The sequence below is a fragment of the Bubalus kerabau genome, chromosome X (genome assembly GCF_029407905.1).
Source record: "Bubalus kerabau isolate K-KA32 ecotype Philippines breed swamp buffalo chromosome X, PCC_UOA_SB_1v2, whole genome shotgun sequence".
NCBI lineage: Eukaryota > Metazoa > Chordata > Mammalia > Artiodactyla > Bovidae > Bubalus > Bubalus kerabau.
The window spans coordinates 22,464,724-22,608,902 of NC_073647.1; the positions used below are offsets into that span (position 1 = coordinate 22,464,724).

The 144,179-nt window shown below is 40.5% G+C and overlaps 1 protein-coding gene, 2 long non-coding RNA genes and 1 pseudogene across 5 annotated transcripts; 1 reads left to right on the forward strand and 3 right to left on the reverse strand.

Annotated features, from left to right (window-relative positions):
- Positions 1-10,839: 10,839 nt before the first annotated feature.
- Positions 10,840-12,025, reverse strand: LOC129639584 (annexin A2-like; annotated as a pseudogene).
- Positions 12,026-26,190: 14,165 nt separating this feature from the next.
- LOC129638643 (uncharacterized) lies at positions 26,191-53,102 on the forward strand. Of its 3 annotated transcripts, XR_008707950.1 has the most exons (5): positions 26,191-26,317; positions 26,925-27,022; positions 41,769-41,886; positions 42,294-42,400; positions 52,895-53,102. It is a non-coding gene; the product is annotated as an uncharacterized LOC129638643 (long non-coding RNA). The 3 variants fall into 3 exon arrangements; XR_008707951.1 differs by lacking the exons at positions 26,191-26,317; positions 26,925-27,022 and adding an exon at positions 31,705-31,869; XR_008707952.1 differs by lacking the exons at positions 26,191-26,317; positions 26,925-27,022 and adding an exon at positions 32,380-32,408.
- Positions 53,103-64,251: 11,149 nt separating this feature from the next.
- On the reverse strand, positions 64,252-88,296 carry MOSPD1 (motile sperm domain containing 1). Its single transcript, XM_055563472.1, has 6 exons — positions 88,145-88,296; positions 75,342-75,597; positions 75,156-75,231; positions 73,505-73,722; positions 68,488-68,649; positions 64,252-66,039 (listed from the first exon to the last, which is right to left on the reverse strand). The coding sequence occupies exons 2-6, from the start codon at positions 75,493-75,495 to the stop codon at positions 66,008-66,010; spliced, it is 642 nt and encodes a 213-aa protein (XP_055419447.1). The 5' UTR covers positions 75,496-75,597; positions 88,145-88,296; the 3' UTR covers positions 64,252-66,007.
- Positions 88,297-132,408: 44,112 nt separating this feature from the next.
- LOC129638805 (uncharacterized) lies at positions 132,409-136,281 on the reverse strand. The gene is made up of 2 exons (XR_008708028.1): positions 136,100-136,281; positions 132,409-133,012 (listed from the first exon to the last, which is right to left on the reverse strand). It is a non-coding gene; the product is annotated as an uncharacterized LOC129638805 (long non-coding RNA).
- Between the last annotated feature and the right edge of the window lie 7,898 nt (positions 136,282-144,179).

Consider the following 144,179-nt stretch of genomic DNA (forward strand, 5'->3'; position numbering starts at 1 on the left):
CCTTCTCCTCCCACCTTCAATCTTTCCCAGCATCAGAGTCTTTTCCAATGAGTCAGTTCTTTGAATCAGACGGCCAAAGTATTGGAGTTTCAGCTTCAGAATCAGTCCTTCCAATGAATATTCAGGACTGATTTCCTTTAGGATGGACTGGGTGGATCTCTTTGCAGTTCAAGGGACTCTCAAGAGTCTTTTCCATCACCACATTTCAAAAGCATCAATTTTTCAGCACTCAGCTTTCTTTAAGTCCAACTCTCACATCCATACATGACTACTGGAAAAACCATAGCCTTGACTAGACAGACCTTTGTTGGCAAAGTAATGTCTCTGCTTTCTAATATGCTGTCTAGGTTGGTCATAACTTTCCTTCCAAGGAGTAAGCGTCTTTTAATTTCATGGCTGCAGTCACCATCTGCAGTGATTTTGGAGCCCAGAAAAATAAAGTCTGACACTGTTTCCACTGTTTCCCCATCTATCTGCCATGAAGTGATGGGACCAGATGCCATGATCTTAGTTTTCTGAATGTTGAGCTTTAAGCCAACTTTTTCACTCTCCTCTTTCACTTTCACCAAGAGGCTCTTTAGTTCTTCTTTGCTTTCTGCCATAAGGGTGGTGTCATCTGCATATCTGAGGTTATTGATATTTCTCCTGGCAATCTTGATTCCAGCTTGTGCTTCATCCAGCCCAGCGTTTCTCATGATGTACTCTGCATATAATTTAAATAAGCAGGATGACAATATACAGCTTTGACGTACTCCTTTTCCTTGACGTACTCCTTTTCCTATTTGGAACCAGTCTGTTGACATACTTCTTTCCTGCTTTGGAACCAGTCTGTTGTTCCATGTACAGTTCTAACTGTTGCTTCCTGACCTGCATACAGGTTTCTCAAGAGGCAGGTCAGGTGGTCTGGTATTCCCATCTCTTCAAGAATTTTCCACAGTTTGTTGTCATCCACACTCAAAGGTTTTGGCATAGTCAATAAAGCAGAAATAGATGTTTTTCTGGAACTCTCTTGCTTTTTTGACAATCTCAGAAAAGGCTCCACCAAATAAGACTATGATGGAATGGTCAGAGAGATGGGAGGAGACTCAGAAGAGAGTAGTACCATGAAAAACCACAGAAAATAAAAGTGGTTAAACATTATAAAGACTGAAATGTGTCCTTTGAGTTACCAAAATAGAGCTTATCGTGAACTTTAATTTGAAAGAAAGTTCATTGTAAAAAAGGGTAGAAGAAGCCAGAATGGATTGGGTTAAAATATGACTAAGAGGCAAGGACCTATAAATGGCACTATACATATGAACTTGATTATCTGGGGACAGATTATCCTTTCTGCACCTTAATTTCCTCATCTGTAAAATGGGAATATAATAGCTTCTGCCTCATAAGTTTGTTGTGATTATATCAATCAGTGTAAAACACTTGGCACAGCAATGATACCTACCAAAAATGAAAGTTGTCCAACTCTTTGCCACACCATGGACTGTAGCCCACCAGGCTCCTCTATCCATGGAATTCTAAAGGCAAGAATACTGCTAAATGCTCATTAAATATGTTTTTTACTAGTAATAGTACCTATGTAGAGAAACTAGGTACCTGGCATTTTTTAAATGCATAATTTTCCTTAGGATTTCTAGGCTCTTAATTCCCATAAGGTTCAGCTCAATATCATGCATATTTAAAATAAACCATCTTGTACAATGGATTAGGTTTGGCAGAACTGAAGTCATTTTACCTTATTTGATGATGAGAATTTCAAGGCTTATTGGTTTAGCTTGCTGTAACAGCATTATAGGAGAAGGCAGTGGCAACCCACTCCAGTACTCTTGCCTAGAAAATCCCATGGATGGAGGAGCCTGGTAGGCTGCAGTCCATGAGGTCGCAAAGGTCGGACACAACTGAGTGACTTCACTTTCACTTTTCACTTTCATGCATTGGAGAAGGAAATGGCAACCCACTCCAGTGTTCTTGCCTGGAGAATCCCAGGGATGGTGGAGCCTGGTGGGCTGCCATCTATGGGGTCGCACAGAGTCGGACACGACTGAAGCAACTTAGCAGCAACAGCATTATGCATATGCTTTTATTTTGTTCCAAGTATTACCTCATTATAAAATTTATGGAGATATATATCTGCCTTCACTATAGATAGGCTGAATTATCTAGGAGAATGAAATGATAATTAGAATGTTTTGGGCAAAAGCAACAAAATTCAACTAGAAGTGACTTAAACAATAAGGGACCTTTATTATATCAAATAACAAGAAGTTTGTTAAAGGAGGTTCCAGGGTTGGTTACTTCAGTGGCTCAGTGATGTCATCAGAGGCCCAGGTTTCTTCCATCTTTCCACTCTACCATCCTGAGCAGCCTCACTCACCTTTGTACCTAGTAATTAAACCCAGGGTTCAGAATCACATGTATAACATGATCTATATATTTACAGATGTCAAGAAGGATATATATCAATCTATTATTAGTAATCTCTGGAGCATGGAATTGTGGGAAAATTTTTACTTCTGCCTTATGTATTTCTATACTATTTGAATGTTTTTCACAGAGCATCAACAATAGAGATGTTTTCATTTCTAGCTAATATATCACATTGCAAAATAGAAAAATCATTCTTGATACAAATATTGTTTTGAAAATATAATTGTCCCTTGGTACCTTGGTATATCCATGGGGGATTTATTCCATGATGCAGATGATACCAAAATCTGAGCATATTCCAGTCCAATAGCCTGCCCTCCATATCCAAGGGTTTGAATCCTCAGATCCAACCAGCCAAAGGTTGTGTATTATTTGCAATCTGTGGTTGTTTGAACCCACGAGTGGGAACCCTCAGGGCCAGCTGTATATTTATTGAAAAAAACAATCCATGTATAAATCGATGTGTGCAGTTCAAATCCATGTTGTTCAAGGGTCAACTGTACTTAAAAAGTGTTACTGAATGCATGAAACTTAAGTTTAAGGATCATGTCTCATACTAGACTGTCCCTAAATTTGGCGCTGCAGGAATCTAGAGTATTCAAATTCCCAGAGACAGATTGGAATAGTGTTTGCCAGAGGCTTGAGGGCGGTGTTCTTTCATGGGTCTATAGAGTTTCGTGTTTGCAAGATGAAAAGGATTCTAGAGATTGGTTACATAACAACACAAATGTACTTATTTAACAGCACTAATTGTACTGAACTGTACAATTAAAAAACGGTAAATGTAAGATGGTAAATTTTATGTATCAGTTCAACTCAGTTCAGTTGCTCAGTCATGTCCAACTCTTTGCGACCCCATGAATCACAGCACACCAGGCCTCCCTGTCCATCACCAACACCCGGAGTTCACTCAAACTCATGTCCACTGAGTCGGTGATGCCATCCAGCCATCGCATCCTCTATCGTCCACTTCTCCTCCTGCCCCCAATCCCTCCCAGCATCAGAGTCTTTTCCAATGAGTCAACTCTTCGCATGAGATGGCCAAAGTACTGGAGTTTCAGCTTCAGCATCAGTCCTTCCAGTGAACACCCAGGACTGATCTCCTTTAGGATGGACTGGTTGGATCTCCTTGCAGTCCAAGGGACTCTCAAGAGTCTTCTCCAACACCACAGTTCAAAAGCATCAATTCTTCAGCGCTCAGCTTTCTTCACAGTCTAACTCTCACATCCATACATGACCACTGGAAAAACCATAGCCTTGACTAGACAGACATATCTCTGCTTTTTAATATGCTATCTAGGTTGGTCATAACTTTCCTTCCAAGGAGTAAGTGTCTTTTAATTTCATGGCTGCAATCACCATCTGCAGTGATTTTCAAGCCCCAAAAAATAAAGTCTGACACTGTTTCCACTGTTTCCCCATCTATCTGCCATGAAGTGATGAGACCAGATGCCATGATCTTAGTTTTCTGAATGTTGAGCTTTAAGCCAACTTTTTCACTCTCCTCTTTCACTTTCATCAAGAGGCTTTTGAGTTCCTCTTCACTTTCTGCCATAAGGGTGGTGTCATCTGCATTTCTGAGGTTATTGATATTTCTCCTGGCAATCTTGATTCCAGCTTGTGCTTCTTCCAGTCCAGCATTTCTCATGATGTACTCTGCATATAAGTTAAATAAGCAGGGTGACAATATACAGCATTGACATACTCCTTTTCCCATTTGGAACCAGTCTGTTGTTCCATGTCCAGTTCTAACTGTTGCTTCCTGACCTGCATATAGGTTTCTCAAGAGGCAGGTCAGATGGTCTGGTATTCCCATCTCTTGAAGAATTTTCCACAGTTTATTGTGGTCCACACAGTCAAAGGCTTTGGCATAGTCAATAAAGCAGAAATAGATGTTTTTCTGGAACTGTTTTGCTTTTTCCATGATCCAGAGGATGTTGGCAATTTGATCTCTGGTTCCTCTACCTTTTCTAAAACCAGCTTGAACATCTGGAAGTTCACGGTTCACGTACTGTTGAAGCCTGGCTTGCAGAATTTTGAGCATCACTTTACTAGCGTGTGAGATGAGTGCAATTGTGCGGTAGTTTGAGCATTCTTTGGCATTGCCTTTCTTTGGGATTGGAATGAAAACTGCCCTTTTCCAGTCCTGTTGCCACTGCTGAGTTTTCCAAATTTGCTGGCATATTGAGTGCTGCACTTTGACAGCATCATCTTTCAGGATTTGAAATAGCTCCACTGGAATTCCATCACCTCCACTAGCTTTGTTCATAGTGATGCTTCCTAAGGTCCACTTGACTTCGCATTCCAGGATGTCTGGCTCTAGGTGAGTGATCACACCATCGTGAATATCTGGGTTGTGAAGCTCTTTTTTGTACAGTTCTTCTGTGTATTCTTGCCACCTCTTCTTAATATCTTCTGCTTCTGTTAGGTCCCTACCATTTCTTTCCTTTATTGAGCCCATCTTTGCATGAAATGTTCCCTTGGTATCTCTAATTTTTTTGAAGAGATCTCTAGTCTTTCCCATTCTGTTGTTTTCCTCTATTTCTTTGCATTGATCGCTGAAGAAGGCTTTCTTATCTCTCCTTGCTATTCTTTGGAACTCTGCATTCAGATGCTTATATCTTTCCTTTTCTCCTTTGCTTTTTGCTTCTCTTCTTTTCACAGCTATTTGTAAGGCCTCCTCAGACAGCCATTTTGCTTTTTTGCATTTCTTTTCCATGGGGATGGTCTTGATCCCTGTCTCCTGTACAATGTCATGAACCTCTGATCATAGTTCATCAGGCACTCTATCTATCAGATCTAGGCCCTTAAATCTATTTCTCACTTCCACTGTATAGTCATAAGGGATTTGATTTAGGTCATACATGAATGGTATAGTGGTTTCCCCCACTTTCTTCAATTTCAGTCTGAATTCGGCAATAAGGAGTTCATGATCTGAGCCACAGTCAGCTCCTGGTCTTGTTTTTGCTGACTGTATAGAGCTTCTCCATCTTTGGCTGCAAAGAATATAATCAATCCGATTTTGGTGTTGACTATCTGGTGATGTCCATGTGTAGAGTCTTCTCTTGTGTTGTCGGAAGAGGGTGTTTGCTATGACCAGTGCGTTCTCTTGGCAGAACTCTATTAGCCTTTGCCCTGCTTCATTCTGTATACCAAGGCCAAATTTTCCTGTTACTCCAGGTGTTTCTTGACTTCCTACTTTTGCATTCCAGTCCCGTATAATGAAAAGGATGTGACTGGTGATAGAAGCAAGGTCCAATGCTGTAAAGAGCAGTATTGCATAGGAACCTGGAATGTCAGGTCCATGAATCAAGGCAAATTGGAAGTGGTCAAACAGGAGATGGCAAGAGTAAACATTGACATTCTAGGAATCAGCGAACTGAAATGGACTGGAATGGGTGAATTTAACTCAGATGACCATTATATCTACTACTGTGGGCAGGAATCCCTCAGAAGAAATGGAGTGGCCATCATGGTCAACAAAAGAGTCCGAAATGCAGTACTTGGATGCAATCTCAAAAATGACAGAATGATCTCTATTCGTTTCCAAGGCAAACCATTCAATATCATAGTAATCCAAGCCTATGCCCCAAACAGTAATGCTGAAGAAGCTGAAGTTGAACGGTTCTATGAAGATTTACAAGACCTTTTAGAACTAACACCCAATTTTATGTATATTTTACCACAATTTAAAAAATTTAACTGGCACTGATTTTAATGTATTAAATTGTAGGCAGAACAGTGTTTTAGAAAAAAAATGTGGTGATTGAGGACATTTATAATCATCTCTCTCTCTCTAGTTGCTAAGTCGTGTCTGACTCTTGCGACCCCATGTACTGTAGCCTGCCAGGCTCCTCTGTCCATGGGATTCTCCAGGCAAGAATATTGGATTTGGTTGCCGTTTCCTTCTCCAGGGGATCTTCCCAACCCAGGAATCGAACCCAGGTCTCCTGCATTGCAGGCAGATTCTTTTCTAACTGAGCTATAAGGGAAGCCCTGAGCTATAAAGAATTATGGGTGCCATTTAACACACAAATAGAGATTTATATGTACAAACCTTGTAAAAATCTTCTATCTCACAATTATTTTCTTAATTAAGCTCAAATTTTTCTTCACCACTGTCAGGAAATCACTCCACCCCACCCCACTTTTTTTTTCTTGGCCACACTACACAGCATGCAGGATCTTAGTTCCCTGATCAGGGATCAGACCTTTGCTCCCTGCGATGGGAGCATGGAGTCTTAAACACTGGACCACCAGGGAAGCACCATTCCACCCCACTTCTGATGAGCAGTAATGGAGGTCCTCTTCTGCTTATGGAGACTATGTCTTCCCCCAAGTTACCCCTTTGCTGTATCCCCTGAAACCTCTGAGGTTGGCATGCCTGTTTCCAACTCCTCCACTAGGAATTCTGTTCCTGGAAACTCTGTTAAACTTGGTGCAGCTCTGTCTTCTCCATCTCCACCTCCCTCTACTCCAGCAAAAGCAGGAAAAGTTTGTGATCTTCCTGTCGGGAACAGTTGGACTTTACTTGAGCAATTTGCCTGTTTTAGTTTTATGGCTACCAATGTTTGTTTACCTGATTTGGTTTTGTTTTACACATTGGCAACTACGAACTCTAAATCTAATTTATGGCCCACGTGATAGTGAGTGTGTAATACATTCCTTATCCTGCTTTATGCTCTGTCCTTCTATCCTACGTTCAGTTCATGTTCAGTGTCTGCATAACCCATTTTAAATTGTTTGGGGAACTAGGCAGAGGCATTCATAAACAGCATATAACCCTTGTTCAGAATTTTCTAAGTGCTTTATCTCTAGTAACTACAGTAAGAAATAGGTTAAAATTAGCAAACCTTGGAAAGTTAAGCATTTTTAAAATTTAATGTCTTTACAATATTAGTTTTCTGTGGTTTCTCTTAAATGGAACTAAGCATGATGTTTCCTCCTATCTTAATTCCTTCACTAGAGAGAACACTTGGGAATCAGCTTCACCCAGCACCCTCCCAGGCCCCTGCTCCCACTCCTACCCTCCCTGCCCTGTGACACCATTCCTGGTGCCAGTACTCTTGCTTCCTCCCAAGGACTTTTTTCCCCTAAAGTGTGAGAGAATGACACAATGGGAAATTTATTAATACACGAAGGATACCAGTGACATTTATTGACATCTCAGGAAACTATTTCTATTTTAAAACTTCGTTTCATATAGAAAAATTACCTGAAGCAACTCCCTTGCATATACCACCTATAGTACTTAACCTTTGGGAGAATTCTCTTCTAAATGCCTTTTCTACAATTAATTTTCCAAGTTATTACTAAAAGACCAACCAAGTCCAATATTTGATCCATATTTTGTTCAATTTAAAAGTTTTATTGTGGCTTATAATTATCTAGCTCAGCTCAGTTTCAAACCCTACCTTCCACAGACATTTCACACTGTATCCTTATTGATGTCATCAATTTCAGTCAGGCAATCTTCTCAGGATTTCCTGGATAAAGTTTTTCTCATTAGGAAATTCTGAGCCTTTGTCTGAAGCTAAACCAATTCCTTCCTGTCTTTTCAGTTCAGTTCAGTCATTCAGTTGTGTCTGACTCTTTGCAACCCCATGGACTGCAGCACACCAGGCTTCCCTGTCCATCACCAACCCCCGGAGCTTGCTCAAACTCATGTCCATCGATTTGGTGATGCCATCCAACCATCTCATCCTCTGTCGTCCCCTTCTCCTCCTGCCTTCAATCTTTCCCAGCATCAGGGTCTTTTCAAATGAGTCAGTTCTTCACATCAGGTGGCCAAAGTATTGGAGCTTCAGCTTCAGCATCAGTCCTTCCAATGCATATTCAGGACTGATTTCCTTAGGACTGACTGGTTTGATCTCCTTGCAGTCCAAGGGACTCTCAAGAGTCTTCTCCAACACCACAGTTCAAAAGCATCAGTTCTTCAGCACTCAGCTTTCTTCATGGTCCAACTCTCACATCCAAAAATGACTACTGGAAAAACCATAGCTTTAACTAGATGGACCTTTGTCAGCAAAGTAATGTCTCTGCTTTTTAATATTCTGTCTAGGTTTGTCATGAGCTTCCCCGATAGCTCAGTTGGTAAAGAATTCACCTGCAATGTGGGAAACCCGGGTTCAATCCCTGGATTGGGAAGATCCCCTGGAGAAGGGAAAGGCTACCCACTTCAGTATTTTGCCTAGAGAATTCCATGGACTGTATAGCTCATGGGGTCGCAAAGAGTTGGACACAACTGAGCAACTTTCACTTCACAGGTTTGTCATAACTTTTCTTCCAAGGAGCAAGCATCTTTTCATTTCATGGCTGCAGTCACCATCTGCAGTAATTCTGGAGCCCAAGAAAGTAGTCTGTCACTGTTTCCTTTGCTTCCTCATCTATTTGCCATGAAGTGATGGGACCAGGTGCCATGATCTTAGTTTTCTGAATGTTGAGTTTTAAGCCAGCTTTTTCACTCTCCTCTTTCACTTTCATCAGGAGGCTCTTTAGTTCCTCTTTGCTTTTTGCCACAAGGGTGGTATCATCTGCATATCTGAGGTTATTGATATTTCTCCTGGCAATCTTGATTCTAGCTTGTGTTTCATCCAGCCTGGCATTTCACACGATGTACCCTGCATGTAAGTTAAATAATCAGGGTGACAATATATAGCCTTGATGTGTACTCATTTAGATATCAGTTAAAAATAATCACTTCCAGGAAGTCTTTCATAATTAGAAGTTTGCCACACCGTGCAATTCTCTTCTTTTGTTTTGTTTTCAATAGCAATCATTTATCATTTAGATAAAGCACCACCTTGTACATAGACTGTATTATATTTTTAAGTTCAAGTAATCATGTCTTTTCAATTAGATTGTAAATCTTATAAACCTAGTGTTGCACCTTCTATATTGTAAACTTTCTGGGCATTTGAATAATGATGATATGAGCATCAGTAGCATGAATTAAACATGTTAAAATTCTGCTTGTTTAAAGATATGTATGTGTGTGGAAATAAATATGAGAACTTTTTAAAGGTAAAACTAATTTTTTTTTAAGATTTGGTGCGTGTTACTGCACAACTTCTCAATGATTACTGCTAATATTGGGGTACATTGGGAGAGAATATCCAAAACTCTTTATTGGATAAATCACAGTGTTTTCTACTTGCTTTGGAAAATAGATTACTTTTATAATATCCCTTAAGAGTTGGCATACAGTTTAAAAAAAAAACATTTATTTGGTTGCATCAGGTTGTGACACATGATATCTCATCACGGTCCATGGAAAAATGCACAGACTCTCTAATTGTGGCATGCAGGCTCCAAAGTGGCATGTGGGATCTTAGTTCTCCAACCAGGGATTGAACCCATGTCCCCCTGCATTGCAAGGAAGATTCTCAACCACTGGACCACCAAGGAAATCCGGACATACAATTTTAAAAAAATTAGCAGTAATATCTAATGTTGGAGAAGTACAAGGAAATCAAGATTTTCATAACACTGCTGGAAAGTGAATTTGTATGAGCTTTCTGGAGGGTAGTTCAGCAATGGGTATCAACAGCCTTGTGATCCAGAAATTCCAACTCTATGAATTTATCCTAAAGAATTCATTAAGAATATATGTAAAGATTAGCTTAAAGGTTGTTATCATAGCATTATTTATATGTGGCAACAGTATGAATGTCCTGCAACAGGGAACAGATTAAATAAATGACCTTCCTTATCTGTGTTTGAGTCCCAGTTCGAGCAATTATTAGCTGTATTACTAGGCAAGTTGCTTAATTTCTCTGGCCTTCAGTTTTCTAAATTTAAAATGGTGACAATAGGGAATTCCCTGACAGTCCAGTGGATAGAACTCTGTGCTTCCTTTGCAGGGGGCATAGGTTCAATCCCTGGTCAGGGAATTAAGATCCTACAAGCCACAGAGTATGGCCAATAAAAAAAAAATGGGGACAGTGAAACAATAATGATATCTATATCATGGAGTTGTGAGAATTGAGTGGTCTAAGATACGTCTGGCACATAAATAGGTGCTTCTTATTATGGTACTTCTATAATAATGGTGTTGCAGGTGAATTTTAACATGGAAAGACTTTAAAAATGATGTTGCAGATAAATTTTAACATGGAAAGGTACTTGGAATATATTTGGATTTTGTTTTGCTTCTATTTACCATGCAGTGCAACAGAGGCAAGCAAAGAGTTTTATATCATAGATTTTACTTCTGACTGCTTTGAACGTTCATTTCTTTGAGTAAAAGGAGAGACTTGCTTGGAAAACCAGGAGTGCTTAGGCAGGGTGGGGGAAAAGGCAATGCTAAGGTCATCCTCACGGGGATGGGCACAAGGGGATTGTTAATAGCAAACTGATTTTGTAGAACTGTCAGCTGGAAGCACACATGGCCCACTTCTGGACACCTGTTACATGTCAGGCATCACCCCTACAACTCAGGCAAAGCAACACTTTCCAGTAGTCACTCTTGCTGTCCTCCTGAATGTTATAGTACAGGGCCCCAGCACACTTGCCCTTAAATTCAGACCCAATTTTTAATGTGTCCCCTTCCTTCACTGCAGGATGCTGCTGCTGCTGCTAAGTCACTTCAGTCATGTCCGACTCTGTGCGACCCCATAGACGGCAGCCCACCAGGCTCCCCCGTCCCTGGGATTCTCCAGGCAAGAACACTGGAGTGGGTTGCCATTTCCTTCTCCAATGCATGAAAGTGAAAAGTGACACCATGATTCTAATTAGGACCTTATCATGAATTCCTTTGCCCTTCATGGAGTTGTACAGTTAGTCAGCAAAATACAGAGGCTTCTTGTTTAAATACATTGGACCAGATTCAGGAAAGCGTTTTCCTTTGTCCTCCTTCTTGATCGTAAGGGCTATTGCTCTTGGACCTTTCAAATACTTTCCAGAGGTGACACTTGATGCTGATCTACCTGGGGACATCAGTTCCTTTCCTCCTCATTCCAGCATTATAGAGATCTCAGTTATCTTGGGCCAGTCAGTTCATAGTCAATGACAGAGCCATCCTCTGCTCTTCTACCCTTTTCAAGGGTAACAGTCAGCTTGCAGAAGTTGCCAGATGTATCAGAAATAATGTCATTCTCCGGATCAGTGTTATACATTTCCTTGTAGACTGTTTGTTTGCTGCAGCTCTTGTACATTTCCTTGTAGACTTTTTATTTGCTCCAGCTCCTGGTTGGTCCTTGAGGAGGTGATTTCATTGCGAGTTTTCATCAGTCACCAGCCCCTTCACAGAGGAGCCATTGAGCTTGGAATCCTTGTATTGAGCAGGTGTTTTCAGAAGGCCCCAAATCACCTTCTCCAGGTGGCTGGACAAGTCTGTCTTCACTGCTGATGCAAGTCCCTTTTCGGTCCTTCTCTGACAGGCAAAAGTAATATTATGCCTCTGTTCTTTGCTGTAGATGGTCAAATTGTTGATGATGTTGACTTCAACCACATCTTTAGTCCTGATGGCCGTTTCAGTGTTCAAAACATCCCACTCAGCATCAAAGTTGGTATATGCTTTGACTAACAAGTATGCATTTGAGGGTGTATACTGGTCACCTTCTAAACTGCACTTGCACAGAATTTAATGAACAGTAGACATTTTGATAGAATGCAGACCAGGAGCTAAGAGCTCAGGTGCTCCAGATGCAGAGCTGGCATGTGTTATTAGAAAAAATAAAAAACTCAAACTGGAAAATAGTATCTGGAAAAATAAACACTGAAATATTTTACTATGGCCATTTCTGGATAGTGGGTGATGCTTTTTTCCTCATTAATTATGTTTTATACTAAGCATGTATCAATTGTTTCATAATGAGAAACAAGTGAGTTAATTTCTGTTGAAAAAAATTAAAGATCAGGATTAATAGGTTGTGAATCTGCTTAGTATGATGTTGTAATGATGGATTTGTGTTACTATACACTTATCTGAACTCATGATGTATAACACTAAGCGTGAACTCTACTATAAGTTATGAACTTTGGTTAATGATGTGTCAATGTTATTGAAACTTGGCTGTTTCCTCCACCTTCTAGAAAATAATAAGAAAAAAACTGATTTCAGAACTATCTTAAGCAAAATAAAATTGGTGAGGTAAGGCAGGAGGAGAAGGGGGTGACAGAAGATGAGATGGGTGGATGGCATCCTCGAGTCAATGGATATGAGTTTGTGCAAGCTCTGGGAGTTGGCGATGGACAGGGAAGCCTGGCATGCTGCAGTCCATGGGGTCGCAAAGAGTCAGACACAACTGAGTGACTTTAAAGTCATATAACAAATTGTAAAACCTAATAACAATTCAGACTATCTGCTTCATAAGAACACTTGTTTATCCAACACACATTTTCTGAGCACTCATTCTTTTCCCCCACCCCACCAGCAACCTGCTCCTCTTACTGCCTTTCTTGGCCACTATCTACCTATAGTTTCAACTGGAACCCTCAGGCCAGTCTTTAGTTCCTTTTACTTTCTTATCATTTCTCCAATCTGCCTCCTTACCTTCATCCCTCCCATCCTTTGTTATCTTTTGCCCGGTCCATGACCCTGCTTCTAGTCCCTCTTCCCTCCACCGTCAATTTGTTCTGCATTCACTGCTAGGGTAGCCTTTCAAAAACAGATATGATCTTCTTGTCTAAAATACCCTTGAGGTTTAAGAACTCAGAGAGACCTATTCTTTGGGTTTCCTATTGGGCTCAAAGGCTAAAGTCCAAAAACAACAACCTGGTTTCAACCAAATTTCTCCCTTAAGTTTGCTTCCTGTCATGCTCTACCATATGCCAAGTTTCAGCCACCCTGAGCTTCTCTGTTTCCCAAATATGCCTCTCTACCTGAGCATCTCTTTCCACTCCCAGAAATATATGGCAAAACCAATACAATATTGTAAAGTTAAATAAAATAAAATTAAAAAAAAAAAAAAAGAATCTGCCTTCCAATACAAGGGACACTGGTCTGATCCCTGGTCAGGGAACTAAGGTTCCACGTGTCACAGGGCAGCTAAGCCTGAGCACAACTCGTGAGCCCTATGGGCTCTAGAGCCTCTGTGTTGTAACTAAGACCTGGTGCAGTCAAATAAACAGATAAATATGTATTTTTAAAAAGACTTAAAAAAAAAGTTGACAGGTTAAAAGTGTAACATTTCTGTATGGCAGAAACCAACACAATATTGTAAAGCAATTATCTTTCAGTTAAAAATACTTTTTAAAAAAAAACAATAAATGGAAAAAATATAATTGCTTATAAAAAAAAAAAAGAAATAGCCTCCTTTCTCTTCTCTAATGAATTCCTGCACTCTTCTGTGAAGCCAGCTCCAACACCCTAGGCAGAATTATTTTCTTTGTCCTTTGAACTCCTACGAATCCTAGCTTGTCCTGGCACTTACCTGTGGCCTAGTTCTCCCAACCTGGACTTTGAATTTCTAAAAGACAGGAAAATGTCTTATTTATCTTTGGATCCTCAGGATCTAGCACAGGGCTTTCGCGTATGGTAGGTGCTCATTAAACATGTTTAAATGCACAATTCAATGTGATCTTAAGATATAATGTGAATGTAAGATATGTTATATTCATTATCTAGCATCATCTAGCATTTCAAGAGCCAATCAGGCTACAGACGGAATGGATAAATGAATTCTAAACATAATTCTCAAGCCTTATTTTCACACAGCTTTACATCTCTCTGTTCTTTCATCTCCCTCTTGTATGGTTCTTCATAAGCTTTGAGAAAAGACCAAAAAGGAGAAAATAGTCCTTCAAAAGACAAAGGGCCAAGACCAGCAGTCTCCAAACTTTTTGGTACCAAGGACAGATTTTGTGGAAGACAATTTTTCCATGGACATGGGTGGGGGTGATGGAGTGGGGTATGAATGGTTCAGGCTGTAATGCAAGAAATGGGGAGTAGAATATGAAGCTTCACTCACATACCTCATGCTGTGCAGCCCACTTCCTAAAAGGCTACGGACCACTATAGGTTGGGGACCCCTGGCCTAGACAAGTATCTGACCAAGCAAGAGTAAAATGTGCTGAATTCCTTGAACGTGACTGCCCTTCAGTTCAGTTCAGTTCCATCGTTCAGTCATGTCTGACTCTGTGACCCCATGAATCACAGCACGCCAGGCCTCCCTGTCCATCACCAACTCCTGGAGTTCACTCAAACTCATGTCCATCGAGTCGGTGATGCCATCCAGCCATCTCATCCACTGTGGTCCCCTTCTCGTCCTGCCCCCAATCCCTCCCAGCATCAGGGTCTTTTCCAATGAGTCAACTCTTCGCATAAGGTGGCCAAAGTATTGGAGTTTCAGCTTTAGCATCAGTCCTTCCAATGAACACCCAGGACTGATCTCCTTTAGGATGGACTGGTTGGATCTCCTTGCGGTCCAAGGGACTCTCAAGAGTCTTCTCCAACACCACAGTTCAAAAGCATCAATTCTTCGGTGCTCAGCTTTCTTCACAGTCCAAATCTCACATCCATACATGACTACTGGAAAAACCATAGCCTTGACTAGACAGACCTTTGTTGGCAAAGTAATATCTCTGCTTTTCAATATGCTATCTAGGTTGGTCATAACTTTCCTTCCAAGGAGTAAGCATCTTTTAATTTCATGGCCGCAATAACCATCTGCAGTGATTTTGGAGCCCAGAAAAATACAGTCTGACACTGTTTCCACTGTTTCTGCATCTATCTGCCATGAAGTGATGGGACCAGATGCCATGATCTTAGTTTTCTGAATGTTGAGCTTTAAGCCAACTTTTTCACTCTCCTCTTTCACTTTCATCAAGAGCCTTTTTAGTTCTTCTTCACTTTCTGCCATAAGGGTGGTGTCATCTGCATATCTGAGGTTATTGATCTTTCTCCCAGCAATCTTGATTCCAGCTTGTGCTTCTTCCAGTCCAGCATTTCTCATGATGTACTCAGCATATAAGTTAAATAAGCAGGGTGACAATATACAGCATTGATGTACTCCTTTTCCTATTTGGAACCAGTCTGTTGTTCCATGTCCAATTCTAACTGTTGCTTCCTGACCTGCATATAGGTTTCTCAAGAGGCAGGTCAGGTGGTCTGGTATTCCCATATCTTTCAGAATTTTCCATAGTTTATTGTCATCGACACATTCAAAGGCTTTAGCATAGTCAATAAAACAGAAATAGATGTTTTTCTAGAACTCTCTTGCTTTTGAGATAATCCAGCGGATGTTGGCAACTTGATCTCTGGTTCCTCTGCCTTTTCTAAAACCAGCTTGAACATCTGGAAGTTCATGGTTCACGTACTGTTGAAGCCTGGCTTGCAGAATTTTGAGCATCACTTTACTAGCGTGTGAGATGAGTGCAATTGTGTGGTAGTTTGAGCATTCTTTGGCATTGCCTTTCTTTGGGATTGGAATGAAAACTGCCCTTTTCCAGTCCTGTGGCCGCTGCTGAGTTTTTCAAATTTGCTGGCATATTGAGTGCAGCACTTTGACAGCATCATCTTTCAGGATTTGAAATAGCTCCACTGGAATTCCATCACCTCCACTAGCTTTGTTCGTAGTGATGCTTTCTAAGGCCCACTTGACTTCACATTCCAGGATGTCTGGCTCTAGGTGAGTGATTGCCCTTAGTCATTCTTTATTATGAAATTTCAGTTTCCCCAGATAGATTTCAAGATGTTTGGAGTTATTTTGTTTGTTTCTTTAGTATGCTTATTAAATTGTTGTTGTTGTTGTTTAGTTGCTAAGTCATGTCTGACTCTTGGGCTTCCCTGGTGGCTCAGCAGGTAAAGAATCGCCTGCAAAGCAGGAGACGCAGCAGATGTGGGTGGGAAGATCCCCTGGAGGAGGGCATGGAAACTCATTCCAGTATTCTTGCCTGGAGCATCTCATGGACAGAGGAGCCTGGCAGGCTTTAAGAATACTGGAGTGGGTTGCCATTTCCTTCTCCAGGGGGTCTTCCCAACTCAGGGATCAAACCCGTGTCTCCTGCATTGCAGGTGGATTCTTCACCACTGAGCCACTAGGGAAGCTCATGCTTATTACATTAGCTACTGATTTAATGACCATTTCAGGTTTTTTTGGGTAATGCCTATCACTGCTGCTGCTGCTAAGTTGCTTCAGTCGTGTCCGACTCTGTGTGACCCCATACACGGCAGCCCACCAGGCTCCCCCGTCCCTGGGATTCTCCAGGCAAGAACACTGGAGTGGGTTGCCATTTCCTTCTCCAATGCATGAAAGTGAAAAGTTAAAGTGAAATCGCTCAGTCGTGTCCGACTCTTAGTGACCCCATGGACTGCAGCCTACCAGAGTCTTCCATCCATGGGATTTTCCAGGCAAGAGTACTGGAGTGGGGTGCCATTGCCTTCTCTGATGCCTATCACTAAGTTTCGATAATGAGCTAAAACTGGCAAGGAAAAATGAAGTGATTTTAAGATCTTCGAGCCTTGAGAAGGGAAAGCTAGAGATAAACTGTTCTATTGATGTTCTTCTGCCCTGTATTTATGTTAATGGTTATTTTGTTCTGTTATGATATATAGAGATTTTCAATTAGTATAATTTTCAGACAAGATCCAATTGGACTTTTTATTTTTTAAATCTTTAAATTTAATTAGTGCTATTGATAGCATGCATCAGGCACTCAAGAAATACTTTAGGCCATTCAACATTGACTTAATGTTTAGAAATAATCAGAAACATTAAAGAAAACTTGACTTTTATCTTCTAAATTCCAGTTTGTGCTATCTTCTCCCAGTCATGCTTCTGTCAGTCACCTCCATCAAATCAAACAGGTAGGAAGTTTTGAAAAACTGACAGCTATTCATTAAAAAAAGTAAATACCTATGGTCAAATAATTCTAAGTGAGGTCACAAGTGATTAAATTTTTAATTCCACAAATGGTTTCTTTAAAAAAAGCAAAAACACCAAAATCCAAAACAACTAAGGAGACCTCTATTTATTTGGGTTATTAACTATTTTAATAAATTGATAGTTTCCTGAAATACTGCATACTCTTTTACCTTGAATCTAGCTTCTTCAAGGGATCTCAAAGATGATGAATGCTATATATGGAAATTAATTTTCAAGTTCATAATAGTCATAGTTTATCATAGTTTTCTTAATCCCAGATGCAGAAATTTTTTGACACATTTAATGATCTTTATGCTATCATTTTGTGTTCACTTCTCAGTGATCTGAGTTCAGGGACACATTCTATCTGTCTTATGTTGTATGTGTGTGTGTTTAATAGTAAAAGTATAATACAGAATGAAATGTTTGATTTTTCCAAGGCTTAGCCACAGAATTCAAAAGATTAAATCACCAGGATTTTTTTTTTTCACCCAACTACAAGCAAACTTTTGTTCAAGTTGGGGAGCTTAACTGTTATTAAGCACTTATTATTCACTTAGCACTATAATAGGTCCCATCTGTGGGCTCATTTCATCCTACAAGAAATTTACAAGGTCAGAAACCAAAGATGTTCAGCATTAACAAATATCAAGCCAAGACTTAGCCCAAAATTACTGAATTCTTTTACAGCTACTCTCACCAAGTTCCAGTGGCACAAAACCCAGACTGTCCTGTAACCCTAGGTTTTATTTCTCCAGCTCCTGCTTCCTCTCCTTCTCTCTCCCGCACCATGGCTTCCGTAGGCCCCACTTATCATCCACTTGCAAGAAAGTATGGTTTAAAGGATTCTTTTACTTTTTAATCGGAGAAGGCAATGGCACCCCACTCCAGTACTCTTGCCTAGAAAATCCCATGGACGGAGGAGCCTGGAAGGCTGCAGTCCATGGGGTCGCTGAGGGTCAGACATGACTGAGCGACTTCACTTTCACTTTTCACTTTCATGCATTGGAGAAGGAAACGGCAACCCACTCCAGTGTTCTTGCCTGGAGAATCCCAGGGACGGGGGAGCCTGGTGGGCTGCCGTGTACGGGGTCGCACAGAGTCGGACACGACTGAAGTGACTTAGCAGTTACTTTTTAATGAATAAGATATTCTTTTGCTCTTTGTCTTTGTGAGTATGTAGCCATTTAAGACATTCTTAATGAAAGAACCTAAAGCTAGTAGTTAAAGTGACCTCTGGTTTATTTGTGCAGTTTTCTTTTCTTCCCCTAAATTAGACCAGATATTTAAAAATTGATTATATATTTCTATCTGATTATGAAGTTTGAAAATCAGGACTAATTTAACTGGTTATTAATATAAACTGTAAAGCAACTTACTTCTATAGTGGCAGATTATATATTATAAACATTTAAAATGAAACACAAGTGGTGATCATTTTTGTAATATATGGAAATATTGAATTGCTGTGTTGTACACCTGGAACTAACATAGCATTGTAGGTCAATTATACTTCAGTAAAAAATAAATTAAAACTTTTAAAATTTAAATAAAATTGTAAAACAAAAATTAAAACTAAAATAAAATGAAGCACAAGTAGAAAATGAATGAAATGGGAAAACAGAAACAACATTAACTTTCAATCTGGGTGCTGACTGAGTGGAAAATTAAGGGTTATTTTCAGCAGTTTAATGGTCTGATAAATATCTTAAGTTGCATATTTCTTTACATGTCTTCTTTAACCATGACTTCTTTTTAGCTATTAAACTTAACCTTTTAGGTACAAAACAGAAATGTGTGTTTCTTGCCTCATTACATTTTGAACTTTCACTCTGACATTAACAAAGGCAATTATTTAATTTCATTTCATTTTTTAGTAAAATGGGGGAAATAATAGTAGCTACGTTATAGGATTATTGTGGGGATGAAAAGATTTAATATATGTGTGGTGCCTGGCACACTACATTAAAAGTTGTTTAATGGAAATTTAAAAACACACAAAAAAGAACCTCCATGTATTCAGTATCCAGTTTTAACTATTGATTATATTTTGTACATCATTTTTCAACTATCCCCTTTTATTTTGGGGGCAGGAGGGTGCTTTTAAGTATATCTCTGATATCTTTTTAACCTTAAATACTCTGTATGAATCTGAGGATGTTTTATTTCACATAAACACAATGCCATCGTCACATCTAACGGAGTTATTCTTTAATTTTATTGAATAACAAGTCCATGTTAAATTTTCCTGATTCTCAAAAAAATGCCTTTTTCAGTGATTCAAACATGTTCCAGCCATGATCTTTTAGGTTACTTTTATTTAAAACAGCCTTCCTCTCCTGATTTTGTTCCATGCCACTTACTTACTGAAGAAATAGGCCATTTGTCTTGTGAAAAGCCCCACATTTTGATTCTGCTTCCAGGTGCCAGTGTTTGATATACTCTTTTATTCCTTGTATTTCCTACAAACTGATTGGACTATATTTGCATTTATTTTAAAATAAGCACACAGCCCCAAGTTAATATTAGGTTCTGGGTCAACATTTAAGTAAGGGTATGGTTTAAGTTACCCTTTTTATACTAGGCAGTTAATGGACAATTTCTCCTTGACTCTAGTTGTTAGTTGTTTTCTAGGCATTAGAGAGCTTGAGAACATCAAGTGAGAAGTTAATTTTCTTTTTTTTTTTTTCAGCTCTGAGATATAATTAACATATAACATTGTGTAAGCATAAGGTCTATAATAATTTTGCAAACCTGTCAGTCCTAAAGGAAATCAACCCTGAATATTCATTGGAAGGACGATGCTGAAGCTGAAGCTCTGGTACTTTGGCCACCTGATGTGAAGAGCTGACTCATTGCAAAAGACCCTGATGCTGAGAAAGATGGAAGGCAAAAGGAGAAGGGGGTGGCAGAGGGATGAGATGGTTAGATAGCATCACTGACTCAATGGACATGAATTTAAGCAAATTCCAGGAGATAATGGAGGACAGACAAGCCTGGTATGCTGTAGCCCATGGGGTCACAGAGGTGGACGTGACTTAGAGACTGAATAACAACAAAGCAATGACATTAGATTTCTGTGATTTGGTTTTGAGTTTTCCTTGGAACCTGCAAAGTACCTACTGTCTCTTACTTCTCTAAGGGAATAGCTTAACTTGTTTTAAAGAAACTTAATTTGATCTTAGTTTGCAAATTGTTTTATTCTTTCAACAAGAATTCATTGAGGAATGTGCCACTGGGCAACTAAAATCTCTCAGGCATACTCTCCTTCAGAGAGCAAAAGTGGGTGACTTACTATTTTCTTTTTAGATACTATGGGACTGAAAACCAACTTCAGTGCTCAAGTGCAGCAAATCTCCTTAACCTAGGTTTCTACCATACAGTACTCTTTGCCCTTGACAGTTACATAGCTTTTGACCTTTTATCCTTATTTTAACAATCTTATTTTATTATAAACTATCTCATATCCATTTGAGAAATTGGCAAGATATAAATAATAGAAGTGTCCACCCACTTCTACTAACGATCCTAAAATAGTTGATGTTGGGGAATGCTCCAACTTTCAATGGGAAAAACAATATGCAAAATTCTGTCCTACTTCTGGGAAAACTTGCTCTTTACTTGTGAATTGAGTGAATTACAAAATACTTTGAGCTTCTCACTATACAAAAGCATCTAAATAAATGTTAAATGGAAGAACTATACTAACAATTACATTTTGTTGAAAATGTGATTCCATTGTTTTAAAAGACTGATTAACTTCTTAAACTTCCTTTCCCAATTTCCCTCATTTTCCATAATGGCATCAAAATAGTCTCCCAGTTTTAAGACTCAGAGCTATAGGTTCATCTTCAGTTCTTGACTGTATCCTATTAAGTATCTAATCCTATTAATTCTTCCTTGACAATATCTTCTCTGTTCCCATTACTACTTTCTTCCGTCCCTTGGGTCTAGATTACAGTAATAATATTCTAATTATATTCTAATAGATTTCCTACCTCTGCGAGTTTAATCTGACTTCCACAATCAACACCAAAGTAGCTTTTTAAAAAATCAACATTATTTCACCTTTTTCTCTCCTGTGTATAAAGTTAGAATGCTTCCCATTACCTTTTGAGTACTAATAAGAAGAGATAGGCTGTATTGAGCACTTACTATGTGCCAGATCTTTTAACAGGAACTGTATAACCACCTCATTATCCTTATTATTAGCATTATCATCTTCATAGGATCAAGAAACTGAGGCTCAGGTTAAGCTGTTTGCCTAAGGTCACACAGGTAGTAAGTTATAGAGCTGGGATTTGACTCAATTCTGTTTGGCTCCAGAATCTGTTGTCCTAACAACTATGCTATTCTGCCCAAACTCATTAAATTCAAAATATTCAACTATTTAAGATTCTATAAATCTGATGCTCTCTTACCACTCCAGGTTTCTTTCTTGTTTATAGTGCAAATTCTTTTCCAGCCAAGCTAGTCTCACTATTCTCCAATCTGCATATTCTTTCTCTCCTCTAAACTTTTGTTCATATGATTCCTTCTGCTTTTTGGTATCATATCCAAAAAATCATTGCCAAATGGCACAAAGATTTTGCCCTATTTTTTCTCATTTGTTACCTATGCTTTTGGTGTCATATCCAAAAAATCATTGCCAAGTCCAATGACACGAAGCTTTTGCCCTATGTTTTCTTCAAAGAGTTTTATAGTTTTACGTTTAGATCTTTGGTCCATTTTGAGTTAATTTTTATATATAGTGTAAGAAAGAGTTCAACTTCATTCTTTTGTATGTGGATGTTCAGTTTTCCAAGCACAATTCTCTGAAAAGATCATTCTTTCCCCCTTTGAATGGTGTTGGCATCCTTGTTGAAAATCAATTGACCATATATCCAGGGGATTATTTTTAGGCTCTCTCTATTCTATTTCATTGGTCTGTATGCCCCGCCTCATGCCAGAACCACACTGTTTTAATTACTGTAGCTTTGTGTAGTGAGTTTTGAAATCAGGTAATGTGAGTCCTCCAAAGTTTATTCTTCTTTCTCAAGATCATTTTTATATTTCTGCAAAAAATGTTATTGAGATTTTGATAGGCATTACCTTGCATCTGTAGATCACTTTGGGTAGTATTGTCTTTTTAACAGTATTGTCTTTTAATCCACAAACACAGGATGTCTTTCCATATGTGGGTTATTTTTAAAGTAACTATTTATGTGAAAAACACACACTATAAAAAGGTGAAACAATATGGTAAAGTACAGAGAAAGACATTAAAAGACACTTGCTCCTTGGAAGAAAAGCTATAACCAACCTAGACAGCGTATTAAAAAGTAGAGACATTACTTTACCGACAAAGGTCCATATAGTCAAAGCTATGGTTTTCAGGTAGTCATGTATGGATGTGACAGTTGAACCATAAAAAAGACTGAATGCCAAAAAATTGATGCTTTTGAGCTGTGGTGTTGGAGAAGACTCTTGAAAGTCCCTTGGACTGCAAGGAGATCAAACCAGTCAATCCTAAAGGAAATCAGTCCTGAATATTCATTAGAAGGACTGATGCTGAAGCTGAAGCTCCAGTACTTTGGCCACCTGATGCAAAGAGCTGACTCACTAGAAAAGATCCTGATTCTGGGGAAGATTGAAGGCAGGAGGAGAAGGGGACAACAGAGGATGAGATGGTTGGATGGCATCACTGATTCAATGGACATGGGTTTGAGCAAGCTCCAGGATATGGTGAAGGACAGGGAAGCCTGGCGTGCTTCAGTCCATGGGGTCGCAAAGAGTCAGACATGACTGAGTGACTGAACAACAACAACAGAGAAAGAAAGAACAAATTGCTACGAACCTCACTACACATTGATAAGGGCTGCTAACTTTTGGAAGAAGGCAATGGCAACACACTCCAGTACTCTTGCCTGGAAGATCCCATGGACAAAAGAGCCTGGTGGGCTCCATAGGGTCACAGAGACAGACTGAAGCAACTTATCACAGCATAGCACCTGAAGAATGAATAGATAACCTCTAGAGGCTGTCATTTTTCATGTTTTGGTACTAAAACAATTTTTAGAGGCTGTTAGAGTCCTTTAACTAACTCAGTTCTAATTACTTTAGGTGTTGGTATGAGTGAGTGAGTAAATCTCCAAGTGTGTTAGAAGGAAGAAAGAAACATGTAATATAACTTTACTTGTGTCTTGGAGAAGAAAAGGGCATATTTTAAAGTCCTGAATTGTGCAGTCCTGATTTTGTCCATGTAAAAAAAAATCTATAAACATTTTTATAGCTGTTTATTTTTGCTGTCCCCTTTGTATCTTAGTTTTAACCAAATCTTCTTTGATCCTTTCCTGGACAAGTACTGTAGTTTTTGATAATAAAGCACAGGTCAAATCCAAAGAGAAAGATTGAAATTTAGGATTTGTGTATATATTAAGTATTGCTCAATGTTGAGTACCCACATTCTAGGTCTTTTTGGAGGTGTGAGGGAAACCCCTCATCAGGTATGTAGCTCTCTTTCCCAAAAGGCAAAAGTTTCCTTTGCTTATTGAAGTGAATCTTGGGTTCCCTGCTTGCTTTAAGATGATGAGAGCTCCATGGTACAACCACTAATGCAGTAAGGATTGCCTTCTCCATGCCATATCTGTCACCCTCAGTATTTGATAAGTAAGCAATAGGTGCTACAGTTGTTCACTGCTTTCTGCTTATACAGAAGAACAACGAGGTACAGAAACCATCCTCTGCAAACTGCACTGATTTAATTCCAGCATCTGCAGCAGCTTCTCTCACCGAGGTGACTGGCAAGGTAAGAAAGGAGTGTCCAAAAGTCTGTGTACCTTGAAATATTTGTAAGACTTAAATGTTTCACTTTTGAGGGATATATTTTGCTATAGTATGTCTGATTCTAAATGATAGTTTTCCCTTCTTTTTCGTTTCTTAGACTATTATCTATGTATTACAAAAGTCACCAACTTTTAGGTACACGATTTGATTAATTTTGGTAATTGTGTACAATCTTGTAACTGTAACCATAATCAAGATATAGAACAATTTTCACACTCTAAACAGTTTCCTCATGATCTTTCGCACTTGATCTCCTTCCCCACTACCTCCACCCACTCTGGGAAACCACTGATCTGCTTTCTGAGAAAAGTGGTGGTTTTAAAACCTCTGTTCCAATTCGGTGTTAGCAATGTTTTTCTCCATCTTTTCTCCATCTCCAAACTTGTGTGAGATGCACTGGATTGCCTCCAAGTCCTATTCCTAGTCCTATGCAATGATTTACAATGTAAGTTTCTATTGTATGAAAATACTAAATTGCTTATAAAATAAGAATTTGAGAAAACTTAAAAGAAATTACACCGAGTTCAATCCCTGGTTGGGAAACTAAGATCCTGCAAGCCACAAGGTACAGCCCCCCCCAAAAAAATATATAGATCCAGTTTCCATGACAACCGAAAAAGTAATGTCAATGCCATTGTTTTGGTTTATCATTTTGTGTTATTGAAAAGAATCAAGTGACTAAGAACATGTGAGAACATGTGAACATATGAAGAATCAGTAATTCATTAACACTGTCTGACATAGTTTTCCTCTGACTCAGCTTGTTCATAAGGATCAGAGTTAACTCTTAAATGAACTTTTAACAACCATACCCTCTCATTCATCCATGATTTTCACCTGGACTCAAGGCAGGTCAGAGCCAGGACTGTGGGTCCTTCTAGCTTTTCCCCCCACAACTTGGGAAAATCCTGAATCCTTATAAATTACAAGTCAGTTTGCTGTCCTGAGGCTTTCCTGTTTTTACCTACATTTAGAGACAAACAATGAAATCATGTATTGTGGGATACTACATAGAGTTCTCTTTTAGTGTATATCTTTAGATCTGTTATAATGAAATAGTCACAGCTGATCTTATTCAAATGTTTTCTTATAATGATTATGATAATTTTATTTTAGAAGAAGTCAAAGTGCCGCCAGTACTATTAGATCAAGTGTCCTTGGCCCATTAAAAGGAAAAGGTACTTTTATCTACCAACAGAAATAACATTATTTTTATTAAGATATCATATAAAATCAAGTATTATACATAAATTCATTTAAAAGTATTTAGTTATTTAAAATATATTTGATAAATTACTAGAGGCCATTTGTCTTACTTAAATGAAACTATATGTAAAGACATTTTGAGAGCTATTAAGTGCCATATAAATGTGAATTGAAAACCTCAGTTCCAGTTTAGTCAACTAGTTGCCTTAAATACCTTCTGAAACAAGAAGGGGAATGAATAAACAGAGTGAGTCAGTCATCAAGTATTCTGCTGAATCTCAACCCCTGCGCTGCCCTGCCACCACACGTACACATTAATATCATATGAATAAGTTGACACAAATTAGATCCACTTACAACACTAAAAAATATATACTAATGTGCATGTCCTTTGATGATTAACTTGTTTATGTGGGCTATTTTTGGTTAAATATATGGAAAATGACCAACCTACTCAGTAATAAAAGGATAGGGAAAGAATAGCAGTTTTGTGGGTTTTTTTTAAAACTCCTGCAGTCCTGGATCCCATTTTTCATCCCTGCCTCACTAAGCTATTTATTTCCTTTTTTTTTTCTTGATATAACTACTGAATTATAGGTTTAGTACAAAGTTTAACTATAATAGGGAGGGAAAAATGGATAAATGGGAAAGGACAGTAAACTTAAAAATGTATATTTGTGAAAAATCCATTAAGATGGGAAAGAAGAAGGAGAAAGAAGAGGAAATGGAAGGGGAGAGGTAAAGGAAGAAGGAGGAACGTAAAACTAGAGAAAAGGAAACTTAAATGGATTTCAGTGTTCCATGCATTTGGCAGTCTTCCTAACAACATAACAAACTCAGCGTGTTCTCATTATGTTCTAAGACTTAGAAGAGAATGGCTTCCCTGGTGGCTCAGCAGTAAAGAATCCACTGGCCAATACAGGAGACATGTGTTCGATCTCTGGGTCAGGAATTTCCCCTGGAGAAGGACGTGGCAACCCACTCCAATATTCTTGCCTGGGAAATCCCATGGACAGAGGAGCCTGGCGGGCTACAGTCCATGGGGTCACAAAAAGGTCAGACACAACTTAGTGACTAAACACACACAATAAGTTATAAACTTGATCATCAGTTTTACTCACATTCAGACCTGGTTATCATGTTAATGTGTAACATTTTCTTCAAAGTCAAGGTTTTGACAATGCAGTTTTCTGTGATTAAATGCTTTCCATAATATTGAAAAAATATATTTGTTCATTGTATGCTACAAACAAATCCATCTACTTAGTTCATTGTGTATGTTTAGCAAAATAAGGATAGCAATAACTTGAAGTTTTAAAATAAGGAATGAGGTTAAATTATGATATATCCTTAATACATAGCTTTATAAACACATGTAGAATTTAGTTAATAATGAGAAAAATTATAATCATAAAAAAGTAGATTATATATCACATTATTTAAAGTGCAAATCCAATTTTGTTTAAAAAAAACAATCACGTATACACACATATTCAGGAACTACTGAAAACAGTGATCTCTGGATAATTGCAATGTAAAAATTTTTCCTTTTGTTTTTCTTTTATAAATTAATTGCAATGAAAAGTTTTACTTTTGCAGTTGAAAGCATAATAAACACATTAGATAAAATATATCTACCTTGATGTGCATTCTTTGTCATAGGTGAAATGACATCTGAACACCATCCAGAGAGAATTTTCCAAGACACAACCAACATGCTTTCTTCTGATACTAATCCCAGTGTTTGATAGGAATGTGTGGTAAGTATTAACGAGACTGAGCATTCATCGGCCACTTTTGGTTTTTCAGTCTACTTTGGCTATTGTACGTATTCAAAAGTGTGGTATATTATGAAATATTTTTAGTAAGTTTTATAAAATGACTATCCCAAATGGATACTATTAACTTTAGTTCTTCTACCCAACACTTAGTATATGGTAGACACATTTTTAGAAGTGGGCTTTTGGCGTTAGATTAAGAGGTATTAGAGAAATATTAATACATAAAAATGCAAGCTTGGGAAAGAGTCATCTGCCCATCTTTTCTACCTTGGATTTTTGTGTACTTTTTTAGGCTGAGCATATGATTTAGAAGTGTGCCAAGAAAGCAACTTTTAATAATCAAAATGGAAAATACAGAGAAGGGATTTTTATTATCATTACTGTTGGTTTTGTTTCACTCCTCTTATGAAACTGCTCCTGTAACCAGTGCCAATCCCTTGTTCATTTTGCATTCATTTGTACACAAAGCGCAGAGATCTCTTGAATTCTGTTATCAATGAGTGGCATTTTCTTTTCCTAATCTATCCTCAGATGTTCTTGATAGAAACAACAGTAGTGCAGGAGCATCTCAATTCACCAGCAAAAATTAGCACTGTCACAAACTCTCCTGTGTTGCCTTCTGATTCTAGTTCTCCATTTATTGTAATTGATGAACTTGCAACTAAATGATTCACTCATCTCAAGACTTTCTCCCCAGTGGAGAAACACACATGCACTCACTTGCTTGATCTCTCTCTCACACTCACACATATGTTGGATCAGTAACAGAATTGTCTGTGATATAATTGACTATTTCTTATTTATCTTTTTTTCTCAATTTCCTAAAATTCTGTTTACAGAACTTGCATGTCTAATTCCTGTGTATGCTCTTAAAAGCAACGTAGTGATTCATGTTGATGTATGGCAAAACCAATACAATATTGTAAAGTAATTAGCCTCTAATTAAAATAAATTTAATTTAAAAAAAAAGCAACGTAGTAATACTTTCAAAGATATTTTCCAAACAAGATGTATCTTGGAGATATAATCATACATCTTCAGGTTGCTAATATATAGAAACATACTGCGCCTTGACTTTTAAAAAAAAAAAATTGAGAGCTCTATTTATGTGAATAAAAAATAAATAAAATTTACATTCTAATGAAATATAATTGTTCCATTAATCAACAGGTAAAATGATTTTGAAAATTATGTGCTGAATATTTATGCTAGTTTTTTTTTTAATATTTTCAGTAATTGCTAGTTTCCATTCTGTAAAGAAAAATCATCTATCAAAAGCAGTTTTAAAAACTAAGCTAGTTATACTGTACTGATCCAAGGATTGCCAATTTTTCACATGAATCCTTGGATGTTTAATTTGTTGCGAAGAAATATGTATGGGAGGCAAGATGAATGGAAGCTAATTGACTAGCAAGAAAATTATATGTAATTGGGGCTTCACTCAATTTGTACTTAACCTGATTATCCCTGATCAATTTTGTATTCTAATTAAGTGTGAAAAAAGACAATGTGGATAAATTGTGGTCTTTTGCATTCTATGAATTACCTTGTATTCATCATCATGACTACTGATTTGATTAAATTGAGTAAATTGTCTAACAGGCTTAATATGTTAGGGCTTTTCTGCAAGAATCATGTGTTTCCAGTTGTTCCCAAAGGGTTATAAAGATTTGTTTAAAACCCAATTTTCTCTTCAAAAGTCTTAAGGATCTTTTAAATAAGAAAAATCATCTGTTAAAAATTTTAAATCTAAAGTAAGTGCTCTAAGTAATTGGGGCGAGTATTAGCGTTTTGAAAAATAGAAATGTGTTATATCTTCATGAAATGAAGTTGAGAATTGGTTTAAATTTCCTCAGCTAATGAAGGTAGAAATGGCTATCTAAAATATTTATTAAATGTTTTTCTTTCTCATTAGAAATAATCAGAATGATTGAACTCTGATGTACGTGTATCCCACATGGGAAAAAGATAGGCATCAAGAATCTTTTGTCAATGGCCCTGATGGAATTGATTAGAATGGATATATATTGTGTGCGTGTTGGGGGAAGGGCAGATTCTATTCACCTATGGATAAATGAAACTGAATATTTCTGAGATGACTGGAATCATCCTGAAACTGGGATAGGATTCTACAAATCGACTTAGGACACATGAACTATGAATATTGCCTTTGTTATTTAGCTTCTTGCCAGACATTAGTTGATGAGTTGTGAACATATAAGGGGGCTCTCACAGAATGAAGTATGATTCCAGTGATGTTACTTGCTGAAATTATATATTGACAAAAAAAAGTCCCCATGCATTATTTGACACTTCAGCAAAAAAAAAAAAAGTTTTTCAGAATGATCAAAGACTAAGGATAGAGAAAGTAAGCAATGAGGGTGAGACTGTAACTCAGTGTGTGAGGAACTTTCATCCAGAAATCTTGGTAGTCTTGACTATCTCATCCTAATACACTTTTTTTCAACTCAGACAATTTCTTTCACTCTATTTTCTTAGTTTTTATTGTTTTAGTTGAATCCTAGGGTGCCACAACTCACTATAATATGCTCAGAATTGAGGACCTTGTGGTTGGTTTTCCATTCTATTACCTTTGAACTTGTATATTGGGCGGCTCCATTTCTTAAATGATTTTCCATTTATTAATTTTCAGATCAAAGCAATTCTAAGTTTTACATGAGATATTTTGTAGTTAAGTTTTAAAAATTATAATAAGACTATGTTTTGTAATTCTAAACATGCCGAGGAACTGCTGTACCAATTTTCCACAGTGAAGGACATGTACTGGTTTCTTAGGGCTACAATAACACAGTACCACAAACTGGGTAGCCCAAAATAATAGAAATGGATTATATCTGTAGAGACCCTGTTTTCAAATAAGGTCACATTAAGAGGCGCAGGGAGTTAGGGAGTTAGAACTTCACCATTATCTTTCTGTGGACATGATTCAACCCACAACAGGATGGTTTTGGAATTTTTGATTGTTCCAATTTTTTAAATTAGTTTTTTAAATCACCTATCTTATAACTCATCTTTAAAAGTGTAAGAACAAGAGGTGATCATATTGTACATGTGTTTGTATGTCTTCCTATACATTTATATATATATATTTATATATAAATATATATAATTATAAATATAAATTTATAAATTATAGTTGTAATTGTAATATTTAATATCATTTATAAATAATATTTTAATGTCAACATTTAAATAATATATAAATTATAAATAATTAATATAATTTATAAATTATAAATATATATTAATGTATAAATATAATATATATATATAAATATATTATAAATATATATTATAAATATAAATATGCTAGTTTTCACATTTTCAGTAAGAGGATAAATAAAAGTGGAAATATGTTTTTCAGATATTTTAAAAGCATCATTTTTAATCCTTAAATGTGTTCATGTTCAATCACATATTCCTATTTTACTTATAATCTTCTAAAAGAGCAGCACTCAAATTTATCCTAACATGAAAACTCACTGCAATAATAAGTTATATTCTCAGATCAGGAAAAAGATATGGTTCTTCAAATTTTTAATGACTAAATAAACTAATTGAGTTTGCAATATCAAGTATATTCAATAAGTATTGAATATTTTCTGTGTACACAAACTATACTTAAAACTGTATATGAAAATGAGTAAGATACCTTTCCTATTGTCAAGCAGGATAAGTGTGAAAATAATGATACAAGGTAGTCTAAGATAGTATGACCATAAATACACATATGAAAAGATCTCTGTACTATAAAAGTAGGAGAGAAAGACAATAGTGAAATCACAGAATCTTAGAACTTAAAGCAGTTTCAGTTCAGTCACTCAGTCGTGTCCGACTCTTTGTGACCCCATGAACCTCAGCATGCAAGGCTTTCCTGTCCATCACCAACTCCCAGAGCTTGCTCAAACTCATGTCCATCGAGTCGGTAATGCCATTCAACCATCTCATCCTCTGTCATCCCATTCTCCTCCTGCCTTCCATCCTTCCCAGCATCAGGATCTTTTCCAATGAGTCAGCACTTCACATCAGGTGGCCAAAGTATTGGAGTCTCAGCTTCAGCATCAGTCCTTCCAATGAACATTCAGGACTGATTTCCTTTAGGATACACTGATTGGATCTCCCTGCAGTCCAAGGGACTCTCAAGAGTCTTCTCCAACACCACAATTCAAAAGCATCAATTCTTTGGCACTCAGCTTTCTTTATAGTCCAACTCTCACATCCATGCATGACTACAGGAAAAACCATAGCTTTAACTAGACAGACCTTTGTCGGCAAAGTAATGTCTCTGCTTTTTAATATGCTACCTAGGTTGGTCATAGCTTTTCTTCCAAGGAGCAAGCATCTTTTAATTTCATGGTTGCAGTCACCATCTGCAGTGATTTTGGAGCCCAAGAAAATAATGTCTGTCACTGTTTCCATTGTTTCCCCGTCTATTTGCCATGAAATAATGAGACCAGATGCCAGGATCTGCATTTTTTGAATGTTGAGTTTTAAGCCAACTTTTTCACTCTCCTCTTTCACCTTCATCAAGAGGCTCTTTCTTTAGTTCATCTTTGCTTTCTACCATAAGGGTGGTGTAATCTGCATATCTGAGATTATTGATATTTCTCCCGGCAATCTTGATTCCAGCTTATGCTTCATCCAGCCTGGCATTTCGCATGATGTTCTCTGCATATATGTCAAGTAAGCAGGGTGACAATATACAGCCTTGCTGTACTCCTTTCCCAATTTGGAACCAGTCTGTTGTTCCATGTCTGGTTCTAACTATTGCTTCTTGACCTGCATACAGGTTTCTCAGGAGGCAGGTAAGGTGGTCTGGTATTCCTATCTCTTGAAGTATTTTCCATAGTTTGTTGTGATCCACACAGTCAAAAGCTTTAGCATAGTCAATAAAGCAGAAGTAGATGTTTTTCTGGAATTCTTTTGTTTTTCTCTATTATCCAACGGATGTTGTCAATTCAATCTCTGGTTCCTCTGCCTTTTCTAAATCCAGCTTGAACATCTGGAATTTCTTGGTTCACATACTGTTGAAGCTTAGCTTGGAAAATTTTGAGCATTACTTTGCTATCGTGTGAGATGAGTGCAACTGTGCGGTAGTTTGAATGTTCTTTGGCATTGTCTTTCTTTGGGATTGGAATGAAAACTGACCTTTTACAGTCCTGTGGCCACTGCTGAGTTTTCCAGTTTTCCAAATTTGCTGGCATATTGAGTGCAGCACTTTCATAAAATCTTCTTTTAGGATTTGAAATAGCTCAACTGGAATTACATCACCTCCCCTAACTTTGTCCATAGTGATGCTTCCTAAGGCCTACTTGACCTTGCACTCCAGGATGTCTGCCTCTAGGTGAGTGATCACACCCTCGTGGTTGTCTGGGTCACTAAGATCTTTTTTGTATAGTTCTTCTGTGTATTCTTGCTACCTCTTCTTAACATCTGCCTCTGTTAGGTCCATACTGTTTCTGTCCTTTATCGAGCCCATCTTTGCATGAAATGTTCCCTTGGTATCTCTAATTTTCTTGAGATCTCTAGTCTTTCCCATGCTATTCTTTTCCTCTGTTTCTTTGCATTGATCACTGAGGAAGGCTTTCTTATCTCTCCTTGCTATTCTTTGGAAATCTACATTCAAATGGGTATATCTTTCCTTTTCTCCTTTGCCGTTTGCTTCTGTTCTTTTCACAGCTATTTGTAAGGCCTCCTCAGACAACCATTTTGCCTTTTTGTATTTCTTTTTCTTGGGGATGGTTTTGATCACACCTCCTGTACAATATTATGAACCTCTGTCCATAGTTCCTCAGGCACTCTGCCTATCAGAACTAATCCCTTGAATCTATTTGTCACTTGCACTGTATAATCGTAAGGGATTTGATTTAGGTCATACCTGAATGGTCTAGTGGTTTAAAGGAGTTTAGAAGTCTTTTAATCTACCTCTCAATGCAGGAATCCTTTTAAGAATTCCAGACAGGTTGTCTTTTAGCTTTAGTTTTAAATCTTGTAATTTCAAAGTGATTGACTGAATCCCTCACAGGCCAGCAATTCATTCTATTGATGGACAGTTCTCAGTATTAGAAAGTTCTTACATTAAAAAGGGATGTGGGGTTGGAATTTGTATCTCGGTGGCCTGTTTCACTGGCTCTTTAGAATTGAGGCAAATCAAATGAGCTATTAAAAGCACATGAGTTAAGATTCTAATTCTGCATTAATCTTTGTTCCTGCTCCCTGAATTATTAGTACTCCCACTACAGCATATTTAATCTCATCTTCTAAATGAATTTTTGAAATTCACCTGGAAGCAACTGTATATAAATATCCATGATGAAAATGCATGTATGGTACTTTGGATATCTATGGAGAAAACTAATTACAATTTGCCTGAAGTGTTTTTAAATATTTTAAATCTTAGAAAGTTGAGCTTGAAAAATCTATCATATACATAGACTTTACTCTCAGATAGTTGAAATTCTACATTTAAAAAAGGCAAGGGAATAATAAGTTATTCTGGTGAAAAGGCAGCTTTCTTTCCCTTAAGTTCCATGATATCTCACAGATTTCTTAAAATGTGCTTCTTAACCTGAGAGTAAATAAGATTAATTTTTACAAATGTCCATAAGGTATAGGTGAAAAGAGTCACACATCATATAGAATGTTGGAAACTTGCTCAACTTTCTTAATAGTGGGAGACATAGTCTTTCAGAAGAAATGTGTTAAATTGATACAGTTATTAACGGAATCCTATAAATTGACCAATAAACTATAGTATGAAATTGGAGATCTCTGTGGCATTACTGACAAAAGTAAATTGATAACACTGGTTCACATCAACCTTTTAGTTGACTGACCAGTCTCCATTATTAGTGAGCACAGGAGTCAGAAAGCCTGACTTGCAGCTCCAGCTCTATCACTGGCCCTGTATGACTTTGGGAGGTCACGTCACCTGTCTGTGTTTCATATTTCCAATCTGTAAAACAGAGTTGGATTAGATATTTCTAAGATCCCTTCTGCCTCTTAAAATTTTACTGATTCTGTAAAAACATCTGCCTTCATCTTTGCTAGCATGACAGCAAAAGTCATGATGACATTAAACTCCAAAAGGCTTTAAGAAAATATTTAGGAAATTAGACAGCTTTTTACCTAATATTTTGATTATTTCTGGCAATAAGAAATTCATTCTGTTTAGCCTCATGAATAGTTTCTTCTCGTCTATGAATTATGCATGCTTTATGATGAAATGTGGAAAGCTAATTCCCCCCTGATTTCTTGTTTTGTGTGGAAAAATGATCCTCTCAGGGGTTCCATATTAATAACAAGTTCCACTGACAAAACACTCACCGTAAAGTTTTCTTTCTACTATAACTACAGCTTGAGACAAAAAAAAAAAAAAAAAAAAAGAGAGAGAGATATAGTTTGTATATTTTTTTCAGAGTAGCAAAGGAGACAGGGCCAAAAGCAATATCAACTATAAAAATTCTATCCCAATACACATTTGGAAGTGCTCAGCAAGTACTAAAAAGCAGATAACCAGCAAAACAGCCTTTTCTTTTTCCTTGATAATTATTATATGGCTATAAGAAAAATTTCTCCCTCTATTAGTTTAGTTGATTTCTTAGCATGATTCATGTTTGGTAACTCTCCACTGAACACAAATGAAAAAGGACATATTTGAAAGTCGCAAACAGCTGGTCCATGACTTTGTGCTGAGGAAAGAAATATTTTGAAATCACATTATCCAGCAGAGGAACCTCACTGTACTTTTCATTTCTAGTCCCACTTTTCTGAGAGGAAAGGTTTAGTTTGCTTTCTTTATTTTTTTAAATTTAGTGAAGGAAAATTGATTTACCCTAGGTGTCCATCAATAGTTTGCTTTCTTAACTAGACATATTAAACTCTGCAGTGGTTTACATTGTCATATTCTTCTATAGTATTTTTATAAGTGTGAGTGAGGTCTTTGGAGAGAAAACTGCTAAGGCTAGCATGTTAGGGCTGTCAAGGGACATTCAGCTAAAATTCCCTTAAACTTGATTTGGAATACATGCTCATGCCACATTGATTATCCAAGGTTTTAAAAACTTGTGTAATAAACAAAGCTGTTGAGAGCATGGGGAAAGTGGTATATGAATTCACTGTGGTGGATTCCTAATGTCCTTTCTAGAGGAAGTTTAGTATGTATCAAAAACCTTCAAAATGTGTACATCTTTAAAATTTGTTTTATTTATTTGGCTGTGCTGGGTCTTTGTTGCTGCACAGGCTTTTCTCTAGTTGTGGCGAGTGGTGGCTTTTCTCTAGTTGAAGTGCACAGGCTTCTCGTTGTGGTGACTTCTCCTGTCGCTGAGCACAGGCTCTAGGGCATTCAGGTTTCAGTAGCTGCAGCTCCTGAGCTCTATAGCACAGGCTCAGTAGTTGTGGTGCACAGATTTAGTTGTCCTGCGGCATGTGGGATATTCCCGGACCAGGGATCGAACCTGTATCTCTTGCGTTGGCAAGCAGATTCTTTACCACTGAGCCACCAGGGAAGCCCCAAAATGTGTACATCTTTTGATATAGCAACTCTTCTAGGAATTTTTCTTAGGAGAATATATAGGACAAGTTGAAATAGATGTTGACTGTAACATTATTTGTCACTTTGGAAAACCTAACATTTTTAACAAATTGGGCTGGGACAACTGAATATCCATGTGCAAAACAATGAAATTTGACTCCTACCTTATACCATATACAAAAATCAACTCAAAATGGATCAATGACCTAAGTATTAAGACCTAAAGATCTTTTCAAGAAAATTGGAGACACCAAGGGAACATTTCATGCAAAGATGGGCACAATAATGGACAGAAATGGTATGGACCTAACAGAAGCAGAAGATGTTAAGAAGAGGTGGCAAGAATACACAGAAGAGCTGTACAAAAAAGGTCTTCATGACCCGGATAACCACGATGATGTGGTCACTGACCTAGAGCCAGACATCCTGGAGTGTGAAATCAGGTGGGCCTTAGGAAGCAATACTATGAACAAAGCTAGTGGAGGTGATGGAATTCCAGCTGAGAAATTTCAAATCCTAAAAGATGATACTGTTAAAGTGTTACACTCAATATGCCAGCAAATTTGGAAAACTCACCAGTGGCCACAGGACTGGAAAATGTCAGTTTTCATTCCAATCCCAAATAAGGGCAATGTCAAAGAATGTTTAAACTACTGTACAATTTCACATGCTAGCAAGGTAATGTTCAAAATCCTTCAAGTTAGGCTTCAACAGTACATAAACTGAGAACTTCCAAATGTAGAAGCTGGATTTACAAAAGGCAGAGGAACCAGAGATCAAATTGCCAACATCTGTTGTATCATGGAGAAATCAAGGAAATTCCAGAAAAACATCTGTTTCTGCTTTATTGACTATGCTAAAGCCTTTGACTGTGGATGACAACAAACTGCAAAAGTATTAGAGATGGGAATACCAGACCACCTTACCTGCCTCCTGAGAAACCTGTATGCAGGTCTAGAAGCAACAGTGAGAAACAGACACAGAACAACGAACTGGTTCCAAAATTGGGAAAGGCGTACAGCAAGGCTGTATATTGTTACCCTGCTTATTTAATGTACATGCAGAGTATACCATTTGAAATGCCAGGCTGGATGAAACATAAGCTGGAATCAAGATTGCCGGGAGAAATATCAACAACTTCAGATATGCATATGATACCACTCTAATGGCAGAAAGTAAAGAGAAACTCAGAGCCTCTTAATGAGGGTGAAAGAGGAGAGGAAAAAGCTGGCTTAAAACTCAACATTCAAAAAATGAAGACCATAGCATCTGGTCCCATCACTCACTTCATGGCAAATAGAAGGGGAAAAAACTGAAACAGTGGCAAATTTTATTTTCTTGGGCTCCAGAGTCACTGTGGATGGCAACTGCAAGCCATGAAATTAAAAGATGCTTGTTCCTTGGAAGAAAAGCTATGACAAACCTAGACAACATGTTAGAAAGCAGAGACATCACTTTAGTGACAAAGATCCATACAGTCAAAGCTATGGTTTTTCTAGTAGTCAGGTACATATGTGAGAGTTGGGCCATAAAGAAGGCTGAGCACTGAAGAATTGCTGCTTTTGAATTGTGGTGTTGGAGAAGACTCTTGAAAGTCCCTTGGACAGCAAGGAGATCAAGCCAGTCAATCCTAAAGGAAATCAACCCTGAGTATTCATTGGAAGGACTGATGCTGAAGCTGAAGCTCCAACACTTTGGCCACCTGATGCGAAGAGCAGACTCATTGGAAAAGACCTTGGTTCTGGGAAAGATTGAGGGCAGGAGGAGAAGAGGGCAACAGAGAATGAAATGGTTGGATGGCATCATTGACTCAATGGACACGAGTTTGAGCTAACTCCTGAAGATGATGAAGGACAGGGAAGCCTGGCGTGCTGCAGTCCATGGGATCATAAAGAGTTGAACACAACTTGGTGACTGAACAACAACAAAACCATTTAATTCTTAGAAAAAGAAGAGGGTAAATATTTATGACCCTGGATTTAGCAATGGATTCTTAGATATAGCACCAAAAGGAAAAATAAATTGAACTTTATAAAAATTAAGAACTTTTGTGAATCAAAGAACATTATTCAAGGCAGTGAAAAGGAAATCTGTAGTGTAAAAAAATTTTGTAAATCATATCTGATAAGGGTTTAATCCTGAATATGTAAGCAATTCTGATAGCTCAACAACAAAAAGCCCAATTAAAATATGGGCAAAGGACTTTATGAATAGACATTTCTCCAAAGAAGATATACAGATGGTCAATAAGCACATGAAAAGATGTTCAACATTATTAGTTATTAGGGAAATGCAAATCAAAACCACAAAGAGATGCCATTTCATACATGCTATTGCTACTGCTGCTAAGTCATGTCAGTCGTGTCTGACTCTGTGCGACCCCATGGACGGCAGCCCACCAGGCTCCCCCGTCCCTGGGATTCTCCAGGCAAGAACAATGGAGTGGGTTGCCATTTCCTTCTCCAATGCATGAAAGTGAAAAGTTAAAGTGAAGTCGCTCAGTCGTGTCCGACTCTTCGCGACCCCATGGACTGCAGCCCATCAGGCTCCTCCGTCCATGGGGTTTTCCAGGCAAGAGTACTGGAGTGGGTCGCCAGTGCCTTCTCCGTTTCATACATGAGGATGGCTCGAATAAAAAAAGACAGGAAGTAGCAAGCATTGATGGAGATGCAGATAAATGGGACCCTTGCACCTTTCTCACTGGAATGTAAAATGACACAGCAACTGTGGAAAAGTTTATCAGTTCCTCAAAATATTAAACACATAGTTATCATATGATCCAATAATTCCACTCCTTGAAAACAAAGCCTTGAACAGGTACTTGTATGCCAGTGTTCCTTGCAGCATTATTCATTCATGATAGCCAAAAGGTTGAAACAACTTGAGTCCATCACCAGATGAATGGATAAAATGTGGTATATCCATAGCACGAACTATTATTCAGCCACAAAAAGGAATGAAGTTCTGACACTTGCTACAACATGGGTGAACCTTGGAAACATTATAAGTGAAATAAGCCAGACACAAAAGGATAAATATTGCATGTCACCACTTACTTACACAAATTCGTAGAAACAGAAAGTAGTTTACAGGTTACCAGGGGCTGGTGGGAGGGGGAATGAGGATTCTTAATGGGTACAGAATGTCTGTTTGAGATGATGAAAAACCTTTGGAAATATAGAGTGGGAATGTAATTGTGAATATAAGCTTCCCAGGTAGCACTGTTGGTAAAGAATCTGCCTGCCAGTGCAGGAAACACAAGAGATGGGGGTTCGATCCCTGGGCTGGGAACATCCCCTGGAGTAGGAAATGGTAACCCACTTCAGTATTCTTGCTGAAAAATTCCATGGACAGAGGAGCCTAGTAGGCTACAGTCCATGGGGTCACAAAGAGTTGGACACGACTGAGCACACATGCATGCATGTGCTGGATTATACACTTCAATATGGTTAAAATGGGAAGTTTTATGTAAAAAACTAGAAACCTAAAGTCTAACACTAAAGTATCAGTTAAGCCAGCACTTATCAGAGTGTTTTGTAAAATATAAGTAAGTGCCCTGAAGAATTAAAGAAGGGGGAGGCCATGGACAATCTCTGGTCAAGTAAGTTGGGGGAACTCAGTTAATTCATTTCTTTAACATGTGAAAGCCCAAGAAAGGGAATATGGTATGGAGCATTTTAAACTATTTAACCTAAGTCCTATTTTTTTGAGGGTCATCTTGTAGAACTAATGTTATATAGAATGTCCTCTGGGAAACTTTGGGTAAACAAATTACATACAGTATAGTCATTCCATGGAAATCTCTGTACCTGTTAAGAATGATGTACCTGTTAAGAATGTTTATACTGTATTGTAAAGTAAAAAAGTAGTGTTATTAATGGTATCTCATTTATGTTTTTTAAAAGTATATGTATATATTTTATAGGGATCTATAACAGAAAAAATTCTGTAAGGCTATTCGCCAAAATGTTTACATTTCTAGGAGGTGGAAGATGCATGATTTTGTTTTCATTTGTGTTTCTCTTTGCTTGTCTGTATTTTCATTTTTTTCACATAGCAAACCTGTTACTTGTATAATCAAGAAATAATAGAAGATAAATATGTTTTAGAAATTCATATGCAGTTCTGACAAATGTGAGGGAAAGGATAAGAGCATCAGTGCTCCCTTATCACTATTGGATTCTTCACTTGAGTGTGTGCGTGTTAAGTCACTTCAGTCATGTCCAGTCAACTCTGCGACCCTATGGACTGTAACCTGCCAGGCTCCTCTGTCCATGGGATTCTCCAGGCAAGAATACTGGAGTGGGTTGCTGTGCCCTACTCCAGGGGATCCTCCAGGGGATCTTCCCAACCCTGGGATCGAACACACATCTCTTACATCTCCTGCATTGGCAGGTGTAAGGGGTGTAAGGTGCTACCACCTGGGAAGCCCTCATGCATTGGCAGGAGGGTTCTTTACCACTAGCACTACCTGGGACTCTTCACTTACTTCTATTTTAATTTTAACTGAAGGAGAGTCAAAGAGCCTTTCAACTGTTTGAATGTTCTGCTCATTAAAAAATTCCCCCAGATATTGAACTGAAATCTATCTTCCATTCTTTGGTCTTAATTTGTCATAGGGAATGCCACAAAAATAGGCAAAGTCTATCTATCACCTCTACCCTAGTGGCTCAGATGGTAAAGAATAAGCCTGCAATGCAGGAGGCTCAGGTTTAATCCCTGGATCGGGAAGCTCCCCTGGAGGAGGGCATGGCAACCCACTCCAGTGTTCTTTCCTGGAGAGTCCCATGGACAGAAGAGCCTGGTGGGCTACAGTTCCATAGGATCACACAGAGTCAGACATGACTGAGCGACTTAGCAGCAGCATCACCTCTCCCACTGGTGTAGACTTTCAGATATTTGGCAACAGCTACCATGTCCAGACAGATCTTTTCTACTCTAGGTTTCCATTCTAGTCTTTTTTCTCTGAGATGGTTTCCAGGCCTTGTTACCATCCTGGCCATTAACCTCCAATTTGTCAATATCCTTCAAGTGTGGCACCCAGAAATGACTACAACAGTCCACTCTTGTTTTTCACATTTCATTATCAGTTCCTAAAAACTTGTGATATTATTAGATCCCTCTGATTAAAAAAATAATTTCAGATTATTTCCCAGTGCGATAGGACTGTACTCTGAATCCTATCCTAAGACTGTATATGACAGATACTCAATTATCTATTTTTCCCATCTTTTAATTTCTAAAGCTATATAGATGAATAAAATATTCTAGGTCAGTTCCTCATCAGATCTCTTGCATTTATTGTAACCTTAATAGAATGTTTGCCAAACACCAAAAGGATAATGAGCTTCCACACTGATGGTGAGGGCAAGAGGTGCCCTGTAGTCTGGCCAAGGAATCTGAAGACCCTCTTGTCCTATACCATTTTCTACTCTTTGTCTCAGTCATTTGATATCAGTTTTTAGATTAGTCAAGCTTCATCCAGATTAATTGGCCTCTCTATTGAGATGCATTTCATAAGATGATAGTGACAAGCCAGGGTTCACAGTGATGTAGAACATCGTATCTTGTCCTTAATCTGATCCCAGATCTCCCAACCACGGCAACCCACTCCAGTATTCTTGCCTGGAGAATCCAATGGACAGAGGAGCCTAGTGGCTACAGTCTATAGGGTCACAAAGAGTCCGACACGAATGAGGGACTGAGCACTGAGTGCATGAGCACTCCCAACCAACCTAGTGTATATTGGTCTCCTTTCCAGCCTAGTGAATCCTTTGGCTTTTATTCCTTTTGCCATTCTCCCATATGGTAGGCACTATTTAAAAGAACCTGTTAAACCATATATACCAGCTCTAAATAGCATTGCCTCAATGCCTTCTACCATGCACATGTTCCTGGGTGCTTAGTTTTTTCAAGAGAGTGGTTTCCTAATTGTAGAGACTGCATCTTGGTTCGCAGTTTACACAGGATACTTACTACTTACACTTGCTAAGTAGATGTATCTTTAAATTTTCAACTTTTGAAGAGTTTTTATTTAAACTAGCGTATGGTACAGTGAACCCTAGTCAATATTCTGTAATAACCTAAATGGGAAAAGAATTTGAAAAAGAAAAAAATCAACTCAGTTGAGATATAATTTACATACTTACTATAAATTTCATCTATTTTAAGCTTTCAGTCAAGATATAGACCACTTCCATGGAAATGTCCACTGACCTTTCATCATTAATCTTCTACTCCTACCACTGGCTCCAGATGACCACTGATCTCCTTTTTATCATCACTACAGGTTAGAGTTCTCTTTTATAGAATTTCATATATATGTATAAAATCATACAGTATATATTCTTTTGTGTCTAGTTGCTTTTGTTTAGAATGTCCTTGAAATCCATTCATGTTGTTTCCTGGATCAGCACTTCATCTCTTTTATTGCTGAGTTGTGTTTCGTTGTATGTATATGGCACAATTTGCTTATCCATTAACATTTTGATGGATATCTGGGTTGTTTCCAGTTATGGGTTATTACAAATAAAGCTGCTATGAATATTTGTGTTTAATTGGACAAAAGTGGACATTTCCATGGAAGTGGTCTATATCTTGACTGAAAGCTTAAAATAGATGAAATTTATAGTAAGTATGTAAATTATATCTCAACTGAGTTGATTTTTTTCTTTTTCAAATTCTTTTCCCATTTAGGTTATTACAGAATATTGACTAGAGTTCACTGTACCATACACTAGTTTAAATAAAAACTCTTCAAAAGTTGAAAATTTAAAGATACATCTGCTTAGCAAGTGTACGTAGTAAGTATCCCGTGTAAACTGTGTTTAAGCTTTTGTGTAGATGTGTATTTTAATTTCTCTTGAGTAAATACCTAGTAGGATTGCTATGTTATGTGAGTGCATGTTTAACTTTGTAAGAAATTGCTGATCTTTCTTCCAAAGTAATTTTACCATTTTATATTCCCACCAGCAATGCATGTTCATTTATGTGGCCCGTGTATGTAGTTTGTTTAAATGATAGTTTGATTTTGAAATCCTAATTTTCAAAAGGATTTGTTGTGTTAAATGTTGCTTGAGATAGGAAAGCCATCAATGAGAGTGAGGAAATATGTTTAACTATGTTTATTTTATCAAAAATGCTCATCAGATTATATTTGCTTTCAAAGAATTTACCTTGTTTAGCTTGAGTTTGGGTATTTAGCCAAATACAGTTATTCATTACTGTTTAAGATGATCAGCTGAAGGGAATACTTCCTTCAAAAGATAATCCTATTTGACTTAGAAAATAAACTGACTTAACTTTCTCCAGAGGCTTCTAAGTTTCTTTAGGAATAGCTTCATATGACTTCTCGCTTTTAGTTAACTTCAAGATAAATTCATAGATAAATCATAGTCAGTTAAAGAGAAGCTATGGCTTGCTCAAGTCCCAGTGACATACTAATGTGTATGTAGCCTCCCAAACTCACTCGCTTACTGACAGGAGAAGAGTCTGACTTTCATAGGTATTTGCCAGTGTCCTGTTGTTCAGGGGGCTGTGGGTACCAGGAAAGCTATGAAGCATGGTATCAGCCTTTGGATCTTGGTGAAAGAAAGAAAGAAAAAAGCAAACCAAATAGATGTACTTGGTCTATTTCATCATACCTAAGACCCAAGGGTTTAATAGAGCACATGTTACCAAGCAACACACTTTGCTAATTTCACTTTACCAAATAGGAACTCCAGCAGAAGTGCCAGGATTGTCTGAGTCTTGTCTGGGACTCCTCAAATGTTGAGCAGGAGAAGGAAACTATTTGTGTACTAGAAATGTAGTACCACATTTGGCCATCAACTAAAGGGTTTTGTTCTCTCTTTTACTACATTGTGAAAGCAGAGGTAGTGTACTTACTTACCTTTAGGGATGTCTATCCCATTGTAGATGTAGTGTTCTGCAGCAAGCAGATCCAACATTGTTTTCCTTTGTGACTCAGGACTCACACAATACCACATTTGAGGGCTAATATTACATTTGGAGGTCATTAGGCAATGCTTGCTCGATGTCAGAGATAAAACCATCCTGCTCCTAGCTTTTTTGTTTGTTTGTTTCCATGACAAGCTTTTCTTCAGTCTCTAATTTTCTCTAAACTATTTTAAAATATTGTTCACTCCATTCAAAGGCTTACTTTCCCTTTATAAATCAATACTGAAAGACTACATTACTACATTATCTTGAACTTTTCTTGCTGTAAGCCTTTCAGAGAACCTGGGTTCATCTGTGTGATTTTATGGGAGTCTCACTATTAAAAGATAACTGAAACTAGGGAAAGAGCTCTGGGGTTCAGATTCTTAGGCTGAGTGGTTCAGTCCCATATTATTTTTCATGAATGAAAATGGCCTTTTTTTTTTTGGTGGCACTGGGTCTTAGTTGTAGCATATGGGATTTATTTCCCTGATCAGGGATCAAACCCCAGGCCCCCGCATTGGGAGTGTAGAGCCTTAGCCACTGGACCACCAGAGAAGTCCCGAAAATGGTCTTTTTTAAGAAACAAAGCTCATTTCTCAGGAAGTTGAATGGCAGAGACTAATCATGTTAACGGAAACTAGGCACCGTCTCTCTGCTGATGTATTATTTATCGTATTTATATTCTGTTTCTTCCCCCAAAGGACTTGAATTAGAGACAACTGAAGTTGAGAGTTTGTCTTTAGTTTTAGCTTGATTTCTGTTGCCTCTTTCCCTCCAGCAGCCCAAGTGCCAGCCTTCCCTCCCAGTGCTCCCAGAGGTTTATTTTCTTACCATCTTCTAATCAAAACTCCCATCCTAGCAAGTCTATAATCAATTTAGAAATTCTGATTAAAGTTCTTCGCAGGAAAATTAAAGTGACCAATAAATTTAACTTTGAGGGAAGGTGTTTGTATTTTAAAGCAGTAATTTAGCTCTAACCTCAGTCATTAGATTTTGAGGGTTAGTGGTCAGGGGATGATGTAGCTGGGAGCTTCTATTCCCTTCTATTCCCTTCTATTCCTGTCCCCTCTCCCCATCTCTCCCAAGCATGACATGGAGTAAGCAGAAGCCATGGGCCCTTCTGTCCTACATTGCCTTTTTTATTTTTAAAAATTTCCTTTTAATGGTAAATACTCATAGAAAACTTGGGAAATCCAAAGAACTACAAGATTAAAAATTTACTAATAGTCTTAACTCTCAAAGATGATCAATAATATTTTGATGTACTTCCAGCCTTTTCTCCTATTTATATTTTTGAAATATTTTTGTGATCATGCAATATATAAAATTTCATATTTTTTGTTTTACTTATTTAAAAATTTAACAGTTTTTTATATCAATGTAAATTCTGACCAGAGGCTATAAGTACATAGTACATGTGTATGTTTGCTTACTATCTTACCCTGACTACGATTTCTTCAATTAGATCCTTATTTGGGGACATTTAGGTTATTTTCTCTTTAAAAAAATGAAGTATTATTGACCTAGAACACTATGTTAGTTCCCTGTGACTCATTTATTTGTAACTGGAAGTCTGTACCTCTTAGTCTCCTTTACCTATTTACTCATCCTCCCAACCCGCCTTCCCCTCTGGCAACCACATGCTTGTGCTCTGTACCTATGACTCTTTCCTGTTTTGTTATGATTGCTCATTTGTTTCTGAGATTCCACATCTAAGTGAAATCGTACAGTAGTCCTTATCTGACTTATTTCACTTAGTACAATACCCTCTAGGTCCATCCATGTTTTTGTAAATGGCAAGATTTCATTATTTTTTTTATAGCTGAGTAATATTCCATTGTGTATATATATCACATCTTCTTTATCAACTCATCTATCGATGAACACTCAGGTTGCCTCCATGTCTTGGCTGTGTGAATAACGTTGCATTGAACATGGAGATGCACATATTTTTGAATTAGTGTTTTTGTTTTCTTTGGGGAAAATACCCAGAAGTGGAATTGCTGAATTGTAGGGTGGTTCTATTTGTAATTTTTTGAGGAGCCTCCATACTGTTTCCCACAGTGGCTGCACCAATTTAGAGTCCCGCAACAGTGCATGCAGGTTCCATTTTCTCCACATCCTCACCAATGCTTATGATTTGTTGTCTCTTTTGATAATAGCCATTCTGACAGGTGTGAGGTGGTTTTGATTTGCATTTCCCTGGTAATTAGTGCTGCTGAGCAAATTTTCATGTACTTGTTGGCCTTCCGTATGTCTTCTTTGGAAAAATGCCTAATCAGATCCTCTGCTCATTTTAAAATTAGGTTGTTTGTTTTTTTGATGTTGAATTGTATGAGTTATGTGTATATATCCTCATTATTGTTTCCATTTATTTAGGAGGAAGCTGAGGCTTGGGAGAGTTAATCACTTGCCCAAATTTCCTCCTAAAGAATAGGTACCATAATGGTACCTGTGGCATAGAATTACTGTAAAGATAAAATTAACTATCTGCAGCATTTAAAAATACCAAGTTACCTGTCAAATAATAAGCATGCAGTTTTAAAAGTGCTGGTTGTTATTGTTCTTATATACTAACTAGTCTCTGTAATGAACTAGTTACAGAGGCCAGCCGGAGATATCATCTAGTATCCCCTTCTAGATTTTGTGGCATGTAATACTGAGTTTCCGTTTATGTTGGTGTTATAGAGCTTCATTTAAAATAAATTTAGGTAGGGAAAGGTAAGTCAGTTTAAAGAAACCATTAGGTATCAGGTAGTATGTGGATATGGCACAGATGATGATAAATATATATGAATGCCTACCTCAGTGGTTCCTCATTCCTAGAATAAATGTAAACTCTGTAGTGCAGCAGTCACTCTATTTAATATTGCACTGTGCAATGTTAATATTAATTATTGATATTTAAGAACAACATATTATATTACCATAATATCATAATTTCACTCCCAGCACCTCATCCCCTTTAGCCTACTCTATCTTTCCTTTTTTCTTATTACGTTCTAACAGTCTCTGTAGTTTGTTTATTACTTTTATTATTTGTATCTCTTCACTAGAATGTAAACTCCCCCAGGGCAGGAATCTTTTTCTGTTTTTGTTCACTAAGTGAATAAACTGCCTAAAACAATGCATGGCCTGTAACAGATAGTCACTAAATATTTAGTGACTGATTCGATGAATACATGTGAAATTCACAGTCTTTTACAATCTGGTCCCAATCTATTTACAGGCTCACCTCTTGTCCTTCTACCCTCTGGGTATCACTGATACTAGCAGTTTCCAGGGCACACCGTTTGCTCCCACATCCCTATGCATTTACTTATACTCTCTCCTTTGGCCTGAATAAATAATCATAAATTCAAGCAGATATTTAGTTATAAGAATGTTCTTCACCATCTATCAATGAAAAATTTGAAAACAGCCTCAATATTCATCAATAAGGGATAACTTAGAGAAATCACGATAACTCGCACTTGAGGAAGGGCAATTTGGCAATATCTGTCCAAATTACAAATGTGCAGAGCCTCTGAACCAGCAGTTGTGCTTTAGGCAGTTTATCCCACAGACATACCTGCTTGTATGTCAAATGAATACGTGCTGGTGAGTCACTGCCGTGCTTTAGTCACTCCTGTTAGACATAGCACTGACAGCACTCATTACATTATTATGTAGAGCTGTATTTATTGATGTGGGAAGATTATAATGGCTAACATTAATTCAACTTGCTATGTGTCAGGCACTGTGATAAGTGTTTTTATATATTTTTGTCTCACTGAATCCTCACAACAGCCCTGTGAGGTAGTTACTATAATAGTCCTCATTTTACACAGGAGGAAATGGACTCAGAGACGTTCATTTACTTAACCAGGATGAGACGACTAAGTCTGTGCATGTGTTCCCAGTCGTGTGCGACTCTGAGACCCCATGGACCGTATCTAGCCAGGCTCCTCTGTCCATGGGGTTTCTCAGGCAAGAATACTGGGGTGGGTTGCCATTCCCTTCTCTAGGGGATCTGCCCAACCCAGGGACTGGACCTGTGTCTCTTGTGTCTCCTGCATTGGCAGGCAGATTCTTTACCACTAGCACCATCTGGGAAGCCCATGATGTTTGAAATACAGTATGACAGTATTTTGTGTATGATGATCCACTCTTGTAAGAAGAAATACATACAGATATCTAAACTTATATATGTGCATATAAAATGATTGGAAAGAAACACACCAAAATATTAACAGTTACATGGTGAATTATGGGTGGTTTTAATTTTCTTCTTTTTGCTTATCATTATTTTCTGAGTTTTCTGTTAAATTTTGGGGCTGACTTGGAAGAAGTAAAGCCAGGAGGCATGAATTAGTTGTGTAATTTTAAAGATGGCTAAATTTTTTAAGTTTGTTGGTAGTGTGGAATAGTGACACTGATATGAAGGAAGTGTTTTTAGGCTGAGAGAGAAAAACTAGCCAGGAGGGAAGAGCTTGTCCAAAGGGAAAGAGGATGGCCAAGTGTAGGAGAAGGCAAGAGAACCTAGTGTCAAGGACACAGGTGGAAGAGGAAACCTTGAGGAGGGAGTCCCTTGTTCTCTGGAGGCTGAGGAATGGGGATGAGCAGGCAGATGTGAAAAAGCAGTGACTTAAGAACACACAAGGTCAAGTACCAAGAGAATCGAGAGAATCAAGGGAGTTCCTGCTTGATGACCTATGTCCTGTCATTGAAACTCAAAGCTTGGCCCTCAACTGAGGGGTTGGGGTTGGGGTGAGGGTGGGGTAAGGAATCTGAGGAGAGGGAGAGGATTTGAAACAATCGCTGAGAGAAATTTGATACAGATATTTAAAAGGACTACTTTGTAGCCCTTGGGGCCCTGCTGAGGCTGGCTGGCCTGGTTTTGTAACAGAGCCAATCTCATGACCTTCTCCAGCAATAGTTAGCAGGCTGGGAGTGGGAGGTGGAGAGAATGGATGGTGGGGCTTTCACAGGGCTGAGGATTGGCAGCACAGGTGCTCCAGAAGGTCACAGGGAGAGTGAGTCCAGAGATCAGCACTAGCGTGGCTAAGATGGCTGATCACAGCACCAGCTTGGAAGGAGGAAAGGAAGCCAGCAAGCTACTGATGCCTCTGGGCAAGGAGTGGGAAGGAAGGACAGGCTGGTGGTCCTGGCAGCAGAGTGGTAGAGGGAGACCCATGTGAGGCTGAGGTCAGAGGGGGTGTTTCTGAGTTTGATACTGTATGTTGAAATGGTACCCTATAGTGCCACTTGGAGTAAGTGGAAAGGAGCAGAAGGTAAACTGCACAAGGGTGAAGACAGCATTAAAATAACTACAAGCTGATGAAGGGCAATTTGGCAATATCTATCAAAATTATGTGTGCCTTCCTTTTCATCCAGAAATTCAGCTTTGAGGCATTTATCTTACAGATAGATACACTTACTTTGGCGCAAGATGGATGCATAAGGTTGAGTCATTCCAACACTGTATGTAACCTCAACGGATTGGAAACAGCCTGAAAGTCCACCAAAAGTGATTTGACTCCTTAAATAAACTGTAGTTCTTCAATGGAATGCTAGGTAGCTGGGAAAGGGAGGAAGCTCTTTGTGAGCTGATATGGAATGATCTCAAATATTTTGTTAGCTGAAAGAAGCAAGGTACAAATCAGTGGGAATAGTTCTCAATCTCTTTGCTGCTGCTAAGTCACTTCAGTCGTGTCCAACTCTGTGCGACCCCACAGACGGCAGCCCACCAGGCTCCCCCGTCCCTGGGATTCTCCAGGCGAGAACACTGGAGTGGGTTGCCATTTCCTTCTCCAATGCGTGAAAGTGAAGTCGCTCAGTCGTATCCGACTCTTTGCGACGCCATGGACTGCAGCCTACCAGGCTCCTCTGTCCATGGGATTTTCCAGGCAAGAGTACTGGAGTGGGGTGCCATTGCCTTCTCCGCAATCTTTTTGTTAACATGAGTAAAACATCCCAGGAAGGATACATAAAAAAACTGTTAATGTTGGTTGCCTCTGAGGAGGGAGAGCTGTTGGCTAGGTGACAAGGTTTGGAAGGCGACTTTTCACCTGTCCTTTTGTTTTGTACTCTTTTTTTTTTTTTCCGCTTTATGGAAGTGTAATTACAAAATAAAAATTGTGTATATTAAAATTATACGACAGTATGTACCTTTTGAATTTTGAACCACAAGGATACATTACTGAGAAAATGAACTAAAACATTATATATATATCTATCTATATATATATATATAATTTGAATCTCTTTTATAGATACTAAATCACTTTTTTTTTAAGCACAAAAAAATCCCACTAGAGATTTGCTTCACATTAGTCACTTTGCCAGGGCCATGGGTGGGAATTTGAATGAAATTAAATTATGTGTTGATAATCGCTAAAGCTGGGTGTTGGGTATATGGGGGTTCATTTTCTTTTGAAACATGAACTTGCCATTTTTGTAGGTAAAAAATTGTCACATTTTGACAGTTTTATGTGCTGTTAAAGCCATAAAATGTCATCATTATTAAGCTAATGCTTTTCTCATTATTTTTATAAATTTTCCATAAAATAAATGTGTTTTCAGCAAAAGGAAAAATAAAAGAGCTCCCACCAGGCCCTTGGTAGGAACATTCAGGTACTTTCTCATCCTGGCTCCTGTATCTAATTATTTAGTGGAAATTCCCATTCCCCCATTGACATCTGAAACAGCAGTACTGCCTTGTTGATTTCCCTTAATTATGGAACCTGGTACTGTTCTCGGGATTTTTCCTATTAACAACAATCTCTCCCCATCCTGTTGTGTGTTAATTGGGTACTACCTTATCCTTATTGCTGGTAAAGTTCATCCTGTTCTTCAAAAATCACTTCTTTAGTTTCTTATGATCGCCTAACATCCTCTTCCTGCCTCACAGTCTATTATTAGCAATCCTAACTAATTTGGGGCCATGCCTGTATGTATCCAGGCTACTCATATTAATCAATCTAGGCGCTGATGTCTCTAGGACATTCAGTATACTGCACCATAAAGTTCATCCTAAGCCATCAGTAAGCCCGCTTGTGTTCAACCTTTCAGCTTCTAGTGTTTTTGCTTATGCCTGCACTTCTTACCGGAGAAGGCAATGGCACCCCACTCCAGTACTCTTGCCTGGAAAATCCCATAGATGGAGGAGCCTGGTGGGCTGCAGTCCATGGGGTCGCGAAGAGTCGGACACGACTGAGCGACTTAACTTTCACTTCTCACTTTTATGCATTGGAGAAGGAAATGGCAACCCACTCCAGTGTTCTTGCCTGGAGAATCCCAGGGACGGGGAGCCTGGTGGGCTACCGTCTACGGGGTCACACAGAGTTGGACATGACTGAAGCGACTTAGCAGCAGCAGCAGCACTTCTTATGTTACCTCAGAGGCTATGGTGATTTGGGCCTGGCCCCTGACACCTGCTAATCCAGGCCTTTTTGTCTGTCCTTAGAAGGCAGGTGTCTTTCTCTTGCTGTCTACAGGCACCTCTTCTCTATAACTCACAGTCTGTTGGTCAACTCTGCTTACATGTCCCATTGCCATCCCCAAACTTAATTAGTTTCCCCAACATTAAGCTTCTCCTTTACCTCCTCTGTAAAGAGCCTCCTCCGACCACCTCATCCTAGGAAGTCTTTACCACACTGAATTGTCCTGGCCCTTTTTTTTGGTCCTGCCAGCCCCAGGCTGTGAATTTCTGGGTTAAAGATGGAGACCATGTCTTGTTCTCCCTTGAATATCATACCTATCACAGCATCAGACACAATGGTTAAATGGTCGAAATAATATTTTTTTAATTTTAATGTGAAATATTTTCAACTTAAGGAAAATTGTCTGCAAAGAGAGTAAAAAGAAATTTCACATACTCTTGATGAAGATTTATCTATTGTTAGCCTCTTGTTACATTTATCATTCTCTCTCTCTCTTTCTACACACACACACACACACACACACTTTTTTCTGAAACACTTCAAAGTTGCAGACATGTCCCATCACCCCCTAATACTTCAATGTATTTCCTAAGAACATTCTCTTATATAAACACAGTTAAGTTAGCAAATTCAAGAAATATAACATTGATACAGTATACTATTACAGATAATTGTCCCAAGAATGCTCTTTTTGCTATATTTGATAACCTTTTGAATCCTGTGGTAATAAGCCTGTAAGTCTGCAATTGATATTTTTCATGCTTCACACCCGATAAACTGATCAAAAAGCCACTTTGTCAAGATACTTAGTCACTGACTTTAATTTTACTTGAGCTACATAATATTTGTCTAAAATTGTATTTGCACTAAATGTGGGCCTGTTTTACTAGAATGATGTATCAGGGAAATAAGGAATCCAGCATGTTACTTTCATATTGAAATGTAATGTTGATACACCTGGAAGCTATAAAAATGTAAATCAACTATACCTCAATTAAAAATATTTTTTAAGTGAAAAAAAAAACAACAACAATAAAGCAGCAGTGGAATGTTGATGTGCCCTTGTGCCCATTTCTGGGTCTCCATCAGTAGTATCACTGAGGCAGCCAGGAAGGCACCATTTTACTCATTAACAGTGTGCTCAACCCTATGCTAGATACAGGGGAGAGAGAACATAAAGGAGCTCTCCTAAGGACCTTCCAGTCTAGGAAGTAATGTGGCAGCCATACAGGGAACAATGAGCAAAGAGAAGGCTAGCATTTGCTAGGCACCTATTAGGTGCCAGACACTTTAGAAACCCTGTAATGCAGGTATTATCCCCATTTGCCCAAGATCACAAAACTAGTAAACAGTAGAATTAGGATATGAACCCAGGCCCCTATGATTCAAAATAAGAAAATATGAGGCAGCTTATAGTCATGTGCTGTGGGCCAGAAGAGATGAATTAAATAAGTCTCAGTGAAATGCATGGAACCTACAAAGGCCACTCTGGGGACTCTCTGGGAGACAGAGTGTGTTGGGATGCTGACAACCAGCAGCAGGTCCTCCCACCCAAAGCCCTTTAAAACCTGCCTGTTATAACTACCTGTTCTCACTGAAGGGCACAGGCTCTGTCCACCTCCGCTTCTGGTGGACTTGGGGCGATGGGGAGGGGAAGCTGATTCACATTTCTACATTCAACTGCATTGGCCCCCTCTCCAAGGCTAGTTGAACTGTTTATCTTCCAAGTGCCTTGACGTCCTGGGGGCAATTTCTCTACACTTCTCAACATCAGAAGCACAGCTCCCTCTGAGCTGAGAGGAGCCTCTTGCTTTACCACAGAACCCCACACCCTCCTGACCTGTCCTCTCCCACCCACCTACCCTTATGCTTCTTTTTGCATGGAAGGCATGACAGGAATTTAACATGTTTGTGTTTTTTTTTCCATGACAGGGAGAAGAGCTGGCTTAGACAGATGTAGAACTGCCCAGTCTGCTTAAGGCATACCAACTGAATAGCTTAGTCCAAAACATCAGTTCTATAGATTAAAAACTTGAAAAAGGCCACATGCATTCTGACATTTTTTTCCCCAATGAAGAAACTAAGATGAAAAAGGAAAAGTTTGTTCCTAAGTCTGTAGTTCTAATCCTCAACAACCAAGGAATTATGGTGTGTGGGGGTGGGGTTCTCTTAAAAGAAAAATTGGCTAAACGAAGGGTTTTGTAGGGTACTTAAAAGAAATGCAGGATTCTGCTTGATGTTTGTTAACTTTTTTATTTTGAAATAATTATACTCATAGGAAGTTGCCCTTCACGCAGTCTCCCCCAATGATTACATCACACATAATTATAATTTCATATAAAGGCCAGAAATTTGACATAGGTACAATGTCTGTGTATAATTCTATGCTCTTTTATTACATGTATAGGTTCATGGAACCACCACCACAATCAAGACACAAAACTATTCTGTCACGACAAAGATCTCCCTGGTGTACCCCTTTATAGTCACACCAACCCTGTCACCCTCCACCATCCCTAATGTCTGCTGCTGCTGCTAAGTGGCTTCAGTTGTGTCCAACTCTGTGCAACCCCATAGATGGCAGCCCACCAGGCTCCCCCGTCCCTGGGATTCTCCAGGCAAGAACACTGGAGTGGGTTCCCTAATGTCTGGTAACCATTAATTTGTTCTCTATCTCTATAATTGTGTACTTCTAAAAGTACAGTTTCCTTTAGGAAATGGATTTGCACTCTAGTTTTCACAGAATCTCAGGTTTGAAGGAATAACTTCTCCAGGCCAGTCTCCCTTCCCATGCCCAGATTTTACCTACTACCTCTCTTCTAAGTGTCCAGCCAGCCCCTGTGACATGCAAACCAGAACCTTCTCCAGGATTTTAGAATGTTGAGGTATTTCATATAAATAGTTAGAGCAAGGATATTGTTTCTTTCCATAAATTTGTTCAGTAGTTAGCAAAACTCTTACCTTTAGGTTAAATTTACAAAATGCCCTCTCACCTGCTGATTTTCCCATCAGACACTGAGAGGAATGAAACATTGGAAGCCTGAAAGGCTCACAGAAAATTCCAGAAATCCTTTAACTATAGGTTAGCCTGGCTCCCAGCAATTGGGGCCTTTCAAATGTATGTGGTTCATGTGTGGAATTTATTTCTTGGGCTGATAAGTGTCATTCTGTGAGATAATCTTACTGTAGCCCAACTCCCCAGGATTCCCTTGTGGGGAACAGAGTTTTACAGGGCACCATGAAGGCAATGGCACCCCACTCCAGTACTCTCGCCTGGAAAATCCCATGCACAGAGGAGCCTGGTAGGCTGCAGTCCATGGGGTTGCTAAGAGTCGGACACAACTGAACGACTTCACCTTCACTTTTCACTTTCATGCATTGGAGAAGGAAATGGCAACCCACTCCAGTGTTCTTGCCTGGAGAATCCCAGGGATGGGGGAGCCTGGTGGGCTGCCATCTTTGGGGTCGCACAGAGTCGGACACGACTGAAGCGACTTAGCAGCAGCAGCAGCAGCATATAGCCTGTTTTACGAACATTAGAAAATAATGACTCAAAGTAATGGTAAAACTGGAAGGGGCTGGCAGAAGTGAAGCCACGGGGGTTCCACAGTTAGGATTAATTTGGATCCCCCACCTCCTCTCCCCTGGACAGTTTTGAAATCTTTTCACAAGTTTAACTTATTTCTTATAGAGAGCACTGTGCTCTCCTTAACTGGACAGCAGCATGTGTATAGGTCTAGACTCAGCCCCATTAGGATGTGCCCTTTGGAATAAATGACTTCAAACTAATGGTTCCCTCCACAGCCGCCCCAGAGGCAGGGGTGGGAGAGCATCTGACTTTGGCCCAGGAGACACCACAGTCTAGTGAATGCCCTCTTCTTGAAGTTGGAACAACAGTGGCCCGTTCCCTACTTTCTTAATAAGGGCCCCTGCCTCCCACAACATTCCTGACTTCCCCTTGGGTGGGGAGAGTACAAACTGAGAAAGGAAAGGAGAGAATGCAGCTAGCTATGTGCTCTACCTCAAGTGCCATTCCTCTGGGTCCACATCATAACTTACAACCCAAAGACCTTCAATACTCATGTCTTGGTGTTTTCCCCTCATCAAATAACCCATGGGGGTAACTTGTATTTTCCAAAGTGAAAAGATATTTCCAACTAACTTAATAATCCTGGCATGTTCTCTGCTGCCTTAGTTTCTTTGGTGGGTAATTTTGTGGCTACTCTTTTTCTTCAACCTGTGTTAAGAGAAGAGAAGACAAGGCTAGGTCATGGTCAGGATGCTGACTTTGGCAGTGCCCCTTCCTCCCTGGTGGCTCAGATGGTAAAGTGTCTGCCTACAATGCAGGAGACCTGGGTTCAATCCCTGGGTCAGGAAGATCCCCTGGAGAAGGAAATGGCAACCCACTCCATTATTCTTGCCTGGATAACTCCATGGACAGAGGAACCTGGTAGGCTACAGTCCATCTGGTCACAAAGAGTCAGACACGACTGAGGGACTTCACTTCCTCCCTGGGAGGCCTTCTTGTGGAAGGCAATTATCTTCAACTGCCAGAGCCTCAGTTTCCTCATCCACAAAAGTGGGATAAATAACTGCCCCCCTAACCTTACAAAGGTGGTCATTTAGATAAACAGATCTTAGAAACATCTTTGTAAAATTTTCAGAAGGGAAAATATAGTGATCAAGATCTTCAAATATAGGGCTTCCCTGGTGGTCCAGTGGTTAAGAATCTGCCTTGCAATGCAAGGGACACCAGTTCAACCCCTAATCTGGGAAGATCCCACATGCACAGGGCAATTGATCCCATGAGTCAAAACTACTAAGCCCACTGTAACTATTGAAACCCCGGCACCCTAGAGCCCATGCTCCACAACAAGAGAAGCCACCACAATGAGAAGCCCACACACTGCAATGAAGAGTAGCCCCTGCTTGCCACAAGTAGAGAGAGCCCATGTGCAGCAACAACAACCTATCAGAGCCAGAAAAGAAAAGAAATAAATAGATCTTTTAAAAAGCATCTCAATTCCAGAAAAATAAACGACCCAATCAAAAAATGGGCCAAAGAACTAAATAGACATTTCTCCAAAGAAGACATACAGATGGCTAACAATCACATGAAAAGATGCTCAACATCACTCATTATCAGAGAAATGCAAATCAAAACCACAATGAGGTACCATTTCACGCCAGTCAGAATGGCTGCGATCCAAAAGTCTACAAGCAATAAATGCTGGAGAGGATGTGGAGAAAAGGGAACCCTCTTACACTGTTGGTGGGAATGCAAACTAGTACAGCCACTATGGAGAACAGTGTGGAGATTCCTTAAAAAACTGGAAATAGAACTGCCATACGACCCAGCAATCCCACTGCTGGGCATACTCACCGAGGAAACCAGAATTGAAAGAGACACATGTACCCCAATGTTCATCGCAGCACTGTTTATAATAGCCAGGACATGGAAGCAACCTAGATGTCCATCAGCAGATGAATGGATAAGAAAGCTGTGGTATATATACACAGTGGAATATTACTCAGCCATTAAAAAGGATACATTTAAATCAGTTCTAATGAGGTGGAGGAAACTGGAGCCTATTATACAGAGTGAAGTAAGCTAGAAAGAAAAATACCAATACAGTATACTAACGCATATATATGGAATTTAGAAAGATGGTAACAATAACCCTATATGCAAGACAGCAAAAGAGACACAGATGTATAGAACAGTCTTTTGGACTCTGTGGGAGAGGGCGAGGGTGGGATGATTTGGGAGAATGGCATTGAAACATGTATAATATCATATAAGAAATGAATCGCCAGTCCAGGTTCGATGCAGGATACAGGATGCTTGGGGCTGGTGCACTGGGATGACCCAGAGGGATGGTACAGGGAGCGAGGTGGGAGGGGGGTTCAGGATTGGGAACATGTGTACACCCGTGGCAAATTCATGTTGTTATATGGCAAAACCAATACAATATTGTAAGGTAATTAGCCTCCAATTAAAATAAATAAATTTAAATTAAAAAAAACAAAGGAAATACACATTGTGATTTTAAATGGCTGATAATAAACTGTTAAATAAATATGTGCTTTTAAAAATTATTATTCAAGAAGTTGTAAGACTGTTAGATAATCAGCTCATATATATTAGGCATACAGATCCTGCTAAAGTAGATTTTGTGAGCTGAGTGTGAGTTTCAAGAGCCTTGAAACATGCTAAACAGACAAGCAATGAGACTAGGTGGGTTTATGTGATTTACTTCCTTATATCAGCAATAACATTTAATCTATTTTAATAATGTTGTTTAAAATAGAAGTCATTCTAAAACTAAGAGCAACAGAACTTTTATATGATATCCAAGTATAATAACTGATACAGTTAATTTTGGTAACTCATATTCAATAAACCATTTAAAACAGAAAAAAAATTAAAACTCTTCAAATACAGTATAAAAAATATGATTTACAATCTTCTTTAAGAATGTTTAGAAAAACATTCTTAAAATAACTTTTATAAGTCATCTATTTTACCTTACATGGCTTTGGGGGGCCTATTTTGACTCAATTCTTAGTATTCAATATATTTTTTAGCATGAGGGCAAGGTTGGTCATAAAATGTGATGAAATCTATTGGAATGTGGGATTTTTTAAAAAAATAATGTGGGATAAAGTGATTCAAATAGGTGTTTATAAGACAGAGAAGACACATTAGGAATTTGATTTCATGCACATAGACAATGAGCTTTGTTGAGCCAGTAGATTTACTATTTTTCAGTAGAAACACTGTTTCACAACAGCAGGATGCATCCTGGTCAGTTGGGTGTCAAGTAGAATGTCAGTCAAAATCCCTGCAGCCCCCCTCTCACCAGGCCAGTTTGCATGCCTCTTCACCTAGTCTTACTTTGTGAGGACAGATTGCCCTGGACTAGATCCCTGGGGCTTTGAACTGAGAACTTCATCAGGTTTCTGCTGCTGCTGCTAAGTCGCTTCAGTCATCTCCGACTCTGTGCGACCCCATAGACGGCAGCCCACCAGGCTTCCCCGTCCCTGGGATTCTCCAGGCAAGAACACTGGGGTGGGTTGCCATTTCCTTCTCCAATGCATGAAAGTGAAAAGTGAAAGTGAAGTCGCTCAGTCATGTCCAACTCCTAGCGACCCCATGGACTGCAGCCCACCAGGCTCCTCCATCCATGGGATTTTCCAGGCAAGAGTACTGGAGTGGGGTGCCATTGCCTTCTCCGTTACCTGTCTATATGATACATGGTCTAAAAGTGAAAAAGTCTTTCAGGGGAGCAAGTGATTGTTTGATTGATAGCAAACAGTTTGGTTTTCTGTTGTTGTTGTCACTGTCATCTGCCAAGGTGAATGGTTGTTCCTGTTGTGTAAACACATACTATCACCTCCTTTTCCTTTTTCACTGAGTTGACCCCAAAGTGAGCCCCCTAGCTGGGAGACAGTATGCTCTGAGCAGTAAAATTATAAACTCTGAAGCCAAACAGATCTAAGTTTAGCTGTGGAGGTCTTTAAAAGGCCGAATAATATCTCTGAGCTTTAGCTATCTTGTCTGTAAATTGGGCATGATAGCATCTGCCTTGAGGAGTTGTTGCAGGATTCTTAGGATGCTATGGTAAATGTCTACCCTGGACCAAGGAGTCAGTGTGTCTAAACTTTTTGGTTACCTACAGATCACCTGGGGGATCTTACTAAACTCCTGACCCTGATTCAGAAGGTCTGAGGTGGGGCCAGAGAATCTTCATTGCCAATAAGCCTCAGGAGATGCCCACAAGGCTGGTTCATGGACCACACTTGGAGTAGCAAGGGTCTAGATAACATTTGCAAAGTACCTTAGCACAGTTAATGCTTAATACATGGTCACTCCAAAATAATTCAATCACTTGCTTAAAAATCACTGAGAAGAAACTATTTTCCCCCAAAGATAATACCAGTCTGCTTATAGCTCCATTCTCATAGCCTTTGCAAAAGTGCCTCATTGGGATTGGCCATGGTTGGTAATTTCTGAAAGCAGATAATGGGTAAATGGGAGATGTTCATTATACTATTATCTCTGCTTCTGAACATGTTTAATATTTTCAATAATAAGACTTTTTAAATTAAAAGAGATTTTTAGGGTAGTGACATCATTCTATATGATACTAAATATATATGATATTATAATGGTGGGTACATGGCATGAATTTGTCCAAGCCCATAGAATGGACAACAAGAGTGAATCCTATTGTAAACTATGGACTTTATTTGATAATGATTTATCAGTGTAGATTGATCCATTATAACAAATGCATCTTTGTGGGATGTGGATGGTGGGGGAGGCTATGCATGTGTTGGGGGTTAGGACAGGGATATCCAAGAAGTCCGTACTTTTTATTCCATTTTGCTGTGAACCCAAAATTTCTCTAAATAGTAAAGTCTATTAAGAAAACTCCACAAACAAGAACACCTGTTTTCTAACAGCCTGTGCACAGTAGAAGATACAGGTGTAGAAGTACAGTCATTAGCTAAAAAATCACCTTCACTAGGGGAGAGAGGGAGCTTTTGTTTCAATTCCCCCAAATAAACTCATTCCTAACCTGGCCTGCTATGACTTAGGATTTTGCAAAAGTAATTTACCCATCCATCTCAGGGTTTAACACTTTTTTCCCCCTTAATATTATCACAGTTTACACTTTATTTTGTCAAAATGGGTTTTGAATTGTTTTTCTCTACCTTGGACTAAAATCTGTCTATGTATGCATGGCATCACCGACTCAATGAACATGAGTTCGAGTAAACTCTGGTAGTTTGTGATGGACAGGGAGGCCTGGCATGCTGCAGCCCATGGGGTTGCAAAGAGTCGGACACGACTGAGAGACTGAACTGAACTGAACTGACTGATGCATGCATGGTCAGTCGCTAAGTTGTGTCCTACTCTTTGCAACCCTATGAACTGTAGCCCACCAGGCTGTCTGTCCATGGGATTTTCCAGGCAAGAGTAGTGGAGTGGGTTGCCATTTCCTCCTCCAGGGGATCTTCCCAACCCAGGGATCAAACCCGCGTCTCCCGAGCCTCCTGCGTTTCCTGCATTTACAGGCAGGTTCTTCACCACTAAATCACCTAGGAAGCCCCCAAATCTGACTATATCCTCAGGAAATAACTTTATTTACTCTTTTCACTTTATTGAATCAGGGCTTTTCCCCACCTGCCCAGCTTGTGTGTTCATTAAGTCGGTGATTCAAGAAGCAACCTCCCAGCTAATTGTAAGATACATTTAGTGAGCTGGACATTCCCCATCATCATCTTCCTTGACCTGGGCCCAATTTTTATTAGGTACTGAGCTGACTTAGCTCAGGGCAGGTACCACTTTAGATTTTTAGACATGTTTTGATAACCAGGTGACAGGGGAAAATTAGGAACTAAATGAACAAAATAAAGGAACCAGCCAGCTTGAGTTTAGTCCATTTGCATTTCTTTGTCCTCATGGTCACATGAAGCCTCTCCAAACCAGTGTCCTAATTGAATCTTCTTTTTTCTGCCTATGGCTTACTTAAAGAGTCTTTGATGTGGTAACTGGACAAGGTATCATCCCAATGGCCCGAAGCTGGGTCAGCTCTTTGTTATTTTGTTTGGTATTTAATCCTGGAGAGTAATGTTCTGCTCTGGTATGTTGTTTATCACTTCAAGATTATAGGTGTAGCAAATATTTTCCTAATGAAATAATCACTAACTTGACATTCTGGTGCTGGGACAATACGGTGAGTTTCCCTCCATTTGAATCTTCTGCATGCATGCAAGTATAGCTACGAGTTCCCAGGTGGCGCTAGTAGTAAAGAACCCACCTGCCAATGCAGGAGATGTAAGTGACGCCGATTCTATCCCTAGGTCATGAAGATCCCCTGGAGAAGGAAATGGCAACCCACTCCAGTATTCTTGCCTGGAGAATTCATGCGAATGGTCTCAAGCCTACCCTCAACTCCAATTTCCTTTACTGCTGCTGCTGCTAAGTCGCTTCAGTCGTGTCCGACTCTGTGCGACCCATAGATGGCAGCCCACCAGGCTCCCCCGTCCCTGGGATTCTCCAGGCAAGAACACTGGAGTGGGTTGCCATATTTTAGGCCTGTTCTCTCAAATGTCAGGGTTTTAGGTGCTACTTGAAATTTTCTATATCCTTCATAATAGCAAAACTTGAAACCTCAGAGTTGTTTCCATGTTCTTGTCAAAACCCTGTATGTGTCTCCTTGGCAGCTGTTATGCAGTCTTTTTAACTTAACTGTTCCCTGAATGAAAATATCAAGGAGATGCTCATTTCCAGAATCCCTTCTTGAAACCTGAAGCTTTTCATGCTGACTTTGTGTAACTCCTTCTGAAGTGAATTCAGGTGGCAGAATTGTTAAGGCCTAACCATTTCAAGGTGGCAAAACACCTACAGTGACAGATAATTACAACTATTGCCGTGCTTCTTGCTGTGCATTTCCTGTTTGCTAACTGCCTTCACGATGAATCATACTCATTTTCACGATGACAACTTCTTTACTTTGTTCCTGATTAAAATTTGTAATGCCAGTGGCCCCTTGGCAAGCTTGGGTCTTTCCTCTCTAGTCTGTGATCAGCCTCTTTAATCACAGCAGAGAAAAAAGTTTTCTTCATAATAGACAGGAAGCAATCACACACACATCACAATCTCAAATATCTCCACAGAAATTGTTTCAAAACAACTCCCCCCACCTCCTGGCACACTCATCCTTACCTTTGCTTGTGAACCCAAGCCCTCTTCGTGTATCAAGCAAGCCCATCATTTAAGGTCAGTTCAGGCCTCTTCAGCTCCGGCAGCATTTGTCGAGTACGCCATGCATTTCAGCACCAATTGGATCAAAGGGTGTTTGAGGCGCATTTTCTTTTCTACCCTTCCTCCCATGCCACCACACACTCAGATATGGACTGTAAATCCAGACAGTGCAGACACACAATGTGTGATCACTTGCCAGTCACCCAGTTTTGTTAATTACAGCCTGTCAAAATGCAGCAGACTTGAATTAAAAGGGAGAACTTAAGTGAGTTCAATCAAGTCATCTCTAAAAGAGAAAAATCCAAGTATTTTTATGATTCTGGGGATCTAACATTGAAAACTAGTTGGCGGGGGGGATGTTTGTACAAAACTGGGAAATTACACACTGAAGATGGGAGGATAAATAACTACTGTCAAGGGGTGACACAGATTACCAATTTAGTCTTTGATATGAAATATTGTTACTGAATCATCAAGAATTAACCCATTCTGAGTCTGGGGGAGAATGGATATGTGTATATGTATGAGTCCCTCTGCTGTCCACCTAAAACTATCACATTATTAATTGGCTATACTCCAATATAAAACAAAAAATTTAAAAAATAATAAAGAATTAACCCCTTCCAAGATTATAAAGAAATTAATTCTCCATACTGTTGCCTAGCACCTTGATGGTTTCATCTTTTTACATTTAAATTTTTTATTCATTTGGAGTTCATCCTGTTGGAATGCATCAATCCAATTTCATTTTTTTTTCTAGATGGCTATCCAGTTTTCATGCCATTTATTGGCCAGTATATTTTTTTCTCCACTGTTTGGAGGTGACACCTCTACCTAAATTCCTGGGTATATTTGGGTGTATTTCTGTACTTTCAGTTATTTTCCTTTGGTCTGTTCAAGGACCAATGGCACATTATTGCAATTATTGGAGTTATATAAAAGCTTTAATTTCTGGAAACATTTCTCCCTTTACTCTTCAAGATTTCCTAGTTATGAGCATTTCTTTATATGAACTCTAGAATCAACGCATCTAGGTGGAAAAAAAAACACCAACACTTTGTGGTATTCTTTTTGGGATCATGTTAAATTTATACAAGTTAGAAAGATAGGAAATGTTTATGATGTTAATACTACAATTTCCATTTGTTCAGGTCTAGTTTTGTGTTTCCCTGGATTGTTTTATTTTCCTTATAAAGGTTTTGGGACTTGAAGTTTAAACCTAGGTTGTTTTTTTTTTTCCTGATATACTTTTTTTCTTAATTGAAGCATAATTACTATACAATATTGTGTTGGTTTCTGCCATACATCAACGTGAATCAGCCACAGGTATACATATGCCCCTTCCCTCTTGAACCTCCCTTCCACCCCTCTAAAACCTAGAGTTTTAAAAATTTTTGCTATTGTAAATGGACTCTTCTTTATATATGCTAACTGGTGCTTGTATGCATGTGTATCTATGATTTGTTACCTTGGTGTGGGGTAGTGTTTTCTATGATTCAAAATCCAGAAGTCATAACAGATTCATAAATGCAACTACCCCAGAATAAGTTTTGCATGGTAAAGACACCATAAGTAAAGTCAAAGAAAAATGATAAACTGAAAGGAAATATTTGCAACTCACATCACAAAGGGCTCCTATAAGCCAATAAGGAAAAAAAACACCCACTCACCAGAAAGCAGGGGATGGCGAACCAAAAAGGTAAATAAATAGCTCTATGAAAAGATGGTCAACCTCACTTTTAAGTTAATAAAAATTAATAAGAATGAGGATACTCTTTACTGATATAGAAAGTTCTTCTGGGATATAGTGTTAAGTGGGAAAATAGCTGGGTGCAGAATAGTATTGGGTTGGCCAAAAAAGTTTATTTGGGTTTTTCTGTAATAGCTTATGGAAAACCTGAACGACCTTTTTGGCCAACCCATATAGCGCATGTTACCATTTATATATAAAGCACTAAAATAAGAATCTGTATTTGGAGAAACAAAGTATATTTAAACTAGTAAAAGTGGTCACTTGTACAGGGCTGAGTGGATAGGCAATGGGGTGGGCAGGGATGGTGAGCAGAGTTTTCACTGTATACCTTTTTAGTTTTTTATTTTTGAAGCACGTAACTGTTACCTATTCAAAATTTTTAATAACAAATTAACTCCCTTGGTAAATTTAAAAACTTAAGACATTTTGGCTCACATATTTCACTTCTCATTTTTGCTTATTTAACTCACAGAAACAGGAGACACCTTTAGGATACAGGGCTTCCCCGATAGCTCAAGCAGTAAAGAATCTGCCTGCCAATGCAGGAGACACAGGAGACCTGGGTTTGATCCCCGGGTTGGGAAAATCCCCTGGAGAAGGAAATGGCTACCCACTCCAGTATTCTTGCCTGGAGAATCCCATGGATAGACAAGTCTGGCAGGCTACAGTCCATAGAGTTGCAAACAATTGAACACAGAGACAAAAATTTTGAGTTCCTCACAGACATACCCAAACAAAATGTGTAAATCAATGTGAAACTTCAGGTCTCCATTTTCTTTTATTTTTTAAAGTAATTTCTGTTCTTTACAATGTGTGATCACACGCACACAGGCACGCACGTGCACCTGCACTCGCACACATACACATATACACGATTTGAGATGGACAGAGAAACAAGGATAACTTTCAAACACAGACTTCCCTGGTGGCTCAGAAGGTAAAGTGTCTGCCTATAATGCGGGAGACCTGGGTTCAATTCCTGGGTTGGGAAGATCCCCTGGAGAAGGGAAATGGCAACCCACTCCAGTATTCTTGCCTGGGAAATCCCATGGACAGAGGAGCCTGGCAGGCTACAGTCCATGGGGAAGCAAAGAGTCGGACACAACTGAGCGACTTCACTTCAAACACAAGGGTAATTTTTTTTTTAACAAAGTTCAAAATAGATTACATTTATGTGCTTTTTAGTCATTACACAATGTACAGACATGATCCATTTAATGATTTATGCTCCCCAAATGGTTAAACAATGAAGATTTTCTATGAAAGAGTATACATAAAAGCTTTGACTTTAGAAGCAAAGTACTGTTTCTTGCAAAAACCAACATCAGGCATATATCTTGTGTTTATCCTTGAGAATACTACAGTAGCAGTGCATAAATTCATTCTGTAAAAAGATCTGAAACATGATTTTCAAGAGACTCAATGCATTGTGCTCTCAGATAAAAATCCTAAGTCAAAAGATCAATTACTACAACACTAACAGTTAAAACTGCATATATATGTTAGAGATCAGAAGAGCTATAAAGAAATGTAAATAGTTGTGCTTCAGGGGACTTTTTTGGTAAAGTTGTTTTAATAATAAATACAAACTTATAAATACAACTTAAAAAATATCTCAGTGACTGGTATAAAATAGACAGATATCAAGGATTTTTTATGTTGATGCTTGGCTTAGAGTTTAAAGGTGAAAAATCATCTCCACACAAACCACCTGGCATTGGTAGCCCCAATCTGGGCTAGTACCTTACAGTCAGGCAGAGGGCTATGGAGAAAAGACAAGGGATTTTCCTCCCATACCATAAAGCATTATCCAGAGGTAAAGCTAGGGTGTACCAAGTAACTAAACAAATGTCTACCTTCCTTTAGAATTCTTAGACCAAATAGAATGGTCACCCTACTTCTTGGTGGCTGGACCACAACCTATTCTGCAGTTCATCAAATGAATTAAATATGTCTTCTGTGAGAGACTAAGCATGATCCCTCAGTACTTTATCCTTTTAATTACTCTCTACATATTGACTGTAAAACTCGTATTTTAGAAACACCATGGCAACTGTTTATAATGGTAGAGGACAAGGCATAGTTTACATAGGAACACTGATGTTCGTACCTAGGAAGTAAATGTACTTTTACTTTTAGGCTGGTCAGTTTGCTCTTTTAGGCCTTTAACTTTGAAGAACACATGACTGCAACAATCAAAGTGAATTAGAAAAAGGATGAGGAAATAACAAATGTCTTAATTAAGTCTTTTGCATGGGTGGCTTAGATGTAAAAAGAATTTCTTCAAATAATTTCCTAAGTGTCACTCAGAAGCCTCCTTGCTATCTGTAACATAATGTGCTGGAGTCCTTGGAATAAAATTATAGAGTAATTTAAAATATATATTATACATTTGAAATGATTGTAAATCATTCAATAGTTTGTAGCATGTTAATGGGGTGAAATAGAGATAAAAGGCAGTCCACATTCATATTTTCAAGATAAATGTACTTTAGAAGTCAACTGAACTCCTTGTTCATGTTCTAAATATAGCCATTGTGATAAGACCTGAAAGAAAAAATTGGAGCACAGTTAAAGACATGCATTTTACAAAATCTTTACAGCACAAAGCCAGGCACTCTACCAAGAACTCAAAATAAATTTGAATTTTGATACTATACAGATACTATAGCGGAAGATATCCAATATATAGTAATTGGCAGTCATTGGATAGATTTAAATAAATCACTAATGTCTGGCCATAGCTAATTTTTTAACCATTAAATATATCTCTCACATTTTCCAGTCACATCAGCTATAATAATAGCAGACATGGCAGTTTAAAGTGTCAGTAGACGCAGCCAACTTTATCAACAAAAACAACGTAAGCCTATTTGTATTCCAGTGTCCTAGAGCCACAGAGAGACAAAAGCATATATTTCTGCTTAGCTTGTTCCTTTGGAAGAGACTCCATACATAAGAATTTTAATAATATAAGAATATACTCGGTCCTAAATGGTTCTTAAAAAGTGAGTGATAAAGTACAGAGAAGGAAAATAATCGCATAGGACTTGGGGCAAAGATGCCCCAAAAGGTTAGGCTGAAGTAAGCCTAAAAGATGAACAGGAAAGACAGAAAACAGTAAGATGGGCTGGCATTTCAGGTGAGTGAATGGCAAGAACAAGGGCATAGAGGTAGGACTGGGGCTCCAGATGAGCTTTGGGAGGTCAATAAATAACCTAACGGGCTCTAAACAAGGATTTACATAGAGAAGCAGCTAGACAAGATTAACTCAGAGAGGACTCGGAGCATGGAGTCTTCAGTGTCAAACTATGGAGTTATACTTCATTCTATGGATTATGGGGAATCATTGAAGGTTGTTGAATAGAGTGGTGGTGGTGAAACCAACTCAGAATTGAAATCAACCTGACAGTAATGTGATGGGTGATTTTGGTTGAGGGGGAAATAACGGGGATAAAAGGGGGAGGAATAGGAAGAGAAGGGACACAGATAGAAGTCAGGGAGACAACTCAGGAGACAATTTTGAAGTTTAAAAAAAGTGAGCACACCAAGGAACTGAAAAGAGTTGGCATCTCAAAAGAGGTGAGAGGAGACAATGAGGAAAGAGTCATGCATCACCAGAATCCTAATCTTTGACACATGGTAGGTATTGAATAAATGTTTGTTCATTTGAACTAATTAACTATAAGATTTCAAGCCAGGATGACTGAAAGAAATGATTCAATAGCAGACAAGGGAACTAGTTTAAAGAGAAAGGACCACAATATTAAACAAAGCTGCCTTGGTTCATCTTTATCACTGTATGTGCTTTGTGTGTTTCCCTAAGGTCAATTCCTAGAAGTGGAAATGCTGTATAATGGAGTGTATGCAGTTTACATTTTATACATGTTTTGCATGCATGCTAAGTCACTTCAGTTGTATCTGATTTTTTGTGACCCCATGGACTGTAGCCCGCCAGACTCTGCTGTCCATGGGATTTCCCAGGCAAGAATACTGGAGTGGGTGACTATTTCCTTCTCCAGGGGATTTTCCAGACCCAGGGACAAACCTGTCTCTTGTGTCTCCTGCATCGGCAGGCGGGTTCTTTACCACTAGCGCCACCTGGGAATCCCATACAGTTGTAAATCAGCAAAAGGACAATAATGGAATAAATATAGTATTTGGTACTAGATAAATAAGTTCGAAAGAACCAAATGTAAGCCAACAATTAAATCTTAAAATACATTTTACCTCAACATGCTTCTGAAGCAATATTTTTTTGTTTTTCTTTAAAAAAAAAATCAAGCCACCACCATCACCCCATATACACATAAACCACCACTACCACCTCCAGGCCATAAAAATTGCCTACATAGGGAGGGGCAACATAGGCGTAGAGGACTAGGAAGTACAAACTGTTGGGTATGAGGCTCAAGGATGTACTGTATAACACAGGGAATGTAGTCAATATTTGTAATAACTGTAAGTGGAAAGTAATCTTTAAAATTGTGTTAAAATTTTAAAAAATTAAAAAGAATCAATTATAATCAATGACCTTAGGCGAGCCATTTAAAGATTCTGGGCCTTGATTCATGTTAGGAATGCTTGCTTTAGGTTTAATATTAGTGTTTCTATAACTTTCATGTTTCTACAATGTATACTTTAAGTGTTTAGGATACAATTTAGTCCAGAATCGATTTTTTTAAAGAAATAATGGGATAAATAAAGGAATAATGTATTCTTCTTTTCAAGAAAAAAACCTGCCTATGCTATGCCCTGGTGGCTCAGAGGTTAAAGCGTCTGCCTGCAATGCGGGAGACCCGGGTTTGATCCCTGGGTCGGGAAGATCCCCTGGAGAAGGAAATGGCAACCCACTCCAGTATTCTTGCCTGGAGAATCCCATGAAGGGAGGAGCCTGGTGGGCTACAGTCCATGGGGTCACAAAGAGTTGGACACGACTGAGTCAAACTAGTACTAGTAGTATGCTATGCCCCAATGCATCTTTAAAACACTTACCTAAGATATAAGCAGCCACTAATTTTTGATTCACACTTAAGTGGAGGTAGAGAGGCACCAGCGATTCCACATCCCCCAGCGTGGGAAGCATCAGAGCTGTAATACACACCACTGCCAGGAAGACAGTCAGTAAACTAGGTCCTGAGGAGACAGTTCTGTTTTCTGTAAAAAGACAAGAATTCCTGAGATTTCTTCTAAAAACAACTTAGATAAAAGTTCATTCATATAGACTGGCCACCACTCACCAGGATTCTGGTTTTGTCTAACTTCTCTGATACTTTCTCCATCATTCCCATCCCATGGGACCTTATCTGTTGGACTTATCTGGAAGCCCATTACAGGATGGAATGTTCTAGTGGCCATCATCCTTTCCCCACCACCCCACTGGAATTTGTAGAAAGTGTTTGAGCATGTATCACCTGTGTATGTTTACAAATTATAGGCATAAGTACTGTACTATTACATTTAATATGAAATATGCAAATAGAATTTTAATAGAATGGGCTAAACACAGATAGAAATTGAAGTTCTAGCATTGTCTTCCCATATCCCTCATGCACTACTTGTGTGTCCACTTTGGAGCCCACTGCAGTAGAGCTACACTACCTTCTGGGAGTATCTTTGGTAGACCTTGAGACAGGTTTGGTCCTAATAACTGCAGCATCCTGCTACCATTTTGGAAAATGTTAAGGCACCAGAAAAGGTTCAACTTTAATGTTATTAAAACTGCCTATGAAAATTCTTGCCCTCCACTCTACCTGCATTTATAGTACAGAAGAAAACAGCAGAGACAATATCCGGCAAATAGTCTGCTAAATGAAATAACTGAGTCACAAAAGGACAAATACTACACGATTCCATTTGTATGAGAAATCTCAAATAGACAAACTCATAGAATCAGAGTAGAATGTTGGCTGCCAGGGGCCAGGTTGCTAATCAATGAGCATAAAAATCTCAGTTATGCAAGATGAGTAAGTTCTAGAGATCTGCTGTACAGCATTGTACCTACAGTCCACGATACTATATTGTACACAAAAAGTAGTTAAAACAGTAAATATCATATTGTGTTCTTACTATAATAATATAAAATTTTTAAACATTTATTATCAGGTCTGCCCTTCTATAGATCTGGCTGTACAGAGCTATATAGTATTCATACCCATATTTTTAAGAAACCCACCAGAATTTTCTGTCTTACAGCTTTTCCCACTACCCTTCTTTTCATTAAAAGAAATAGCCAACAGCAACACAATCTTTGTGTTTTATTAATGAAAAACACTGTTCATTTTATTATTAGATGCAGCTTTTCTAAATTATTAATACCTTAGCTGTTGTGTGAAGCTTAATTGAGCCTCACCAAAGCCAGATAGCTGAAAACAAATTCAAAGTTTACAGTGATTATTGCTTGAGATGAAACAATAGCATAAATGCCTAAAAACAAGTCTGTCTTTTGCTAATGAATATAGTACTTTTTGTCCTTGTTGCAAAGGTAAGTTTTCAAGGCAAATATTTCTGACAACTACACTGCTCAATGCAAACCCACAGTTTTATTCCTTGAAAGATAATTTCAAGAAATTTTTACTGTTTAGAGAAATTTCAAAAACATTCACATAAATGCTTGACATTTTTCAAAGTGGAGAGTTTTTCTGATACTACAGGGTTGTAAAAATTTCACAGATACAGAAAAAAATAAGGGTTCTTCAGTAATCCCATCTTCTTAGAGATAACACTGTTAATAGCTTGGTATATAGATCCTTGCAGATTTTATAAATGCCCATATAAACATGTAAAATGATTTTTTACTTAAATGAGACCATATTATACATACTGTTCTTAACTTTTTACTCTCACTTGGAAAAATATTTGACTCTCTTTTTATGTCAATATAGGACAATTCTATTGTGTTGTTGTTTAGTCACTAAGTTGTGTCCAATTCCCATGGACTGCAGCCCGCCAGGCTCCTCTGTCCATGGGATTTCCCAGGCAAGAATACTGGAGTGGGTTGTCATTTCCTTCTCCAGGGGATCTTCCCCACACTGAGCCACCAGGGAAGCCCATTCTATTAAATCCTTGTAAATGTCTGCATGACATTCCATCTTTTGAATATTTGTAATTTAATCAATCCCCAATTTATAGACTTTTAGGTCATTTTCAATTCTTTATTATTATAATCAGTAATAAAGAAAGTAGTTTTCTTAAGCCAAATAGCACTAGCTCAAACCTGGCATCAGGCATAGCAGTTTTTTAGTAATATAATTAAGATAAACCCACTAAGATTCAGATGAATCCTTTTAAAACACCTTTTTAATGACCTGGGCTTTGGTATTTTGTGAAAGTATGCTTTGTGGGTTTCTCTTCAATTTCTGTTAAATGAAATATATATATATGTATATAATTATATTTATGCTCATAGACAAGGTCTAGAAAGTAACACAGAACACATAAAGGCAGATTTGTTAAGTGTGTGGGATTATAGGTATTGTTTCCTTCCTTTAATTTGTTACTAAGATGTCTTTTATACAATACATAAACTTGAGAAGAATTTCTCATTTTTACTGCCTTTCACTACATTTTAAGATCCAAATATCTTGAGATATAGCCTCTAACCATTTTTCCAGCAAAACTCAAAGAGAGAACCTCACAATATTGTTGTGCCTATAACATACCTAATAAACATTTTCTACAGCTAAAGACATGCAAAAATAATGACTCCCATAGAACAATTGCAATTTCTTTCAACATTTTGATTCAGAGAAACATAATGAAAAACCTAGAATTCCATATACTGGAAACCATACATAATTTACTATTAATTTAATAAACAAGAGAAGCTAAAAATATCACTCTGTGAGCCTAGATTGAATAAGTTACTCTTACACTCTATTACTTTACTCAATTTCCTGCCATATTATTAGAAGCATTGGGGTAACTACCCACAAATGGGACTTGCTGGCCGAGACTGTGGGGAGTGAGGAGCTCTACTGTGGTATTGCCCTTGCTCTACAAAGGAGCAGGAGACTTGGAAACTTTTTAAGATAAAGAAAAACAATCTAACAGACTACCAGGTGAGAAGTCCAGCCTTTCTACTGAGGCCCATGTACATATTTCCTGTATAACTACTCTGTGCCGGGCACTGTGCTAGGTGCCAAGGACATAATGATGAACCAGACAAATAAGGTGCCTGCCTTCTTGAGCTTCCTGACAAGGATGGCTTAGAGAGGTGTTTTTCCCCCCAAAAACAGAGACTACCATGTACTATGCCAATATCACCAATTCTATTCATCTACTTACTCCAATTTTACATTAGAACAATTCTCTAATGTACCTGAGATACAAAGGTTTGTTACACACATAAAATAAGAAGAAAATGTTCAATTAATACACATTTGTATTTTAGGATGATTTTCACTTGAATTCTAACAAATTTAAAAATAAAAGAAAAAAAATATGTAAAACACTAAACCCTCTTGGGCATCACACCAGTCTGTTAAACACAAAAGTGATCTCCAATGACCACTTTAAATTACAAAATTAACACCCCAAACCAAACACTCAGATGGCCTTTCTTCTTCTATAGAAGGCATTTTAAAAGAGGAATCTTGCATTTCACATCTATTTATAAGTCAACTTCACAGTACCGATTGGACATCAAAGTGTCCATTTGACGTCATCAAATGTCATCAAAGTGACATTTGACAGAGATTCTCTTTCACCTTCAAAACATGAAAAACTAGTTCTGTCAGTTAATAACAGTTGCTGAGAAGAAAACAATCTACTAACTACTACCTAATTCCTAGTCTTGGTATCACCAGCGAACCTGGGCACTCCCTGCATGGAATGAGAAGACACTTGCCTCCAGCCAATGCCTGTCTTGTCAAAATAAACATTCTAAGATGAACAAACTGATAGGGATTTAAGAATTAATGTAATGACAAGTAGATGGTTTTTATTCCTTTATATATAGTGTTGCGATTTCAAGAACAGGTGCTATCACATTTATATATCAGGATCAAAAAGTCACCATGCTTTTCTATGGAAAGTTTTCTCTTCCTCCCTTTATAATAGGGTTGAAGGGAGATAAGAAGAAGATCAAAGGATGGGGGAATGATGTCCAAAGAGTTGAATATGAGGATACTGTCGATGTTGAAAGAATATATCATAGCACTCCTGAATATCTAAGCTGGAAGGAAATGAGGAATGGAGAGGGATTCAATTAACAGTCCACAGGGGAAGGGGATATTATAATCTACTTAGTTTAATTAACTTCAACTTTAATGAGGTTTTTTTTCCAAAATAATATGAAAAGTGCACCAAACTTGGCCTACTGCCAAGCACAATTTCTCTCCTTCTTCGAATTAATTCAATGAGAAAGGATATAGGAAAGTCACAGAAACAAAAGTACAGAATTGCCAAATTGTGCTAGCATTGTAAAGTACAGTGCCTGCAGTCTCAGGTTTTATAGACTGAAAAGCTCTGGCAATGACTGCCCCTGCCTTACAGCCCTGTCTCAGTTCAGTTCAGTTCAGTCGCTCAGTCATGTCCGACTCTTCGCGACCCCATGAATCGCAGCACGCCAGGCCTCCCTGTCCATCACAAACTCCCGGAGTTCACTCAGACTCACGTCCATAGAGTCAGTGATGCCATCCAGCCATCTCATCCTCTGTCGTCCCCTTCTCCTCCTGCCCCCAATCCCTCCCAGCATCAGAGTCTTTTCCAATGAGTGAGCTCTTCGCATGAGGTGGCCAAAGTACTGGAGTTTCAGCTTTAGCAGCCCTGTCTAGTGGAGTTATTTTCTCCCCTAAAAGGCCAGCTTGAGGTCTCTTGTTCAATTCTAGGTACCTGATCTCTACATTCACTTTTGAAGTAGTCAACTAGGTTTAGAGTGGCAGGTTATTGTTCTAGTAATTATTCTTTGCTCCCTGATTCATTTAAAGTAAGAAACATGTAAGACCTCAAAAGGACTTTAACAACCCAAAGTAAAACAAAACAAAACAAAAAACCAACACAACGCAGTTACCTGGTTGAAACGACTGCTCAAAAAACAAACTTTCAGTTAAATGTTCTTTTATTCTTTTTTCCTCCTCTTCCTTTTGTTGTTCTTTTGCGGACGGGAGAAGAGTAGCCACAACCTCTTTCCTTCCTAAAGCCTTCCTCTGGCTTTGCTCGGAAACTTGGAGACGGAATTTGTCTATTACGCCATAGTGACAGGATCGGACATCTCTATGACGAATTACACTGAAACATTGAAAAAGAACAAATGCGGTTTAGGTTTCAAACAGAATTCTGCAAGAGATTTCATACATATTTACTGAGTGTAACCAAATACTCAAATACAGAAACTTGTTGATGATGTTTTTTTAAAAAAAAAAAAAAATCACAGTATAACCCCAAAAGAAATGGGTAATTCTTAAATATTTGATGAATAAGAGTCTAAAATAAAAGGATAGGTAAAGGAAATTCCTTTTCACAATGACATTTTTTCCTGGATATCTCTGTGTAGCAATATTTACTAAAGAGGATTATATATGAAATTGTTTCTTCCCCACAAAAGTCTCAAAAATTCCTATTGCCACTTATTTATTGTTCAAAAAACAAAATAACAAACCTCACCCTAGACTTCAATTAAAATTGAAGTCCATGCACAAAGGCAAAAATAAGCAATCGAATAAGTAGGTAATCCAGTAAGACCAATGCAACAGAAGGCTAACAATACATTTCTGTATTTCTCTGAAAAGAGTATAAAGCAGTGTAATTTTTTATGAAAGTTATCTTCAGTGCCATTCATTTTTACTTTATTCTTAATAGAGAACACAAAACAATTAAGTCAAAGGTAACACATTTATGGGGCAAGATACTATATTTCTTTGGAATAGTCCTTATCATGTACACAGTGAAAATCAAAGAAATATGCAAAAAAACCTATCATCAAAGATACATCATTTTATGGCTCTGAGATGATGAAAATATATGCCAGAGAAAAAACTTCTGCTTCTCATTCTCATGGAAGATTTAAAGCAATACAGTTTACTTGGTAGCTTAAATTAAGGGCTGGTCATTAGATCCATCTGGTCACCTCTAGTTTTAAAGTGAAAGTTAAATATGAACAGCTTGAACAAACAATCATTTATCTGACACTTTAAGGCCAAATTATCTGGAAGAGCTCAGCTAACATTTTCCAGATGAGTAGTTATACACTTGCTTCCTGTTTGTATAGACTAACTCAGTTTTATTACTGAATCATTTCAGATGAATTTACATTACTATTTTTCTCAGAGTGTAGCATTATTAGTCCCTCAATTGTCACTATAATAGCAAGATGTTCCAAAGAAGACTAAATTCCCTATTATAGCTAGAGAAATGTACAGGATTAAGTTAGAACTTTAATTTCATAAATCTCTCTGCTATGACTAAACGCACAACCACGAGGAAATGTTCATGGAAATATTAACACACACCTTGGCTCCAACATAATGAATTATTATGTGGCCAACCTGTTTAGAATTTCTTAGAAACTTCTTAAAAAGAATGTTGACAGACAAACTCTCAGCAAAAATTCAAAATGTAATGAGTGCCAAGGTGGAGCAGCTTTAAGAAAAGATCTTTTGCAAGTTAAACACATAAATATCAACACACTGAAAATATATTACCAGGAAGTGCTTTTGACTTACATATCCATACAACACTGAGGCTTTACTGCACCTGCAGCGTCAACGACAACATACTTATTTGGAGTAGTACACAAAACTGAAAGAAAAAGTCACAATGGCCATTAGTGATTTTTAAAAAATTAGTTTCTACAAGTCAAAAATTAGTAGGGAGTAGTTCAATCCATACAACAGACCTAGGAGACTCACCTTTGAACTTCAAGGCAAACTCATAGGGATTATAGAGTGTCAACACTTGCTTATGTGTTGACTGGTCATCTGCATAAAATATTAGCTCTGTGGGAAACACAAAGACAGGAAGATTTCCTTCCACTAACTCTGGCTGTCTTTTTTGTTGATGCATTGGCACTAAATCCCCCTCGCTGAGGCGTCGGTTTTTACAGTCTCAAATCTACTTGGGATTTTTCTTAAAAATCAGTTAAAAACTCCAAAGCATTTTGGCAATCTGGAAAGAGAAGAGAGAAAGCAAGCTGAGTGATAACTGTTTTTCATGAGCTAGCTGTGACTAGCATGGTTAGCATACATTAAAACAGTCCCCAAATCATTTAAACATGCCTTTGACTTTTCCTCTTGGTTTACTTATACAGGTTCTACTAAACTCTGCAAAGAAACTTATACATGCTCCTTTCACATTTGGGATATCAACCTATGATAAGTTACTTACAAACTTGAATACAGGAATAAAGAAGGCTTCCTATTTAATCACCCTCAAAGAGGTGCGACCAAAGGGTTGTCAGTATTTTAAAACCTCAGATTAAAAAAAAAGAATACATTTTGTTACAACATATTTTATGTGAGCCAATCAGAATTCTTAAAGAAGAAAAAAAAAGTAAGCTTCCATGATTTACAGGGGAAAAACACAAGACTCACTTTTTTAATACTCATTATTTAGTCGCTAAGTCATGTTCGATTCTTGGTGACCCCATGAACTACAGAATGCAAGGCTTCCCTTCACTATCTCCTGGAGTTTGCTCAAATTCATGTCCATTGAGTCAGTGATGCCATCCAACCATCTCATTCTCTGTCACCTACTTCTCCTCCTGCCCTCAATCTTTCCCAGAATCAGGGTCTTTTCCAGTGAGTCGGCTCTTCGAATCAGGTGGCCAGAACATTGGTGCTTCATCATCAGTCCTTCCAATGAATATTCAGGGTTGATTTCCTTTAGGATTGACTGGTTTGGTCTCCTTGCTGTCCAAGGGACTCTCAAAAGTCTTCTCCAGCACCACAATTTGAAAGCATCAATTCCTCAGCACTCAGCCTTCTTTATGGGCCAACTCTCACATCCATACAAGACTACTGGAAAAACCATAGCTTTGACTATATGAACCTTTGTCAGCAAAGTGATTTCTCTGCCTTTTAATACATTGTCTAGGTTTTTCATAGTTTTTCTTCCAATGAGCAAGCTCTTTTAATTTCGTGGCTGGAGTCACTGTCGGCAGTGATTTTAGAGCCCAAGAATATAAAATCTGCCACTGCTTCCACTTTTTCCCCATTTATTTGCCATGAAGTGATGGGACCAGATGCCATGATCTTAATTTTTTGAATGTTGAGTTTTAAGCCAGCTTTTTCACTCTCCTCTTTCACCTTCATCAAGAGGCTTTTTAGTTCCTCTTCCCTTTCTGCCATAAGGGTGGTGTCATTTGCATATCTGAGGCTGCTGATCTTTCTCCTGGCAATCTTGATTCCAGCTTGTGCTTCTTCCAGCCCAGCGTTTCTCATGATGTACTCTGCATATACGTTAAATAAGCAGGGTGACAATATACAGCCTTGCCGTACTCCTTTCCCAATTTTGAACCAGTCTATTGTTCCATGTCTGGTTCTAACTGTTTCTTCTTGTGCATACAGGTTTCTCAGGAGACAGGTAAGGTGGTCTGGTATTCCCATCTCTTTAAGAATTTCTCACAGTTTATTGTGATCCACACAAAGGCTTTAGCATAGTCAATGAAGCAGAAGTATTTCTGGAATTCTCTTTGTTTTTTTCTATGATCCAACAGATGGCAATTTTATCTCCGGTTCCTCTACCTTTCCTAAATCCAGTTTGTACACCTGGAAGTTCTCAGTTCACGTACTGGAGAACAGTAATACCAAAGAAGTTCTCGCATTATTGCGGATGTTCTAGGCCCCATATTAGATTTCCCAACCTGGGGATCCAGCAAAGGGACTGGAAATCCCCAGGGAATCTGACTTTGGAGGTCAGCGGGATTTGATTACAGAGCTTCCACAGGACTTGGGGAAACAGAGACTCTTGGAGGGCACAAACAAACCTTGTGCACACCAGGATGCAGGGGAAAGGAGCACTGACCCCACAAGAGACTGAGCCAGACATGTCTGTGAGTGTTTGAAAGTCTCCTGCAGAGGAGTGGGTTGGCAGTGGCCTATCGCAGAGACAGGGGCGCTGGCAGCAGCAGTCCTGGGAGGCGCGTGTTGGCATAAGTCCTTTTGGAGGTCGCCTCTAGCCCTACCACAGAGCCTGTAGACTCCAGAACTGGGCCTCCCCAGGTCAAACAACCAATAGGGAGGGAGCACAGCCCCACCTATCAGCAGACAATTGGATTAAAGATTTTTTGAGCATTGGCTCTGCCCACCAAAGCAAGACCCAGTTTTCCCCATAGCTAGCTAGTCCCTCCCATCAGGAAGCTTCCACAAGCCTCTCATCCTCATCCATCAGAGGGCAGACAAAGGAGTCAAGAACTACAATCCCACAGCCTCCAGAGCAAAACCCACAATCACAGAAAGCTAACCAAAATGATCACATGGATCACAGCCTTGTGTAACTCAATGAAGCTATGAGCCATGCTGCGCAGGGCCACCCAAGAAGGACAGGTCATGGTGTAGAATTCTGACAAAATGTGGTCCACTGGAGAAGAGAATGGCAAGCCACTCCAGTATTCTTGCCTCAAGAACCCCATGAACAACATGAAAAAGCAAAAAAAAAAAAAAAAAAAAAAAAATCATCATTACAACAATGCTTTAGTTAGTGCCTCTGGCAGCGTGGGTGGGACAGTTCTCTTAATCATTTTTCTATTGAAACCCACAAACAGAAATGTCTTGAAAAGAAGCCGAATATCCAAACTTGCTGAGTTTTCTATGCAAATTCAAGTCAGTTAGCAAGCCTTGGCATGCAAGTGGCACCATGCCTCCCCTCCTACATAAGTACACAAGCTTTGTGAGAGCTATTTTCTTCCAACTTCAGAGACCTTTTTGGATTCCTTCTGGGGCTCTTGAATATGTTCCAGAAAGTTGTAGCTGGCAGAAGTCTGCCTGTCTGATAAGTAATGTTTCTGCATTTATTTCCTAATCTAATTTTGATCAACAACATTCTTAGTTAGCACCCCAAATATGGCTTTGTAAAATAAAATATGAAAGCAAAAATATACAATCACAGAAAATGTCTGAGTTTTACCTTGTAGATCACAGCTTTAGAATAGGCCACAAACCATTTAATACTTTGCACTCAAGTTCTCATACACTCAAAGAGAAATATTAACAAATGATTACATTGTTTGATTTCTACCAGCTATCAGGGCTGTGATTCTGACTGGGGCTTTGTCCACTTTTATCAAATAGGATACTGTATAATCATGTATGCACATTTTTATTCTTTTTTCCCAGCTGAACATTGTTGTTCAGTCGCTAACTCATGTCTGACTCTTTGTGACCCCATGGGTTGTCCTTCAACATCTCCCAGAGCTTGCTCAAACTCATGTCCATTGGGTTGGTGATCCCATGCAACCATCTCATCCTCTGTTGCCCCTGTCTCCTCCTGCCCACAATCTTTTAGGTGAGGAACTATGTCAAGAGCTGCACAGAGATACAAAAATGAATAATGCACTGGCCTTGCTCTCCAGAGACTCTAGTCTAACTGAAGAGACAAAACAAATATTTAAGCTACTTTTATTATAATGCATACTGCTGTATATAAAGTGCTAGGGAGTTAGAAGACTGCCTGGATAATTCTACCTGGAAGAGAGGCCAGGAGATAATATTTGGGGTGGCCCTTAAAGAAAAGAAAGGCTTCTGTGTTGGGGGGAGTGAGCAGGGAGGGCATTCATTCCTGGGGATCAGCATAAGCAAAGACACAAGACTGTGAAAGCAAGGCAGAAGCTTGGTAAGGTCAGCATCCACAGGCTGCCCCAGAGCCCACTTTCTGTTTGTACACTTATGGCATGCCTATAGCTCATATGTGTTAGGTTGTTGTTACTGTTTTGACTAAGCTCAAAGCACTCGACATTTTTATTAATAATAATATTTTACATAGGTTTAATTTACAACAAATTACAAACTTCTTATTAATTATATATACCGAATGAATTGATATATGTAAAGCCTTTAGCACTTGCTATAGGCAAGGTGCTACTCTAAGTATTCGTTGCTATTACTAAATTAGGAAAAGACCAGACAGACAAAAAAAATGCCAGAAGGCCTCTCTTTGTCCAGTATTCTTTCCACTATACCAAACTAACTGTCCATTTCAATAAAAGAAAACTAAAGTTATTCTGAAAAGCATCTGATAAAATTATTTTACTTCTGAGTTTTTATTTGCCATAAATTTCATTCCTTTGTTAAGAGCTATACACATTTCTATTTGGATAATGTACTCCTGGAAGTTTGGGATACTTTTTTGAATAGAAAATGATAAGCTCTACAATTACTTTCTTAATAAGCTTAGCTATCAGGAATAGAACAACCAAATTTGGCATCACTAAATAATATTCAACATCTTACTCTAAAATTCAAGGTGAGAATTTAGCTTATGATAAAAGGTAGCATCTCTAATTTGTGGAACATAGTTCAGTCAAATGTTGATAAAATCAGGTATCCACCTAGAAAAAAAGTTGATTTTATGCCTCACTCCTTATAAAATGCCAAAATTTAATTGTAATAAATCCCAAATGGTACAAAGCTTTAAATGTATTTTTAAAAACATAAAAGCACTAGAAACCATGGGAAATCTGTTGTTTTTTTTTATATGATCTTAGGCTAACAACCAGAAACCAAAAAGATAATAAATTCAACTATACAAAAATTTTTAAAGTTCTGCATGGCAAATAAATTTTATAAGTAAAGCTGAAAGAACATTTTAAATTCATATCACAGGCAGCGTGTAACTCCCCTACTATATACAGAGGACCCATAAATCATTAAAAAAAGATAATGCAATATAAAAATGAGCAAACACTGTAATATTTTATAGAAAAGGACATACAAATTGTTTTTAAAGTTACAAAAGTATGTGTAACTTCACTCACAAGAGAAATACAAACTAAATCTATACCGAAATACATGTTTTTACCTGTCAAATTGGCAAAAATAAAAATGTTTGACAGTACATGGTGGGAGCAATCAGGCATGTTCTTACATTGCTTCCAAGGATATAAATATAAATTGGCACATCCACTATACCTGCTAAAATTAAATGTATATAACTCTCAGATCTAGAGATTCTACTTCTAGGAATGTGTTGGGCATAAATATTCCCAAATAGTCCCCTTGTGTGAAATCCTGTATGAGAAAGGTTTGAGGGATTCTTTTTTTTGGAGGGGGGTTGTTGTTTTTTTTTCTTGCAGCACTGAGTATTAATAAAATAATTTATGTGAGGCACATAGAATGAAGCTTGGCATGCAAGAAGGGCTAGTTGTTGCAACAGCAGAAGATTGGAAACAGCCCAAATGGTCATTAATAAGATTTCATTAAATTAAGTATGATAAAGTCATTTGCTGGGATACCAGCTATCTATCAAGAAGAAAGGGGAAGCGCTTTGGCAGGGCGCAATGCAGACTATAGGATATGCTAGTTTTGGTGTGGAAAAGGGAGATAAAAGACTATGTAAACCTATTTTCTTGGATATGGGGAAAATATCTTTGGAAGGACAGCCAGGGCTGCCCCTGGAAGGACAAACTGAATGGCTGAGGACAGGGGTGAGAGGGAGTTTTCTCTGAATACTGTTTTATATCTTTTGAATTCTGAACCACATGAAGACCTAAGTTAAAAGTAAAAAAAAAAAAAAAGGTTGAATCAAACAATAACTCTACTAGAGGCTAATTTGAGAAAGGTGCCAGTTTTGAAACATAAGGTATTTAGAAACCATGTGTGAAAAATCTGTTAACTGCTCTTTCCAATTTATGATCTTTTAATAACATTGAAAACCTTAACCTATGTGTTAAATAGAATGATTTTAATTATTTAAGATAAGTTAATATGCAACAGAAACTCAATACAATGAGAAAAAGTAAGATTTATTGAAGATGACTTGCAAACCTAGGAAAATATAAAACTTTGTCACAAAGGAATATGAGGCGGTTTGTAAATCTGACTGAGAAGTCAAAATTAAACACACAGAACAAGTGCTAAACTCTTGTTTCTAACCTCAAGAAGTTAGTTGGCACAGGTCAGAGTAGATTATTAGCTTTAAATGATGGCTTAGTAGAAATTCTTATTTTTGAATTTTGAAGCTTTCTCTTTATGAGTTAAATATTTTCCCATGTATCGTGAATAGGCTGGCTGTCCCCTGGTCACCATTTTCAGCAGTTTACTATTTCTTTTCAGATTTCTGTTGCCATTTTTCACTTATCTTGGCTAAGATATAAATCGCCTCCCAAACTCCAACCAGTGGAGATGAGGGAGGAATTAGCACCAGGTCACCAGTGCAATATTATAGACTCTGCCAACAAACACAATGGAGTGTGACACCTGCCTTTAATGAATGGTTTTCCGGAGACCAACACTTTCTTTTTGCTCTAGTCAACGTTGCAAAATGATAAAATGCAAAAATTCTGGGGACAGATTATACATTAAGCTGGTAAAACCTCACGGCAAATCAGTTAATAAGGTTGCTTTCTGAAAGTCAAATACACACAGAGTCAAAGAATGTCAGCTCCTAATCCTTCTCATTTTACCAATAAGAAAAGCAGGCCCAGAGTGGTTAAGGGTCTTACCCAAGGTTACACAGGATATTGGTGGCAGAACTCTGGTCTTCAGACTCACACTTCCCTATACAATAATCATCTCCTCTGTGTCTCAGTTCAAAAATCCTGCTTCCCTGATGCTGATGGCCATTCATGCCCTCATCTCTAGAAAATTCCCCTGCTTTTCCATAAAAGAAGAATTCTCAAAGGATGACCCAAAATTCAAGTCTTGATGCATGTGTTTCCTTTTTGGTTTTATCAAGGAAAAAAACACAAACAGAGAGACAATTTCACTTACTAAGTTGCATATAGTTTCTTTTCCTGATTGTGAAAGCAGAGCTATGGCTGTCAGTAACCCAAGTTCGAGCTTCCTTTGTGGTTCAGATGGTACAGAACCTGCTTGTAATGCGGGAGACCTGGGTTCAATCTCTGGGTTGGGAAGATCCCCTGCAAGAGGCCATGGCAACCCACTGCAGTATTCTTGCCTGGAGAATCCCCATGGACAGAGAAGCCTGGTGAGCTACAGTCCATGGGGTCTAAGTTGGACACGATTGAGCGACTAAGCACAGCACAGCACAACCAAACTTTACTTTATTCTTCCTCTCTGGACGCCAAAATTTTACACATTCTTCAAAGCCTACTTCAAATGTCCCCTCTTTGTTGACTTCATCTACTGCTCTAATCTACAAGGATCTCAGTAATTTTATAACATTATTTTTTAATGTACTTATTTCATAGAGTGAATAATTTGACATTTGTTTTATGTGGAGTAATTATGACTCTCCAGATTTCAGGCATAACGCTATATTGTTTTTCTCTGGGGTTGTGCTTGTTTTGTTTTTTGCATGTGAAGACTAGAGATCAATGTTAGGCATTAGAAGATACTGAACTCAGCAGTTAACCTACAGGTGTCCACTAATAACTGGCTCCTCCATCAGCTCCCTTTCCCCATAGCTGAACACCCTTTATCCGCAAAAGACAGGCAACTGATCCCAATTAGAGGAACAGTAAATCTATGGTGGCTACCTGCCACGGGCTGGGGTAAGAGGAGAACAGAGAGCATCAGCACTCCCAGCTGCCTCTCCCCTCCCCCCTCCCTCCCACTTCCCTCTCCTCACCATCCCTGCCTCCTTCCCCCTTGCCCAACTAGGCCAGCAGGGTTTAGAAATCTGAGGCTCTGATATACCCCGGACATTACAGAAAGACAACACCACTCAGAGCTCCTGGTACCGGAAACTGCCTCATCCTTTTCCTCTGTACCCAAAGCACAGAAATGCAAACATGAATGAAATTTGAAAGAAAACCTTATGTGTGCACACCACCTTGTGACCAGTTTGCAAACTACTCTCCCTCTAAAAAAAAAAAAAAAAAAAAAAAAGAGAGAGAGAGAGAGAGCCTCAACACACTGAAATCGGCACCTATACTTTCTACCCGCACTTCTGGGAGGAGACCAATACTCCAAAGTGTGACCATTTGCTGTCCTTCTCACTTAGGATGGACCAGAGGAAGGGGAAGACAAGGCTCTGAGATACACAGGGACATTTGCCCTCCCCACCCCCTGCCCTTTTTGTGGGGGGGATAGGAGGCTGCAAGAAAAATGAAAAAAGTAATTCTTGGGGATTCTTGTATCAAACTGGTTCAAAGTTTGAAACAGTTACGCATGATTCGAAGTACAGCCTGCCCCAGACACTAGTGAGCCATCTGCGTGGCTACAGTGCACCGGCTACTTCCTACCTGTCCCTGGCTCTTGTGTTTACTGATTAGGGGACCCAGCTCCACCTTCAGGCCAGTCCCCTTTTATCTGGGCATAGGGGCTATCTCTTTCTTCCATACATCGTGCAGTCTCTGCCAATGGCCAACTAAATAGTATATAGTGAACAGCAATATGTTCTTTTGCTTTACTCTCACTGGTATCAAAACCTCTCTTTCCTTCCCATTTCATAAAGTCAGCTTTCCTCATCTCTGAGCTTCTGGTATTATCTGTTAGGCTCTTTAATGGCTGGTCTGTTCCTAAAACTGACTCTTTCACAAGCAATGTTCTAATGTTCATGCTATATTAGATGGTTCACTGCTCAATATTAGGCAATTTTGTTTTTATACACTTTCTGGTTTTTTTGTATAATTTGATATCTTACAAGATTGACTGCTATAAATAATATGTATTGCTAGGCTATTACATATTTAAGATGTAAAAGTTAAGTAGTGTACGTTTTAAGGTTTAAAAGAAATAAGGATGGGGAATTCCCTGGTGGTCCAGTGATTAGGCCTCTGTGCAGGGGGCATGGGTTTGATTCCTTGTCAGGGAACTAAGATCCTGCATGCTGTGTGGCATGGCCAATAAATAAAAGAAATAAGGATGCCCTCCAATAATGTCTTTTTAAAAACATTTCTTTCTAACTAGTTATTTGCAACCTTTGTTTTACAAAATCCAAATATGTCTTCAGTTATTTCAAGATGTATGTACAATTCTCAAAGTCCATATTAATTAACTATATGAAATACATATGTTGCTATGAAGAACACTCTCAGAAGTTTGAGGATCACAAATTATTTCAACAAACATTTACTGAGCACTTATTATATACCAGGCACTGCGCTAAGGAATATGGAGAAAAGATGAAATCATGGTCTCAGCCCTCCAAAAACTCAGTCTAGTACAAAAAATGGATATACATAGTAATTAGGATAAGATGTGAGAGAGTTAAAATGCTGATAGATACAAAATACTCTGGGATCATAAAGAAAGTGACAGTCTGCCTTAAATAGGGGTTTGCAGTAGGAGTGGAGGGAGATGGGGGTGAATTCCAAGGAAGAGTATTTGTGGAGGCATGAAAGGGACTCTTAAAATGAGCTTTAGCATTGCCTATGGTTAAAAAATAGCATGTGTGGGGGAGCAGCAAAAGAGAAGGCTGGAAAGGTAAGCTGGAGCCAGATGGTGAAAATCTTCTAAGCCAAGTTTGAGAGGTTTAGACTTGATTCTGGATGCCAGCGTTTCTCAAAATGTGGTACCAGACCAGCAGCTTCACCTGGGAACTTGCTAGAAATGCAAATACTTGGGTCCCACCTTAGATCTACTGAATCAGAAATTCTGGGGTTGGGGCCCAGCTCTCTGGTTTTAGTAAGCCCTCTAAATGATTCTGATGCACACAATGCTTTGAGAACCACTGCTGCAGGCCAAGGGAAACTTGGAAGGATTTAGAACAGGGAACTGACTGGATATGATCAGAAGGAGGAGACTGGTTGCCACTCACCACTCAAGCACAGGGCCTGACTCCAAAGTAGCTACCATAAAAAAAATATTAAATGAATGTGGCATGGAGAGGTGAGGGGCTACACTAAGGCAGGAGTAATGGAGAAGAAACAGATTGTAGAGATGTTTTTCAGGTAGCTCAAGTTGAATCAGGTGACTAGGATATATCCATACAAGAGTGACCAAAATGGTTTTTATATAAAAAGCAAGCTATAATCTTGTCGACTGTATCAATTACTGAATGTTTTAAGAAGTGAGCCACACAGACTCTAGAAAAAAGGGGAGGTCAAGAGCAATTTCTATGTGTTCCCACAGGGTCAAGAGCAAAGGGTGCCCTGGCATGTACATGAATTTTCTGATCTGCTTGGCAGTTCTACATCTCCCTTGAAGTTAATAAACTGGTATTCATATTAACATAGAAATCTTTTGTGAGTTTAGTTAGTATGAATCAATCCCTGAGACTGACTGATAGTTTCTGAATGTGCTGGCAAAATGCAATTTTGAAAACCTGATTCTTGTTCTGATGATCTAATCAAGGTACTGCCAAGGGGAAAACCTGCTACAGCCTTTTTACGCTACTTTCATCACTGATCACATAGCCCATTTAATTCAGGTAGAAGCTGGAAAGAGTGAAAGAATCAGACTTTGTACTATGTCCTGAAGGTCAAGAAAGTCAGGTGAACTGTTATTTCTAATTTTGGAGGCAGGATTTAGCTGAAGCAATCTTCAATTTCCTGACAGAGAGGAGGGAGAGAAAGGTACAGGTCAACCTACATGGTTAACTTACCTAATTACCTAATGAGAATAGGACTCTAGGTACTTCTTGTCACATACTGTATGTTCCTTTCAGTTGATAACCAACATCTTGGCTTATTTAACCAGCTTATTTTATCCAAGAATAGTGCCCAATCAAAAACTGCACTATTTTGTGGAATTTGAGAGCTATAAGGGGCTCTGGAGATTAAAACAAAACTTTCAGATTACAGATGAAGAAATGGAGGGCCTCAAAGAGTAAATCACTTAATCTATTTATTGTAGGGCAAGGTTCTCCACAATGCTACAAAGTGGCAAAACAAGATTCAGAACACTAATAATCTGTTTCAGACAAGATTTAAAATTTCTCTTTCATTTTAAACTTTTTAAAATCAGAAAAAAATAATTACTTTATTGAGCTATTAGAGACATGGGAAGCTTTTCTTGCAGTTTCTTGTTTTCTGCTTTTCAGAAATTGGAGTTAAATGTAAAAGATCCATAAGAAAAAAAAATTGAAAGCAAAAAATTTAGGAAGAAAATGTGCAAGAGTAAGTTAAGGGAAGAAACATGCATTATGTTATAAGCTATTTGTTCTATTTTCTATCTTTGCCTATAACATGGTAATTTTGTACTGAATACTGTCCATTACATTTAAATATATTTTATAAATAAAAGGAATTCAAAAATTTCAAAGATCCTGGTATGTGAGTAAATGTCTTATTCTGAGAGTTCTAGAAATGCTTCAGAAACTACCTTAATCTTGAATCCTGTTTGGATAAGAAGACGTGAACAACTTGAAAGGAACATTTGGCCCTGTTTCCTGTTTTCCAAACTTCCCACTGCTTTATAAGCAAATATATGTGTAATCTAAAAGCTGGTGTCCATCCCCTATTCAATATCCTGTATATGGTATTTTCTCCGCAGAGATTTCCCAGCACTTAGAGGAAACAAGTGGACAAGAATTTCATCAAGAATATATTATTCCCGTGTGTGCCCTGCCTGAAGAAGTAGATTTTCCCCTTCTGCCTGCAATTCACATTAACACAATGCATTCTGAAAGTACACTACTGTTTAGGCAAGATCCAAAGGACCCAATTTTTCAGGTTTATGTCCTCTTTAGCGCCCTCAAAGATTAAAAAAAAAAAAAATCCGGACTTTTTCCCCCCAAGTTAGGTCTCCTCGATTCTACTGGGACAGAAATGCTACTTCAGTCTAGAGAGGAGAGATGTCAGCTACTTTATCCAGGGGGGACACCACAGAGCATTGACGAAGGGTTGGAAGGCTGAGCAGGGAGATCAAACGGTCCATCTTAGGACTTCAGCTCCACCAGGTTGGGGCCCTGCCTTTCCAGCCCTCGTCCCCACACCGGCCGGCTCCATGTGAAACCGGTCATGTGAGCCTGTTTACAGCCGAGCAGCTGGTGCAACCATCAGGATCCGTGCGGAGGTCCAGGAAAGGAAAAGATACAGGCCACGTACCCCTTACCAACCCCCCCCCCCCACCATTATTGATATTTCAAGAAGGCGTTTCCTGTCACTCCCAGCCTCTCCGCCCCACTTTCATCGCCCTCCAGCGATCCCGGGACTCCTCTCTCCAGCCCAGCCGATTTCCTTCCAATTGCTCGCCGCGGGGACGGGCTGGGCTGGGAGGAAGGACGAGGACGATGACAGCCCGAAGGTGTCGACCTCCCTCCCCTAGCCCTCCTCGAAACATCCGCTAAAGAGTTGTCCCTGGAGTCTCATCCCCGGGGCAACCGAACTCTGTCTGGCAGGCACCGGGAGGATCTCGAGCCAGCTGCCTCCGCCCGGGCAAAAGCGAAACACACACGAGCCGGCCCGACCCTGGGGCGGAGATCCGCGATCGGCGAGGCAATTGACAGTCAGAGATGGGACAGCAAGGACTCCATCTGCCTTCCCCCCACCTCCCACCCGCGTCCCGGCGCCGCGGAGCCCGGCTGTCAGTCACAGAGCCAAGCTCCGGGTTTGGGTACGGCTCATTCTTTCCGCCGGGTCTCTCGGCAACGTAACTTCCACGTCTTCCCGAAGTCGGAGAAAGTGGGTGACGGGACGGTGGGGGACTCTCACCTCGGCAACACCGGCTCCTCGGAAAGCAGCTGCGATTGCTCCCTCCGGTCCTTTGTCAGCATCTCTAAGCTGCACTGCCTGCTGGGATACCGGAGGACTCAAATACCACCTCTCTCCGCCCTCGAGGATGAGCTGCAGTTGCAGGGTGGGTGGGAAGAAGGAGAAGAGGTGGAGCCGGGGGCGGGGCCGGATCCAGGGGCGGGGCTTCCTTGCTTGCTACCTGGTCTCTGGGTTTCTCCCGGCTCTCTCTGACCTGCCCCTCCTCTCTTTCCTGCTGCCCCTTGAGGAGAATGTGAACTCTTACAGAAGACAGTCTCTCGTTGCATTTGTTAGGCAGTGATCCTTGACTTATTCCCCTACACACACACACACACACACACACTGAGGACAGAAGCTAGTTAATTCTACCTCTGAGGCATCTTATTAACCACCTCTTTCTCCAAGCCATCCTCAGTGCTACAGGCTCTGTTTCAGCCCCATGATTTTTTGCTTGAATCATTGCAGTAGCCTTCTGATTAGACTCTCTCCTTCCACTCTTGTCTTTGTCTAAACCACCTCCCAGACAGCAACCAGAGGGATTTAAGATGTATATGCAACATATTACTCTTCTATTTAAAACCTTTCAATGTCTCAACAGTATCTACAACCCCTTAGCATTTTATATGAGGTCCTCTGCAACCCTTTTCTGATAACTCAATACATGAGCCCATCAACTGCCATTCCTGGAAGATAGTAGGGCCTGGGACAACTCAACCAGCACTGGCTGCCCCCAATACTCCCCCTTGAGAGGCCACACTGTCAGTAATGCTCATAGGCCCCTTTTGTTATTGTTCAGTTGCTAAGTCATGTCCAACCCTTTGCGATCCCATGGACTGCTGCACTCCAAGCTTCCCTGTCCTTTACTATCTCCTGGAGTTTGCTCAACCTCATGTTCACTGAGTCAGTGATGCATCAAACCATCTCTCCTTGGAGTATCATTAAAGAGAGAATTTTCAAAATTAAATTTTAATGATGTCCATTAAGGAGAATAAGGTACAGCCACTCTGAGCCCCCTCCCTACAAGTATAAGGCCCAAAGGATTTCTCCCAATTGTCCTATCCAAGCAATGGGCTGCCAGTAGATTTCCCTTGGGCTCAGGCTTCGGATGCCTTTGCTCCAAGATTCCCACAGTTATAATGCCCTTCTGTCTTTGCAGTACCTATCTATCTTTCAACACCCAGTGAAAATGTCACTTCCTCCAGTAAACCCTCCAGGATTGGCCATGATCACAATAAACTCTTGCCCCACCACCATATAATGTTACTTATTCTGCTTTGGAATTCTTCCTGACTTAGGTAATCACTGGTCATGTATATGTCTTCCTTTCTCTCCTGCCTAGACCAAGAATTTCTCAAACCCACCCATAGCTGGCAGCAGAATGCCTGATCCAGAAGAGACATGATACAATTGGATGAAATCCTTCAACTTCACTGCATCTGAAGCCCTAGGTAGGCCTAGAAAGGATCCCAGGCAAAACCTCATATAACCACCACCCTCCCTTTACTAGGACATCTCCATCTTGACCAGATCACGTGCCATTTTGCAAATACAAACTGGTTAGGCAGCAGAGCATTGCAAAAGGACCAAAGCTTATACTTCCCTTGCAGGTCAGACTGGTTTGTGGTACAATATATGGTTGTGGAAAATGTAACTGGTATAGTTCACATGACAATGCGATGTAGAAAAACTTCATGGTGCCATAGAAAATAACTGAGTTTCCAAATACAAATATCCGTGTCTCCTACTCTGGGGAAGCTTCAGACTCCTATCTGCTTCAGTCTACTGTTGGGTTCCATCCACATCCCTTCGAACCTTATAAACCATGTTACAAAGTATCCTTCTACAAAAGCAGGCATCTTACTTTGTGTTGTTCTTGCATCATTTAATGCATGTTTGTTTTCTCTCCAGTTACATTACAAGCTACACTCTGGTGTGGTTTCCTCATCCCTAAAATTGGGACAAGAATCCTTGGCCTACCTAGTTTACCAGGCTGCTAGAAGGTTCTCATCTGCTAATATTTATAGTATATGTGATAATGTAATTATGGGATGCTCTTCCAGAGTACTGTCTATTTTATTATTATGTTTTAAAACCTTTATACTCTATCACTCAGATATGTGTGTTTGATATTCCACATTAGGAACCAAAGCCTTTATTGTGAATTCCTGGAGACAATGCTTTAAATCATGGTTTCCCAAATTTGCCTAAAGAATTACTTGAAACTCTTTTTTTTTTAACCTGAAGCTCTTGACTTAAAGAAAGACATACAACATAAGAGTCGTGAGTTTAAGTTTTATTTATTGTTTTCCTGAGGACTATAGTCAGGGAGACAGCCATTCACTTGAGGAAAATGCTCCAAAGTGGTAGGGGTGAAACCAGTTTATCCACAACTTTCAGCTAGGAGACATGGGCAGTCAAGCATACATTCTTGATAAAAGATTATTGTTATTCACAAAGAATGGATATCTCAAGGTAATGATTTTAAGCATGCTTTCTTATGTATGAGAGATGGAAGAATCTGGGGTCATTGACATTCTTCCTGAGACATGCATCTAATATCCACGGTGTCTGCTTGTCCAAAGCAAAGAGTGCCTCATTCTGTTCTAATCCTGATTTCATCTCAGGGTACACTGTCCATCAGCAAATGCAGTGGGTTAAACGCTTGTAAAACTGAGTGGTGAGCAATGCTCTTTGTTCTACTTTGTTCACAGAGCCCTTAATAAAAAATGGATTTGCAGAGTCATACAGAAATTTCCCATTGGCTATTTTACATATGGTAGTATATATGTTTCCATGTTACTCTCTCCATTTGTCCCACCCTCTCCTTCCTTCCCCCAACTCACCTCCCATGTCCATAAGTCTGTTCTCTATGTCTGCATCTCCACTGATGCCCTGCAAATAGGTCCTTCAATTAAAAATAAATTTTTAAAAATCTCTAGGAAAATACACACACACACACACACACACACACACACACACACACACAAAAAACCAGACTTCCAGAATGTACCCAGACTTACTGAATAAGAATTTCCAGGTAAGATTCTGCTCCAAAAATTCTCAAGTGTGGGCTTTTCCATACCACTGACCAATTGCCTGACACCAGCTGGGTGTCCTATAATTCAATCCCACTCGGACACTGTCTATCCACAATTCAACTCAACTCTGATACTACCTACCCAGAGATTCCATCAGATCCCACAGGTTAAGAGATCAGTCCCATAAGACCACACTCCACTTCATATATCAATCACAAGTCCAGGTTATCACCTGTACTTCTCACCAATTGGCTATAAAATAGAGGTTCCAACGACCCCCTCCTTTGGGTTCAATTAATTTGTTAGAGCAGCTCACAGAACTCAGAAAATCAGTTTAGTCACTAGATTACAAATTTATTACAAAGGATACTAGAGAATATGAACCAATGGCCAGATGAAGAGATACATAGGGCGAGGTCCTAAACAAAAAAGAGCTCCTGTCCTCATGCAGTTTGGGACCCAGAATGGTGGCACATGGAAACGTTCTGGTTCACCAACCTAAGAGTCCTCTGAACCCTGTCCTTTAGGGTCTTCATAGAGGTTTCATTAAATAATCCTGATAGACTAAATTATTGGCCACTCGTGATTGACTCAGCCTCCAGCCCCTCTTCCCTCTGGAGGTCCCCATCCTTAGGAGTTTTCCAAAAGTCACCACATTAACATAAACTCAGATGGGTTGAAAGGGGTTTGTTATGAATATCCAGACACTTTTATTGCTCTCATCACTTAAGATATTTCAAGAGTTTTAGGAACTCTGAGATCAAATTGCCAACATCTGTTGAGTTATACAAAAAGCAAGGGAATTCTAGAAAAGTATCTACTTGTGCTTCATTGACTACTCTAAAGCCTTTGATTATGTAGATCACAACAAACTGTGGAAAATTCTTAAAGAGATGGGAATACCAGACCACCTGACCTGTCTCCTGAGAAACCTGTATGCACAACAAGAAGCAACAGTTAGAACCGGACATGGAACAATGGACTGGTTCCAAATTGGGAAAGGCATACGTTAAGGCTGTATATTGTCTCCCTGCTTATTTAACTTATATGCAGAGTACATCATTTGAAATGCCAGGTTGGATGAAGCACAAGCTGGAATCAAGATTGTCAGGAGAAATATCAATAACCTCAGATATGCAGATGATATCACTCTAATGGCAGAAAGCAAAGAGGAACTAAAGACCCTCTTGATGAAGGCGAAAGAGAAGAGTAGAAATGCTGACTTAAAACTCAACATTAAGAAAACTAGGATCATGGCATCTGGTCCCATCACTTCATGGCAAATAGAAGGAGGAAAACTGCAAACAGTGACAGACTTTATTTTCTTGAGCTCCAAAATCACTGCAGACAGTGACTGCAGCCAAGAAATTAAAAGAACTTGCTCATTGGTAGAAAAGCTATGACAAACCTAGAGAATGTATTAAAAAGCAGAGAAATCACTTTGTTGACAAAGGCTCATATAGTTAAAGCTATGGTTTTTCCAGTAGTCTTGTATGGATGTGAGAGTTGGACCATAAAGAAGGCTGAGTAACAAAGAATTAATGCTTTCAAACTGTGGTGCTGGAGAAGCCTCTTGAGAGTCCCTTGGACAGAAAGGAGATCAAACCAATCAATCCTAAAGGAAATCAACCCTAAATATTCACTGGAAGGGCTGGGGCTGAAGCTCCAATGCTTTGGCCACCTGATACGAAGAGCTGACTCATTGGAAAAGACTCTGATGCTGGGAAAGATTGAGGGCAGGAGAAGAAGGGGGTGATAGAAAATGAGATGGCTGGATGGCTTCACTGACTCAATGGACATGAGTTTGAGCAAACTCTGGGAGATAGTGCAGGACAGGGAAGCCTGGTGTGCTGCAGTCCACGGGGTCACCAAGAGTCAGACACGACTTAGTGACTGAACAACAACAGCTAGAAATGGGAAGGAAGACCAAATATATATTTCTTATAAGTCACAATATCACACCACGAGAAAAACAAGATCAAAAATACAATTTGGAATGACACCAGGTGATTCTTACTCTCAGACAATCTGGGAGGCACTGCTCTTACCAGTTGTTCACATAGAATGGATTTATCTAAGCTTCTTTCTGGAAAAGGCCTTTCAGATAAGGAGAAATTGCAACTGGAACAATCCTGGGAGGAGGCTCAGGAAGGGCAGACAAACTTTAGTTTGCGTCACAATTGTGCCTGCAGATAGAAAAGCAAAATCTTCTCCTGAGTTTCCTTGTCCTTGCTCTAAGCGCCCAGAAACTGGCCTGAGGCTCTGTGGCTGGCAGCTAATCTGATTTCTCAGTGGAAGCACAGAACAGTGACCTTTACTGCCTCCATCCAATTGGTGATTTTCCAGGACTTTCTCAGTTGTTGTGACCAACACTTCCTTTAGACCCCTCTCTTCAGAGTTCCCCTAGCTCCCCAAGCAGATCTCTTTCCCAGTAGTTAAACCCATTACTGTTACTGTTTTCCTGTGTGTCTGTGAGGTGGTGAGTGCTGGACGGGGTCTTATCCACCTTCTCACCCCTGTGCCTGATGTATTGTTGGGGCCTCTGTTGCACTGACCTATGGCATTGTTTAGTGTCTGCTTCACCTACTTGACTGGGAGCTCACTAAGGGCAGCCACAGTTTAACCCCGTATCTTCATGTCCTAGCTTTGTGACATGCACAGAGTCATGGGTCAGCAAATGTTTGTTGAAGAGCAAATGGTCTCAGGAGAGAGGCTGTTAGCAAGGTACTGGCGCTTGGTAGTCTTGGGATTAGGATTTGGGCACGTAGCCTGGATGCACACTCGCTCCTTCTGACCTGAGCTGTGCTTGAGAAGGGGCTTTTTCAAAATAATTTTTAAAATATTGGTTTGGCTGCCCTAGGTCTTAGTTGCGGCACATGGGATTTTTAGTAGAGGCATGCAGTGAACTCTTACTTGTGGCATTTGGGCTCTAGTTCCCCAACCAGGAATGGAACCTGTACCCCCTACACTGGGGGCATGGAGTCCTAGCCACTGGACCACCAGAGAAGTCCCTGAGAAGGGCCTTTTGAAAGGAGTGGGGAATATGGCCTAGTTCTCACAACACCTTGAGGCAAGCACTGAGACTGGAAGATGTGGCTAAAACAGGACTGAACACTAACAAGGTTTCAGCAGTATTCTCATTCACTGACAGTCCAGACACCTGTCAAATCCAGGCATGCTGCTTCTGCTGCTAAGTCGCTTCAGTTGTGTCCGACTCTGTGTGACCCCATAGACAGCAGCCCACCAGGCTCCCCCATCCCTGAGATTCTCCAGGCAAGAACACTGGAGTGGGTTGCCATTTCATACAAAGGTATTAAAGGCCGTACCACTCATCCTAGATTGTTCAGCCATGTTCAGCTATGTTGTATTGCTATTCCATTTTGGAAACCTTTGCCCAGAGCTCCCCTCCTGTTCTTACCATAGCTCATTTTAGAAAAAAATTAAGCAATAGGAATCATAATTGCAGGCATTTGGTCGTGGAGCGACAGAGTTTTAATTGCCTAGAGCACTGTTTGCAAAAGAAGGAACTGTCCCACTAACTAGCTCTATGACCTCAGGCCAATCCTTTCTTCAGCCTGGGCCTCAAAACTCACCCATTTGTACAATGAGATTGCTGGACTATGACGAGTCTGTGGCAGGCCCAGCAGGCCTGGCCAGAAATCTTTGTTCAAAGCCCAGGAAACAGATCTCCTGCCCTGATTCCCCACATAAACTTACAGAATCAACCACAGAAAAATTGTCCTATATTTCTCCTCCACTCCACCCCACAACCCACATTATAAAAATAAAAATTACTACATTACCTATTAGTCAAGACCACCCCCTCCAGTATTCTTTCCTGGAGAATCCCATGAACAGAGGAGTCTATGGGCTGCCATCCTTGGGGTCACACAGAGTCGGACACGGCTGAGCAACTAAGCACGCACACGCACACAAGACCACTTAGTAAACTACCTGCTAGATGTCAATACTATGTATGAATGATTTTGTTTTATTCTTTAAATAGTAGGAACATTTTCCATGCTCCAGAAGCTTGAGATGGCCTCAGTGATACCAAGAGCAACCTATGACTTAGTGAGTCTGTGGGCAGAGGTAAGGATAGTTTGTAGCTTCTGTCATGGCAACCAGGGTACCTGTGTTCTTTGCACCTGTTGGGTTACAACAGTTGACAGAGGGTCTCTATTCATGATGCTAGAAAAAAGCTGACCAAGATAAGGCGATGATGTTAGGCAGAGTGTTAAGGGGAAAGAAGCACAAGTCAGCAATTCTTTTGAAAATAGAAGACAGCTGTAGAAAGAGACATGTGAGGCAGTGTACTTTAATAGAAAAAGCATGGAGTCATGAGCTATGGAAACTGGGGTAAGTTGCTTATTAATAACTTCTCTGAGCTCAGATCCTTCAGCTATAAAGCCTTTTTTCAGATGTTGGCCTGAATAGAGGAAATAATGCACGGTTGTAAAGAGCCTAGAACATAGAAGGAAGGCGCTCAGTACACGTTAGTTATCATTGTGAAGAATCTGAGATCTGATAAAGAAAGAAAGGCCACTGCCTAGTCAACTTTGTTTCACAGATTCAAAGGGAGTCCATACTGTCTAATGATGGCATAGCTCAGATATGGGGTTGGTGTACCCGCCATTCTAGCCCATGCCGCTGCACTCTGCAGAGGATTTCTGTGCTTTTACATCTGCATACTTCAATGCCTCATGCTCTTGGATACTTGTGCCTGCCATTTTGTTTGTCCTGTGTCCAACCCAGAGAAGTTTTGCTATTTCCCACCAGAAATCCAGATACTCAGCATTTTCTAAATTTGGTAACTTAGACTGAAATTGTTCAAGGTTGTCAGGGAGGTCCTGGGTAGCTATCTGCTTTCTTGTCTCTACCCTTTCACTCTGTTCCGTTCCAAAGCCTATACTCCCCACAACCCTACCCTTCATGCTTAGCTCTTCGGCTTGTCTCATAAATAGTAGAGTGAGCTGAGATTTTGTATCTAGTAACCTTGTAGGTGCTCAATAAAAATATATTTATATTTAAAGCTTAAAACTGCACTAAAACTTCTGGGACACCCTGTTGAGGGACTAAGCCAATGTTTTTGTTCAGTCGCTAAGTTGTATCTGACTCATTGCAACCCATGGACTGCAGCACACCAGGCTCCTCTGTCTTCCACTATCTCCTGGAGTTTGCTCAAACTCATGTCCGGTGAGTCAGTGATGCTATCTAACCATCTCATCCTCTCCCTCCCCCTTCTCCTTTTGCCTTCAATCTTTCCCATGGGCAGCCCTAAAATTTCATCAAGCATCCAAGATGTATAACTTGTCACACTCACCTACTTATCTACTCATTTCATGGGGAGACTTGGAAAGCAGACTGAACTCATATACCTGAAAACAATGTTGAGGTAAGTATGCATGCCACAACACATCTGAGAATATTTCATCATGGAAGCATAGATGATTTCAGTGACTGGTATGAGTAAGCCATGGCAGGTAGCTCCTGAAATAACACATACTTAAGATGTAGCTTGTATATAATCATACTTCACATCAGCCCATGTGATTTTGTGCTTCAAAAGTGACCAACCCTATAATCCAGTTTTAAGTATTTTCCAAATGTCCACACAGAAGACAGATATACTGTACTAAAGTGCACTGGTTTAAGAGTGTGAATAAGAAGCATTTAGATCCGGGTTAAAACCTCATCTTTGACACTTACCAGCTGTGTGTGACCTTGGGCAAGCATGTCTCTTGTAGTTTCAGTTTTCTTACCTGTGAAATGAAGTGAGTATATAAATGTTGAGGTTCTCAATATGACTATACAAAATGCATTTTTAATGTTGACATTTGGAGAAAATTCAGAGTCTAGATATATGTTCAGAATCAGTAACTTTACTAAAAAAGTGAAATTCAACATTTAAAACACCCAAGCTCCATGTTTAAGAAACCAATTCTAGTTTAGTCTGGTTACAGACACCCAAACAAGTTCCTAGTGTTTGAAGAAACCTCCTCCCAAATAAAACCATACTTAACCAATAAAATCTGTTACAAATGATTGTGTCATCAAAATACACTTTGATTGGCCGGTGGTACTTTTAAGCTAAGCCACTACTCCCTGGTGGCTCAGAGGTTAAAGCATCTGCCTGGAATGTGGAAGACCAGGGTTTGATCCCTGGGTCAGGAAGATCCCCTGGAGAAGGAAATGGCAACCCACTCCAGTACTCTTGCCTGGAGAATCCCATGGAGGGAGGAGCCTGGTAGGCTACTGTCTATGGGGTCACAAAGAGTCGGTCACGACTGAGCGACTTCACTTTCACTTTTAAGCTGGGCTATTGGAGCTTGCATAACTATATTCTTAGCAGTAATGGAGAGCCCATGATAGCTGTAATGGAGAGCCCATGATGGCAAAGAACCAAGGAGTTTTGGGTTCAGTGGTACTCCTCTTTGTCTCTTTGTCTCTCACAGTAGGCAAGCCTCTGACAATAGCTAAGAAAAAACTGCTATGGCAATTTTTCCTATCAGCAACTTAAACCACTTCCTTGCCTTTAGTCAGCTGCCAGTGCTGCAGGCTTTTAGGTAAAACTGACCCCAATGGAAGTGACTAGCTGTAGTCATATTCCCTTAATATATGACAAACCAAGAGACATTAAAACTGTAGAGAAAAATAAAATTTAAAAAAAATGGTGATTAAAGGTAAAAAAAAAATAAAACTATAGAGATATGAGAGATAGGTATATGTAACAAACCTCTTTATTTTGTTTGGAGCAGCATCTTAAAATATTTAAACCAAGATCAATCCTGGCTCTTTATGGTCCCATTAATAATAGTAATCCCATAGTCTGGTGGGCTGCCATCTATGGGGTAGCACAGGGTCGGACACGACTGAAGCGACTTAGCAACAGTCTCTCTTGGTGCTTCCCAGGTAGCTCAATGGTAAAGAATCCACCTGCCAATTCAGGAGCTGCAGGAGACATAGATTTGATCCCTGGTCAGGAAGATCCCCTGGAGGAGGAAATGGCAACTCACTCCTGTATTCTTGCCTGGAAAATCCCATGGACAGAGGGGCCTGGTGGGCTACAGTCCATAGCGTCTCAAAGAGTCAGACACAAATAAGCTCATATACATACACACAGTCTCTCTTTTTAAACTAAATTTGTGTTCTGTTTATAACACTTGATAATGATTCTTTGTAAGTAAATAGATGCTCTGGTAGAAGCCCCTACAATTTTAAATAATTTGAACGGGATGGTTAGAAACAAAAAGTTTATTTCAAAGCTGCCAGCATTTTCCATCTCTTAAGAGGTATGGATTTGCAGATTTTTGAGGCAAACATTCCTTTGTTCTGAAAAAAAAAAAAAAAAACAACTACCTGAGGTATCCTTCAGTCTAATAAAATACAAGACCATGACGTCCTACCCACCCCATCCCATCCCATCCTTAGTGTCCTCAGGACTTGATAACCTTGTGGAGTTGTTGCTGTTGTTTTCAAACCTTAGTTAAATTCTGAAAGTCTAAGTCTGGTGTTCCCAAAGGCCAGCAGAACAAAATCTAGGGTAGTTGACAGGCTTATGTTTAGAGGTGTTTTCTCAACTCTAAGCCCCTCTAGTCAAATATTCCCCCATCTCCCAAGTATTGTTGTTGTTCAGTCACTAAATCATGTGTGACTCTTTACAGTCCCATGGACTGCAGCACACCAGGCCTCCCTGCCTCTTTCATGCTACCAGAACCCCCTTTTTTCCACTATTCACCCCTCAGGGAATGTGACTGTATTCACCAGGTTGTGGTAAATCCTGATTAAACTAAAAGGATGATTTTCAAATTGTGGTTCCTGGAAGTCCCTTTCCAAGGTCTCACAAGGTCAAAACTGTATCATCATCATCATTTGCCTTTTTTTCCTGTGTGAACATTTTCACTGATGGTGCAAAAGCAATGGTGGGTAAAGCTGCTAGTGCACTGGCACAAATCACAGCAGTGATATTAGAGTGTACTAATAGTCATTGTACTTTTCATCAGTACACGCCAGGAGGAAGCAGAATCCTATTTTACCTAAGGAATCAGTAAGAGGTATTAATTTTATTCAATCTCAACCTTTGAGTACAGGACTTTTTAATATCCTGTTTGACAAATAGGAAGTATGCATAAAGCACTTCTTCAGAAAAAAGTGTGATAGTCATCTCAAAAAAAATTAATTTGCCAGTTGAGTTATGAACTAAACTATCTACTTTTTCATGGAAATCCATTTTTATTTGAAAGAATGATGGGCAATTTATGGTTATTTAAACTTATTATTTGGCAGCTATTTTTTTTCCATAACTGAGTGAAGTGAGCCTGGGGCTTCAAGAGAACAACCTTTGTTTTCAACTATAGTCAACTGTAATAAATGCTCCTGAGACATCAGGGAAGATGAGAATCAAAAAATGCCCCTTAGGTTTAGGAACATGAATGTCCTGCCAACCTTCTCAAAAGATTTCAATGGATGGTAAGGATGGAATACAGATTGAGATAAACTGAGAAGTGCCTGCTTAGTCGCTTAGTCATGTCCGACTCTTTGTGATTCCCATGGACTGTAGCCCGCCAGTCTCCTCTGTCCATGGGACTCTCCAGGCAAGAATTCTGGAGTGGGTAGCCATTCCCTTCTCCAGGGGATCTTCTTGACCCAGGGGCTGAACCCAGGTCTCCTGCATTGGCAGGTGGATTCTTTACCATATAAGCCACCAGGACAGCCCAAATTGAGAAGTGAGTGGGAAGTAAAAAAAAAAAAAAAAGAAAAAAAAATGGAGGCAGTGAGAACAGACAACTCTTGAGAGAAATTTAACAGTGAGGAGGGAAAAGATAAAATACCTGAAAGGGGACTGGAGGGGTCAAGGAAAATTGTTCTAAAGATGGGAAAGGCTTGAGCATGTATAGGAGATGATGGAATGGAGGAAATAAACGAGGAGTGAATGAAGAAAGAGGAGGGGGAATAGTGGGCAGGATTCAGGAGAAGAGATTGGGATCTAGGTCTCAGTTGATGATGGTGGTGGTGGCGGTGGTGCTGGATGTTTGTGTATTGGCTGAATAGGAGTGAAAGAAGTTTTGAAGAGGGTGGAGAAAGTATGAAATTGTCATTTCAGAGAGTGGGAGAGCAGACCAGAGAAACAACACAGTCTTGCAGGCATTGTTGATGTCATCTACACCCCTTGTTTCTACCACTTCTATGTTGCTGGTTCCCAGATCTATATCTCCAGTCCATGCATGTCCTCTAACCTCCTTGTGTCCTTGTGTTAGTTGCTCAGTCTTGTCTGACTCTTTGTGACCCCATGGACTATAACCCTTGAGGTTCCTCGGCCCATAGGATTTTCCAGGCAAGAATACTGCAGTGGGTAGCCATTCCCTTCTCCAGGGGATCTTCCCCACCCAGGGATCAAACCTGGGTCTCCTAAACTGCAGGCAAATTCTTTACCATCTGAGCCACCAAGGAAGTCACTTCTAACCTCCAGATCCACGTATCTAATTGACCACTGGATAACTTCCACTTGTGTATCACACAGGCATGTTACTCACTGCATCCAAAATCACACTCATGATCTCTCCCAAACTGGGTTCTCTTTTAAGGTTCCTTATCCATCATCCTTTTCATACTGTTCATGGGGTTCTCAAGGCAAGAATACTGAAGTTGTTTGCCATTCCCTTCTCCAGTGGACCATGTTTTGTCAGAACCACCTTACCTGCCTCCTGAGAAATCTGTAAGCAGGTCAAGAAGCAACAGTTAGAACCAGACATGGAGCAATGGACTGGTTCAAAATTGGGAAAGGAGTATGTCAAGGCTGTATATTGTCACCCTGCTTATTTAATGTATATGCAGAGTATATCGTGCGAAATGCCAGGCTGGATGAAGCACAAGCTGGAATCAAGATTGCCAGGAGAAATATCAATAACCTCAGATATGCAGATGACACCACCCTTATGGCAGAAAGCGAAGAGGAACTGAAGAGCCTCTTGATGAAAATGAAAGAGGAAAGTGAAAAAACTGGCTTAAAACTCAACATTCAAAAAACTAAGATCATGGCATCTGGTCCCATCACTTCATGGCAAATAGATGGGGAAACAGTGGAAACAATGACAGACTTTATTTTCTTGAGCTCCAAAATCACAGCAGATGGTGACTGCAGCCATGAAATTAAAACACACTTGCTCCTTGGAAGAAAAGCTATCACCAACCTAGGAAGCATATTAAAAAGCAGAGACATTATTTTGCTGACAAAGGTCTGTCTAGTCAAGGCTATGGTTTTTCCAGTAGTCATGTATGGATGTGAGAGTTGGACCATAAAGAAAGCTGTGCTCCGAAGAATTGATGCTTTTGAACTGTGGTGTTGGAGTACTCTTGCCTGGGAAATCCCATGGATGGAAGAGCCTGGCAGGTTGCAGTCCATGGGGTCGCTAAGAGTTGGACATGACTGAGCGACTTCACTTTCACTTTTCACTTTCATGCATTGGAGAAGGAAATGGCAACCCACTCCAGTATTCTTGCCTGGAGAATCCCAGGGATGGGGGAGCCTGGTGGGCTGCCATCTATGGGGTTGCACAGAGTCAGACACGACTGAAGTGACTTAGCAGCAGCAGCAGCAGATGGAGAAGACTCTTGAGAGTCCCTTGGACTGCAAGGAGATCAAACCAGTCAATCCTCAAGGAAATCAGCCCTAAATATTCATTGGAAGGACTGATGCTGAAGCTCCAATACTTTGGCCACCTGATGCGAAGAACTGACTCATTGGAAAAGAGCCTGATGCTGGGAAAGAAGGCAGGAGGAGAAGGGGACAACAGAGGATAAGATTGTTGGATGGCATCACCGACTCGATGGACATGAGTTTAAGCAAGCTCTGGGAGTTGGTGATGGACAGGGAGGCAGTCCATGGGGTTGCAAATAGTCGGACACAACTGAGGGACTGAAGTGAACTGACTGATCCATCATCCATCTTGTCATGCAAGACAGAATCCTAGGAGTCATCTGTGTTTTGCTCATTCAATCAGTCATCAAATGCTATTGATCCAGTTTCTTTAGTGTTAGTTACTCAGTTGTGTGTTACTCTTTAGGACTCCATGGACTGTAGCCTGCCAGGTTCCTCTGTCCATGGATTCTCCAGGCAAGAATACTGGAATGGATTACCATTCCCTTCTCCAGGGGATCTTCCCAACCCGGGGACTGAATCCGGGTCTCCTGCATTGCAGGCAGACTCTTTACTGTCTGAGCTACAGGGAAGCCCTTATTGATCCAATTTCCTTAGCCTACCTTCAGTCTACCCACATCATCCCAACCCCCTATTTACCACTCTAGTTCAGGCCAGTATGACCTTGTATCAGACTGTTGCCAAATCCTCCTTCCTCCCTTCCCCCGCCTTTTATCTTCAGTAAACAGAGTGATCCTTTTCAAAAGCATGTATCCTGTCATACTTCTGTTTAAAACCCTTCAAGAGCATTCCATTGTCCCCAGGCTAAAGAACAGAACTTGTAACTCCCTCTTTCCTTCCATCCTGACCTCTGCCTTCTATCACACCATTTGTATTCTCAGTCCCCTCATCCTTCTCCTTTTTTTAAATAGCACTTACCACCTTTTTACTTATTGTGACTGTTTATTCTGTCTCCTCCCTCACGGAGACCCCCTCCATGAGAACTTGCATCTCTTTTTTTGTGCATATCTATTATCTGTTATGGGCTGAACTGTGTCCTCCCTAAACTCCAAACACTGAATCCTAACCCCCAGTACCACAGATCATGGCTGTCTGGAGGGAGGACTTTTAAATAGGTCATTGGAAAAATAAAGTCAGGTGGGTGGACCCTAATCCAGTATGGCTAGTTTCCTCAAAGAAGAGGAAATTAGGACACAACACATATAGAGGGAAGATGATGTGAAGATACAGGGAGAAGACCACCATCTAAAAGCCAAGGATCGAGGTCTCAGAAGAAACCAACCCTGATGATGCCCTGACTTCTAGCTTCCAGCCCCTAGAACTCTGAGAAATCAGATTTCTATTGTTTAAAGCCCACCCCACCCCACCCCCAGGCTGTGGTACTTTGCTAACACAGCCCTCAGTTCAGTTCAGTTCAGTCCAGTTTAGTCGCTCAGTTGTATCCGACTCTTTGCGACCCCATGAATCGCAGCACGCCAGGCCTCCTTATCCATCACCAACTCCCGGAGTTCACTTAGACTCACATCCATCGAGTCGGTGATGCCATCCAGCCATCTCATCCTCTGTCGTACCCTTCTCCTCCTGCCCCCAATCCCTCCCAGCATCAGAGTCTTTTCCAATGAGTCAACTATTCGCATGAGGTGGCCAAAGTATTGGAGTTTCAGCTTTATCATCATCCTTCCAATGAACACCCAGGACTGATCTCCTTTAGAATGGACTGGTTGGATCTCCTTGCAGTCCAAGGGACTCTCAAGAGTCTTCTCCAACACCACAGTTCAAAAGCATCAATTCTTCAGTGCTCAGCTTTCTTCACAGTTCAACTCTCACATCCATACATGACCACTGGAAAAAACCATAGCCTTGACTAGATGGATCTTTGTTGGCAAAGTAATGTCTCTGCTTTTTAATATGCTTTCTAGGTTGGTCATAACTTTCCTTCCAAGGAGTAAGTGTCTTTTAATTTCATGGCTAAAATCACCATCTGCAGTGATTTTGGAGCCCCCAAAAAGTAAAGTCTGACACCGTTTCCACGGTTTCCCCATCTATTTCCCATGAAGTAATGGGACCAGATGCCATGATCTTCATTTTCTGAATGTTGAGCTTTAAGCCAACTTTTTCACTCTCCTCTTTCACTTTCATCAAGAGGCTTTTGAGTTCCTTTTCACTTTCTGCCATAATGGTGGTGTCATCTGCATATCTGAGATTATTGATATTTCTCCCGGCAAACTTGATTCCAGCTTGTGCTTCTTCCAGCCCAGCATTTCTCATGATGTACTCTGCATAGAAGTTAAATAAGCAGGGTGACAATATACAGCCTTGATGTACTCCTTTTCCTATTTGGAACCAGTCTGTTGTTCCATGTCCAGTTCTAACTTTTGCTTCCTGACCTGCATACAGGTTTCTCAGGAGGCAGGTCAGGTGGTCTGGTATTCCCATCTCTTGAAGAATTTTCCGCAGTTTATTGTGATCCACACAGTCAAAGGCTTTGGCATAGTCAAGAAAGCAGAAATAGATGTTTTTCTGGAACTCTCTTGCTTTTTTCATGATCCAGCAGATGTTGGCAATTTGATCTCTGGTTCCTCTGCCTTTTCTAAAACCAGCTTGAACATCTGGAAGTTCACGGTCCATGTATTGCTGAAGCCTGGCTTGGAGAATCACAGCCCTAGTGAATTTAAATAATCCGAACCACCTAGAACAACTCCTGACATGTAATAAGTGAAAATAAAGTGAAAGTGAAGTCCCTCAGTCGTGTCCAACTCTTTGCAACCCCATGGACTGTAGCCTACCAGGCTCCTCCGTCCATGGGATTTTCCAGGCAAGAATACTGGAGTGGGTTGCCATTTCCTTCTCCAGGAGATCTTCCCCACCCAGGGATTGAACCCAGGTCTCCCACATGGTAGGCAGATGCTTTACCATCTGACCCACCAGGGAGGTTCCTGACATGTGATACTGCTACTGTTAAGTTGCTTCAGTCGTATCTGACTCTGTGCGACCCCATAGATGGCAGCCCACCAGGCTTCCCCGTCCCTGGGATTCTCCAGGCAAGAACACTGGAGTGGGTTTCCATTTCCTTCTCCAATGCATGAAAGTGAAAAGTGAAAGTGAAGTCGCTCAGTCGTGTCCGACTCTAGCGACCCCTGGACTGCAGCCTACCAGGCTCCTCCGTCCATGGGATTTTCTAGGCAAAAGTACTGGAGTGGGGTGCCATTGCCTTCTCCGTGACATGTGATAAGCAGTCAGCAAATATTTGCAGAAAGAATAGATGAATGTGAGGCCCCATGTGATCTGGCCTCTGCTGCCCTCTCTGACCTGATCTCCTGCCCCTTTCCCCTTGGATCTCTCCTTCCAAACAGGACTCAACTCCTTCCAAACAGGACTTTTCTGAACCCCTCAAACATGCCATACCCTTCCACCTCAAACTTTGCCCTGTTCTCTCTCCCTGGGGTTCTCACTTCCCCAGCCCACCACCGCTCCTCCCAGGTCAGCACTGCAATTTCACACTATTCATTCTTCTGGTCTCAAATTCAATTTTAAACACTATTTTTCAAATACATTAACTGAACTAGAATGGACATACAACAAATTACACATATTTAAAATGTGCAATTTGATAAGTTTTAACATATGTATATACCAATGAAATCATCACAATCAAGATATATATAGATGTATAGATATATAGATACATGCATGTGTGCATACTCAGTTGCTCAGTCATGTCCAACCCTATGGACTGTAGCCCGCCAGGCTCCCTCATCCATGGAATTCTCCAGGCAAGACTACTGAAGTGGGCTGCTGTTTCCTTCTCCAGGGGATCCTCCCGACCCAGGGATCAAACCCACATCTCCTGTGATTCCTGGATTGGCAGGTGGATTCTTTACCACTAGCGCCACCTGGGAAGCCCCATATAGGTATATAGATACATACATATAGATATATATCATGGTTTATGCCCCCAGAAGTTTTCCCATAGTCCTGTTTATTCCCTGACTCCCCACCTTACCCTCCTCTCAAGTCAACCACTGATCTGCTTTTAGTCACTGGGAACTGCATTTTTGCACTTTATTGAGTTATGATTGAATCACAAAAAACTGTATACATTTAATGTCCAGAGTTTGCACGTTTAGTTTCATATGAATAGAATCATATACTATGTCCTTTTTATTTGGGTCTGGCTTTTTTTTAACTCAGCATAATTTTTATATTCATCTGCATTGTTATGTGTATTAGTAGTCCATTCCCTTTTATTACTGAATAGCATTCCATTGTATGTATCACAGTTTGTTTCTCTGTTCAACAGCTGATGGACATTTGTGCTGTTTATAGTTTGCAACTATTACAAATAAAGCTGCCCTGAGCATTTGTATACAGTCAGCTTTATTTCTATTATTTTCTTAGGGAAGTATTTTCCATCTTCCAAAATAAGTTAGGTCCTCCTGCTCTCTCATCTATTCATTTCTTTCTGTGTAAGTGTGTATTTGCTTAGGAGGAATGTTCTGTTAGTTTGGAAGAATGATTTTGATAAATTGCTCAGGAGAGAGAGTGAGACCCACAGAGAGACAAGAAGAATTAACTTCTCTCTTGAGTGGAATGGGGATAAGGAGGGTGGAGAGAACAAAATCTTTGGATGTGTCTGTTATAATTTGATGCATACATACTTTTGTGACAACCTCAAGTGTATTAGGCTTCGTTTGAGATATTGGTAAGAAACAATAAGATCGATTTTAAATTGATATACATTATTTTAGTTAAGAAAGGGTCTAGTGCTGTGATTTCTGCTTATTAAGGCAATGGCACCCCACTCCAGTACTCTTGTCTGGAAAATCCCATGGATGGAGGAGCCTGGTGGGCTGCAGTCCATGCGGTCGCTAAGAGTTGGACACGACTGAGCGACTTCACTTTAACTTTTCACTTTCATGCATTGGAGAAGGAAATGGCAACCCACTCCACTGTTCTTGCCTGGAGAATCCCAGGGACGGGGGAGCCTGGTGGGCTGCCGTCTATGGGGTCGCACAGGGTCGGACACGACTGAAGCAACTTAGCAGCAGTAGCAGTAGCAGAATTAACACAGTTTCCTGTATCCTTTGTTCAAATATCCACTAAGACTTCTACTCATCCCATTATCCCTGCATTCTTTCCCTGAAAACAAAGAAACCCCATCCCCTTTTACTATTGCAGCCTGCTCCTTTCAGAACTCTCTCTCCTCTTCCATGCCTGGCTGCTGGATCTGACCCAACAATTCAGGACCTAGCAACCCAGTGGAGGTGAGAGACCCACCCAGCAGCCTGGCTCAAGTTCCAGGCATACAGAGCCCTGTTTCCAATCCTGCTGGTCCTAAAAATATCCCAACCATTGGCAGGTGGCTAGGCTATTTTCAACCTTGGGGGCCTCAGGAATCAAAGGATCTTTGCCAGGCCAGGAAGCAAAAGAGCAAGTTCTTATTGGTGGGCTTCAGATAAAAACAGCTGTCTATGGCACTAGTTCAACTCATTCTCAAATGTCTAACTGGCATTGCCAGTTGTTTCACTTTTTAAACTCAATCATATTTCCCATTTCCACTGTAAAACATGAACCCAGGACAGCACATGCAGATATTGGGAGGATAGGGTGGAAGGCCAGAGAAATGTTTCTTTCTTCAACTTGCCCAACTCTATGTTACTTTCGAGTTACAGAGGAACTCGGAAATAAGTTACAGAAGAGCTCTAAAGTTTCTCTACAGTTTCAGTCTTAAACATCACACGTATCTAGAAAGTGGGTCATGGTGTCTGCTTCTTCTGCTGGCAAAATTAAAGTACTATTATTATCATCCCCATTTTATAGAGGAGGAAACCCAAGGAATAGAGAGGTTAAATAACTTGCAAACTAGAAACTGGCAAAGCCAGAGCCAGGAAAGAAACTCAGATTTTTTGGACTCCAAAAGCTTATGCTCTTAGTCTCTAGTGTTTCCAAAAATGTGGTCCTGAGATGCCTCCCAGAATTGTATTAAGTGGATGACTGCCTCATACCCAAGTCCTGTCATGAAATTTCAGCATCGGAATTTGCATTTCATTTACAGTCATAATAGTACAAAGAGTCTTCTTTTATATCTTTTGGATCCAAGAGAAAAGAACAGAGGTGGACCTAATGCATAAATGATGTATTTGTTCCAAACAAAGACAGATAATATCATAGTTACTTCAGAGGAAGTGTTTTAATAATGCACATACCAGTATTCACATTGAGAAAAGTGATTTAGTTTCAGAAAAGCAACATCATCCATCATATTGAATTAGTGTTTATGATTTGAATTTTATTGATTTTGTAGTTTTGTTTGCATTTAATATGCAAAATCATTCCAGTTTTATCGTAGTTTAACTACTATAAGTTTATATCTCATTTTCTGCTACCATCTATTGGGTTGGCCAAAAAGATCATTTGGGTTTTTCCATAACAGCTTACAAAAACCCAAACTTTTTGGCCAACATTCAAGTAATATTATAACAAAAGAGCAACATTGAGGTTCTGAAGGAACCTTTTTCCAACAGAAAGCCGTCACACATTGCTCATATTTGACCAACTGCTGAATAGGCAATTGAAGACTGTAAAGAGCTGCATGACTATCCTGGGATTCCTGTTATTGGAATTTTGTTTTTGTTGCTGTTCTTACCTTTGAGGCAGCTCAAAGGTTCAAGGTGACACTGGCCTCCCTTTAACCACTTGTGCATGTATGCAACAAAGCTGTGGGCCTTTGGCATTCCTTGACTATTCGGTCTAGCTACTATATCATAGACATTTGTGTTTTATGCCATTGTTAGTAGATTGTTTATACTATTTTCTCGGTTGTTTCTCCAAACAAAAATGATGCAGTGACAGGACTAGAGGCAAGAAAAGAGAAAAAGAAAGGAAGAGCTCCTGTTTTCTTTCACTTCCTCTAAGTTGCCTGTTACTTCCTTTCTCTCTACTTCTATTTTCTTACAAACCTGGAAGTAGTTATGAAATTGAGCAACATGTGGTACAGAATGATTCTCTACTCCCTACCTTCCTCAAAAAGAAAAAGACAGAAGCAAATCAAAGTTCTTTAAGGGAGAACTGGAAGACCCCATTCCATCTCAAAAGTAAAGGGAAATAAATGTTTGGGGTGATGCAGACTGGGACTCCAATTCTGGCTTTGCAATTTATAAGCTATGTGATCTGGAGTCAGTAAAAACCTCACTGAGCCTCAGTTTTCTTATACCTAAGATGGGAAGAAGACAATATTTCCAACTCCATAGAGTTGTCATAAAGATGAAAGTAAATGATGTAATGTATGAATATCATCTAGAGAGTGCTTTTAGATCTCTTCAAATCTCTTCCCCAGCAGCATTGCACAAACCTTTTATGAACTTAAATTCCCTCTAACCTACAGAGCTGATTTTATTCTCTGTCCTCATTCTTTCAGGGCAGACACATGGAAAAATGTTTAGGATATAATGTTAAGCCAAAAAAAAAAAAAAAAACAAAACTGAGGGGAAATAAAGGTGCAAAGTGCATGTACACAAGGCTTGCAACCAGGTCTGGGACTTTGTTGCCAACTCAGTGAGTGAGTGAGAGAGAGATCAGTGAGTGACTGCTACATGGTATGGCCCAATAAATACCTGTGGAATATATGGATGAACTGTGGAAAAATCTGGAATCAGGTGAACAAGGACTGAAGGAAGCATCTGGGAATGAAAAATATTGGGGTTGGGTTAAACCAGAGGTTTTCTCCCTCCCTCCTTTCCTACCTTCTTCCTCTCTTCCTTCTTTCCTTCTTCCTTTCTTCCTCTCCCTCTTTCTTTCTCTCCCTGAAAAACTCTTATATTTCCAAAGAAAACATGGGAAAATAAATGACAATTCTGTTGGCCTTGCAGAAAAATGCACATTACATATCTCAGTATGTGTGTTCAGTCGCTTAGTAGTGTCCGACTCTTTGTGACTCCATGGACTGTAGCCCGCCACGCTCCTCTGTCCATGAGATTTCCCGGGCAAGAATACTGGAGTGGGTTGCCGTACCCTCCTTCAGGGGATATTCCCAACCCAGAGATCAAACCCAGGTCTCCCACATTGCAGGTGGATTCTTTACCAGCTGAGCCACCAGGGAAGCCCAAGAATACTGGAGTGGGTAGACTATCCCTTCTCCAGGGGATATCCCTGACCCAGTAATCGAACCGGGATCTCCTGCATTGCAGGCAGATTCTTTTTTTTTATTTTTTAATTTTATTTTATTTTTAAACTTTACAAAATTGTATTAGTTTTGCCAAATATCAAAATGAATCTGCCACAGGTATACATGTGTTCCCCATCCTGAACCCTCCTCCCTCCTCCCTCCCCATACCATCCCTCTGGGTCGTCCCAGTGCACTAGCCCCAAGCATCCAGTATCGTGCATCGAACCTGGACTGGCAACTCGTTTCATACATGATATTTTACATGTTTCAATGCCGTTCTCCCAAATCTTCCCACCCTCTCCCTCTCCCACCAACTGAGCTATGAGGGCTCTAGGCCCTTTAATCTTGCTTCAGGTGGTTTTGTGGCTGCTCCTCTCTTGATTAGCAACTCTTCTGCCCTTTGGAACTCAGAGACGGTTATGGAAGCTGGGGTCTTGCTTGCAAGAAATGGGGGACAAAAAGGCCTCCGTGCCTGTGGGTCCCATAAGGCCCTGTTCAGCATCACTTGTGATTCTGACCAGTTGGCTATAAACATATAAATCTGAGTTTCCCATTTTTCCGATTGCATCTTCTGGGAAGGTGACACAGCTCACCTCCATGGGGTAGAAACTCCTGCACTCAGGACCCTCTGACTTTACCCTGTGTCTCTGTTCATCAGGCTGTTCGTCTGCATCCTTTATCATATCCTTTTATAAATTGGTAAACATAAGTCAGTGTTTCTCTGAGTTCCTTGAGCTACATGAGTATATTAATCCAACCTGAGGAGAGAGCTCTGAGAAACTCAGATTTATAGCCAATCTGTCAGAAGTCCAATGGGAAGTCTTGTGGGACTGAGCCCTTAACCAATGGGATCCGATGCTCTCTCCAGGTAGATAGTGCCAGAATTCAGTTAAAGTGTAGGACACCCAGCTGGTGTCACAGAGAATTGCTTGGCAGGGAAAAACCAGCCACACACTTGGTATCAGAGTGATCAGAGTGTTATGAGTGTTCTATGTCATAGTCAAGAAAGACACAAGAGGAGAGCTGTAGATTTTTTCAAACTCATTTTCTCCCTCTCCCTGTCTCTGTTTCCATGGAGAATCCTGACTAATACAACCACCAAAGCCCAATAACAATAACATATACAAGTGCAAAAGCTTCAGCTCTAACAGGATTGAGTGGACCTAGAGCCCCACCCATTCAGAGCCTCTCTCTTTTCCTGTGTTCCAGAGTTTTGATGAAAACCATTTATCTAGGGTCACCTCTTAGCTCTTAAACTCAAGGAATTTTTTTCTTTTTCTCCTAAAGAAAGGTGTCAATTGAAAAGTAAAAATATTTCAGCATATACTCTTAACTTCAGAGCTAATTACATTATTTACAGAGCTATTTACATTATCTGTTATTGCCACAAACTTAATGGCTTAAAACAACACAAAATTAGGGACTTCCCTGGCAGTCCATCCAGTGGTTAGGACTCCACACTTTCACTGCAGGAGGCACAGGTTCAATCCCTGGTCGAGTAACTGAGATCCCACATGCCATGTGGCACAACCAAAAAAGAAAAAATCTCCACAGATTTATTATCTTCTAGTTTTGTAGGTCAGAAGTCCAAAATGGATCGCACTGGGCTAAAATCAAGGAGAGCAGGGCTACAATTCCTTCTGGAAGCTCCAGGGGAGAATCTGTTCACTGGCCTTTGCTGCTGCTCCAAGCCACTTACATTCCTTGGTTCATGCATCTCCCTCCATCTCCAAAGCTAGAAGTGAAGGATCTTCAAATGTCCTTCTGACCCTGACACCTTACTCTCTTACCTCCCTCTTTCACTTATAAGGACTCCTGTGATTACACTGGGCATGACTGAATAATCCAGGATAATACCCCCTCATCTTACAGTCAGCTGATTCAGTTCAGTTCAGTTGCTCAGTCGTGTCCGACTCTTTGCAACCCCAAGAATCGCAGCACGCCAGGGCTCCCTGTCCATCACCAACTCCGGGCGACCATAATTCCATTTACAACCTTAATTACCCTTTGCCATGTGCAAAAGCATATCCACAGGTTCTGGAAATTAAGGCATGGACACCCTTGAGGGCACATTATTTTCATTAGCACACTATTCCTTAGTTGTAGCCACAGAGAACAGTTTTGTTTTTTTTTCCCCCCAGAAACACTTATGACCTCTGAGCCACCAGGGAAGTACTTATGTATATGCAAGTGTTAATTCCTGTATAATCCTCTCAATTTGTTTATACATGCAGATGCTTTTAAACATGATATTGTTCTGTAACTTTTTCTTCAATTAAAATATATTTTGATCTTTTTTAATATCATCCCCTATAGGGTCACCTAATTTTTGGTCCACTTAAACAAGAGGATAATTATTGCTGTTAACCATAAAGGGCATTGGTTACAGTAAAAATATCCATCAGAGATGAGTCCCAGCTTGTGTGATCCTCTACAGGCCATCAAAGTCTCATCCAATGATGCAAAGCTCAGAGTCACTCTGCAAAGTGCAGCAAAAGAAGACAAATCAAATACCAGTACTGATGATAATGTGGCATGTCTGATTCCAGTGACTACAAAAATTTATTTGCTTCAACAAATTTTCCTTTAAAATTAAAAAGAAAATATGTGCATTATTAAAATAACTTAAGAGTATAAAAGGATGTACAGTGAAAACTTGATCTCCTTATTAACCAAGGGCCCGCAAAACCACTACTCTTAACTGTATCCTGTGTGGCCTTCTAGAAAATTTTTATGCATATATAAGCACAAATATATATAGATAGATAGATATAGATATAGATATGTATCCTTTTGAGGGCAAGATTTCAGAGTATACTATACTCAATGCTCTGTGAAACTTGCTTTTTAAAAAGACTTGTCACTTTGAGTTAATTGTAGATTTACATGTTTTAAGAAATAAAACAGAGACTCCCATATAGCCTTTACCAGTTCTCCCAGTGGTCACATCTTACCTACAGAATACTGTCACAACTAGGAAATTAACATTGATACAATCCACTGACATTATTCAGTTTTCAACAGTTTTATATGCATTCCTGTTGTGTGTGTGTATTTAACTTTATGCAAAGTTGTCACATGTGTAGATGCATGTGATTACCACCATAGTCAAAATATAGAACAGTTAGATTACAAAGATCCCTTGTGCTACCCTTTTAGAGCCACAGCCATTTCCCTCCCTCCTCCAACACCCTTAAGCCTTGACAATCACACTTCTATTCTCCATCTCTATAGTTTTGTCATTTCAGAAATATTATATAAATAGAATCATACAGTATGTTACCTTTTGAGATTGTCTTTTCTCACTCATCATCATTCTCTGGAGATTCATTCAGATTGTTGTGTATCAATTTTTTATCCTTTCTTACTGCTTAGTAGTATTCCATGACAGTATGGATATACCTTTTTTTTTTAACCATTTAAAAGTTGAAGGACATTTTGGTTTCTTCCAATTTAGGGCTATGATGAATAAATGTTACTTCATTTCTTTACCAAAAAAACCCTGTGACTTAGCACTGCCTACATCAGGGATTTTTTATTCTGGGGTCCATGTACTCCTAGAGAGTCAATAAACTTCCTGCAATTATAAATTTGCCATTTTATGATGGCCTGATTTCCATTTTTTCCAATTCTGATCAGAGGTTAATATGTTCAAGGTACTGAAAATAAATGACATGACCTCTTGCTCCATTTCTCTGTACAAGTGGCAAATATGCTCTGGGCTTCCTACTTCTGTAACCAGGTCAGGGCTTCTCCTGCTTATGACTAAGTGGCTAATTTTGTCTGATTTTAGAGGAAGGAGTAAGAAGTCCATTTTGGCCTTAAGATCATGCTACATTCTCCAACACAGCTTTATTATTAACAAAGCTCCTACTTTGATTCTGATTCACATGTATATTTCTCTTTTGGCTTAGATCCCATTAAGGGAGGGATGTGATTCGTTACCATCCTTGACCCCCTCCCCCACCACATACAGAGTTTTTCATTCAGTGTTCAGAGGATTCCATCATACCACACACACTCCTTAAGAACCTACAGGATCAAGTCCACAGCCCTTCACCTGGGATTCAAGTTCTTCTCAAATCTGCCTCTCCAAATTTATCCCCCAGTGCTTTCCATAACAAACCATCTGCTTCTCTCAAACCAGTCCATCCATCTTTATTCCAACCACTGAATTGTTACTCAGCCATTTCCTCTCCAAGAGATGCTCCCCACAATCCTATCCATATTTCAGAGCCACATACTTCTCAGTGAAAACTCTCCTGGCTATTCCAGCATGGAATCTGAATTTACTTTTCTTCTAATGTAAAGTTAATGTCAACTTCCTCCTTCTTTGTCTACACATGTATTCTCCCCACAACTAGATCTGTGAGTCTCTGAAAAACAGATCACACCATCACTTCGTCCCCTCAAAGCTTAACATGGGTTAGAATCACAATAAATATCTGTGGCTAGAATTTATCTTCTCTTATTCCTCTATTCAGAGCACGAGCTAGAGGTTTTAAGGGTGTTAAATTGCTCTTATCCACCATTAATAACAGCAATGTGTGTGTTAGTCGCTCAGTTGTGTCTGACTCTTTGGACCTCATGGACTGTAGCCCACCAGGCTCCTCTGTCCATGGGATTCTCCAGGCAAGAATACTGGAGTGGATTGCCATTTCCTTACCCAGAATAATAGCAATAGATTGTCATAAAAAAATACATCAACAGCTTCTATTTATTAGGCACTTAGTCTCTGCGAGGCACCAGGCTTTATTGGGGTTATCATGGACTTTTCATACCCTTTTTAGAGATGAAGAAATTGAGGTTGAGATTCAGAAAGCTTAGGTAATTTATTCAAGGTCCATGAGCCCATAAGTGGTAGGGCCAGGACTAAACCTAGGTCTGACTGAACTTGGATACCACTGTTTCTCAACTTTGGCTGCACAACACAGGCTTTAAAAATACTGACGCCACCCCCAGAGATTCTGATGTAATCGGCATGGGTTGCAGCCTTGGCACTGGGAGTTTTAAAAGCTCCCCAGGTGATGCAAATTGCAGCCAGGGCTGGGCTATTCATTTCGACACTCCCCACTCTCCAGTCTCCAGCATGGGGAACATTGTCAGTGGGGGTGAGATAGTGAGAACCTCTGTTTACTGAGCTGTTTCAGCCCAAGCAAGAGCTCAGAGCCAGAGGTGTGTGATTTTAAAAAAATGCAGGTTCTCCTCCAGATATGCAGACTTGTACAGAGGCTCCTATGGATGGGTTTTAAGCTAATTCTATGGGCATCTCAGATGACAGGGTGACCCCAGTTGACATCTAACTTCACAGACACGCCCTGCCTGCCCCAGATGGTCATCTGTTTACCCTATGATTGCTATTTGAAAGCCTGGGCAAGGCCTCCTTTTTTAAACTGTCAAGCCTCAAGAGCTTGAAATGTTTAAATAAAATATTTTAAAGTTGTTGATGGAAACAGGGAGGCATCTTCCATAAGTAAGGCCTTATCATTTGGTCTCCTGAGTCAGCAAAATATCACAGTCTCCTCTGGGCCCAGAGCAGGCCCCCTGGAAAGGAGAGTCAGTGAGTCTGGTACAGGTCGAAGTCCCTCTCTGCAGGGCCATCAGGAAAGGCCATGCTGAGATGAGAGCCCAAAGGACCTGCCCAGCCAGTCTTCTGGGAGGTCCTGGAAAGGTTTTCTTACTGCTCAGGAACTCGGTCCCCTCTGAGGGATTCTCTGCCTCCACCCAGGCTCTACTCCTTCAGGGACCCAGAGCAGGAATGCTGAAGCAAGCTCTCCCTTGGCCCAAGGCCCACAGACATAGGAACCTCACCAGTGTGGGTATTACTGGTGCCATAGTAGCAGCCATAGGTGATAGGCTAGCCTAGGAGAGGTAGCGATGGGGTGATTGGACTCATAGCCTGGTAACTGCAGCCTGCTGGCGGGGCTCCTGACCAGCTCTGGCCTTGCCAGGAGCAGTGGCTACATGGTACTGAACTCTGTGTGCCAGGCACTAGGCGCCTTACTGTGTGATACGACACTCTTAGTTGTCCAAAGGGATTTTTCTCCCATTCCCTGTTAGTAAAATTCACCCTTTTGAGGTGCACAGTTCAATGGATTTTATCACACAATCACCACCAGAATAAGATGTGGAATCTCTCCATCACCCCCCAGAGTTTCTGCAAATCCCTTCACAGTCAATCCCCTAACTCCTACCCTGAGCCCCTGGCAACCACTAATCTGATTTCTATCTCTGTAGCTTGCCTGTTCTCTTGGAATCATAGCTAAGGACCTGAAACTTAAAGCAAAAGACACTCAATACCCCACATTCTAAGTTCAAAGGACCAGCAACTCCTAGCACCTGCTACCAGCCCACATCACTGTGGGAAAATCAACTTTATGCCCCAGGGCCCAGTTGACAGAAGAGGTCTAGTTGGGGACTGTGAAATGTTTCCATTCCCTAAGCCAAGAGATGAGAAACTCTAAGAGATCTGCTCATAAAAACAAGGGTTATCAGAAGTCACCCACCATCTTACTAAAATGGAGACTGACGTCTGTCCTTCCTCTGAAAGCTGCAAAGCTCCCATGTTGGCACCCTGATGCTGCTGGGCCACACGGGAAGGGACATCAGGAGAGATGGAGATCTGGGACACTGCCAGGTAGAAAAGGGGCCAAAGCCTCAATGTCCTGATCTTGAGGAGTAGGATATATATGGCACTTGTCTGCAAGCCCAGGAATTGTCCCAAAATGATAGATAAGATTGGGACCCGTGATCTTGCCCAAAACTACCTTGTTATGGGGGGAAAGAGTTTCACACCTCAGTGGAATGTGGTCTTATGCCTGTATCAGTAGCACACTGCAATTGAGGGATATTTACTGGGAAATATGAAAGAAATAAAATGAAACTATTTAAGTATATACCCCTAATAAGTGGAGATGCCTCATTTCTCCATTAATCCTAAAAACACCCTATATGGTAACTACTTTTATTATTCCTATTTTAGCTGAAGCAATTGAAGATCAGAGAGGGCAAGTAATGTGTCCAAGGTCACACAGCAGGTAAATAAATGACAGAACCATGATTTGGACCCATGTCTGCGTGACTCTAAAACCTATGTGCCTTTCTTTACATCTGGCTTCCTTCTAGGTGTGTCTTAGGAAGGGAGGAGAGACATCATCACATAGTAGTAGTGAGATTCCAGAGGAGACTCAAGTGTCCAATATAAGTGTTAGATCCCTATATTCTTCCCATTGGTGACCTTCCCTCCATCCCCCACACTTTCACTACCAGAACCTTGGTTCTTCAGAATGACCCTTCCGAGGTTCTGGGTCACTTCTTGCTCTAAGGTTTTATCAATACTCTTCTTTTCACTTCACACTGGAACCTTTTGACCTACTCTGACCACACACCCAAACACCAAGCTGCCCCCTTGTCTAGGTCTCTGCAGCTATCTCCATCCCTCCATGCTTGGCTCTGCTCCTAATGAGAAGCCTCCAGCTCCACTACTAGGCCCCCAGTTCCCACCGTGGGAAACTGGGCTTTACTCTGAGATCTGACATAAATGCTTCCCAGCAAGCTTTCACCTCAGTATGAGAGTATAACTCAGTAAGAGCTGGTCAGTTTTTTAAACAATCATGTGATACTCAGTTTATGTACTTAACAAAACCTCTTCTTCAATGATACAAAATAATCATCTCAAACAGATGGTTACTGTAGCCCTAGCACAGGAAAGAAATATCCACCCTGAGCTTCTTGCTAAGTACTTGCCACATGAGTTGTGTGGTACTATGGTACTTATAGGAATTCCCTTAACGTCAGTACTACAATTCCTTTCTTAAGAGCATTTATGTAACAAATAGCAGCAAACATTGAGCATTCATTTATGAAGATCTTAAAGCAGAAGCAACACTACATGCCAGTCCAGTTTCACAGGTGCTGCTAAAGCAATGCCAAGATTGCCGTATCAGGATTCACTAGGCCTAAGGATTTTCTATGTTGAAAGGTGGGTGTTAAGCAATGCAATGAAACCTTGTTACATTTATATGAATTTGAAAAAATGCTGTAGCCACTATTTATAATCTCTTTTTCTTTGATGAAAATATTGGCCAATCCAAATCCTCTTATGCTCGAGGTCTCTTTTCTCCAGTTCCTTGCATTTTAAATTAACAAGGTGATCTTGTTAAATGATGCTAATTGCTAGCTAGTTGGATCACCTTAGAACATGGCCTCATTCCAAAAAATGGAAAAATAGAAAGAATGCAAATGGTGTCAGCAATCAGGTATATACAGTCCAGGACACTGCTATTGAATGGAACCAAAAGATGGGAGATTGATAGAAAAGGATGTGTCCCTCATTGGTACATGCGTGCTCAGTTGCTCAGTCATGTCTGACTCTTGACAACCCCATGGACTGTAGCCCAGCAGGCTCCTCTGTCCATGGGGTTTCCCAGGCAGAATATTGGAGTGGGTTGCCATGTCCTCCTCCAAGGGATCTTCCTGACCCAGGGATCAAACCTGCGTCTCCTGCATTGGCAGGCAGATTCTTTACCACTGAGCCACGTAGGAAGCCCATCCCTTTTTGATATCAGCCTCCAAAAGATGAGGATTCCCTAGACCCCTTGAGATTCCTTTACTACTCTACCAAGCACCCAGGAATTCATGCCAATATTTTTTTTTAAGTTAAGCTTCAATCAGATGCTTAACCATGCCTTTTAAGTTTTTTGTCATTTATAGATAGTTACTTTTGTAATCGGATGATGTTGTAAAAAACGCTTCATCATGAAGGAGATTCATAGAAAGATTATGGAAGCAGTTACTACAATTCCACATCAAGATGATGGCTATGTGGGGATTCCAGCCTATACAGATTAAAACAAGGAGTTGTCCTCCCCCTGGTGTCCCTAGATGAGTCATCCAGAAATTTTTACTCCCTGACAAGCAGGGTCGACATCCCTACTCAGCCTTGAAGCAGTTACAGAAGACAAACCGCCACCCCTCTGCTTCCCATAAGAATATGAGAGTAAAATCTCTGATGGGAGGATGAAACAGGAGGGAAGGGTCAGGGCACAAACTTTGAAAGAATGACATAGCCATAGGAAATGACATAAACTGATTAGAACCAAATGGGTCCAAGATGGTGGATTGAGTAGACTTCCAGTAGATCTTGAGTCTCAGTATATGCTCAATGTAACACATCAGTAAGCTAAGTGACACACTCACCAGTGCCATGACAATTCTGAGGCAGACCATCAAAGATCAAAAAGTGGGCAGTGGTCCAATTCCTGAAAATCACCACCCCTTCTCCAAAATAATTGGAATAATCCTCCCACTCCCTATGAAATTACCCAGCTCATAAAAACTAACCAAGCCATATTTCAAGGCTGCTCTCATCTTCTGAGACAGATAGAGTCTGTAGATGGAGTGTTTCTTTCTGAATAAATCCACTTCTTACCTATCAAAAAAAAAAAAAACTTAACCTTCAACTGGTGGTGATTAAGCCACTAAGTCGTATCTGACTCTTGTGACCCCATGAACTGTGGCCCACCAGGCTCCTCTGTCCTCTGTCCATGGGATTTTCTAGGCAAGAATATGGGTTGCTATTCAGTCACTAAGTCATTTCCGACTCTTTGCGACTTCATGCACTGCAGCACACCAAGTTTCCCTTTCTTTCACTATCTCCCGGAGTTTGCTCAGATTCATGTCCATTGAGTCAGTGATGCCATCCAACCATCTCATCCTCTGTTGCCCCCTTCTCCCCCTGCCCTCAATCTTTCCCAGAATCAGGGTCTTTTCCAATGAGCCAGCTCTTCGCATCAGGTGGCCAAAGTGTTGAGCTTCAGCTTCAGCATCAGTCCTTCCAATGAATATTCAGGGTTGATTTCCTTTAGGATTGACTGGTTTCCATGGAAGCTTTCAGGCGATGAGTCCATAGCCCACTAGGGGAGGCGGTGCACTGGCTGGCTGTGATAGAAGCAAAGAAGCTGATGAGTGGCTGTCTTTGCAGTGTTGTCCAAAGCCTCAGTTAGACTCTTCTTTCTTGGGCAGACAAGGCACAGGGGCCTTGAAACTATCACCACCTTCCCTCCCAATACCTTTCATTACTCCTGCAGACTTGGCTGTGGAAGGTCGGGCAGCCACGTGAAGGAGAGGCTACAGGGGCTCAAAGTTCCATTTGGAATTGACTCTGGACCTATGTTAAGAATTCAACATCCATTTTCACACCCCACTTTTTGGATTGAGTTATGACTTGTATGCAGTACACAAATATGATTATAGCTCAGTGAATTTTTATGTGTGCATACCCTGGTTCGATTCCTAGGTTGGGAAGATCCCCTGGAGAAGGGATAGGCTACCCACTCTAGTATTCTTGGGCTTCCCTGGTGGCTCAGATGGTAAAGAATCCACCTGTGATATGGGAGACCTGGGTTCGATCCCTGGGTTGTAAAGATCCCCTGGAGGAGGGAATGGCAACCCACTGCAGTATTCTTGCCTGGAGAATCCCCATGGAAAGAGGAGCCTGGTGGGCTGCAGACCACGGGGTCACAAAGAGTCAGACATGACTGAGCAAGTAAGCACAGCATAGCAGATCTGTGAAATTACCACCTGGATCAAGATTGGGAATTGCCAGCATCCCAGAGCTGCCCTCACCAGTACCTGCTTTCCTGGCAAAGGGAACTATTATTCTATCTTCTCTCACCTACATTAGTTTCTGCTTGTTTTTGGTCTTAATTTCAAAGGACTCATATAATAAGTACTCTTGTGTCTACCTTATTTTGCTCAACAGCATGAGATACATCCATGGTTATATCAGTAGTTTATTTTTCATTGATATTTAATATTCTATTGTATGAATTATGGTACTTTATTTTTCATTTTATGATTGCTAGATTTGCTATTTCTAAGTTTTTTACTCTTATGAATAGCTTTGTTTAACTCAATGAAGCTATGAGCCATGCTGTGCAGGGCCACCCAAGATGGATGGGTCATGGCAGAGAGTTCTGACAAAATGTGGTCCACTGGAGAAGGGAATGGCAAACCACTCCAGTATTCTTGCCTCAGGAATCCCATGAACAATATGAAAAGAACACTGGCATGGGTAGCCATTTCCTTCTTTAGGGAATCTTCCCTACCCAGGGATCGAACCTGGCTCCTGCATTGCAGGAGGATTCAGGGAAACCCCAAACTTCAACTATTGGGTAAAAAAATTGACCAGAATTATGTCAGCTTCTATTTTCCTATGGATTAACTGGCTTTGACACACTACCTCACCTGGACATCTGATTTCTGGATACTCACTATTGATGACCTTTTTGTCATTGACATGTGTCTTAGTTTGGGATGCTATAACAAACACCAAAGACTTAGCAACTTAAGCAACAAATATTTATTTCTCTTGGTTCTAGAGGCTCAAGATTAAAGTGCTGGCATGACCAAGTTCTTGGTGAGGGCTCTCCCCTTGTTATGTCCTCATGTGGCCTTTTCTTGGAACAGGTTGAAGGAACAGAGTCATCACCTGTCTCTTCCTCTTTTTTTATAAGGGCATTAAGTCCATCATGGAGGCTCCATCCTCATGACCTAATCTAACCCTAATTATAGATACCTCCCAAAGGCCCCACCTCCAAATACTATCACATTGAGGGTTAGAGCATCAACATATGAATTTGGGAGGGGGAACACAACCCATTATGGTAATTCCTTCTGTCTTGCCTAGATCAGTTAAATATCCTCGTTAGCTTCTGCCATCCCAGAATCCTCTCATCTCCATTGATACTGGGGGAGGGAGGCAGTTCCACCACAGCATCTCCTACTGTCAATCCTGGTCTAGAGAAGACAGCTACTATTGATCTTCTCAGAGAAGCTAGTACTCCTGTTCACCAGTGCATTCCTGGTGAAGAAATATCTTCCAAGCCTTCCCAGCAAACATGACAATGTTTATCTGGCAGTTTATCTGGTCTCACATTGTAACTCTATCCTAACATTGCCACATCCCTGACACTTTGAACTTTCTGACTCCTTCCCCAATATCTAATCAGCTCTGGCACATCCACTTTGTTTGTTGTGACCATTGTTTGTCCTCCCTCTTCCCTTGTTCCTCAGCCTCAAGTTGCCATTCCAGCGGCAGGTTAGTACTGCTAACCATGGGTCCTTACCAGGGCATGAAACCCCGAGCCATAGGAAAGTGCTTCTAGGTCAGTGAGTTCTCCTCTTCCACCCTTATATTTATCCCCATCACCCCTGACTATCCAACTATCCTAACTAAGGTAGGGGCAGTCTTGGTCTCAACCCTGAGCCCAGTGCTGCTCATTCCCTGCTAAGGAATAAGTGAACAAGGAGAGGCCAGCTGGGAACCACTATTTACAAAAAAATTCTAGGGTCTCTCAGGGATCAACAGAGAGGAAATATTGGGTCCCTAAGAACTTGGAGGGGATGGGTGGCCCTTGACAATATAATGAGGTAAGATGTGTCTAGAAGGCCTTGGCTGCCTTGCTGGATTCACCGGCCACAGGGCTGGACCAGAGCTCCTATTGTTGTTGTTATTGTTACTGAATGATAAATCGTGTCTGACTCTGTGACCCCACGGAGTGCAACATGCCAAGCTCCTCTGTCCTTCGCTATCTCCCAGAGTTTGCTCAAATTCATATCCACTGAGTTGGTGATGCTCCTGACCTTCCCTGTATTCTGCTCCTTTCAGTTCCCTTGCAGATGGGACCTTGCAGGTGGGACCATTCCTCATTCATCCTGAGTGTTCTTCATGCCCACCCTCTTATTGATCTCCCACAGACAGTCACCAAATACATTCTGCCCTGGACTCTCACTTTAGTGGGTCCCCTCCCCTCCAACCCCAAGGCTGCCACCCCAACTCCAATGGCCTGCCCTCTTTAGCCTTCTGATGGCAAAGGCCCTGCCTCCAGTGCCCCACTGATCCCAAAACCTATTTCCCTCTCCCTGCTCCTGCTGTTTCTGTCTCATGGCAGCTGAGAGCATACTGTCACATGATCAGAGGAGGGACATTCAGAATTTCAGAACTTTGTTGAACTCAGAGAGATGGTGAGCCATAGTTGGGCCCTGGGATTAAGCCTGCAGCAGGCCCCTTGCTGCTGTTGCTGCTGCTAAGTCACTTCAGTTGTGTCCGACTCTGTGCGACCCCATAGACGGCAACCCACCAGGCTCCTCCGTCCCTGGGATTCTCCAGGCAAGAATACTAGAGTGGGTTGCCATTTCCTTCTCCAGTGCATGAAAGTAAAAAGTGAAAGTGAAGTCGCTCAGTCATGTCCGACCCTTAGCGACCCCATGGACTGCAGCCCACCAGGCTCCTCCACCCATGGGATTTTCCAGGCAAGAGTACTGGAGTGGGGTGCCATTGCCTTCCTCAGTAGGTCCCTTGCTGCTGCTGCTGCTAAGTCACTTCAGTTGTGTCCGACTCTGTGCGACCCCATAGACGGCAACCCACCAGGCTCCTCCGTCCCTGGGATTCTCCAGGCAAGAATACTAGAGTGGGTTGCCATTTCCTCCTCCAATGCATGAAAGTGAAAAGTGAAAGTGAAGTCACTCAGTCATGTCCGACTCTTAGCAACCCCATGGACTGCAGCCTACCAGGCTCCTCCGTCCATGGGATTTTCCAGGCAAGAGTACTGGAGTGGGGTGCCATTGCCTTCTCCTTGCCCCCAAACAGACAACAGCTACTTGAATGAGCCACCAGAGGGCAACAGCTGCTCTGTTCTCTAAACATTGTTGTTTTTCCCCTTATGACAGAGATTTTACAGTCATGAATACGCAATTGTTTGTAGAACATTTTAAAAAGCCATGTGACTTTGAGGCAGTGACTGGGTCTTTGATCGTTCCTCAGAGACCCTTCCCTCTCCTTCCTCCCTCTACGTTAGTGTGGCTACAGCTTCAAGGGTATGATGGGGACCCTCATCCCTCTGCCCTACCTGGGCCTTCTCACCTTTGGTATCTACTGCCCCTGTGTTCCCTGCTGTATTTTGGTACAAAACTTGGGATCTATGTATTATAGGCTAAACTGTGTCCTCCCCTAAATTCATATGTTGAAATTCTAAGTCTTGGTACCTCATAAAGTAACTGTATTTGGAGATAGGGCCTTTAAAGAGGTGGTTAAGGGTAAATGTGGGGAGGAGGGGGGCGTCATGAAGGTGGGTCCTAAACCAATCTGACTGGTGTCCTTATAAGAAGAAGAAATTTGGATACACAGAGAGACATCATGGATGCCCTCACTCAGAGGGAAGATCACATGAAGATACAGCCAGAAGGCATCCATGTGTAATCCAAGAAAAGAGGCCTCAGGAAAAACCACCCTGCTGACACTTAGGTCTCTGACTTCTAACCTCCAGAGCCATGAGGAACCAAATTTCTGTTGTTTAAGTCACTCAGTCTGTGGCATTTCATGATGACCACTCGACAGACTAATAAGCTATGTCACTGCTAACATTTTTCGTTTTCTCTCTCTCTCAGTCTGTGTGTGTCTCTCTCTCATTATATATACGTGTGTGTGTGTGAAGTGAAGTGAAGTTGCTCAGTCGTGTCCGACTCTTTGCGACCCCGTGGACTGTAGCCCACCAGGCTCCTCCATCCATCGGATTCTCCAGGCAAGAATACTGGAGTGGGTTGCCATTTCTTCTCCAATGTGTATACTATATATATATATATATATATATATATATATATACACACACACATACACACACATATACATATACATTATACAGGTACAATTTGATGTAGCTCTGTGTCCTGCCCTTTTCATAATTCTGTAACATATTTATCCCATATTATTAAAAATCTGACAGAATATGATTTTTAATGTTTATAAATCTAAGTCCCTTGGGTATACCATAATATATCAAAATTTCAAAATTTCTTGTTGTTGTTCAGTCACTGTGTCTGACTCTGCAACCACATGGACTGCAGTATGCCAGGCTCCTCTGTCCTCCACTATCTCCTAGAGTTTGCTCAAACTCATCTCCATTGAGTCAATGATGCTATCTAACCATCTCATCCTCTGCCACCCCCTTCTCCTTTTGCCTTCCATCTTTACCAGCATCAGGGTCTTTTTGAATGAGTTGACTCTCTGCATCAGGTGACCAAAGTATTGGAGCTTCAGCTTGAGCATCAGCTCTTCCAGTGATTATTCAGGGTTGATTTCCTTTAGTTCTCCTTGTTCTCCTTGTTGTCCAAGGGACTCTCAAGAGTCTTCTCCAACACCACAGTTCAAAAGCATCAATTCTTCGGCACTCAGCCTTTCTTATGGTCCAACTCTCACATCCCTATATGACTACTGGAAAAAACATAGCTTTGACAATACAGACATTTGTTGGCAAAGTAATGTCTCTGCTTTTTAATACACTGTCTAGGTTTGTCATAGCTTTTCTTCCAAGGAGCAAGCATCTTTTAATTTCATGGCTGCAGTCACTGTCCACAGTGATTTTGGAGCCCAAGAAAGTAGAATCTGCCACTGCTTCCACTTTTTACCCTTCTATGAAGTGATGAGACTTTGCCATGAAGTGATGGGACCAGATGCCATGATCTCAGTGTTTTTGAATGTTGGGTTTTAAGCCAGCTTTTTCACTCTCCTGTTTCACTTTCATCAAGAGACTCTTTAGTCCCTCTTCCCTTTCTGCCAATAGTGTGGTATCATGTGCGTATGTGAGATTATTGATATTTCTCCCAGAAACCTTGATTCTGGCTTGTGCTTAATCCAGCCTGGCATTTCTTATGATGTACCCCACATATAAGTTAAATAAGCAGGGTGACAATATACAGCCTTGACGTACTCCTGATAGCTTACAGTGAATGGTGTTGGATTTGTAATCTCAGAAGAAGATTTAGCTTCAGAACCAGGGACCAGGCTTGATTACTCATAGTAGAGTTCTATTAAAGTAAGAAAAGGGACAGAGAAAGCTTCTGACATAGACATAAGAAGAGGGCTGGAGAGTGCCCCCCTCGCTAGTCTTATCAAGGCCTTATATGCTTTTACCAGACCCACTCCCACAACATAAGTCTTAAGATAATGGGATTAGAAATAACAATAGAAAGATCTTACCAGACCCATGGGCTTCCCTGGTGGCTTAGATGGTAAAGCATCTGCCTGCAATGTGGAGACCCGGGTTTGATCCCTGGGTCAGGAAGATCCCCTGGAGAAGGAAATGGCAACCCACTCCAGGACTCTCACCTGGAAAATTCCATGGATGGAGGAGACTGGTGGGCTAGAGTTCATGGGGTTGAAAAGAGCCAGACGTGACTGAACGACTTCACTTCACTCACCAGACCACTCCCATAATATTCATTTTAAGATAACAAGATTAGTTCTTGTTAAGGAGAAACATGTCCTTGAGCAAGATACATTGTTTTATTGACTAAGACAAAGCAGTGTAGATAAAACGTTTGTCCTTTTTTCCTCCTTGAGAGCCTGGGACCCCTTTCTCCTTCTCAAGGGGCCTGGACCCCTTCCTCCTCAAGGGCCCCGGACTCTTTATCAACCTACTTAGGAATTGACTCTCTCACTCCTTTCCCAATTTTGAACCAGTCCATTGTTCCATGTCCAGTTGTAACTGTTGCTTCTTGATCCACATACAAGTTTCTCGGGAGACAGGTAAGGTGGTCTGGTATACCCATCTCTTTAAGAATTTTCCATCGTTTGTTTGATCCACACAAGTCAAAGGCTTTAGTGTAGTCAACAAAGCAGATGTTTTCCTAGAATTTCCTTGCTTTCTCCATGATCCATGATTGCCATATGCTGGCAGTTTGATCTCTGGTTCCTCTGCCTTCTCTAAATCCAGCTTGAACATCTGGAAGTTCTTGGTTCACATACTGCTGAAGCTTAGCTTGAAGAATTTTGAGCATAACCTTGCTGGCATGTGAAATGTGTGCAATTGCGCAGTAGTTTGAACATTCTTTGGCATTGCCCTTCTTTGGGATTGGAATGAAAACTGACCTTTTCCAGTCCTGTGGCCACTGCTGAGTTTTCTAAATTTGTTGACATAATGAGTGCAGCATTTTTTTTTTTTTTGAGTTTTTGTTGTTTTTATTTATTTATTTATTTTATTTTTTAACTTTACAATATTGTATTGGTTTTGTTATGAGTGCAGCATTTTAACAGCATCATCTTTTAGGATTTTAAAATTGCTCAAGTGGAATTCCATCACCTCCACTACCATTATTTGTAGTAACGTTTCCCTGAGGCCCACTTGACTTCATACTCCAGGATGTCTGGCTCTAGGTGAGTGACCCCACCATCGTGGTTATTCCAGTCATTAAAAACTTTTTTTTTTGTATAGCATTCCCAAATTAGACAATATTAATTTGTTTCTAATTCTTTTGCTATTTTAAGGGATGCTATAATAAACATTTCCTTATATATGTTTATCTGCTTTTGTGCTCATGCTTTAGGTGAGAATTCTAGAATTGGAATCGTATCAAAGCCATGAACATTCTTCAGACTGTTGATAGATTTTCTCAGATTGATTTTTGGAACAGTTATATAAATTTTCACTTCTGTTAAAAAAGTATCAGTTCAGTTCAGTCGCTCAGTCGTGTCCTACTCTTTGCAACCCCATGAATCGCAGCACATCAGGCCTCCCTGTCCATCACCAACTCCCGGAGTTCACCCCAAATCATGTGCATCGAGTCTGTGATGCCATCCAGCCATCTCATCCTCTGTCGTCCCCTTCTGCTCCTGCCCCCAACTCCCCCACTCCGGCATCAGTGTCTTTTCCAATGAGTCAACTCTTCGCATGAGGTGGCCAAAGTACTGGAATTTCAGCTTCAGCATCAGTCCTTCCAATGAACACCCAGGACTGGTCTCCTTTAGGATGGACTGGTTGGATCTCCTTGCAGTCCAAGGGACTCTCAAGAGTCTTCTCCAACACCACAGTTCAAAAGCATCAATTCTTCGGCGCTCAGCTTTCTTCACAGTCCAACTCACATCCATACATGACCACAGGAAAAACCATAGCCTTGACTAGACGGGCCTTTGTTGGCAAAGTAATGTCTCTGCTTTTAAATATGCTGTCTAGGTTGGTCATAACTTTCCTTCCAAGGAGTAAGCGTCTTTTAATTTCATGGCTGCAATCACCATCTGCAGTGATTTTGGAGCCCCCAAAAATAAAGTCTGACACTGTTTCCACTGTTTCCCCATCTATTTCCCATGAAGTGATGGGACCAGATGCCATGATCTTCATTTTCTGAATGTTGAGCTTTAAGTCAACTTTTTCACTCTCCTCTTTCACTTTCATCAAGAGGCTTTTGAGTTCCTCTTCACTTTCTGCCATAAGGGTGCTGTCATCTGCATATCTGAGGTTATTGATCTTTCTCCCGGCAGTCTTGATTCCAGCTTGTGCTTCTTCCAGCCCAGCATTTCTCATGATGTACTCTGTAAAGAATTTAAATAAGCAGGGTGACAATATACAGCCTTGATGTACTCCTTTTCCTATTTGGAACCAGTCTGTTGCTCCATGTCCAGTTCTAACTGTTGCTTCCTGACCTGCATATAGGTCTCTCAAGAGGCAGGTCAGGTGGTCTGGTATTCCCATCTCTTTCAGAATTTTCCACAGTTTATTATAAGGCAGCCCATATTATTACACCCTTGCTAAAAGTAAACTATTACTTTATAACCATTGTATCTGACAAACAAGAAGGGTACCTATTAATGAATTTCATCTTCACTTCTTTGATTGCCAGTAAGGTGAAGCCTTTTTCATTTTTAGTATTTTTCTTTTGTCTTTCCATGTAATCTGTTCAATACCTTTGCATAGTTTTTCCATGACCATTATTATAAAGATGTTCTGAAAGCTCTACTGTTTCACGTTTCACATTTAGATCAGCAGTTCATCTTGGAATTAATTTCTGTGTAAGGTAAGACAGGGATCAACATTCACTGTTTTTCTATTTGGATATCTAATTAAGGGTCCCCAGCCTCCGGGCCCCAGACCAGTACCTCCTACCTCCTATAAGATCAACGGTGGTATTAGATTAGCAATAAAGTGCACAATAAATGTAATGTGCTTCAATCATCCCCAAACCATCTCCCAACCCACCCCCGTATCCATGGAAAAATTGTTTTCCATGAAACCGATCCCTGGTGCCAAAAGGGTTGGGGACTGCCAAATTTACCCAGTACCACTGACTGGAAAAAGACATCCTTTCTTTGCTGCTGCTGCTGCTAAGTTCCGTCAGTCGTGTACGACTTTGTGCAACCCCATAGACGGCAGCCCACCAGGCTCCCCCGTCCCTGGGATTCTCCAGGCAAGAACACTGGAGTGGGTTGCCATCTCCTTCTCCAATGTATGAAAGTGAAAAGTGAAAGTGAAGTCGCTCAACCGTGTCCGACTCTTAGTGACCCCATGGACAGCAGCCTACCAGGCTCCTCCTTTCTTTAGTGTCCTGTAATATCACAAATCAGATTATCTATGTGGGTTTGTTCCTGGAATCTCTGTTCAGTTCTGTTGGTTAATTTGTCGATCCTCATACAAATACAATACTCATTTAATTATTGTAGCTTTATAATAGGTCTTGGTATCTCCTGGTATAAGCCATCCAGGACATGATTGTCCTGGTTATTCCTGGCCTTTGCATTTCCATATAAATTTCAGAAATAACATTAATTTTCATGCACACATATGCATAAACTGCTGAGGTTTTCATTGGGATTGTGTTGCCTCTATATATTTATTTTGGGAGAATAGATCGCTTCATAATATTGAGCCTTCCAATTCATGATTTTTTGCATATGTATCCATTGAATTTAGGTCTTCTTTTTTAACATAGGTTTATTATTATTCAGGTATGGTAAGGCCAACAGATTAGGAGATGACTGCCATTGAAAAGATGGTTTGTAGCAGTTCCCAAGAGGAGGGAGCACCTCATGAGGAACCACATGAGGAAGGCCCTGGGTTGGTCAGGAGGCAAAAGGAGCAGGTAAATGGGGAGCAAGAACCTTTATTGTGGTTTCTACTGGTGAGGCAGGTTAAGCAGATTGAACATGGCTAGTTTGAATAATTTTAGTGGGCTCTGGGTCATAGGGGCTGTCCCTAGTTGTCTAGTGCCTGGCCCTGGTGTGATTAGGGCAGGTGAACAGTGGCCCTAAGTGTGACAGCCCAATAAAGGAGATAATTAGTGATTGGGGGTATAGGCTTTGAATTGGTTGACTTGCTTTTGAAAGGTATGCTCACAGGTAAGTTCTTGACTCTCTCTAGGAATTGACCAACCCTGGCAGGGGCAGTCCCTCCAGTGTCAGCAAGGCCCCAGATGTCAAAGCATCAAAACTATATAATGGGACTTCCCTGATGGTCCAGTGGTTAAGACTCCACGCTCCCAATGAAAGGGGCTCGGGTTCAATACCTGGCCAGGGAATTAGCTCCTACATGCCACAACTAAACATCCCACATGCTGCAAAAAAGATGGAAGATGCCACAAGCTGCAACTAAGGCCTGACACAGTCAAATAAAATAAATAAAAATATATATTAAAAAAGACTATATAAATAAAAAATACATGAATACATTTCCTCCATTTCAGTACTGTTTTATAGTTCTCAGTGTGAGGTTTCAACACATTTTAAAAAGATCTTAAGTGCTGCCTTTGCCACCCTCAGCTCACCCCACTTAGGCTCTGACAGTCCAGGCTGGTTTCACCCTTCCCTGTGGATGCCCATCTCACTTCACCCAAGCTCAGACACTCTGGCCAAAGCTGCTCCCACAGACTGTCATCATCTTTTAGACTCTAACATGTTTTGCCATGATCCAACCTCCCACCCTTTGCTACTGAAAGCCTTCTTCACTATGCTTGGTTACTATTTTTTTCCAAACATATTCCAGAGTTAGTGACAGGTGTATCTGTAGAGCACTTAAAGGCCCATGTCTCCTTTTACTCTAGGAAATTGAGGCAGGAACCAGGATATGTTTTGCTGATCCCAGTTCAGATTTTTCAGGTACAGATAGGTTCCCCTTTCATGTAGTTCTATAGCATATTGCACCATCCTAATTCATATTATATTTGAGCAGTTTTTGAGATCTCATTAACATATAAGAATTGTATATTTTAAGTTGTGCAATGTGATGTTTTGAAATACATATACATTATGAAATGATTTCTACATTGCTTGGTTTCTTATCAGCTCAACCTGGACTGGGCTGGGTCCTGCCTAGACATCCTTCTTGCCCAGTTTAGGCTCTAACACCCACACCAGACCATCCTCACCACTACCCTGCTCATTCCTCACCCTCAACTGTGTTGACTCTCTTTTATAGAGCTCAGGTTCCAAACCCCTGAGCTGGGTTACTGCATTTGTTAAGGGCTACCTTAACCAAGTACCATAAACTGGGTGATTTCAATAACAAAAATTTGCTATCTCACAGTTCTGGAGACTCAAAGCCCCAAATCAAGGTATTGGCAAGGTTGGTTCCTTCTAAAAGTTGTGAGGGAGAATGTGTTCCATGGCTCTCTCCTTGGCCATCTTCTCCCTCTGTATATATCTCTATATGTCCAAATTTACCATTTTCATTAAGACACCAGTCATACTGGATTAGGGCCCACTCTTCATCATCTCATCCTAACTTGATTACCTCTGTGAAGACTTTATCTCCAACTATGTTCACATTCTGAGGTACTAGGAATTAGAATTTTATCAGTCCAGTCCAGCTGCTATAACAGGATTCCATAGACTGGGTAGCTTATAAACAGCAGAAGTTGATTTCTCAGTTTTGGAAGCTGGGAAGTCCAGGATCAAGGCAGGGGCAGATTCCATGTCTTATGAGGACCTACTTTCTAGTTCATAGATGGCCATCTTTCTCACATGGCAGTAGAGGGAAGGGAGCTCTCTGGGGTCTCTTTTAGAATTAAGGGCACTACTCTCATTCATGAAGGCTCCATCCTCATGACCTAATCACCTCCCAAAGACCCTACTTCCACATACCACCACATTGTGGGGTTAGGATTTCACATATGAACTTTGGGGAGACACAAACCCTAAGTTTATAGCAGACTTTGACATATGAATTTTTGTAGGACACAATTCAAGTTACTTCCCATCCCATGTAGCTGTCCTTACTGTCATCAGATCCTGAAACATCTTTCCAGACCTCCCTGCATGAATATCCTCAACATCCTCTCAGGTTCTAAAAACCTGGGCCAACTGCTACTAACCACCCCCTGCCCCTGGAATCGCTCTCCTGGCCTTACCTGGACTTTGACACCCCACGTCAGGCCCCTGACACCATCCCCAACGTGGAAGCTCTTCTCATCCTGCCCTCAGCTAACACCACATAATATAGGATCACAAAAGCTCCTCCAACACAAATACCTGCATTGCTTGGCCTCCACTAATGCTTCTGGACTGAATTGGTCAGTGAGAGGAGAGAAAGAAGAAACCTGGTCATTTTGGGTAGCCCTTTATTCCTTGTTCGTGTTTCCAGTTCTTCTAGTTTCTTTAAATACACCAAAGAAGGACTTTGCTGGTGCTCCAGGGCCAAGACTCCAAGCTCACAATGCAGGGAACCCAGGTTCAGTTCCTGATCAGGGAACTAGATCCCACATGCCATAACAAAGACCCACATGCTGCAATAAAAATCAAAGATCCTGTGTGCTGTAACTAAGACCCAGTGCAGGCAAATATATAGATCAGTATTTTTTAAAAACTAAGTCAAAAAATATATACCGAAGAGATCAATTTTACTTTCTAGGTCTACAAAATGAGTGGAATACATTTCTTCTTCGAACTAAAGCAGACATTTCCAATATCTGAGGCCTTTGGAGATTTGGTTTTGCCATTTGTTTCTGCTATCTCTCACTCAGTCTTAATTGTCACGTCATGTTTATTGATGATTTACATGTAGGAGAAGGCTGGAAATCCTGCAATCAGGGTGGCTTCCTGTAGGTGCCAAATCAGATGACCTCCCTACTTCAGTGACAAAAGCCTTCCATCAGGTGAGCTGCAGTGGCCACAAAAGTGCTCCAACAGGCAGATATGAGCAACAATGAGCCTAAAAACAAAAACAAACACACATCCGTGGGCCCAGAGGTTGGAGAGAAAAGGGGTGAGTCAGCATCACATTCAGCAAAACAAAATAAAAACTACTCACATTTCCAGTTATGGCAAAACAGCAAATGATAAAAGCAGTTTATGAAACAGTATATCAATGCTATGGGGTGCTCCAGGCCCTTCACATGAAACTGTGTAGTAGGAGTTGGGTTCAAAGGGATCCCTGAAATCATGACTCACAGAAAGTTTGAAAGCCATTGTTTTTGGAATTTTCCTCTTCCTTTGGGGATCCTAGTAAAAGCTGAACCCCTAAGAAATGCAGAGAGGGTGCCCTGACATCATGACAAGGGAGGTCGTGGGCCAGAGGAGTCTGTCTGGCTAGATTCAGTGGTCATAGGCCCAGCCCAGATCTCTTAACCTTCCCTGTATTCTGCCCCCTTTGGTCCCCTTGCAGGCCACACTACCATCCCTCACTCATCCCCAGTGCTCTTCGTGCCCTCCCTCTTATTGATCATCCACAGACAGTCACCAAATCCATTCTGCCCTGTACTCCCACTTTAGTGGGTCCCCACCCCTCCAATCCCAAGGTCGCCATCCCAACTCCAGTGGCCTGCCCTCTTTAGCCTTCTGATGGCAAAGGCCCTGCCTCCAGTGCTCTGCTGATCCCTGAACCTATTTTCCTCTCCCTACTGCTGCTGTTTCTGTCTCATGGGAGCTGAGGGCATATAGTCCCCACACGGTCAATATGAGGACAATATGAAACTCTGTTGTGAAACAGAGAGTTTCACAACACTGCTCCTCTAGGACACAACCACTTGTCCTAGCAAAAGATTTGGGAATTTTGAAAGTTCTGCCTTGGGAATAAGGCCTGCAGTAGTATCTGCTCTTCTGTCTGAGTGGATGCAATATTCCTTCCTCAGACTAAGGACCATTACTGAATAAACCACCAGGGGGCAAAGATGCTCTATTTAATTCTAATTGCCTCATTATAAAAGTGGGGAACATTTGGAAAATATATATATAAACCAATAGTAGAAAATAAAAACCATCTGATACCTTGTATGTCAGATAACCATTCAGAGCATCATGGCATTTTGCTTACATTATTTTTCCCATCTACTTAAACATAAATGAAGTTTAAATGTAACATTTATCCACATACTATCTTGTTTCTACATTGAAATAAAATCTTATAAAGATCTTTCCAAGGTGTTGTTTATTCTTCTATGGCATTACTTTCTCATATTTAATTATTGGAAAACACATGGACAGTATACTTCATTGTGGTTCAATTTCTATGCATAGAGAGGAAAAACAAAGTTCCCTCTGCCCTTCTAGATTCTTGACTGAGACTCCCCTCTCCCCTCCATAATAAAAGACAAATACACAGGAGAAAAACAAACAAGTTTAAAAACATAGATACCTCCTGTATACACAGGAGAGACCTAGGAAAACTGAGTAACTCGCCCAAATGGCCCAAACTACCACATTAAATAACATCTCCAGCTAAAGACAAAAGGAGATGTTGGGGGTGGGGGGCGGTTACAGGAGGGAACCAGGAAAGAAAGAGTAAACAAGGGTAAAGTTGTGATGCAGACTAAAGTCTTTCTCCACTGATAAAGAGTTTCAGGAGATAAAGTCATCCATCCCCCACCCCCTCTTTCTGGGAGCAGGAGATACCCTTACAAACGGAGATTTCCCTTAGAAGTGTAAAGGTATCTTATAAAAGAGTAACTTCTACTTGGTTTTCAGAGCTTCTCCTCTGTCTGTAGCATCTCAGAAATAACCAGCCCCAAATGATCAATATGCCAAAGGGGCATATTTTGGTGTGGCAAGCTCTGCTCTCCCTTCAATACCATTGATAAGCCCTTTAGTTTAGGGGATCAATTACCAGAAGAGGAATTGCTGGCTCAAAGGCAAGCCAACCAATCCTTTTAGGTTTGGACACCTATTGCCAAGTTGCTTTCCAGAAAGACAACTCGACTCTCTCTCAAAGTGTGAGAGAATGCTGCTGTGATCTTGTCATTTGCAACACTGGTCCTATCTTTTGAAGTCTTTGCCAATGTGATGGGCAACATATTTCTTCACAGGTGTTTTAAACTGTGCCTTGTCAATCAAATGTAAAAGAAATATTTACTGAGCATTGATTCATTGTCATACCTGGTACACAATGGGAACCCAGAAGGGAATAAGATAGATACCATGCCACTCTCCCCAGTCTCAGGTTCTAGGGAGATGTGCTGTGCTCAGTTGCTCAGTCATGTCTGACTCTTCGCTACCCCATGCACTGTAGCCAGCTAGGCTTCTCTGTCTGTCGATTTCCCAGGCAAGAATGCTGGAGTGGGTTGCCATTTCCTACTCCAGGGGATATTCCCAACCCAGGTATCAAACCCACATCTCTTGTGTCTCCTGCATTGGCAGGCAGCTTCTTTACCACAAGCACCACCTGGGAAGCCCAAAGCTAAACATTTCCCCCTCTAAATGATCATCAGCTACTCGTTTCCTCTTTTGTGAACTGGGGTGGGATGGGGGGTGGGGGTAAAGGGTAGCTGATGATAAAAAGAAAACCACAGCCCAGAATACTGGAGTAGGTAGTCTTTCCCTTCTCCAGGGCATCTTCCCAACCCAGGGATCAAACCCAGGTCTCCCGAATTGCAGACGGATTCTTTACCAGCTGAGCCTCATGAGAAGCCCAAGAATACAGGAGTGGGTAGTCTATCCCTTCTCCAGGGGATCTTTCCAACCCAAGAATCAAACCGGGTTCTCCTGCATTGCAGGCGGATTCTTTACCAATTGAGCTATCAGGGAAGCCCCAAAGCTCATGAAACTAGATTTAATACATGATCCAATTGTTTCAATTTCTCCCAGAAACGTAATTTTAATCAACATGTCTGGAATTACCAATAAGGTAATCTGTCTCATAAACCCTCTCTATCCCCCAGAGGAAGAAAAGGCCATCTGCATGGGGAAAAAAAAAAAAAAACCCTTCCCTTTCCTTGCTCCCCTAATCACCCGATATCCTACATCTTGAAAAGGACAAATTCAAAGCCTCCACCATTCTCTCTGGGCTGGCAACTGAAATGCTCACCTGGCCTTGCACTAAGAGGTGGCCTGTCCGTTCCCTATTTCACCAGGAAAGCAGATACTAATGCAGCAGACCCAGTTAAGGGTCTTTCTCTCCGCTCCATTGCACTGCGGGTGCGCTGTGGGGGCGCGTGCGCTGTGGGGGCGCGTGCGCTGTGGGGGCGCGTGCGCTGTGGGGGCGCGTGCGCTGTGGGGGCGCGTGCGCTGTGGGGGCGCGTGCGCTGTGGGGGCGCGTGCGCTGTGGGGGCGCGTGCGCTGTGGGGGCGCGACACGCGTGCATACACCAAGATAAACCACTGCTTGTGATAAGAATCACGCAGAAGCAATCAGCCCAAGTCCCTGAGCAGAAGCCCTGAACCCTTCCACCATCCTTAAGCGGAGTCACAGAGAGGAGGCTTCAAGCCCGAAAATCTGTAATGACAGTGCGCAGTTTTATTTTAGAAAACGTGAAATGAGGAAGCCTTTGGCTTCCAAAATTCCTCCCGTACAACCTTTCTTGTCACTGCTATTTTCCTGAATTCCTGAGTAGCCAGGAGACAAGATGAGTTCTGGAGGGTTAACTTAACCTTCTAGTGTCTTCAGCAATTCATCATATTTAGGATCAGCTCTGTCATCCTAGACTGGCATTTGGTCTGTAAAAGTATTGGTGGAGAACATGCTTTTTCACATCTATAATTTTTTTTTTTACTTGCTGCAAAACAACTTCAAAGCAACATCAAAAGAAATAGTTGTATTGAGTGAGAAGCAAAAGAAGGCTAAAATCTCATCCCACTCACGCAGCTAGTGCGCAGTCACTTTTCCTCCCTCTTTTTCCTTTGGCACTTGCCATCTGAATAACAGTAGCATCTAACACAGAAGATTTGGATACAAGTTGCAGTTGGTGGTAGTATCAAAGATAAACAAAGCCAGACACTAAAGTGGTCAGGACAGATTTTAATCAGTAACATACTATTGCAACACAGAAAATATTCCAGTGTGAACTTTGATTTGTACAGAAATGACTGGGTGTTTTTAAAGGGAAAATGAAGGAATAAGGAAGGAAGTGAAGGTTCAGTAGAGTCAGGGAAGTGAAAAATTACAAAAAGTGGAAAGTTGTTTGAGGGGAGTCAGTGTGAAACCCATCTGGGTTTATTAACTGGTGCCTGTCAATATTTAGGTCCTCCCCTCCCACAGAACCTGGGAGAAAGGGACCCTATGTTCTGCTTCTGCCTGGAAGAAACAGTCTATTTTGGTAGCCTTGAGTTTTCTAACACAGGCACTTTGAAGGGGACTAAGATCATCCTTGGGAGGAGACCCTGAGCTGTTAAAAACTATTTTAGTGTTTGTTCACATCTTTATTGACCAAGATTGAGGCTTAAGTGAGAAGAGGGCTCAGAGGAAACTAGCTAGAGTTTGGTCGAGGAGAACACCTTTGTCAGCAGACCACAAGGCTTCAGTGGTATGTGACGCCAATCACAAGCCCACAGGATAGAGCAGAGGGGATCTCATAGGCCAAGATGGATGGAACTGCCTCATGTGGGATAGGAGAGCAGGGCCTGAGCCACCCAGTGTGGACTCTTTCTTTCCTCTCAGTTCTGTCTACTCATGCACACAAAACAAAGTTCTGTTCTGGTGAGACTGAACCTGCAAGACAACTTTGACAGGGAGCAAGAATTAGAAAAGAGTGGCCAGCCTGCAAAATGTGTATTGGAGAGAGCCCAGATGCTCCTTCCTCTGTGCCCTGCTGTCCGAGGACAGCTTTTGGATGGTTTACATTAATATATGCCCATATAGCACTCAGGGACTTTGCTCTGCCCTCCTGGAAAACTCCCAGTTACTGCCCCTGCTGCCAGCAATGTGGGGCCTTGGAGAGGATAGGGTCAAGAGCTATTGGTCCTTTGTGTCACATGCAGATAACAAGTCAGTATTTTCCAGGCTAGCTTTTGGGGTGGGGATGGAGTTGTGGGTGGGGTAGACATGCCTTCCTGAACTTGTGCTCAGGAGCTCTGCTTGAAGAGTGGCTCAGGAGTCTATATATTTCAGAGTTCTCCAGGAGATTTAAGCTTCCAGGCTTCCAGATATGGAGGTTTCAAGGTTCCAAGAGCCTCCTTGACTAGGCTCAGAACTCCTACAGCATCTGCCCCCACCACCACCACATTGTATAGGTCAAGGCCAAGTCACAGACCAGCTCAGATTCAAGAGGGTAGAGAAATAGACTCCACTTCTTGATGGAAAGACTGGCATAGTCTCAGTGCAAAGGGCTGCACATCTAGCAATGGAAGGAATTGTTGGAGCCTTCTTTGCAATTAACTGACCAATCTACCTAGAATCAATATTTCACCATTCCAGGTGCTAAGGAATTGTTATGGAGTACTTGGCATGCAAGGATTCACAGCTCCTCCTTTAGCCATTTCAAAAGGACATCCAAATGATCCTCTCTGAAAATGGTGGCTTGCCATGGTTAATAACTGATTATCATGGTTCAATGGTATGTTCAAGAAGCAGGACATGGGCTGGAATTGCACAGTACCATCAGTCATACATAGATATGTCAATAATCATTCTTGCTTTTACACAACAGAATCCACTCAACTAGTTTAAATTAGCAAATACATATTATAGATATATTAGGTTATAATCTGTGGGAAAGATAGTGGAACAGACTCTAGGTTGGGCTTCTTGGACCAACTCTGGTGGAGAGGCGAGGGAGAACTTAGAAATCACTAGCATCAGATTGGCAGAACATAAGTTAAATGTCTAAAACTTAGCAGCAAGGGAAGCTAGGAAAAGTAGGGGTTTTAGCGAGGGAGGAGGGCATACAGTTCTATGCGTTTTAATAGTCTCTTTATACAGTAGCGTTATCACTCCCCAAAGAACTCCCTTCTACAATCCCTTTATACTGATACCCTCCCCCTAGCAATATACTCTGGCACCCACTGATCTCTCCATAAGTGTAGTTCTATCTTTTTAAGAAAGTCATATAAATGGAATCATATAGAACGCAACTTTAGTGACTAGCTTCTTTCACTCAGCACACCTTTGAGGTTCATGCTCAGTTGTATCCGACTCTTTGTGATCCCATGAATCGCAGCACGCCAGGCCTCCCTGTCCATCACCAACTCCCAGAGTTCACCCAAACTCATGTGCATCGAGTCGGTGATGCCATCCAGCCATCTCATCCTCTGTCGTCCCCTTCTGCTCCTGCCCCCAGTCCTTCCCAGCATCAGGGTCTTTTCCAATGAGTCAACTCTTCACATGAGGTGGCCAAAGTATTGGAGTCTCAGCCTCAGCATCAGTCCTTCCAATGAACACTGAGGACTGGTCTCCTTTAGGATGGACTAGTTGGATCTCCTTGCAGTCCAAAGGACTCTCAAGAGTCTTCTCCAACACCACAGTTCAAAAGCATCAATTCTTCAGTGCTCAGCTTTCTTCACAGTCCAACTCTCACATCCATACATGACCACAGGAAAAACCATAGTCTTGACTAGACAGACCTTTGTTGGCAAAGTAATATGTCTGCTTTTTAATATGTTATCCAGGTTGGTCATAACTTTCCTTCCAAGGAGTAAGTGTCTTTTAATTTCATGGCTGCAGTCACCATCTGCAGTGATTTTGGAGCCCCCAAAAATAAAGTCTGACATTGTTTCCACTGTTTCCCCATCTATTTCCCATGAAGTGATGGGACAAGATGCCATGATTTCAGTTTTCTGAATGTTGAGCTTTAAGCCAACTTTTCCACTCTCCTCTTTCACTTTCATCAAGAGGCTTTTTAGTTCCTCTTCACTTTCTGCCATAAGGGTGGTGTCATCTTAGTGGAATTAAAAGTAAATATTTTAGCCATGAGCCTCCCACACCAGTTTTTTTAAAAAAAGATCGTCAAGACTTAAAGCAGAAATCTGATTTTTCATGTGGTTTAAATGTGTTACATTAAAGGATTTACCAGGTATGAAAATACAGCATTCAGTTTGAATTATAGCACAGACATCTCCCTGAGATGCTGTAAGGTGTCAAGGGCCTTGCAGTTGTGTAGCAATGCATTTCTTATCATAGAGATCTCAGAATTCAATGGGCTAATAGCCCAATTACTATCATTTAAAGCTTATGAAAGTTGTTAAGGCTTAGATATGGTCAATTACATCCTCCAACTGCATTGAAGGCACACACACACACACACACACACACACGCATGCACAAGCTGCTAAATTGTCATACCAGTAGAATATAGATCTTTGACCCATTGGGATCATACCAATGGTAGATTGGTTAGGGTTACCTCTAATTCGCATTAACATGTATGACCTTAAATTCATGGGAATCCCAGGCTACACCGTCATATCCATCCCTGTAGATGTGAAGGCCATAAATTAGTTCCACAAATCCACTGAGTTCCATACCAATCACTCTCTCTAAGGGTAATAATAGACATAGTTCATAAAGCACCCAGGCTTGTCTCATGATTACCAGGTTGATCATTTTTAGTATGATTTAACCCTTTCCAACATAAAGGAGCTTTTAAATGACCATAGCCTGATATTAACCATATAGATCCACCCCATAATTGTGGGAATTTTCCTTTTCATAGATGAGAGGTTAATTTTTTAAATTGAGACTTAGATCATCACTCTGAGTTTAAATGACCCTAAGAGAAAACTTAAATCTATGGCCAGCACCCCCAGAGCAAGTATTATTAATTGGCCAGGTGAGAGAATCCCATCTAGTAATATCATGAAGATAGAACAGGATTGAACACTCATCTAAAATAAATTTCCTAGTGGGTATCCCTAGAGAACAGAAATCCACCAAGGTAACCCAGAAGTACTAGACATAGGTAGACATAGGTAATTGGCCACAACCAAACAATTGGATTGAGTTTTACTTTATTTTTTAAGGCCAATTAGATTAGAGCTCATTTACAAAGTGATCTCAGCAATCAGCAATATTATCAAAAGAAACAAAGACACACACTGAGACATACATACATCCAAACAGACACAAGAGATCCTATAGCTTTGTTTTCCAAACTTAGTTATGCATAAAAAATGGTTGGAGTAAGATTTTATTTTTTTATTTTTTTTTATTTTTAAACCTGAAACACTGTATTAGTTTTGCCAAACATCAAAATGGAGTAAGATTTTAAAAGGCTTTGTTCCCCTTTTAGTTCCTTTTGGTTTCAGGAATTAGATATGGTCTAGATCCAGAGAGATCTGGTCTAAAGGTATAGGAGGAATTATTTCCTCAGGGCAAGAATTCTTAAAGGATATTTTTTCTTCAAGCTTCCTCTGGAGTCTAAAGAATATTGTGACCACATTGTCAAAAATTGTATTTTTTTTTTTGTGACCATAGTTTTATAGCCAAAATTTAGACCAGATAGTGCTCAACTCGGCCCTGATAACAAGGGCAGATTGGTCTCAGCAGGGATTGCCCCTCTGGGGAAGTAGGGGTCTTGGTTTGATCAGCCCCAGGCTGTTGATTACAGGAGGAAGTCCTGGACATAAGGGAACTTCAGTTCATTTTCCTATCCTATGTCAATAAAGATCTAATAGTTTCAGGCCATTTTTCTTGTCATTGTATCATAGCTATAGATTGACCAATCATTTAAAAATATTTTCCCAAGGGGTTCCCAGGTCGGGTGTGGAACCTTAATTCACATATTAGCTCCAACAGTTTGTACCAGATGTCTGTGGCACTCAAACCAAACCAACAAACCAAACCAAACCAGAACTTCACCAGCCAGGAGTCACACTCCAAATGAAACAAAAGGCAAAGAGATGCCCAGAAATCAAAAGCCAAGTGACAAGAGTGCCCCCAAAAGATGGTAAAGTGATGCCCAAAAATCAAAAGCCAAATGGCATAAATGCCAAACGTGACTTCCCAGTTCAATTAGACCTGCAATCTGGCAAAGTCTTCTGCAAAGAAGTTACTCTATCATTTCTTGTTTTAGAAGCTTCTAGATACCACTCAAAGCACAGCCGGCCTTTTCTAATTGTTCATGTAAAAATATCAATTTTAGAATATCAAAAGGACCCAAATTTGGCCATTTTAGGTTGAGATCTCTTTTAGTATAATTTCTCCAATTAACTAGGTACTTGCAAGTATGAGCTCCATATGTATTGTACATGAACCTGGCTAGAGTGTTAGTCAGAGGCTGGCTTTCTGACACCCCTTTATTTCTGTTGAGAGATCACTAGTGAACTTGTGTAGTGGGCCCATGTGCTGCTTGTGAGCCTAACTCTTCCAGGAGTTACCCCAGAGTCGTTTCAGCTCGTCTTATTTGTCTCAGATTCTGCCTCCAGCAATCTACGACCACCATGTCTGCTCAGGTCGCTGAATGGCCAGTTCTTATGTGCGACCCTCGGATGAGCAAGTATTTTGATTAATGAGTGTGTTTCCCTATGGGCCCACTGGACAGTGTGAGGACTAGGCCTCCACCACTCCCATAAATTTCTCAGTCACCTGAGAAAACCAAAACCAGCTGGGAGGAGTCTTGTCCCTTTTCTTCACATCAAAGCTCTCATGTACTTTCCTCACTTTTATCCTGACAAATTCTATAAAGGCAGTCAAATTGAGGAAAAGTGTCAGATCAGGCTCTTACTTAACCACTCAGCCAAGACCATTCAGTCCCCTACAACGGAGCGACCTCGGCATCTTTCAGCCGAGGACCAGGTATTCCTCGATTTTTTTCCCAATCGAGCCCCCCTACCCACTACCTTTCCACTGGGTGGGCAATGCTCTTGGCATCTTTCAGCCAGCCCCCTACCTAGCATCTTTTGACTGGGTAGGAATTCCTCAGTATCTTTCAACCGAGCCCCACTCAGTGTCTAGACCATGAGTGGGTATGCCCGGATGTTTCACCTGGGCCCCCCCTCCCCATTATCTTTCCTACTAGGAGGGGGCAGGTAACCTGCTCCACCACCAAATAAACTCAGAATCTCAATCAATAGGGGAGATTCAAGAACAAGGAGAAACTTACCCAAATTCGTCTGCACTCCCCGAGGAGGTGGATGGGTGCAAGGGGCAGCTGCTGGTACCAAAGCTCCAGTTCCTCATGGAGTCCATTCAAAGGAAGGAAGTCCACTTTGGGTCAGTATCCGTAACTGTGCTGCTTGTGAGATTCTGTTTCCCATTTTAAGCTGAATTAGAGGCTATGTGCTGAGAGGCAGGATTGAAACAAGCCACCTGATTGGTCCCTGAGTTCTTTTTTTCTCTTTCTCTCCCCTCCCTGGGTCCCATAGGTACCATCTCAAAGGAAAGGGCATTAGCTTCTAGGCAATAGTTTGCTTCAACCATCTACTTTTCTTATGACTTAGTATTAATTTCAGCATTCTGGTCCCATCACTTCATGGGAAATAGATGGGGAAACCGTGGAAACAGTGTCAGACTTTATTTTGGGGGGCTCCAAAATCACTGCAGATGGTGATTTCAGCCATGAAATTAAAAGACATTTACTCCTTGGAAGGAAAGTTATGACCAACCTAGATAGCATATTAAAAAGCAGAGACATTACTTTGCCAACAAAGGTCCGTCTAGTCAAGGCTATGGTTTTTCCAGTAGTCATGTATGGATGTGAGAGTTGGACTGTGAAGAAAGCTGAATGCTGAAGAATTGATGCTTTTGAATTGTGGTGTTGGAGAAGACTCTTGAGAGTCCCTTGGACTGCAAGGAGATCCAACCAGTCCATCCTAAAGGAGACCAGTCCTGGGTGTTCATTGGAAGGACTGATGCTGAGGCTGAGACTCCAATACTTTGGCCACCTCATGCAAAGAGTTGACTCATTGGAAAAGACCCTGATGCTGGGAAGGATTGGGGGCAGGAGCAGAAGGGGACGACAGAGGATGAGATGGCTGGATGGCATCACCGACTCGATGGACATGGGTTTGGGTAGACTCCGGGAGTTGGTGATTGACAGGGAGGCCTGGCGTGCTGCAATTCATGGGGTCGCAAAGAGTCAGACACGACTGAGTGACTGAACTGAACTGAACTGAACTGAATTCATTTCAGAAGTCATCATTCTCTAGGGAATTTTCAATTAAGACACAGAAATTCATCTACCAGATATCTTGGTCCTTATTCCCCCTGGTTTTATTGCGATATAATTGACATCCAGC

Coding starts and splice junctions, on each gene's coding strand:
- MOSPD1 (XM_055563472.1), bottom strand. CDS start 75,495: ATGCATCAACAAAAAAGACAGCCAGAGTTAGTGGAAGGAAATCTTCCT. Junction 68,650..73,504: donor TGAGCAGTCGTTTCAACCAG/GTAACTGCGTTG, acceptor GTCTTTTTACAG/AAAACAGAACTGTCTCCTCA. Junction 66,040..68,487: donor AGTGGCTGCTTATATCTTAG/GTAAGTGTTTTA, acceptor TTTTTCTTTCAG/GTCTTATCACAATGGCTATA.